Source organism: Musca domestica, unplaced genomic scaffold, assembly GCF_030504385.1.
Source record: "Musca domestica strain aabys unplaced genomic scaffold, Musca_domestica.polishedcontigs.V.1.1 5, whole genome shotgun sequence".
Classification (NCBI taxonomy): domain Eukaryota; kingdom Metazoa; phylum Arthropoda; class Insecta; order Diptera; family Muscidae; genus Musca; species Musca domestica.
The window spans coordinates 21452605-21596783 of record NW_026712346.1 but is presented as its reverse complement, the minus strand read 5'-3'; the positions used below and the strand labels follow the sequence as shown (position 1 = coordinate 21596783).

Genomic DNA, 144179 nt, shown 5'->3' with positions numbered 1-144179 from the left:
TGTTTTAATACATGAAGTTGATTTTCGAAATGCGGAAATATGTTTTTTAACGAAAACAACGAAATGGTACTAAATTTGTTATCGGGTGAATTGGTAAAGGGTGCTGTGTTACAATTATCGGTGTTATAACCTGGTTACCCAGTTATGCGACCAGATATTTCGGATACGAACTTCAAGTTTTATCCGGTTCTGAAAAATGGGTATAATTTGAAAGCAGATGGAAATCCCACCATACAATTGGGCATATGATGGGGTTGCTTGAACCGAATCCGGAGTAATGTACGAAAATTGCTTGTTTTGTACTGGAACTTTTCGAATAACCCCTAAAAATACGAAAATGGACTCATTATAGGGTATTAATATCCAAAAGCTACATTATAGCCTACACTCTTGCCTTTTCAAAATGGTGCTAAATTTAAAATCTCTTGTAATTTCGAAGATATTAGCGATAGCGATTTTCTCCTCTGGGGCATGTCCACCCCCCGTTACAACTTTATTAAATAGCCGGTCTTCTGACTTAGGTCAGAAACGAAATGGACAATATTGATCCACTCCTTTCAAACCTGAGGATATACATCTATTGGCAAAACCGACTGGTATTTTATTAGCATCTGTAATGTTATCCTTTTCTGACAAAAGGCCATTTGAGATTGGTGATAATTGTCAAAATCCGTAAATTTCCTTCTTTGATATATGACATTGTACATATTTATCTATATAGGCGATATTATAGCACCAGAAGTGGCCTATTCGTGTATTTGTGATTTCGCTGGAATTAAAAATATTTGTTTTTTAATGGAAATTTTCGAATTTTTTACATAAAAGTTATGGTCTATTCCACCCGTTTAATATTATTCGGTGACAATCCACAACGGTCCGGTCCTAAACTCTTGCCCCATGCCAAATTCCAAGTCGATGGATCTGTAATATTACCTCTAGAGCAATTGCAAAACAAGAAATGTTTCGGTTCATGGTCTATATTTCCTATCATCTTCAAAAACAATAGGCTTCTTTTCGTGACTTAGCCACGCCGCTAAATTCAATTATTTATCATGCATAGTGAGTACTTTGAAGAAATGGGTTTTAAAGACTACAGCAACATCCCACAAAAACAAAAACAAAAAAAAAACAAGTAAAGAAGGTCTTAAAGTCGGGCGGGGCCGACTTTATGATACCCTACACCACTTTGCTAATTTAGAAGAGCTCCGCATAACAATTAAAAGTTTTTATGAGAGAATTCACTCATACACGCTATGATTATAATTATAATTTAAAGTTCGAAGGACTAAATATGCAGAAGCATTTGGACTTGTATTGCCCATTCGGTGCACAATTAATTTGAAATCGGATAAAGATATATATGGGAGCTATATCCAAATCGGAACCGATCTCGATAAAATTTGGCAAAGATATTTCTGAGCTGTATTTGATATATTTCCCTGAATAACGTTGTTACGAAGTGCATATTATGGCTGTGGGTAACAAATATAACAAATCGGATGAACAGTATATATGGGAGCTATAGCTATATCTGAACCGATCTTCACCAAATTTGACATACTATCTTCTACTTTCAATTCGGTCGTAAGTGCCAAATTCTATCCCATTCGGGCAAATATTAGACTTTTGGTGTACAATAAAAGGTAAATCGGACGAAGTTATATATGGGAGCTATATCCAAATCTGAACCGATCTCGATAAAATTTAGCAAATGTATTTCTGAGCTGTATCTAATATATTTCCCCAAATATTGTTGTTACAGAGTGCATATTACGGCTGCGGGGGGACAAAAATAACAAATCGGATGAACAATATATATGGGAGCTATAGCTATATCTGAACCGATTTCGATAAAATTTGGCATACTTATTTTCAGGCCTAATTTGGTTGTATGTGCAAAATTCCATACTATTCGGGCTGATATTACACGTTTGGTGGCTAATTAAAGGCAAATCGGACGAAGATATATATGGGAGCTATATCTAAATTTTGACCGATTATCTCCAATTTCAATAGGGTTCGTCCTTGGGCCAAACAAATGATTTGTACAAAATTTCATCTGTATAGGGCAATAAATGCGAACTGTACTTTGTTTACAAAAATACATGGACAGACGGACAGACGGACGGACGGACAGACGGACGGACGGACGTCGTTGCAGTCTGTCCGTCTGTCCGTCCGTCCGTCCGTCCGTCCGTCCGTCCGTAAGTCCATGTATTTTTGTAAACAAAGTATAGGTCGCATTTATTGCCCGATCCAGATGAAATTTTGCACAGATCATTTGTTTGGCCCAAGGACGAACCCTATTGAAATTGGAGATAATCGGTAAAAATTTAGATATAGCTCCCATATATATCTTCGTCCGATTTGCCTTTTATTGTGCACCAAACGTGTAATATCAGCCCGAATTGTATGGAATTTTGCATATACTCCTAAATTAGGCCTGGAAATATGTATGCCAAATTTGATCGAAATCGGTTCAGATATAGCTATAGCTCCCATATATATTGTTCATCCGATTTGTTATTTTTATCCACCGCTGCCGTAATATGCACTCTGCAACAACAATATTTAGGGAAATATATCAAATACAGCTCAGAAATACATTTGCAAAATTTTATCGACATCGGTTCAGATTTGGATATAGCTCCCATATATAACTTCGTCCGATTTACCTTTTATTGTGCACCAAACGTCTAATATTTGTCCAAATGGGATGGAATTTGGCACTTACGACCGAATTGAGTCTAGAAGCTAGTATGTCAGATTTGGTGAAGATCGGGTCAGATATAGCTATAGCCTCCATATATATTATTCATCCGATTTGTTATATTTGTTACCCACAACCGTAATATGCACTCCGTAACAGCGATATTCAGGGAAATATATCAAATACAGCTCAGAAATATCTTTGCCAAATTTTATCGAGATCGGTTCAGATTTGGATATAGCTCCCATATATATATTTATCCGATTTCAAATTAATTGTGCACCAAATGGTCAATACAAGTCCGAATTTAAAAGATACAAATGCTTCGGCATGTTTAGTCCTTTGAACTTTAAATTATAATTATAATCATAGTGTGTATGTTTGAATTCTCCCATAAAAACTTTTAATTATTATGTGGAGCTCTACTAAATTAGCAAAGTGGTGTAGGGTATCATAAAGTCGGCCCCGCCCGACTTTAAGACTTTCTTTACTGTTTTTTTTTTTTTTGCAATATACAGATTTTTTCCGAAAGGAAATGACATAAGATATTATTTACATAATTCATTTTAATTTGAAAATTACATTATTCTAAAAAATAAACATTAAAAAAGTAAGGGCCAGCAACGCGGACAGAGTCAGCTACTAATAATTTATGTTTATAATAATCCATTCATATTTTTTCCACATACCCCACAACTTCATGCAGCTCTGTTCCAAGGGATTGGTCTTTGGTGTGGGGATGTTTCCTATCCCTTGTGTTCTTTTGGAAGTGAGTAAATTGGTTTCGCAGAAATACAGATAAAACTTAAAAATGAAAGAGCATAGTATTTGCCCCAAGGCGTAGATTCAATGGGATTATAATTACCCATATATTCTTTTAAATTCATATAATTGTGTTGAAAACATTCGCATTCTCAATAGTACGATGATGTGTCCGTGGCTGACAGATCTGATCATCACTCAGTGTATTCTTTGTGGATAAACACCCAAAACTGAACGGTTGATATTATATATTCTTCTGAAAGAATTTTGTCGATACAAGGAGCTACAATGAAGTAAAGGAGCAATAAATGTCTCAATTTTTTCATAGATATTCCATTTTGTTTTAAAAAATTTAAATTAAATATTGATATATACCAAGCTTTGTTTGATGCCACCAAATATTTAATAAGTTCCATAAATTTTCAAATCTACCCAATTACACAAGAGCCCGGCAACAATGCGCGTCGTTGCAGTCTGTCAACAGGCAACAAATTTGTTGTTTCAAGATTGGTGTTTTTCTCCAGACTGATTCTCTCAACGGCTACAACGACCTATTCTACAATGACAAATTTAGAAGTCAAAATTGTCCATCCTATGATCGAAATTTGTATAATTTCGTTTTTTTTTTTTTCTCCCAAACAACATTATGACTAGATGCCGACACATATGTTTTAGACTCATGTGTACTCTGCAATGTTATTCTAAAACATCCCCGTACAGACTATAAAACCTCAAAGAATTAAATTTTGCAAGTAATAAACTCGTCTCTTTCCCAAATTAGGGATGTGTGTGTGTGTCTGTCATCGTATTCACTCCCTGATATTTATGCTAGTGGCGTTTATAAAATATACAAAACTTTCAATTAATTTTGTTAAAAAAAAAGTTCATCCCCATTCCTTCAAGTTAACATTTTGAATATTTTATGTCATAATCTTAATAGTCAAATATTTGTGTTTAACTTTGACTTTAAACATCATAACAATACAAAGACATTATTCAAATTATTAAAATTTGCATGGAAATATAGTGAGACGCAGAAATATTAATGGCTGTGAGTGTATTACCATAACCCCGAAGTATAATCAACAGAAAAGAACAGAAACAGAAAAACAATAGAATGTATTTTAAAAATGCAAACTTTCATATGGACTACCAGGGAGCGTATAATGCGTGCCATTACTTATACGCTAACCCTGACTTGCTTATTGGACTATATTAATCAGTATTTGCTCCCCTTTTCGTAAATATATTTTTATACAAATACATACACACATACTTCTATGTGTACATCCATATGTTTGTTTGTACGTTCGAGGAATGTTACAAATTTCTTATTTATATCCACCCTTGTGATTTGTTCGTTCCCCAACGATTTTGTCGAAACAAAACAACATAAGAAAGCTGGGTTTATTTGCCTTATGTTTGTATTCATGTAACGTAACGGTACGTGCACAAGACGCTTCTCCCCGGTAGCCAACGAGAACACGTGCGCAGCTCATAAAGACATTATTCACAAGTCAATAGTTAAAGTGTTCAAAATCAAAAACTCAGTATAAGGTTAATTCAATGTATATTTAGTATTTCGTTAGTATATTATTTTAAGTTCGAAAGGGGAGTTTAAAAGCTGTGCAGAAAACTGTAGAGTTGAAGTCCCAGTGAAATGTGAAGGAGTGTTTCGTACCCGAAATGTGAACATGTATGTATGTACATAAGTATAGGGATGTGTCGATAAGGCAAGATATTTGCTCAGTTCAAACGTCTTGGCACACGATATTACAAAAACGGAAAACAAAAAGTAAAAATCACTTGTTCAGCTCAGTTGAGGTTGACACATAAAATTAGGAATTTATTGTTAACCACATACATATATCATATGTGAGACCTCAAGATATTTATGTATTCAGTTGGGAACTTCATAATGTTGAAGCCATTAATAATTTGGGTTATGCCATGATATGATATTTAATCAATAAATTTGTTTTATAGATCGAGAGGAAAACATAATAAAATTTAATTTAATGTTTATCTTTACCCAATACTGTGGTAAAGGATATTAGGTCTCTGTTCAGGTGTTTTTTGTTACATGCAAAAGAAAACGAGATAGACCTATAGTTCCGTTCCGTGATCACGGTCTGTCTGTCCAAGATTTAACATTTAGGTTCCTGAAAGACGCAATATGCAGTCTATAAGAATGATATCCGGATACAATCCAGAGATGTTTTAGTCAAACTTTGTCGAAATAGACTTGGATTTAAATAGAGCTCCTATACATAATTGACATAAATGATTTGATTTTATCGAAGTTAATATATGAACTGCATAGCAACTATATATATAAACAAGTAAGCAAAGGCTACAGTCGAGCGGGGACGACCGTTGAATACCCTACAGCACTATAATAAACGATACAGTTTATATAGGCGAGATACTCGAAAGAATTCCACAAGATATTGTGACAAATAACAAAAGGAAACCATCAGGTTCCGTTCTCTAATTTTCGAATAATAACAACTTAAACTAATTTGCTCATTTCCAATTTATTGGTAGATGTTGCACTTAAATGGTCTTCCTAGATCTGGAACCAATATTTCCCAAATACCTATAATCTCTCAGAAGTGACAAAAGATTAACATTTATTATTGATTTTTGACTGAAACGCATCTATATGAGATACAGACATTTGACTATATTCTTCAACGAAATAGTCAGAAGTGCGTCTTTCCAGGTCCATTAAGATAAATACCGTATTTATCTAGCGGAGACATAAACCACTCTGTTAACAGAGCCATTAACAGAGCAATGTTAAACTTAACAGAGCATAAAGAAAATTGTTATTTTTAAAAAATTCTATTTTCTAATGTTTAGTCATCAAAGAATTTATTTTTTTTATGATAAACAACAACTATAGCTTTAATTAAAAAATTTATGAAAAGCTGTCTTGCTACGGGTACCCACTAACTTGTAGTTGCCCAATATGTGACAGGACATTGGCATTAGATAAACTACGTTTTAAAACAATTCTTCCAATCCAACATGCACATCAGTGAAAAGCTTACGAAGAATACTATCCATTGGCATAATAAAAATTGTGGGTCAATCGGACAGATTCCGAGGTATTTGGCTATATCTGGAAAAATCCTTTGGACAGGATAATTCCATTGGCCAATATGCCTTCCAGGACAATTCTTCCAATCCGATATGCACATCAATGGAAAGCTTACGAAGAGTGATGTGCATGTTGGATTGGAAGAATTGTCCTGGAAGGCATATTGGCCAATGGAATTATCCTGTCCAAAGGATTTTTCCAGATATAGCCAAATACCTCGGAATCTGTCCGATTGACCCACAATTTTTATTATGCCAATGGATAGTACTCTTCGTAAGCTTTTCACTGATGTGCATGTTGGATTGGAAGAATTGTTTTAAAACGTAGTTTATCTAATGCCAATGTCCTGTCACATATTGGGCAACTACAAGTTAGTGGGTACCCGTAGCAAGACAGCTTTTCATAAATTTTTTAATTAAAGCTATAGTTGTTGTTTATCATAAAAAAAATAAATTCTTTGATGACTAAACATTAGAAAATAGAATTTTTTAAAAAATAACAATTTTCTTTATGCTCTGTTAAGTTTAACATTGCTCTGTTAATGGCTCTGTTAACAGAGTGGTTTATGTCTCCGCTAGATAAATACGGTATTTATCTTAATGGACCTCGTCTTTCCTGTGTTTGTGAATTCTCCAAAAGGTCACTGGAATGGACATTTTCGTATTTTGTCTACAAAATTTGGCAAACTCCTTCACACATTGAATATTTTTGGATGGCCATCCAAACCTGCTTGGCTTTTGCAATGTCCAGTAACCCCCATTCAAATGTGCGTGAGGATCGGGAGATAATTACGACCTGCTGACAATGTTGCAGTTTTTGGTCCATTTCAACCCCTAAATATATGGCGATTATCTCCAAAAAGAGCAGGCTTCTATTCTGACCCTTATCTTATCCCCATGCAAAATTTCGTAAGGATCGGGCCATAAATGCGATCTGTATATGATATCCTGATATCCTAACTACTTAGTTTTGTTAGCTGTAGAAATATTACCAAATGTTTAATTCAAAATGAAAATATGCCAAAAACATGACAAAATTGAAAAAATATGAGAAAATGTTACAAAATCAATATTTTCATCTTTAGAGAAATATTTTTATGCGATTTTTAGACGTTTTTTCTTTCTTGCCAAGAGGCCATTCTGAATTAATGAGAACTGTCGAAATCAGTTCAGCCGTTCTCGACATATATGAGATCTTTCAAGCATATCTTCTTTGATAGACATATATATCGCACATATTTTGCTATATATCCGATTTGTTGGATCTTAACATCAATGTAAAGATCAAAAGTAACCTTGTCATGGCTTCGTGATTTCGCCGGAATTTAAAATTTTCGCGGTTTAATGAAAAATTTTCAATTTTTTCAACACAAAAGATATGGTCTATTTTACCCGCTAAATATTATCCGATGACCACCCAAATTGGTAGGCTTCTTCCCCGCCCTAAACTCTAGCTACATGCGCTACATCAGCGTCGATTGGTCTATAATTGCGACCTGTATAGCTACTGCAAAATCCGACATTTTTTCAGTATTAGGTCCATTTCAACACCCACCTTCGTGCAAAACTTCGTTAGGATCGGGCCATAATTGCGACCTGTAGCGTTATTACAAATTAACATGGACAGACGGACGGACGGACGGACATACATAGCTAGATCGACTCAGCTCGGCGAGCTAGGAAGATCCATAGATACTTTCCTATATGGGAAACCAATATTTCGAGGTGTTACATAAATTCTGGCCCAATCAAACTTACAATACCCCCAACACATAGTGTTGTAGGGTATAATAAATGATAAAGAATTTAACAAACAAAAAAAAAACATTTAGTTGGGCCGGGCCAAACTTTTAATGCCCTCCACCTTAGGGTAAAGGATTCACTAGAACCCATTATGATCAATTTTTAGACATATCCGTAAAGAAATGTGGCAAAAATCATCAAAATACAAAAAATCGGGAGGTACCGCTACATTTATTATGGGGTCTACGACGAATATTTCTGGATGTTATATAAGGTTTTATTGACTTTTGTGATTCCCTTGCCAAAGACTAATTTGGAATTGAAAAAAAAATATTGGAGAGGGAAAAACTCTATCTAGGTTATTGTGTGATGTTAATTTTTGAAGTACCGACACACGTGTCTTTTATTTGTATGTATGTATATATATATATATATATATATATAGAATTAGGTGCGGTAAAAAATTTAAATAAGTATAGTAAAACATCAGTAGATAACGGCTGGACCGATTTGACATGATGATGATGGAAACATGTTCATGAAAAACAATTTTTGAGAAAAGCCTCCGGAAAAGTCGCGGAACTGAAAAAATGTACTGTTATATTTTGATATGGAATTTTTTGTAGAATTGTTTTAGAATGCCGTTTGGAATTGAAAATTCTTATTGAAAAAAAAACCAACCGAAACAATTCAGAAATTTGCCATATTTTCTATAGATGCTGTTATATGGTTGCCATACCAAAATTTTCAATTTTGATTAAGAAATACTTCTTCAAGCACCAAACATTTAAAATCTTAACGGTTAAAGCTTAAACAGTTATTGCCGATATTGATTTCACAATACCGAAAAGTTTAAATGTCAAATTACGGTTCATTTGGTAGAAATTGTAAGAAAAACATGCAAAAGGACGAATTTTTAGTGGTATTATTAAATTTCAAAGATTAACTTAAATATTTCCTCTTTATGCGAACGGCCGCATACACAGACGGATATAGATTAATTGGCATAGCATATTACACTGGTAAAAACTAAATAACTTACAACATGGTATTCTACAAGTTACGAATTCAAAACTTTTGATTTGGAAAATATTGCTAAACCCTTTATAACGCTGATAATTGAGGTTTGAAAATTTTATTAAACACGATGATATAACGAGTATAAAGTGGTATTGGGGAATAGAAAATAAATCATAATGTTGAATTTTGTTGTAATTTTTTTACGACGAATATTAGGATATAATATTATATGAGGGCAAATATATACCTTTTGTTCTAAGGATAATATTAAAACCTGGGCAAAGTTTGAAAGACGCATATTAAAGTTGGTGATCTCTGTTGTAATTGCAAATGGTGAACGGAGAGGCTCACTCTTTAACATACTTTATGGAGTCCCTAACTTTTATAAACCGATGAAACTTTAAATTAAAGTCATATTGCCAGGATTTCAATTTAGAAATTACAATCGATTCTGAGGTCGAAAACTCCAAAAAAATTGGCTAGATATGGAAATAATCCAACAATTCGAACTCAAAATATATTTTCGAATCGATTTGGCTTAAAATGTGTGTTTAGGATACGTTGGGAGTAGTTGATGTATACTTTTTAATATATGTGCTATGTAATTTAGGTTTTTAACTGTCAAATTAAAACCTCTGAAAAATGGGATCAGGTTTTTAAAAACACTATAAGTCGCCTTGTACGTGAACCTGTATTGACATTTATGCGATGCGTATTTATTTCTACTTAGTCGAATCTCCAGATCTGTGAATTATTATGCTTTAAAAACTATGCATTAAAGACAAAAACTATTGGCCGGCAACGCGGACTGGGCCAGCTAATCGGATTATACATATAACCTGAATTTTGTTCACAAAAATACATGGACATAGAGAAGGACGGACGGGCATATATAAACCAATGCAGATTCTATGCAGATCATTTAAATGAACTATAGGTCTACCTCGCTTCCTTCTCCATGTTACAAACAAATGGACAAAGATATAATACCTTGACCACAGTGTGGCGTAGGGCATACAAATTATATATATTCTTGATCAGCGTAAAATTCTAAGTTGATGTGGGTTCGACTGTCTGCTTGTTGTAATCTCGTCATCTTTCGGAAAAATTGAAATAGAAGGCTACATTTTTACATACATAAGTATTTTGCAGTATGCAGGTAAGGTTCGTGAATACGCCAGGTCGGCCCACGTTTTCGTATAGCCCCTATATAACTGTACATCCCGATATTCGGTACTTTGACGGTTACATCACGTTTTGTAACAGAAACGGATTTCAACTCCTGTACAGGACATTGTCTATAAAGGTTCTATTTTCCTATAGCCTCCGTGTAAGGATACCTCCATACATTCGGTATTCTGATAATTTAAAACTCAATTTCTAACGGAAGATTCTACCTCCAGTTTTTCTGCTCCATGTTTAGGTACTTCCCGATATTCGGTACTCTTTTTCTGTAATTGAATATTCTGCAATTTTTTTCTATGTCGCACAAATGCGCCTTGATCCGCATTTTTTACATTGGTAGCTCGGACGTTCATCAATGATGGTAGTTTTTTTTCGAGAGTGTTTGTCGTCCTGCCACTTGTTAAATCGTTTTCCTTATACTTAGATGCTACTTAGATTTAATATATTGAAACGTTTTTCTTTAAATACTCTATTGAGTTTTTCAAATTTAGTATTTATCAGGCTTTCAAAATGGTGGTCATGTTAAATTGTACCACTTATGGTCTGAAAATGACTCAAATATTAACGCAAAGTTGAGCACCTATACATATTGTCAAATTGTTAGGATGTACAGCACTTACACTTGACTCACCTGTATCGTTTACAAGCTGACAATTTGGTTAGCAAAGAAGAGTTATTTTCCTAGTTTCTTGTGGACAACTACAATGACTTTGAGAACCAAGTTCATGTAATGAGGATTATGTATTAGATTTAATGTTTTGTAGGCTTTATTTCGAACTTGACATAGGTTTGCACAGTATGAAATGGGTCTGAGATTTCCTTCCTTTTGTGTGAGATGTAATATAGCATCAAACCGATTTTTCTTACAATTGTTAAGGAAATTTAAATATGGTGAAATTCAACACAGCTCTAGTATTTTAAATATAACACAAATGTTTTTTTACCCTACAACACTGTGTGTCGAAATATTGGTCCCCGACATAGGAAACTATGTATGGATCTTCCTATCTCGCCGAGCTGTGTTGATCTAGCTTTGTATGTCCGCCCGTCTGTTCATGTTAACTTGTAATCAAGCTACAGGTCGCAATTATAGTCCAATCCTCAAGAAAGTGAAAATGAAGATGGAGTTAGGGTCAGAATAGAAGCCTATTGTTATTGGAGATTATCGCAAAATATTTAGGGGTTGAAATAGACCAAAACAGAAAAAAATCTTGATATTGCTGTTGCTCTACAGACCAAAATTATAGACCAACGAGTAATTTTGCATGGAGTTTTGGACGGTCATCGGACAATATTTAGCGGGTACAATATACCATAATTTTATGTAAAAAATACGAATACTTTAACTAAACCGTGAATATTTTTAATCCCGGCGACGGCCGTATTGCTGACAGCCAAGACATCGGATATATAACCGTATAGTTAAAATCTAGATGTAAAAGAAACTTGTTAGTTTTTCCGCTTGTAAGACAAGACCAGTGGTTCTGATTTTCACAATCAATTTACCAGAAAAGTGTAAAATCTAAGAAAATCGCGTAAAAATATAACAATAAGAAGTGATTTTTAAAAATTGTTTGACATATTTTTAATCGCATGCATTTTTTTAGTTTGACTTACAATATCTACACTCCGCAGCACTATTTGTTGAGAATATTATGTACAGATCGTAATTATAGTCCGATTCTCACGAAATTTAGAATGGAGGTAGGGTTAGGGTCAGAATTAAAGCCTATTGTTAGAGATATATAAATTTAGTTGTTCAAATGGACCAAAAAATAATAAAATTTTCCTGATGTTGCCGTCGGTCTACAGGTCCGGATCTATATACCTTTTTTTGATTTTTGCTGAATATGACATTTCCGTTTAAAAATTAGGTTGTAATATGTAGTTTATTGGACCAACTAATGGTTATAAGTTTTTTGGCTCGGAATGTAAAATTACTGGATAAAAAGAATTCATGTTATCAATGTGCTAAAATTTAAAATTATATACAATTAACCAACACACACAAACACAAGATATGTTCACGTGCACCTGTTTATTCTAAGATTGTTGACTTAATTCAAGTTTCACGGGAACAAAATTGAAACACCACAGTATAAAATTTAATTTTTGCAAATAAACAACTTTTCATAACAATATTATAAAATTATAATGAATGCTATAATGTCTCAACTTTATATCAAAATATAAAGTTATTCCTTAAACTGTGAGTCTTGAATTTCAAACAGCGTTTGTGAGAGTGTGTGTGTGTGCCTGTCTGCATGTATACATATAATCCATCTAATTTTGTTATTTCTGTTTCGTTATGATATAGACCACATATTATATTGACTTTCTAAATAAATAGCTTGTCAAACTTTTCCAGACTCTTTTGCCATAAATCAAATAAATATTTTGGCTTATAAAAATTAAAAAAACAAAACACACAATCGTACACACGAAACAAAAGTTAAGCAAATAAACCCAGAATGTGGTAGTTGCCAAGTAAAAAAAGGTAATTTATGCACAAATAATATTTTGCTTAATTTTAGAAAATTTAAGATTAAACAAAAAAAAAAGGGTTGCCAAAAGTAGCAAAACGTATAATTTTATTTGTGTATACATAAAACACACATAGTATTACCAAATTTTATTAACAAATCAATGAATCGGTTCATCGGTTACATTCAAGTTAAAATCATTGACGAACTCAGACATTATTTAACTAACGCATATCCAATTCAATTGTTTTATATTAATGAGGCTATGTTCAATCACCTTAAGTTTACGATTTTAATTTCTATTTCGTATACAAAACATTGATATTTTTTCCACGCAACTTGTTCCTTATCAACTGCCAATATTATTAAGAACCCTTTATTTTATAAAATGGAATACATGAATTTATTTTACACTTTTCTAAAATGTACAAACCACTTTGATAAATTGCTTAAGAAAATTGTCAATAAAAACATGAAAACAACATAAATAAACAATTAAATCAACAACTTTCTGTACACACACATACACATATATGCTTTCTACAGTTTAGAAAAATATTTAAATTTTACAAAAATAAGTTTATATAACATAAATTTATACAAATTGTTTTTGTTTTACATAAAGGATGTAAATTATTTAATGTTTGCAAGATCTTGCCTTAACGTAAGTAATCAGTCCCAAACCCTGTATAAACACTAAAATGTGTACATATTTAATTTGATAATCTTAATATCACAATAAAAACTGTGTTATGCTTAAGTGCGCCATTTTTGATGTTTAAAAAATTTAAAGATTAGGCTGAATTATGTCAAAGAATATAATATATAGCTTAAATTTTTCAAGAGATCTATGTCTAAAATTGTCAAGGGATATTTAGTATAACACTTTAAAAAATTCAAATAACAAATGCAGCAAATCTGTCATCTTCAATTAATTTGATATTCAAACTTTGAAATCGTTGTATTTGCTGAAATTATATTGCAGCCAACGTAGACTTAAAGACAATTGAACACATAAGTACATTTTACCATTACAAAGAAAAAAGAAAAAAATTAAATGGCCCCATCTACCGGATGTATTCAAGGACGAGTCTTGGTGTAGCATATAGAATGTGAGATGAAAAAACTGCAACCAACTTCAGACTGCTGTCATTTCTAAGCTACTCATCCGACAGCTGTTAAAATTGTTCTAGTAACAGCTCAGTATATTGTTTACGGGCGTACAAAAGCATTTTGGTGAGAATTTTCCAGAAAAAAAATTATTCGTGATGGAATTCAAGCGTGATAGTGTGCTTTCTTTTTATTTGGCTGGAAAACCACAAGTTGCTATCGTTAGATCAATCCAGCATTTGAATGTGAATAAATCATTTGAAGTACGAATTTCAAAAAATTCCGCATTATTTACCCTTTAAAACCAATGGTGTACCTCATGCTAAATTTTATAGTTTTAGCTCTTTAAAAACGCTAATTGTACATTGTATATTCTTAAAGAACTAATTTGTAAAAAAAACGTCCTATCAGAATTCCAGAATTCCAGCGCTTAAATGCTTTGCATTTAGCATCCATCTTTAAGCCCAAAGTGCTTGACCTTTAGAATCGAAATTCGAAGTATTTTCTTAACCTATATTACAGCACTGCTGTCAGTCACATTCATCAAATACAAAGGTTAGTACTGTTGCTGTCTTGTAGTATACCGATTCCACACCACTTGCTGCTGGTCAATCAAAAACAGCTGGTTAGTCAAAAACCAAAACTCTTGTATTTTCTAGTACAATTTTTAGCACAAATTTGCAAGATCACCGCCCTTACTCACGTACCATGATATACAGCAAAATTAGAGGATTTTAGACTTTAAAATATAAAAGTTCAGCCCGGAGCAGAACACATATTTGCTCATTTTCACTCGGAAACGAAATTTTCTCGCGACGAGGATTGCTCGACGATTGGGTTTTTGTTGAGGAGTCTACTTCTTCTTCATTCTTTTGTTTTGTGTGGGAGCACTCCTGTTAGAAAAAATAGAATCGCAGAAGTTTGTTCTAACAGTGTTAATGAGTGGAAAAAATATTTTGTTTTCTGATTTGTGTGTTGATGTGTACTGTAGAAGAGGAATGAAGAGGGGAGGGCGGGGAGGAAGGGGAGTAGGAGGGGGTAGAAGGGTCGTGTGCAGATAAAATACACATCCATATAAATACAACAACGGCATAACAAAAACTAAACGAAAGCTCTACAAGAGTGGTATCTGCTCAATTTTGAACGATTTTTGCTACATCGAAACTTTCGTCTGCTCGATTTTTTTTCTGGTCAAAAGAGCGTTCCGGCTCGAATTCGAGTAAGTTGACACTTTGTACAAATCGCAGTGAGTTTTTCGTAATTCCGGTTTTTAGTACTTGTTAGTATCTTGAAGCACGAATTTCTAAAAATCCCTCCTTATCGCCCACCGATCCACCAAAAGCCCAGTCTTTGCTCCGGCAAGAGCCCTCAAGAGCCCTTATGGAGATTTATGTTAAGTCAAATATAAATAACCACAACATTGTAAATTAATTGTTTTTGAAATGATATATTCAACCAATTCCTTAATTATATCATAAAATCTAATTTAATTTTCATCTATTTATATCGAAACTATTAATAACTATTTCAAGTTTAATTAAAATTGAGATTAAACATTTGAGATTTAACATCCATTTGTAAAGCATGTCCCAGTTAACCGAAACAATGTTCATATAATGTAAAATGTTTCATTTAACTCAAACTAGACCTCACAAATACAAATGCCGATAGATTTCATGATGTGTAAAAATTTTGATTTTTTATCATAACTTATGCATGTTACAACAACGCATAAATATGTCTGAGAATTTGTACACATACTCGTACCACATTACTCTGGTATCAATTTATACCAGAATTAATTCATAGACTCTATCGCTCTCTTCCCTCTCTGAAGTTACGTGTGTATATACGTGTGTGTGAAATAAATTTACCTAGAAATTGAAAGCAATTGATATAAATTGAATTGATGGTCCAATCATTCAAATATATACATACGAACAGGTTTGCCGACAAATGCATGTACATATACATACACATGGTGTATCTGTTAAGCAAAGAAATCAATAATTAAAGACATTTAAAATGCTCAATAATTGCGACTTGTTCGGTAAACACACAAATATTTATTTAAGGTAAAAATATAAACTAAAATACATGGAATTTCGATTGAATTAAAAAGGTTTTAGTCTTTTTAATTACGAGCAGACCACTCATTTGGGGAGGGTTGAATATATTTATTCCTGAGATGTAATGTATTTTGATTTTGAAAAATAAGTATAATTTAAATAAACTCCTTTACACTAATGATTTGGAAGAATTTGAAAAATTTTATATAAAGAATTTTTAGCATTTTTTTTAAAGATTTATTGTTTGGAAAACAATTTCGGTATATTTTAAATAGTTTAACTCGTTGGAAGATTTACTTAATTTACAGCAGTTTTCATAAAGGGCGCCATTTAAAGATTCATTGTTTGACATTAGCACAATTGTTATTGTTTGCTAGCAGAAGGTACTTGGTAAGTAAAATTGGAGCGCTACACAAATGAACAACGCATTCTCATTGTGAACGGAGAGGCAACATGAAAATGCTGATTTTGGCGATAAAATCATCTTCCTTGATAAGGCCCATTTCCATCTGGATGGCTTCGTCAATAGACAGAATTGTAGCATTTAGGGTGAGGAAATCCTCTAGTGGTTCACGAGTGACAAATGCATCCTCAACGTGCCACTGTGTGGTGTGGATTTTGGGCTGGAGGAATCATTGGACCTTTTTAATGAAAATGAGGCAGTTCAAGCGCAAACAGTCAATGTTGTTCGGAATGGTGAAATGACAACCAGTTTATTCTTACCTACAATTGAAGAAATGAATGTGGTGGGCATGTGGAGAAACAATTATATTGATGCATCAGTAATTTTCAAGTCGTGTTATTTCGCATTTTGGAGACCAAAATTGGCCGCGTAGATATTGCAATTTAACACCTTTAGATTCTTTTCTTTGCATTTTCTTTTTAAGGCAATGGTGTTCGCGACTAAGCCGAGGACGACGCAAGTCTTAAAAAAGGGAATTGGATGTTGCATTAGTGAAATAGGGCAGCAAAACGGTCATTAAGAACTCATTATTTGATGTTTTGATATTCTAAGAGGTATGTGTTTATTTCAATTGTGGCCATATCAGGGTGTCGGAATCGGAGCAATTTTGCTGCAGTCTGAGTCAAAAAAAAACTATACTCCGAATTAAATTATTTTGCATATATAGGTTATGGGTAGTCTATCATTGAATTTAGTTCAGCCCTGATTTCTAACTGATTGGTATGTAAATGTTTTGAAATTTCAAAAGAAAGACTCTTTTCTCACAGAAAAAATTGACAATATAGATACTCCCTTGAATATTGCCCTTATGTAAGGGTGCCCTAGAATCTTAGGTGTGCGATTCTGGTTCTCAAAATACATAAGCCATCCCTGAAGAAATTGTAAAATCCCACATGTAGATCCCACATAACGGTGTCTCCAGATTTTCGGTATACCGAAGAATTCTGTTCGCTTTACAACTGAATTGGAACTTTGAGTTCTCATTGGATAAATACTCGCCACATTTTGACATAGGCCACACATGTTTTCACTGGCGGTTTCAGAGTTTTTGAGGTCTTGACGCTGCTTTGCAGACGAAGTATTTGTAATTTGATATTCTCAAATCTTAATAGGTAGAACGCATTCTCGAAAAAAGTTCAGCGTAGGTCCAACATTTACAATTGCACCAAATATTGGCATGTTTATTCTGTGTATGTATGTACGTACGGTAGCAAGACTTTTCATACCCTCAATAACATTTATCCAAAGGTTTAACGCTTAAGTTTCATATTAAAGTCAAAATGGCATAAGCGAATGTCTTATCCTTTTCTGATTTCATCTCACACATTTATACGAACGTTATTTACTTGTATGCTTATGTTATTATTGGCTTAGCATGTCACTTTTTCTGCCGAGTTTATCGTTTGCCAACGTTTTTCCATTCCATATTTTTTCAATCTATAAAAGATTTGATATGTCATTCAGGTTCAGTGTTATCGTGGATAGTCATACATATGTTTGTGTGTCTGTGTATGTGAAAAGTGAATATGTATTCGCATGTGTATATTAAAAATGCTGATACATCATATGCTAATAATATGTGGAATGTTCCATAGTCGTGTTCTTCTCCTTCCCTCTCATTCTTTCTTCAAAATGAGATAACTCTAGTCATCATTTTATCTTAGGTGTCAGCTATTGTCGTGATTTATTTATCAGAACGCGCCATCACCACTCTTTGATGTGAGAGGTGATTAACGTCCAGAGTATTGAAGTGAATTGATATTGAAATTGTTGTTTATTATTTATCATTAATCTTAATACGAGATTGAAGGGACATTAGCAAGTGTCAATGACCCTCTTAGATTTATATTTGAGGCTATTAACATCCTAATTGAAATGTATAGACAAGAATAAACATGAAATACATTAGACATGAGAAAAATAAAACAAAGCAAATATGAAAACAAAATATTGATTTGCAAAATTGCGTTTGAGTTAAAGAATATTTGAAGTGTTTTCATTTGTTCATTTCGATTTTTGCTGAATAAACTCGTAACACTTTTTAAGCATAAAAACCAATTTGAATGTATGATACGGATTTGCCACGGCTGTACGTCCCCAGTCAACGAACATATATAACTGCCTTAAATATAAACACTGGTTTGCTTATATTATATTTAAATGGTCTGACATTTGCATGGAAATGAAAAAATGAAATGGTATTTGCAGTTACTCAGACAGTAGTATAAAATTCATAACTTTTGTGAAGCAAATTTAAAAAAAAAGTTTTTTAACAATTTAAAAAGTATCAGCCGGTTTTGCCGACAGATGTATACCCTCAGCCAGTTTTCACATATTTAAATATATTTTGACTTCTGTTATTCAAATTGTTGACCAAGAAAGAATGGACCAATGTTTTCCATTTCGTATCGAAACTAAATGAACATGATTCAATTATTGTGACGTGCCAGGTTTCGACTATACCGAATGCTTCCTTCTCTTTACCTGAGATATGTGACAATTTTCAGAAAATGTGTGAGTTACCAGATATAGTCGACCAAAGTATTCCATTTGCATACTTCATCTAATACAGATGAAAGTTGGATGGGCAAAATTGCAAGAAAATCGAACATTTATATCTAATCTTATGCGATGTAATAAATTCCATATTCATCTCAGACTTCTGGTCAAGAGAAATATTTAGATATAGCAAGTTGACTAGAATTGCCGACTTGTTTTGCAAGTTCTGACCGGAAAAGGTATTGAAAATTGTGACCCTTTGTGGGTGACGTAGCACCCATGTTTGTATGTGTGAAATTTGAAGAGAGTTGCTTATTTCGCTTTCTTTGAGCGTTTTATTTTTCAGCATCTTGAGCCCTATGTGGGAGACGTACCAAAAAATGTGGTCCGATTTCTACCATTATTATGAAAGATTTTGTGTTGATGGAAATATTGAGATGTGCCAAGTGTGAATGGAATCGGATGAAAATTTGGCGTTCTATGAGCTTCATAGATATTCAAAATTTTGACCCTTTGTGGGGGAGGTACCAGAATGAATGGTCCGATCTCTACCATATTTACAACAGATCTTGTGTTGATGGAAATATTGAGATGTGCCAAGTGTGAATGGAATCGGATGTTAATTTCGCGTTAAATGAACTTCATGGGCATTCAAAATTTTGACCTTTTGTGGGAGAGGTACCAGAAGGAGTGGACTGATATATTCCATCTTAACACCAGATCTTGAGTTTATAAAAATATTGGAATGTGAGAAATTTTAAGACAATCGGATTTTTTCATCACATTTTGTAAGAGTTATAATTATTCAAATTTTGACCCTTTGTGGGGAAAGCACTTGTTGGAGTGAACCGATATTATCCATTTTTGCACCTGCACCTGACATTATGAGGTCGCTTATTAGGAAAGTTCTACCAGAACAAAATACCGACTTTGGCGGGAGTCATAACGACATTTTATTTCTATATTGTCGATAAAATAAAGAAGTAACAACGCGTTAATTTTGGTCGGGCAGAATATTCATTTAATACCCACCCAAACAAGAGAAAAAAATTAAAAATAAAAGAATTCGAATTATGTATTTAGTATTCAAACGAGCTTTACTGCAAATGTCCGAGCCATTTAAATTGTGACAATTATCATAAAAATTCACAATATCGGGAAGTACCACTATATATAGTAACTGTTTGAAGATATTGGGAAAACTATTTTCTTCGAAATAAAATTGGGAGAAAGGAACATATAAAAAATCGTTATTTCCCAATTCAAAATTCAAATTTTCGAATTTCTACAAAACAAGTAAAAAGTCTTTAAGTTCGGTCGAGGTCTTGTGCTGCTCGATTTATGCCAATCTATCTAGCCGTTTTCGATATGCCAGATAAACCATAAATATTATTTTTTAGATAAATCGCTGTAATTTCTGTGCATGCGCTAATGTCGATTGGCAGTGTAATTTGTACTGAGCAAGACAAATTTGGCACATCTTCATTTTAATAAATCAAATTTTTACGAGTAAATAAGTGAATAAGAAATTAGTTATGTTGAGCGAAAATTTGTACTGGACGAATACAGCTCAGTGCAAATTTACTAAAACTGGTTATCTAATATGTTTGGAGATATTGAGAAATTATTTTCGAAAATTACTTTTTTCGAAAAAGGTAAGACATGTTGGAAAATGTAAATGGCCACAAATAGGGGTTTACATAGAACCGTTTTTTTTTTTTTTTTTTTTTTCTTCGAAAATTGCAATTCTGTCATACATTTAAAAGTAGAAATACAAAAGAATTGTTATCGGAATTTATGTTAATATTAAACACAGTCTTCTTGAAATGTTGGTACTTTATAATGTTTATGCTTCACATTTCATTGACTTTATAAAATATGTCTTTGAATCGGGGTAAAAATCATTGAGATAGAGTGAAATTTTGCTCAATTTTAAAGAGGACTCAATTTTGGACTAAAAACTTTTGTTGTATTATACATATTTGTGTTCGCCGATGAAAATAATGTCATATGCCAACATTTAAATTCTTACCTCTATTTGCTTAAAATTGTCCGCATATTTCATACCACTTTCCGATTTGTTCACATATTTAGCTACATATCAACGTTGATGTTTGTTTGTAAACAAATGTTGAAATTATTTTGGAAAACAAATTAAATATATCAATTTCTATTTTGAAATATTAGCTCATTAGCAGAAAAATTGGTCAACAAATAATTGTTTAATTCGAGCATTTCATGGCAACAGTAACACTTACCGCAGGACTGCAATTAATTTAAAAAAAATAACAGTGGCATTAATTCAAGCACAATAATATTTTTCGTTTATAATAATATGTTTTTGTTTACCTGTTATTGTTTTTTGGACCTAATGTGGATGTTGTTGCTCAACAAACTACTGCAGTGGGAAAGTAGCAAATAACATAACAATCAACAACGGCTACAACAACAACCACAAAATTATCCACTAACCTACCAACCAACCGCTAGGAAACCCCATTAGATTCATGTCGAATATTTTCCCCTCGAGAAAAACAAATTTACAGTTGTTTGTCAACGGCAGCCACAACAACAAAACTCTATTGAAATTAATATTTAATTAAAAACCCAACTAAATGTTGTTACAATTTACAATTCAATTGAGTTGTAAAGTCAGTACTGAATACATGTTTTGTATCCGTTGCACCCACAAGTGGGTATTTAGTGCGGTATTGTGCGGGGAAGGATGTATGGTGGTGGTGTGTGTGTGTGTGTGTGCAATGATTAGAGTGTAAATGTTGAAATTCATGCATGTGGCATTTCAATCAACTACCATATTTGAAATTAAATAGTAAACCGAACTATGCCAACCAACACACATTCGATTTTCAACATCTACATATGTAAGAATGTATTGAAACGCATATGTGCTTGTAGAGAATCCGATAGAGGAACTCAAAACAAGGGAAAACAAGGTATTATGTAAAATTATGTCAATCAACTATTGATGCCATTATCTAAAATATTGAGAAAATATTTTTATATTATATAAGAAACAATTGACAAATGTTTGCGTCAGATATAATATTAGTGAAAATTCCAAGTGCCTAATTTTCCTGGACTTAAAATACGAAAGACAATCCCTATAGATATAGATTAAAGCGAAGGCCAAAAATCGGGACCAATGTTTTTGCTGGTAATGAAAAAGTAAATATTAAAATGCAATATTTTAGAAACCGGTTGGAAAATGATATTTGTTACCAACTTTTTCCATTTTGTACAGAAATATTTGATAATGTTTTTGATATCGGGAAGTCCTATTATATTCATTTATCTGTAAAACTCATATTGTTAAGTTTTCTAACACAATATGGAAAAGCATAACAAGCCCATAATATTTTGAACTAATCGCATTTACCATGGTTTAAAACCCAGCTCCTATTGAAATTAGACTTAGCCTTTCAGTGAATCTGCTATTAAATATTAACAAACGCGCATGGTTATTTAGCTCATTTTTGATAAGCTATTTTTGTTTAGCCCTAACCAATAATAAAACTAACCAGTAAAGAAAGTCTTAAAGTCGGGCTGGCCGAATTTATGATACCCTACACCACTTTGCATATTTAGTAGAGCTTCATATAACAAATAAAAGTTATTATGGGGAATTTGTGAAAATTTATAATTTAATTTAAAGTCCAATAAATTGCGATCAGTACTTTATCTACAAAAATACATGGACATACGGACTGACTGATGTATTTTCAAATTTTATGTACAAATATTTTGTTTTTTTTTATTTTTTTTTTTTATAAAAATAAAACAAATTCAAAATATTAAAAAAAAAAACTTATTTGTTGTAATGCTTTAAGACATACAATATATCTTTTTATTTCCTTCATTAGCGTAAACTAACAAAACGCTTGGCCTAGAGAGGTCTATTCTAAAAATAGAAAATTCTAAAATTTGGTCTGCACACACGAATATTTTGTCGTTGGAATTTATTAATTGTCATACCAAATTCCAAGTATGTAGAAATCTACAATCTGTCAAAGCTGTTTCCATTAGAAGGATTCGAGGCAGCAGTACATCTGAACCAACATATTTTCCCGTAATAATCGTAGCCTCTATTAAAGTGTTGTTTAAGCCTAGTACCATTGCAAATGCGTGGAGGTTTACGCTTAAATAATATCCAAATTTGAACCGATTTCAATATAAATTGACAATTTTTTTTCTTAGAAAAAATCCGCTGCACATATCAAATATCATTGAAATACATAGCTTGTTTGGTGCACCAAATATGCGAAATCAGCCGAACATATATATGGAAAATTTATTTTCTGATCAAATCCCGTCACTCTATCCAAATTTCATTGCAATCAAACATTCATATCGTGTATTGATTTGATTTCAATATAATTTGGCAAATTTATTTATGTACCAAATTTCGTCACTCATGCCGAGTTTCATTGCAATCGGACATATATATCGTGTTTGGTGCATCAAATATATGAAATCGGCCGAAAATATATATGGGAGCTATAGAACAGTGTTGCCTTGTTTGTTCGGGATACCATAGTATTTTGTTGTTGCAAAATGGATTGGTGGCTCTTTCCGAAACCGATTTTAATATAATTTGGCAAATTTATTTTTGTTTCGAATTCCGTTACACATTTCAAATTTGGAGACTGTATGTGTAATTAATCAGTAGATATGTGCATATAAAATCTAATTTTTTGGAGGTACCTCCGATTCTTATGCCATATCTCCAGTTCCAAGTGGAATTTCAAATATGTATATAGATTATATTACATTCAAGCGATGTTGTAGTATATTTGGAAATTACAAGAGAATCTGTTTTGCGGTTTTCGAGTCCATAGATTACAAAAAAAAATGAAAAAAAAAACACGATCAATCAGACTTTCAAACATTTTCCTCTTTTTTAGATGTAGATAATAATATCTTACTAAGGAAGAAAAGACAAAGCTACATATATTTTTGTACCCTTTTTATACCCTCCACCATACTATGGTTGATGGATGGATCGAAATACTCGTGACAGTGAAGTATGTATATATTTTTGATCAGTGTAATATTCTAAGTCGATTTAGCGATGTCAGTCAGTTGTAATCCCGCTATCTTCGAACGATTTGAGACAGAAAGCTTAAATTCTGCAAATGTGTATTTTGTCAATAGGCACGTAAAGTTTCAAAAAGATCATGTCGGTTCACGTTTTCGTATAGCCCTCATATAACGGTACCTCTAAATATTCGGCTTTTTGATGATTTTTTTTTTTAACTTTCGTATTGGAAGATCATAATTTGTACTACAACCTATGACAAAAAATTACCTATGCTGGTCACTTATGCCGCGACCTAAAACAGATTTCACCTCCAATAATAACTGATTAATTTCCGAATGTGGAAAAAGTTATGTATTGAATTTAAATTTGTTAACCACGAAGAAAAAGTGAGATAATTTTCCTATTCGCAAAACGTAATACAATCAGTATGAATACATATGCAATAAAATATTATGTAGGCAAATATTGATTGCATCACAATTATATGAAATGGATATTTTTCACTTTCCACCAACCAAAAACAATCAGCATTCATGAAATATATTTGCATAATTATGTGTCAAATCTCATAATAAATTTTTCATTACTGCAAATATTTAATAGCAACATATTCACGGTAAATTTAAAGAATTTTCCACATTTTTATTTTCTGCTTTACCAGTCTGTCCTAACTGCGAATGTGATTTGCACCATTTTGATTTTTAATTCAATATTCATGAAATATGGTACAGTACAATGTTGATAACTAGTCAATAGTTGTTAGTGAGAATTAAAATTTTAGATTTTCGAATTATCAGTAATTGGTATCCTTCTAAAATGCCAGAGGTGTTATAAACACGTTTTGAAATCCGAAATATTGACACAATGAAACGGAGAGACATGACATTAACCTAACCCAAGGTTCCATATTTTATATTATTATTTAAAATGGTGGAGCATAATCCAGACCCTACGGTAAATATGTTAGGATATAAATTATGTAAGTCCTATTTTAGTTCTTGTCTCTCTTTACTATTTGCAATGCGCGTGAATTGAAATTGAATATTCATAACAAACTCTAAAAATAAAACGGCATTTACATGCTAACATAATTGTGATATTCGTCGCGCCATGTCGCTTTAGTTCTTCGCTATGGCCTGAATAATTATATGTCAAATTATTAAATAATCTGCTCTATGTGAGAAATATAACAGAAATAGTTCAGAGTATATACAATTAAGTTCTACTTCAAATCAGTAAACTTTTTTCTATACAAACCTGACATACCTATATTATCTCAAGATATGGTGTAATTCTCAAATTCCGTTCACAAAATCTATAGGCATTTCCTAAAAATGCATCACAACCAAATCGATATAAGGTTGGAATCCTTTCTTAATACAACGATTTTTTAACGATGGGAACTATTTACCCTCTATTTGTTTTTTAAGCCTCGAATGAAAGGGTACTGTCTGACAAAATTAAATTCACATCACCATTTGTTTGTCCATAGAATGGATTGGTTTTAAAATGTTAGGACAAGAAGACTTGAAGAAGCTTTCTATGAACCAAAATGTATGTTGATAAGTTGACAATAAACTCGTGAACGCATTGGGAGTTCGAAACCAGTAACAAAAACTCATTTTAAATTGTCTTTTATTGCTGTACAAAAAGTAATATAAGTATATAGGTTTGCAAAAAGGTCCCCAGATGTCAGATATATATTTCTGTGCAAGATAAAGCATAATTTGAAATATTTTTGTGCTTTTAAAACTCAATATACAGTTTTGCCGATTTATGATAAACTCCAACTAAAAACTCTAGCTCCTTGAGCTCTACAGATATCAACATGAAAAGAAAGATAAAATAAGATTCGAAGAAAAAACGTGCATTGCTAGCTCAAACAAGTAAAAAAACTTTAACTTCGACCATGCCGATCTTTTTATACCCTCCACCATTAAATAAAGAAAAAAAATATGTGAAAGTATTTGAATTCAAACGTGTTCCACGGTAAGACCGTTTGGATAATGCTGTCAAACATTTAAAAAAATCATAAAGTGGGTGAGGCTGTTATTATACAATGAGGAGTTTTCCCCAACAATATTCAGCAACCCAGTGCAAAAAAATTATCGATAAGGGTTTCTGTATATCACACATTTTATGAATATGCAAGTAAATGTAAATTTTGTTTTATCCCATATACCAACATGGTTTGAGAATTACATTTTAATAAGCTTAAAAAAACAAGTCTCTCTCACCGTTATATGGGGGCTATAGGACATCGTCAACCGATATACCCCATCTTCGCAATTGACTTGCCTGCTGACAAAAGACTGTTCTGTGTAAAATTTTAGCTTCCTACTTTCGATTCGATGGACGGACAGGCCTAAATCGTCGTATACTTTGTTAGGTGTAAAATTACGAGTCACAAACGGAATGACGAACTTAATATACCCTCCATACTATGTATGGTGGAGGGTATAAAAATAATGTGTATCAATGATTTCCTAATAATTTCATCATTATCCAAGAATTAGATCGGGGAATTATATCCTAAATTAGCGCAAAATTGTTTTTACCAAAGTATTTCTATCTGACAACCATAAAAAATCAAAACAAAATTTTCAACAAAAAAATACTTGATGTTTCCCAAGCATTTTTAAGAAAATGTTGTGACAAACTAGTTTCATAATATAATTTTCTCAAGCTGTGGTCTAATATATTTTTAGTGTGTTGGAATATAACAAATACGAATTGGTTGAATTATTTGTACTACCCATATGGAATATCTTAACATTTCGAAACTGCTCTGATAAATTAGGTTAGAGTAGAGTTGCAATACAAAAAGTGGTAGAGGCTGAAATGAGAAGACAATTGAAAACTTATGTAATGCAGTGCCTTTTCACCTGAGAGAAGGATCCTGTCTCCTGTCACCCAGGAGACAAAGTCGTGTGGTCCTTAACATCGGACAGTGGCAAAGGAGGTGTTGCGAAAGATAGACAATTTAAAATCAAATCTACCGATTGCTTGCAGCCTTTTACTGGTATGCTGCCTGTTTTTAAAGTTTACTTACAAATGAGAATAAAATTACCTTACTCTCTAAGGAAGAAGAAGTAGACAGATGTATTTGGGTAACCAATAGGAGATCTATTAAATTTAACTATGATTTTTGTTCGAATATGTTTTGAAATTTTTGCTTCTACTTCCACCTCCATAGTTGGCAACACTGCCCTGTGCATATGTATATAAAATCTATACTTACATACACATTTGCTACGCAAAACCTCTATGTGCATAAACCATTTTTTCGCAAAATGGTTATGGTTGAAAAAGCAATCTTCCATTCACATTATACATATTACATTCTTTAGTATGCTCACGCTCTCATCGCAACGTAACGAATTTTGTACTGTGCGATGGCATAATCTCTCCCTCTCTCTTTCGCTCTTGCTTTCAACTCATTTCATTCGGTTTAACAACTCTGGCTCAAAACAATTTAGTGGAATACTCGCACGCAATCACACACCCGCACACATACACACACACACGCCCACGCATCAATTCCACTCATCTCTTGCATATGCACATCAATACCCAATTCAACAGAGAATCTGTCACTTATTTTATGTTAATGTGATTGTTGTCGTCAGCGTTATGGTTGCTATCATTGATGTTGATGGTGACGCTGATGACAATGTGTGTGCTGCCGTGTGACATCCTTTTACACCCTACATTGTCATGCTACGCATGAATGCAGTGTAAGGCCATTGCTTTTGAGTTTAAAAATCAGGGCTGATATCATAATTTATTGTATGGAATAGTGAAGAATTCCATAAGGATTTGTCATAAAAGACAGACCATCTAGATATTTAGCAGCGTAACGAATGTAATTTTAATAGAATTATTTCCGTACTTTATATATTATATCCTACGAAACATCATTGTTGCAGGTGCTTGTTCAAAGTCTAAATTACATATTTTTTAGAATTTTGCTTTATAAATGTTAAGAGTTGGTAGGTACTACAGATCGAGGAGATGGAGAAGAATCCATTTGTTTCCCATGTCAATCAGTTCATACTTAATTAACGCAGTCAGAAAATCCAATAGGGGTGCAACATCGTTGTTGGGGCAAATGCTAAAGCAACTTGTACTCATCAAAAGTTTGCGACAAGTGACCAATAAGAAGGTAATCCATAGGTCGAAAACAATGGCTTATTAAAAAAAAATAAACAAAGAAAAATAACTTACCTTTTTGATTACCAAGTAATGAGTAACGTCAGAAAAAGAGTGCGCTCTTCCGACTACAACTCATGCAATTGTGAGTTTGAAACCCAGCATCAGTAAACGAAGAAACCTACAATTAAATACGATGAATTGCTGATGCAGATTTAAGATTTTAAACGATCCTGTGTCTTTGCAAGTGTAGTACAAAACAGAAGATTTCGAGTTCAATACACCCAGCGGGCAGAGTAAAATAAAGGATTGTGGTAAAATGAAATATTAATTCTAAGAATAAGTCAAGTGTTTTTTTATATCTATTTCTCTACTCTTAGTGACATAAGAAAAGCTATACATTTCGGACGATATACCCTTGAAAAAATCATCGGGATGGTAGATTTTTCGTAAGTAGATGCCATTGACAAAAATTGTCTAGAAAATCCATTATTTTGTACTGAAAGTTTTTACTGGATAATTGTCATGGCAACTTGTAATGGGAAAACTGTAAAGAGGGGGAAAAAGTAAATATAAGCATGTCGGCATTACTCAAAATTTTCCCCAGAAAATATAATACCAAACACTAAAAACTTACCCTTCACCACGATTTTTCGTCAGTTTCCACCAATCCAATCTATATTTAGAAGAAAAAGACAAATGTTTGTTAATTTGATTGTTTTTAATTTATAGACTCAAACTAATTTAAAATATACTACAGCATCGCCTGAAAATAACATAGGCTATATACATTTTTGAAATACCATTTGGAGATGGAGATATAGCATCTGAAGCGGAGGTACCTCCAAAAAAAATTTAGTGACCGGTTAAAGATACAATCTTCAAATTTGGAATGTGTAACGGAATGCGGTATTTGTCAAATTATATTGAAACCGGTTCAGATTTAAATATAGCTCCCATGTATATTTTCGGCCGATTTCACATATTTGATGCACCAAACAAGATATGTATGCCCGATTCCAATGAAATTCAAAATGAGTGACGGAATTTGGTCCAAAAAAAAAATAGCCAAATTATATTGAAATCGGTTTAGATTTGAATATAGCTCCTATGTATATTTTCGGCCGATTCGTGTATTTAATGCACCCAACACGCTATATATCTCCAATTTCAATGAAATTGGGAATCTGTAACGGAATTTGGCACAAAATTAAATTTGCCAAATTATATTGAAATCGGCTCAGATTTGGATATTATTTGCAATACCAGCGCTAGTGACATGTCTACACGTTGGTAGACAAGCGATTTTATTGTTTACGTTCTTGAAGGAAAAACCAAAAAAAAATTATGTATCCCAAAATATTACAATAAATGCGTTTCCTGTGTTCTTGAATTTATTTTATTTTTATTTAAAAACCACAAAATATTCGTATATGAAATTTCGACTTCGATGATGGGATACGAAACTAAAGAGTACATGCAAGGCGGCAAAATGAGCTTTCAGACCAGAGGTATCAAACACCCCGAGATATCAAATAATTCAACCTCCATAGGAAAATTTTGAAAAAAAAAATCCATGAATCCGCTTAGAATTGGAAATTGAAAACACCCATGTTTAGGTACATCCTATAGTCAATAATGCCAGACAATTTATATTTCATTTGTTGTATTTTTTGTTTCAAATATTGCTATGCAGCATTCCGTGTTCGTCTTGCATGTAGTTGTGTAATTGCTGGTAATAAGTGTAGTCCAAGTGCATTGCAACCAAAATATGTATTGCAGCATAGAGAGTGTCAATTTACCATAAGCATTTCATGTTCGCAAATGCTTTATGTTGTGGCAAATGTTTGTAAGCATCGGAGCATACAGGGCAAAGCGTGTATGCATGTTCGTGTATGAGTTTGTGTGTGCACGAGTGTTGAGCAAATGACTATTAAAACATATACTGCGGTGGCAACTGACCACATTTCCCCCATGTATCTGTTTCAGCATGTGTCTATGTGTTTGTTTATACTCGTACGCTACTATATGCGGTCAAAGGATTATCTCTGTGTGTTATGTTCATTGTAAATGTAAAGTTATCACGTCTGGGTATTTTTTGGTTTTTTTAGCTTTGTTTTCTTTTTTTTTTTATTAAAACCCAAATTTGTTACGTACAGTGCGAAATGACTGGAATTCACAAAGCGCAATGGGCTAAGCGAGATCAAACCAGTTTATTGTGAGCAACAAAAATAAATATTTCACAAATATATTGCATGCATATCATACATATGCACAAACATTATGCAAATGTATTATTTCAATTAAAAAAAAAAAAAAACAACAAAAACAAAATTGCCCTTCTTAGTATATAATTAAAAATATAAAAATGTTTCACGGTGTATATGTATATTACAAGTTAACAGCAATTTAATTGACAAAAATATTAATGTCCATGAACAACAGAAAAATTCATATCGAATATATGGCAGTTTTCTGATTTATACTCACCACAGATTTGATGTTTAAAATTAAAATTTTGTATTGGGGTCTGCTAAGAAATGCTACGTGGTTTTTGTTTCAAGTTGTTATAAGTTTGTGGGCTTCTTGATATTAATATATTCATTTTTTATTGGAAAATGTGAATGCAGACCCTTTGTGGGATAAGTTTAATAAGTAGTTGACCCACATGCTCATACCCAGATATCACGTTGTCTAATTGGGATATGAAAAGTTTTTATAAAAATCGGACACAGACGAGAAACAGTTAACTAATATTTTTCATATTCGCTTCTGACCAAAGTCTGATTTAAAACTTACCACGGACAAATTTTTCATTGAAATTGAAACTGCATAGCGTGTATGTTTCATTAAATTCAGCCATAGATTTATAAAAAAAAGCTACACCCAATCTCTCTTTCCCTCTTTTATAGATATGTTTTTCAAAAATTTAGCACTTTGTGTGGGAGGTACCATAAATATCTGACCTATATACTCAATTTCCACTTAGTTCGCACTCTACCTAAATATTAATATAAATATTAATATTTCTTGCAAAATTATGAACTTTTGTGGGGAGGAGCCCATCTGAAAGCTCGATATTGATTCGGTAAAAATATTACGTGGTACCACATTTGGACCAAATCGGATACTCCCATCGAGAATTATCATGAGCACCGGCCGTACAAAAATACCTAGGATCCCCAAAAAGGCATATTTAGGCCGTATCAAATGCAATATACCCTCTGTAGCCAAAAGATTTATGTCACAATATTAAAACTGAAAAAAATCTTAAGAAACACACGACACATCGTAATCTTTGAATGAAACTGAGGTAAATGTCGTCCCACAAAGGGTCAAAGTTTCAAATAACACTGTGAGACAAAATACATTTTTTTCAATAACTACATGAAAACCCCAGAAGATGATGAAACTACAGCATAGAATATAAACATTTGTAACATGTACCTCTACCTCATTTTTTGAAATTTTCGGTTTAAAAACACACGTGTATCAGTTGTCCCCATACCCTTTTTTCGAAATTTTTGGATATTCGTCAAAATCACAAAGGGGACTTTTTGGACATTTCTTTTCAAATATAGTTAAAAATCCCTTTAAGTAGGAATATTCAAAATATTCTACAAAATTTGTTGTCATAAAATTCTACCACAGGTCCCGGAATACATCAAAAATGTCATCTATGTGCCAGGATCTTAAAAATATTAGGAACTCATTTTAGCGTCAATGCCACACTTCATGTGAGTTTATGCGAAATTCTCCTACATTAAATTAACTTAGTGAGATTAAGTCAAAGAAATATTCTTCACAAAATTTTACTAAAAGTTATAATAAAGAGAAATCTCTCTAAAGAGTAATATCTGAGAGTAATCTCTCTACTATCTCTAAAAAAATTAAAATATTTCCAAATGATTGCTTAAGTTTTCAGTATCCCTCATTGGCTTCATTCCATATTACTCTCTATTAAAGAGAGCGATGTTTTTCAAAACGAAAACTGACAGCTTTGCAATATTTACTGCAAAGAATCTGACCAATTAATACGAATTTTCGAACATATATCGTAGAACAGAACGGAACATTTTACGACGGAATGATCTTTACATGCAATAGACTTTGACAGTTTTTTCCAAATAATCGAGCGTTATATTTTTATACCCTCCTCGAAATACTCATGATAGACATTATGAAGTACAAATAAATATTCTGGAGCAACGTACCAAGTATATTTTGCCATGTCCGTCTGTCTGTCGGACGAATTAAGATAGAAGGCTAAAATTTTGCACACGTGTGTGCAGATTGAATTCATAAGTGGGCCATGTCGGTCCACGTTTTCGAATAGCCCCCATAAAGGGTGAGATTAAAAAACTACAACCAACTTCAGACTGCTGTCATTTCTAAGCCACCCGTTCGACAGCTGTTAAAATTATTCCAGTGACAGCTCATTGTTTACAAGCGTCCAAAAGCATTTTGGTGAAAATTATCCAAAAAAAAAAAAAAAAAAATAATCGTGGTGGAATTCAAACGTGATAGTATGATTTCTTTATATTTGGCTGGAAAACCACAAGTGGCTATTGTTACTTGCCAAAGAGGTCAGCAGAAAATGTGCACCATCGGTTGGGCACCAGAACTCAAGCGCCGGCCATGGCGATGGTCTGGGCCATCATAACAGCCGATGGTTGCTCTCCACTCGTATTAATCAATCGTGGCATCAGAATAAATGCCGAAAATTATCGCGAAAATATTCTGGAGGGTGTATTAAAGCCTTGGGCATGCAAACATTTTGGCCGCAGACCTTGGACATACCAATAGGACTCAGCACCATCGCACTGAACAGGCGCCAGACAAGAATGGATACAAAATGAGGTTTCTCGCTTCATTTCCAGCGCACAGTGGCCACCAGAATCTCCTTATACCAATCCGTTGGACTATTGTGTCTGGAGTATTTTGGAAAGCAAGCACTAAAAATACCAAAGTGCCGATCGCCTCAAGCAAGAGCTTCGCCGGTAATAGGCCAAAATACCGCAGAGTAACATTCGGGCAGCATGTGACGGTTTCATTGGCCGTTTGAAGACCATAATTCGTACCGAAGGTGACCAATTCCAACAAATCTAAACTTATTCTAAAATGTAATGCTATTTCCGACATTTTTTACTTTCATTCAATTAAATAAAAAAATGTAAATATTATGGCGTTTGACTTTGTTGAATTTACATTGTTGAATGTACCTCACCCTGTATAACGGTACCTCCCTTTATTCCATATTTTTATTATTTTAGCGACATTTTTCGCCGAAATTGTTTCGAATTTCGTACCTCAAACTCCTAATGGGTACCACAGCCTATGACAAAAAAATGCGTATGCAGGTCCACGCCTTCGTATAGCCACCATATAACGGTACCTCCTATATTGGGTATTTTGATGATTTTGGGGACACTTTCCACCAGAACCCTCTCAAATTTCGTATTTGAACTTCAGAATCGGTAGTACGAGTTCCACGTCTTTGTATACCTCCCATAGAACGGTTTTAATTTAAACGACATTTTTCGTCGGATTTGTTTTTACATTTTCAAGCTCATTCCAAATTGTGGAGGGTATTAAAAGTTCGGATCGGTCAAATTACCTGCTTTGTTACTTGATTCGTTTTCTAGTTGTTCTCCTTGAAAGAATTAATTATGTTCTGAACAGATCCCTGGAATCATCTAATTTGAATTCATAAGAATCGAAATGATTTTCTTTGTATTTTTTGTAATCAGACAATTGCCTTGAATCCATGGTTATCCGGTCTTCGCGTCTAATTGTTTGATCATGTGGTTACGTAATTGCATGCATTTTTAAACAAGTAATAATTCTATTCAGAAGCAATTTCTATTGGCAGCACCCAAACAACCCATTCGGCTTCTCAGCCAAAAGCCGAATTTTATGAACATTGTACTTCATCGAACACATTGTAGATAACCCGGAATACAAACGAACATACCACGCTCATCTGACACTTTTCTAATGCCAATACGAATTTGGGGGCAAAGTTAAAAAAAACTAATCATAATTAATAAAAACCATTTTTTGAATTGCCAATGTGCATTGTTCTTTTATTGCCAGCAACTAAAAACAAAATATTAAAATAAAAAAGCGCACAACCACTTTTACATAGATAGCTTATTTCATTGTAACAATTTTATTGAAAAGATTAAATTTAACATACAATTTTATTGCATTCATTGAAACATATGGACATTAGGGATGTTACTTGGTTTCAAACTACGTTAGACTCGGGCTTTTGAAAGGTATTTTACAGTTGAGGTCATTATTAAAAATAGGACCAAACACCAGATTGCTGCCAATTTGGTTGAAAATGCGTGAAAACTTTAAAATATCTCAAATCGGGGGCACAATATACCAATGAGCTTTTTGAGCAAGATGGTCAAGTTCCAGCTCAGGATCCAAAATATTAAATAACAGATATATCTTCGATTAAAACAATTACAAAAAACACTGTTTTTATGGGAGCTTTAACGAAAAATGGACGAACTTTACAGCTCTCTACCACAAATGTGTACTTGTATTAATGTGAGATAAAAAAAAACTACAACAAAGTCAAATGCCATAATTTTTACATTTTTTTTTAATTTTATTGAATGAAAGCAAAAAATGTCGGAAATAGCATCAAATTTTAGAATAAGTTTAGGTTTGTTCGAATTGGTTGGTTGGTCAAACGACCAATGAAACCGTCACACACTGCCTGAATGTTGCTCTGCGGTATTTTGACTCATTCCCGGCGAAGCGCGGTATTTTTTAGTGCCAACCTTGCTTTCCAAAATACTCCAGACAAAATAGTCCAAAGGATTGGTATCCGGAGATTTTGGTGGCCATTGTACGCTGGAAATGAAGCGAGGAACCTCATTTTGTAACCATTCTTGGGTGGCGCGTGCTGAGTCCTGTAGAAATGTCCAAGGTCTGCGGCCAAAATGTTTGCGTGCCAAAGGCTTTAATACACCCTCCAGAATATTTTCGCATTTTTTCTGATGCCACGGTCGATTAATACTAGCGGAGAGCAACCATCGGCTGTTATGGTGGCCCACACCATCACCATGGCCGGCGCTTGAGTTCTGGTGGCCAACCAAAGGTGCACATTTTCAGCTGACCTCTTTGGCAAGTAAACACGATCATTTTGTTTGTTTGTTTACAAACTGCTGGACAATGAATGTTTTCTCATCGGAGAAAACCTAAATCGGCAGTTCACCACTTTTGGCCAAGCGAAGCAACTCTATAGCTCTTTTGAGTATATTTTATTTCTGTTGCAGTGTAAGTTCTTGCACTTTTTTGGAATTTCAATAGCTTTACCCCGAGGTCTTTTTTCAATATTTGACGAATGGACACGGGTTTCGATCAAGGCCACTGCGACACGGGTTTCGATCAAGTCGCTTCTTTATTTTTTGAACTATTTCTGCTGATGTTGCTGTTTTCTTCTATCCGCTTCCTTGACGTCGGGCTAAGCTACCAGTATCACGGTTACGAGCGATGGTACCAAACTCAAAATGTGTATTCACATTTAAATGCTGGAGTGCTCTAACGATAACCACTTGTGGTTTTCCAGCCAAATATAAAGAAATCAAACTATCACGCTTCCATCATTCCATCACGAATAACTTTTTTTCTGGAAAATTCTCACCAAAATGCTTTTGTATGCTTGTAAACAATATACTGAGCTGTCACTGGGATAATTTTTACAGCTGTCGGACGAGTGACTCCGAAATTACAGCAGTCTGAAGTTGGTTGCAGTTTTTTTTATCTCACTCTGTATACACTGTGTGATCTAAGAGATTCACGGTAAGTGTACCGCTATACGTTGAGTAGGGCACCAGTACGTTGTCCCTAATGTTCCATACAATCATATTCTGCATTTTGGTGTGAATAACATTTGTCACAAATTGCGTAGACATGCAACATTTGCTTTAACATTGAAGCACACACGTCCATCCAGCACTTTGGAGTATTTGAATATGGGTTGGGCTGTGTTTTTTTTTATTCTTTCGATCTTTCTTTGTTCGTTTGTGGTCTTTATCCGGTTTGAGTTTCCGATTTTCTGTGTGTGTATAGTTTTTTGTGTACTATTTCACGTTGCTTGGCCATGGATGGTTCGTGATGCTGGTGTTATTGCTATGGCTATCATGATTCCGATTCCTTTCATGTTCTCATGCGAAATCTGTAGAGTCCGATAAATATGCACTTCATCAAAATGGATGTTCGACCTGTAGTTGTTGTTGTACGCTATGTAAATGTGTGAATAGTTTTGCACTGAGTGTAAGGACTGCAGGGCTTACAGTACATACACACATGCATGCACATATGTGTGTGTTTTGTGCGTGCATATTGCCAGATATGCTGGTAAAGACATTATGCAGTGAATGTTACTGTTGCAATGATTGGTTGCATTGGTATGACTTTGATTGGTGTCACTTGAAAGAGTGAAATCATTGTCAATTAAATTGGGAAATATTATATATTTACAAATTAATTTTCCATTTATCTTCTCTCTTCTATATCTATAAAAGAGGAAAATGTTTGTACGTTTGATTGTTTGTTAACTTGTAATTTGTGGACTCGGAAACCGCTGAATAAATTTCCAGAAAATTTCCAAGTATACTACAACATCATATACAATTCCACGTGAAACTGGAGATATAGCATCAGAATCGGAGGTACCTCCAAACAAATTAGATTTTATATGCACATATCTATTGATGGATTACAGATACAGTCTCCAATTTTGGAATGTGTAATGGAATTTGTCTAAAAAATGATTTACTAAATTATATTGCAATCGGTTCAGATTTGGATATAGCTCCCATATACATTTTGTATTGTACATGTGTTTCAAGGGCATTTGGAATGATAAAGGAATTCGAAACAAACATAAATTTGCGAAATTATATTGAAATCTGTTCGGATTTGGATATAGCTCCCATATATATTTTCGACCAATTCCATGCATTTGATGCATCAAACACGCATTGTATCTGAAATTTAAATGGAATTTGGAATGTTTATTTGCCAAATTATATTGGAATCAATTTATATTTAGGTATAGGTTCCATATATATTTTCTGCCAATTTAATGTATTAGATGCACCGAACACATTATATTTCTCCACTTTCAATAAAATCTGGATATAAATTTGTAATATTATATTGAAATCGGTACAAATTTGGATATGCTTTCATTTTTTTTATAATTATTCATTTTTCGCCCGATTTCGGGCTTAGCTAACTATGATAGAACTTAGCTAACTATGTTAACAATAAGAAAACTGCACAGCTTAATTGAGACTACGATTATTACGGGGAATTATGTATGTGTTGCTACTATGAATCCCTCCAATACCTACAACTATTCCGTTTATCTTGAAAAGACTGCAGTTTTCTGTACGGTTGGCATTTTTCTATGACAATTAATAAATCCCAAAGACAAACTCTTTGCATTTCTCATGATCAGCTATATGTGGAATGTATACGTGAGGGTAAATCTATCGATTTCTTTCTTTAAGCTCCTAAAGAAAAAAAGTTTTTTTTTTTTAAATTCTTTGATTGTTTTATTTTAAGAGCAGACAGTATTTTTACATAAAATATTGAACGCATATAAAGGCAAAAGGGTTAGCGAAGCGCACCGGGTTAACATTAACAAATAGAGGTCTACCAACGCTTGAACATGCCAGAACAGCTGACCATGAGAAAATCAGGAACATGCCAAATTTAGTCCGCAGACACGAATGGTTTGTATTTCGGATTTATTAAAAGCAAATGCCAAGCGTGCAGGAAACTGCAATCTTTGAAGTTGAGTGGCATTTCTGTTGCAATTAGAGAATTCGAGGTAGCAACATACTTCCCCGTAATAATAATATCCTCAATTACATTATTGTATAGCTTCTTACTGTTAGCCCAATACCATAATCCAATCTGAACGGATAATCATATCCCAATCCGAATTGATTTCAATATAATTTGACAAAATTTACTTTTACACCAAATTCCGTCTCAACTTTCATATATATTATTGAAATCGGAGATACATACCGTGTTTGGTGAGTCCAATATGTGAAATCAACGGAGAATGTATATTAGAGCTATATACAAACCTCAGTCGATTACTAAATAATTTGTCAAACTTATTATTGCAAACAAATTCCACCACAGATTCTGAATTCCATTGGGATCAGACATACATATCGGCCGAAATATATATATATGGAAGCTATGTCCAAACCTCAACTAATTTCAATATAATTTGGCAAATATATTTTCTGATCAAATCCCGTCACTCATTCCAAATTTTATTAAAATAGAGCATACATCAAATAAACGAAATCGGTCGAAAATATATGTGGGAGCTATATCCAAATCTGAACCGATTCGAATATACTTTGTCAAATATATTTTTGTACCAAAATTAGTCACTCACGCTACATCAAATAAACGAAATCGGTCGAAGATATATATGAGAGCTATATTCAAATCTGAACCGATTTCAATATAATTTGAATTATTTATTTTTGTTTCAAATTCCATTACGCATTCCAAATTTGGAAACTATATCTGTAATCGATCAATAGATACGTGCATATAAAACCTAAATTTTTGGGAGGTACCTCAGATTCTGATGCTGTATCTCCGGTTCCAAGTGGAATTTCAAAATTTTACATAGGCAATGTTACTTTTAGGCGATGTTGCAGCATACTTGGAAATTTGCAGGAAAATCTGTTCAGCGGATTTCGAGTTCATAAATTACAAACATTTTCCTGCTTTATAGATATAGATATACGAACAATATGCGACATAGATGTAGGGTATATTAACTTTTTTTTTTTTTTTTTTTTTTGAAATATTCGTCTGATACATTATGAGGTACATATAGTGTAGTGAACTGATATATTGCTTATTCGCTTGGAACCATTAATGATATAAATGCACATTATAGTGTGAGCAAAATTTAAACTTTTGGGAGAACAAAAAAATGAGCCGATGTTGTCAATTGATTTTTTTTTTTTTTTTGAAATGTTATAAACCAATATAAAGCTCGTCTTCTATCTACATCTATTGGGGATAAAAATATTGGGATTTGAAAATTTTAAAGAATATCAGGAAATCATTTCGCAATTCTGTACGTGTTATGATTAACAGTTGTCTTAGAAAAGAGAACCAAAACCACCGTTCGAGCCGCCCGAAAACCCATTTTAAAAACCGAACCCTGTTTCAAAGGTAGTGTGAATTACTGAGCCAAACCAACCCCAATCGAGAAGTGATTTGCATCTGTTATGTATATTATTTGAAATTTACGACTATGTCCTTAAATTTGAGTTGAAGTAAATCGAACAGAATACCAAACAATGTTGAAATTCTTCTTCTTCAGGGTTTAGGTATTAATTTCTAAATTAATTTTAAAAATTACAAAAGGCAAATTTTATGCAAACTTTTATGATACCATCAGAACTCCATTTATTTGCTACAAGGAATTTTCACTCTGTCATATTACAGTCAATTTGGTTTGAAAGTATACAAAACCGGTAGTAGCAGTCGATCTAATTTTGTCCATCCTTTCACATGACTACACCTTTTTCAGATGTAAATTAACATTATTTTTGAAATGTTTTTCAATTCAAAAATTCCTTTTTATACCCTCCACCTTGGAAAGGAGGGTATATTAACTTTGTCATTCCGTTTGTAACATCCTTAAATATTCGTCTTAGACCCCATAAAGTATATATATATTCATAATCAGCATAAAACTCTAAGTCGATTTAACGATGTCCGTCTGTCCGTCTGTTGAAATCACGATACAGCCCACATTATTTGACGTAGAGCGCCAAAATTTAGCAGAGCAATTTGCATTGTGTCTAGGATGGTTGGTATTGAAAATGATATATATCGGTCCATGTTCTGGTATAGTCCCCATATAACGGTACCTCCCGATATTCGGTATTTTGATGATTTATGCCACATTTTTTCACGGATTTGTCTGAAAATTGGTATTTGTAGGTCATAACGGGTCCCTGTGCGTGTGGCAAAACATAGCATGTATAGGTCCACGTTTTGGTATAGCCCCATATAAAGGTACCTCCCGATATTCGGTATTTTAGTTTTTTTGCCACATTTTTTCACGGATTTGTCTAAAAATTGGTATTTGTGGGTCATAATGGTTCCCAGCTCCGGTGGCGAAACATTGCATGTATGGGTCCATGATTTGGTATAGCCCCCATATAACGGTACCTCCCGATATTCGGTATTTTTATGGTTTTTGCCACATTTTTCACTAATTTGTCTAAAAATTGGTATTTGTGGGTCATAATGGGCCCTAGTTCGTGTGGCGAAACATTGTAATTATAGATTCACGTTTTGGTGTAGCCCCCATATAACGGTACCTCCCGATATTCGGCATTTAAATGGTTTTTGCCACATTTCTTCCAATGTTTCTTTTACCCTAAGGTGGAGGGTATTAAAAGTTTGGCCCGGCCGAACTTAATGTTTTTTTACTTGTTAACTCGTAATATTTCAATTATAATTTGAGATTTTGATTTGTTATTCTTTACATTTTAATGGTAATTCGAGAATTCCGTTTGTTATTCTATTCCATTCCATTTTTTATTTGTAATATTTCATTTAATTTTCGAATTATTTCCATTTTAATTTGAGTTTTTTCATTTTTATTTCGAAATATTTCATTTGAAATATTCGAACAAATGGAATAATTCGAACAAAAAATAGGAAAAGTGGAATTACAGATACAAATATTTCGGCTTTCAAATGAAATTTTATGAATTACAAATGAAAAAGATATAGTTGATCACATTATAACTCTTTAAAGAAGAAAAAAAACAGAATTGGCACACATCTCGAAAAAAGTTAATTTGTCACATTCCGCTACAAATTAATATCAACCAAAATTTATAAAAATCCACAAATCTCATACAAAGCTAAATTATCGAACATTTCACACGATAACAATTATTTGATTTTGCTTCATCTTCAAACATGTTGATTGTAAAAAATTAGTAATTTTATATAATTTTCAAATTAAATGGAGGATTTTTGAGAAACTTTTAGTTTGGAGGTGTACAAATCTTGCTGGTATTTTCCAAAACGAGAAAAAGCCAAATTTTAAGAATTAAAGTTTAGCGATACAGTTCTCGAACAAGTTCCATTGTAAACTGCAAATAACGATGAAATCGGGTGGAGAATACACTTAAAGACTTTAAAATACCATAGAATGGACGGCAAAGTTATATGTGAAATGCACGAAAATGTGAACCTGCACAGACAATTTTCTGCTATAGATCTGCTATTATGATCTTGAAATGCAAAGCACTGCAGTTTAAAAATGTGGCTAAGTTATAAATCTGCTTGATAACTGGATTTCCCCTTATATGGGCCTATGGAAAACTTGGACCTATATATGAATAATGTAGCTAAAATCATCAAAATACCGTATATAGGGAGGTTCCGTTATATCAGAGCTATACGAAGACCAGGACTGTATAGACAATTTTCTGTCACTGGCTGTAGCATCCATTACGAACTTCAAATACGACATCTCAAACAATTTCGGTGAGTATTGTATCTAAAATCGTCAAAATACCGAATATAGAGAGGTACTTATATTTTCTGTCGCAGACAGTAGTTCCCATTACAAACTTTAAATACGTAATTTGAAACTACTCCGGTGAATAATAACGCTAAGATCATCAAAATACCGAATATTGGGAGGTACCGTTATATGGGGGCTATATGAAAACGTTGACCTACATGGCCCATTTACGAACTTAACCTGCCTACTGGCAAAATAAACAGGTGTGTAAAATTTTAGCCTTCTATCTCAATTCGTTCGAAAGATAGCGTGATTACAACAGACAGACGGACATCGCTAAATCAACTTTGAATTTTACGCCGATCAAAAATATATATATACTTTGTTGGATCTGACATGAGTATTTCAGGGAGTAACAAACGGAATGACAAAATTAATATACCCTCCATAGTATGTTGGAGGGTATAAAAAGATAATAAATTCACGTGTTATATACAACTTACTGTCCAAAACCATTTGTAATTAGCAATTTAGTAACGTTGAGATACTATCCGCTTATTTCGTTTCTATGTTTTCAAATAGCGTGTCTAAATTTTGATCTGCTTATCATAGCTCATTAGATTTATTTTTCATGTTCGCGCCCACTCGGGTTTCACATTCTACAGCCAATTAGAACAGCTAATAAATGAGCAAATTTAACAAACATTTAAACTCAAGCTCTGGGCAATAATAATTTCCATTGTATTAAAAGTACTTGTCCAGAATGTTGTTAGTGTATGTGTATGCATGTATATTTGTTTGTAAACATTCTTAATTGTGTTTGTATTCACCATTTTCATTTACACAGTTTTAAGAGTATCAACATACTCTCCAGCACACATCGATGTATGTTAATTAAAATTTGACAGATAATAAAATTGTATGACAATAGCAAATTATCTTAGTTGAATTGAGCAATCAGTATGCTTCTGCGACCGTAGGAGCCTTGACACAGCCGGACAAGATTAATGACATTCGTATATGAAATAGGATTTCGTTTAAGATGACATTGTATTTATCACATATTTAAAGGAAATCATAATGTAATTTACTCTGCTTTGATTATTTTCTTAAATTTGAAAATAGCTTTAAATTTCATTCAGAAACACACTTTGATTTATATTACCACCAAATCATAGCCAGCTGTGTAACGTTCGTGAAATGTGTTGCCATTTGTGCGCAGAATCTAAATAATCTCATAATTGAATGTCTTTCCTAATTATGTATGCTTTGACCATTATTTCATTGGAATTTATTTAACCAGCGTTTCTTACGTTTTTGCACGTTTCCACCATTCACCATCCAGCATCCATCCATCTATGGCATTAATTAGGGAGTCTCTTGTTGCCGTCTCTCCAATAACCACATGACTCGGCCTACCTTGGGCGTATGATTAATACGAACTAATTAATATTAATCTAGCGCTATGGGCAACAAACAAATTATTCATTTCAATTTAATTTAATTTACGGAACGCATCCGCAGGCACCTATTTCCATACATAATTTAATTGAAATAGTTCAGGGCTGAGGAGCGGCGTTACAGGTTTACCGTATTTATGCTACAGAGATAAAAATTAAATATTCATATTAAATGTCTAGAATTTCTGCAGACATAAACCACAAATTGATATGTGGTGTAATGAGATACATATGTGAGAATAAAAAGAATATTGATTGATTAAATTATGTTTACATGAAAATAAAGTTAGTATTTTTAGACCAATATTTTGAATAGTAAATAATTAAATTTAATATTAACTCCCTCAATGTGAATATCCGAAATGTCTAATGAGAAGATTGGCAAATTGTAAATGTGTTTGGGAAAATCAATTTTAAGTTTTAAATCTCAATTGCTTCAGAGGTGTGAGAAAATTATTGAACAATAACATCAACAGCATTTGTGGATAATTTTTGCTAATTAACACATGAAATAAAATATCACCTCCCACCATTTCGTGGGGAAAATCGGAAAACTAGTTTTTGTAATTGTATTTGGAAAATATTTATACTGTCAGCCAAACCGTGCCTTTTTGAAATTGCGGTTTTATGTAATGTATCTCTTTCGACGAAATCCATTTTAGGACATTTTGAGATGAAAAAGAATAATTCTGGAAGGAAGTACCAAATTTGGGTTAATTTTTCTTTTAAACTTAGATCAAATCGACTCACTCATTCTGATGCCTCTCCAAACAAGCAGTCGAAGTTTTCAAAAAACATTATATTACTTCAGATCAAAATTTTAAATTGCAAAAAAAAAAAAAAAACAGTAAAGAAAGTCTTAAAATCGGACGGGCCCGATTTATAATACACCACTTTGCATATTTAGTAGAGCTTTACAGAACAAATAACAGTTTTTATGGGGAATTTGTGAGAATTAAATCATCAATTTAAAGTCCAAAGGAACTAATATATGAGAGGAATATCCTCGTCTGAATTGATTTCTACTAAATTTGCCGAGGCATTTGTACCTTTCAGTTCGGGTAACTAAACCTTAACCTTAACCTTTCAGTTCGGGTTTGCATTACCCATTTAACAATTAACTTGAAATCGAATAAAGATATATATGGGAGCTATTTCGAATAGATTTTGCAAGGGTATTTCGTTACTACGAAGTGCATATTACGGCTGTGCAGGAGAAATTCAACGAATCGGATGAACAATAAATATGAGAGTTATAGTTATATATGAACCGATTTTTACCAAATTCGACATCTTGTCTCTAGACTCAATTTTCTAATAACATGGATAATATTACACGTTTGGTACACAATAAAAGGCAAATCGGACGAAGATATATATGTGAGCTATATCCAAATCTGAACCGATCTCGATAAAATTTAGCAAAGTTATTTCTGAGCTGTATTTTATATATTTCCCCAAATATCGTTGTTATAGAATGGTTATTACTGCTGCGGAGGTCAAAAATGACAAATCTGATTTCCATCAAATTTAGCACACATATTTTCAGGCCGAATTTGGTCGTATGTGTAAAACTCCATACTATTTGGGCTGATATTACACGTTTAGTGCACAATAAAATGCTAATCGGACGAAGATATATATGGGAGCTATATCCGATTCTCAATTTCAATAGGGTTTGTCCTTGGGCGACACAAATATTGTTTGGAAAATTTCATCTCAATTGGTCGCAATAAATGCGACCTATAGTTTGTTTACAAAAATAAATGAACAGGCGGAGAGATGGACGGACGGACAAGCATAAATCGACTTAGAATGTGATTCTATGCAGATCATCAAAAGAAACTATGGGTCTGTTACAAACAAATGCACAAAGACATAATACCCTGACCACCTTGTGGTGTAGGGCATAAAGATACACGAATATATATTCCTATATTAGGTTAAGTGGGGCTCTTCCATTACAAATGATCGAACATTACAAAAATGAAATATAGGGGAATATCACAAAAGAACTTCGAAAATCAAAATTATTACAGACTTGAGTTAGGTGCATAAATTAGAAACATTGACTTACTCCTTCTGTAACCCCCCCGTATTGAGTTAATTTTTTGACTAACCATTACGATCATAATATACGCATATTGGAGCACAATACTTTTCAACCTTCGCAGATCCCAATGCTAAATCTTGAATATTTCTTTCCAGACTTTCTGATACATCCCGTACCAAAAATAACGTTTTGAAGCATTGTCCATTGTAATATTTGTGTTAACCTTTATTAGGTCCGAAAATAACAGCTTTGAAGTATCTAAGACAACCTATACGGATTCATTCAATTTCTTGACTACCTTCTTATATTAAAAATGTAATATACATTTTGTGGGTAAAAAAAAATTCATTCATGTTCCGAAGAATGTTTGGCTCACCTTCTGATGTTGGTACCACCACTGTACATTCGTCTGAAATTTTCATGATTTATTAATACACATTTTTTAATCATTCGATCCATTTGGTACTTAATATATGACATTTCACTCATTTTTAACAAGACACTTACTAAACTGCTAAATACCACTGAAACAATATTTGTCATATGTCTCTACTTTGTGTAACTCTATAGTCCTCCGAATATTTATTTACTTTGAATACTTTTACCATTATTTTATTCAACATATTTCTTCTGTCCATTTTAGATTCACATTAATTGAACTTCGGAGAAAAAAGAAATATTGGTAAGTAAGAAAATATATTATTTAAAACAATTCTTTGTATTATCTTTTCAATTCTTTGTATCGTTCAAAACATTTAGTCCAAACTCAAAAATATAAAAGAATTATTCAGGTAATACATATTTTATTAAAATAATAATAATAAAGAAAATACTGCAGTTCCTTGACATGAAATATTATCAGTTCCCTTGCCTAAAGTTTGCAATATAGTACAATATGGAACTATTTTTATACACTCCACCATTCTATGGAGGGTATATTAACTTTGCCATTCCGTTTGTAACTCCTCGAAATATTCATAATATACCCTACAAATTATATATATTCTGGATCAGCGTAAGATTCTGAGACGATCTAGCGACGTCCGTCCGTCTGTCCGTCTGTCTGTTGTAATCACGCTATCTTGAGAACGAATTGAGATAGAAGGCTAAAATTATGCTTACATGCATAGTTTACCAGTAGACAGGTTAAGTTCGTAAATAGGCCATGTCGGTCCACGTTTTCGTATAGCCCCCATATAACGGTACCTCCCGATATTCGGTATTTTCATGATTTTAGCGACATTATTTACCGGAATTACTTAAAATTACTTAAAGTTCGTAATTGGTACTACAGCTTATGATAAAAAATTGTATATGAAGGTCCAAGTCTTCGTATAGCCCACATATAACGGTACCTCCCGATATTCGGTATTTTAATGATTTCAGCTACATTATTCACCGGAATCGTTTCAAATTTCGTACTGGAAGATCCTAATGGGTACTACAACCTATGGCAAAAAATTTGGTATGCAGGCTCAGATCTTCCTATAGCCACCATATAAAGGTACCTCCCTATATTCGGTATTTTCATGATTTTAGCGACGTTGTTTGCCAGAATTATTTCGAATTCCGTATTTGAAGTTCGTAATGGGCACTACAGTCTGTGACAAAAAAAATTCGTATGCAGGTCCACGTCTTCGTATAGTCCCCATATAACGGTTTTCATTTAAGTGATAGTTTTCGGATTTTTCTTTGAAATTTTTCTATTTCCTTCAAAATGGTGGAGGGTATTAAAAGTTCGGCCCGTCCGAACTTAGCTGCTTTTTTACCTGTTGCAATTTATTACATGCTCTTCGTTTCTGCATATAAAGAATAGCAAGAATAAAGAATGGAGAATAAGGCGTTCTCGTATACTACACCTTACTAGGTAAATTTTGGTGAATAAAAATAGTATCATGGTTGATAGCTTCTGATTGGCTGAAATATTAATCTGAAGGACTGCCAACTAATTTCAAAATTTTTACTACTTTTTTACTTTAGGCATAACAGCTCTCTCAGAGCTTTTTTCGGCATAGACTCCAACTCCAGCCAAATTGTTCGACACCGACTGCTTGTCCGGGCTCTCCAAAAATATTGATTGATTGATAACATCGGGCGAAGATATACTACTTAACTTTTCAATCGGTTCCGAAAAAATAATCAAACAGTTGGGAGAAATCGAAAAGTCGATGGGAGTACTTTAGGTTAGAGAATACGACCTAGACTCAAAACATACTATCAATTATATGATTAGATGTGTCCTACTTGGGCTGAAATTTTGTTTAGAATGGGTCTTTTATCAGATAGAGGGTCTTTTATTAGATAAAGGGTTAGTAGTGACAAATTCTGATATGAAGAACTTGAACCTTAAGCAACCATTCCAAACATTCCAAATGTCAATTATCTACTGAATTATATAATGTCAAGTATCTAATTATCTAAAATTGTTTCAATGGGAATTGGTATTCGTGAACCTTGAACAGCAAATTATACCTAATTTAGTTGGAAAATTGGTTTAAAACCATCCGATTACTTATAATTAAAATGTGACAATGAGTTCCACACGAAAAGTGAATCCATATTTGAAATGTCCTGCAACGGTGAATTCTGCCTACTAAGTCTAAAACTGTATAAATAACGACAATGAAAGCACAATTCAATTCATTATTGTATTTTTGTTGTAATTTCCGGTATATACAATAATTCCGAGTTCACAATCAACTTTTAAACTCAAATCTCTATTATATATTTGAGAGATTTTATGGCATAATTTCTGTTCTTTCATTAAAGATTTAATGTCTTTGCCAAATACTTCTTTCCATGCTAATGTAACACATGGCGCGTTATTGAAAAAATATCAGCAATATTTACTTGGTCAACTGTATGCTAAATCACACTTTGTCCATTACACTCAAAACTATTGCCACAAACTTCCTATTCCTATTCCCTTAGTAATCCCTTGATCTGCCAATAAAACCGAACATCTGCAGGGATGGCCAGACAAATATAGCAGCAACAGCAACAACAACAAAAATCACAAATGCTTACCAAACCAGAAAAAAGAACCATTCTCAAAGATACTTTATGGGTTTGCAGATACATACATAGTTACATATTTGCAGAACAAAAAGGATATATTGAAAAAATTATAGTTCTACGGACACTTTGCGAAAATGAGAGCAGAGCCAAAACGAATACTAAGGGGCATCGAGTGGAAAGAAAACCAACTTTGCTTCGATTCGTTTCACATTTTCGGTAATATCCAATTGCACTTGCATACATTTAATGCTGCTGGTCCTGATGGTGGTGATGGGAAACGTTCAAAAATGTGGTCTATGTAGCAACAATGTAAGCACAAAGTGTGAACGATTCTGCATGACCATCATATGGAAAAACTTTGAAGACGAACCAAGGAATAGAATGTAGAAAGAATTCAAAAATGTGTTGGGAAATCCGCTGTCCTCCTGTTTGGAGTTACAATTTTAGGAAGTTGTGCTAAATTGTGGAATATTTTGTACATAGGATGAGAGCTAAAAATTTGACCAAAATCCGAGATCAAGATAAACGTTATGAATATACGCCTTGACATAATTCTCAACTGAATATTTTTTAACTAAATATAGGCATTTTATATTTTTTGTAGTTGTGTTTTGACTTACTATCTCTTATATTTATATATAAGATATATTGAAAACTGGTGCAATTCATATTCATCATCTTATTTCTTTTTCAATCTCTTCGACAGACGTCATATGATTATTTTGATATATACCAATCGGAAAACGAATCAATTGACCAACCAACAAAGTAAACGGCATTAAAAAGATATGTCGTTCGTTTTCCGACTGCTTAATGGCAGAGTCTGTTGCAGAGAATAAAGTAAGAAGAATAACTCATTGCAGAATTTAAATTGTTACCATTATCAGCACTAACGTCATGCTACAAAGAAAACACCATCTCCATTATTGAGGTAACCCATGTCCCAGCTGGGTGTATGCTTGTGTTTATATGTGCATGTGTATGTAAATTTTTCTTTCGTTCTTTGCATTAAAAATTCATTGGCTTAAATTGAACTACAACAACGAAAACAAATGCTTACTCATTTGAGAGCAACCGGCAATATGTGTCAGTATGCCGGTCTATCAGTGCCAGCCCATCGCCCTATTAATTTGAATCCTATGAATCAGCATCATGTTCTGCACGAGCCCTTATAAAACATTGTGGGGAGGATGTTGTTTTAGGGATACGCTTTAGTTTAACACGCCCCAGTTAGATAGTGGTATACCCTGGGTGTCAAAAAATAATTTGTAAGAAGAAATTACGAAAAAGATCTCTGCTAGGTCTCTTGACCACATATTATCTACGTGATGAGAAGAGCTAACTGAGTACAGGAAAAGAGGAAAAAGCTACGTTTATAGTTAAAGTTAATCCCAAGAGTTGAGTTTCCGTACTTTTTATGGTAAAACTAGCAGAAGAGTGGTCTCTCAAAATCCATCTGAGAGAGCTAATTTACAAAGCAAATGCGAGAACGGAAAACTAGCAAAAATATGAAAACAATATCTACGTACATATAGTTGTCTATGTACATGTAGCAATATGTTCTCTGATTTTAGTAGGTGCTCATGGTGCTTTGGTGCGTATGATATACATATACACTCAAAAGTGAATCAATATACGGCACAATGTGCAATGTACAATGATATCAAGGTAGGGCTATGATACCATATGATTTTAATTTTTTTTATTTTCTTGGATTAATGTGTCATCTTTATTTGTTTATGTATGTATTTTCTTTTCAATAACAAAAAAAAAATGTTCAGAAAACATTCAAATTCGGGTGTTTTCAAAATGTTTATTTCAACGTATGCATCGACAAAATCTAGAGTTTTTGTAGAGAAATAATCCTTAAGAGATATATAGTACATGATTTTGAAAAGAAGTGTTGACCTTTCATTCAGTTATTGCATTTTTCAATTATTTATTCAAAATAAATGCAGTTGTTTGATTTTTTATTGTTTTGATACTAATTCTGACATCACAAGCCAAACAGGTAGACCTTTATACTTGCAATTTTTTTCAACCTACCTTCTCTTTTGACCTACCTTTTTTTGACCTACCTTCTCTTCATTGTACCATGTTAAAAAGTATCAGTCGGTATTGCCGACAGCTGCATACCTTCATCCAATGTTCGTTTATTTAAATATATTTTAACTTGTGCTATGATTATTGAAACTATTAAACCTTTATATTGGTATCAAGTATGATATAAATATTAGAACATGCCAGATATAGACTATGTGATAATTTTTATCTTGAAACGTGCGTGAGATTCCAAATATAGTCGAATACTATTAAAAATATTACTATGAGAGATATAAGTATTGAAAATGGTGACGCTTTGTGAGGGATATACCAGAAGGGGTGGACCAATATGTATCATCTTCGCAGCGGATCTTGTATTAGTATAAATACTGGAATGTGTGAAGTTTAGAAGGAATCAGATGCTTGTTTCGCATTTAATGAGAGACGTAATTATTCAAAATTGTGGCCCCTTTGTGGGGGGCCACATCAAATCTTTCGTTAATAATAATATTAAGATATGCAACATTTAAAGGGAATTGGATGCTTATTGAAAAGCTTGACCCCTTTGTGGGAGAGGTACAAGAAGGAGTAAGCCGATATCTACCACATTCACAACAGATCTTGCGTTAGTAGAAATATTGGAATTTGTGAACTTTGGAATGGATCAGATGCTCGTTTCACATTTTATGAGAGATAGAATTATTCGGAATTTTTACCCGTTGTGGTATATCTCATATTCACACCAGATCTTTCGTTAATAAAAATATTCGGATGTGTGAAATTCAAAGAGAATCGGAGCTTATTTCGCATTTGATGCTGTATATAATTATTCAAAATTATCATCTCCTTATGTCATAAAAAGCCCAACTCGAAAGAGAAAATTACTATAGGTTTTATGTTTATATTTTAATTGAACTTTTACAATTTGCTAATTTTTGGACAAAAGTTTTCGTGAAAAAGAAAAAGAATGAGTGGACCAATATTGTCTGTTTTCGCACCTGAACTAAGTCTTATCGAAATATTACCATATGTCTAGTTTGATCTATATCAGTTAGTGTGATCGTTCAATGTAAAATTTGTATTTTTGTATTTATTTATTGTTTGTGGGGAGATGCCAGTAGAAGTGGATCGATATTGCCTTATCAACTTAAGTTTGATAGTAATATCACCATGAACCAAGTTTGGACGAGATCGGATACACAATTCGAAAGTTATCGTGCACCCCAGTCAGCCAGATAGACGGATTTTGTCCAAGGAGACCAAGGGCCCAAAACTAAAACTGTATTTTTGTTGTTGTGTATTGTGGACCTGTTATATTTATTTTACTTATTTGGTTGATTATTTGGTTAAAGGTCGTTAAAAAAATATGTTTTTATACCCTCCACCATTCTATGGAGAGTTTATTTGCTTTGTCATTCCGTTTGCAACTCCTCCAAATATTCATGATTGAATTATAAGACTATTTAGGGATGTCCTTTTTTTTGTCTGTTTTAATGACGCTATCCTTCGAACGAATTGAGATAGAAGGCTAAAAATAAAATGTGTGGAAATGTCGAATGTTATTTCCAGGTTATTTCATGGACGATATCAGCTACAGGAAACCCTCTCTTTATCTCTCTCCCTCTCTCTGCTGCTGGAGGGTCATATAGCTTCAAGTGTCTTCGCTACTGGCAATAAAAGTGATATTGGCCTCTAAGCATCAATTTTGCTAGAACCCTTGCCCGACCCTAGTAGCAGAACCACCCTGCTCATTTTTCACGTTGTGAGAATTATTGGAGTGTTTAACTACAAGTTGAAGAGTTTGGTTAAATTGTCAACACCTGGTTCATACAGTTACTTCATAGTCACCATTAAGGTTCCGTGTGGACCAAACGCTTTGAATTACTTAGCGAATCTGATGTCATGCCAACATCGTCTGTTGTAAATTATGATAGTATCTCATCAGCTAGCAGAGGTCATGCAAGATAATTTAATCGATCTGGCAGTTATTTTTCATAGTAGAGTTGGACATATAACGTGGGGCATAGCTAATTAACAGCATTTAACTACTGCCCCTATACGAAATAGGTATGTACTGGACACAACGACAATTCATAACTCTGGTGCGATCCTTTCAAAATAGGTTGTGAACATAACAACTTTAAAATCTGCAGGTGGTTGTGATTTTTTTCCTGCGTTGCAGCAAATATTCTGTTGTGGAGGAATTTCATTCTGCGAGGCGACGAAAGAGTCTTGGACAATCACACAAGGCAGTCGGTTTCTCTGATGGCAATGACACCGAGATTAAAGCTGTAGAAATGAGATGGGCCTTTCCAGTATCGTAGCGTCTAACAAACAGCCAAGAAAATGTTTACTTACCATAACAGTTGTGGAGTGCTGTTGGCAAGCGACTTTAATTTTTTAGAGGATGCTGACCAGATGTGTTTTATATCTCTTCAATCATAGTCTAAATGTTTCGGAAAAGGAACGAACTTTTTCCCCATTCATCCCACATTAGAATTCATCGGCTTTCCGCATACCTTTATTTGAACTGAAGGTTGTCTAAATATGATACTGGGGTGAAAAGAAAAACAATATTTTTTATTCAGGATAAATTTGATTAAACTTCGTTTAATCTTTTGCGCACTATTCAATGCTCTAATTAAGGCATACATTAGACATTTCTAGTTTTTTGTTTCAAATACGCGACAAAGTTGCCACTCCGTTGTTTCTTGTGACAACCGAAATCTTCCGTCCATGACATTTCTCACTTGCCAGAGCCTATTTAATTTGTAATCACCCCTCCTCTGTTATGTCACCCATGAAACTACAACCACTTTGGAGTCCCCACCAGATGTACTTCATACTCAATGTTGTACAGTTCATCATGTATGACCAACTAGACGTGCACACATACATGAACATCGTTCTAGACAATTGTATGTGTCACCAACATAATTTGCTTCGTGACACGCTCCAATTTGTGTGTGCAAGATTTCATTTGATTTCGTTTTGTATTCTCGATTTACTTCATTTTTCACATTTGGACACATTTTTCATGCAGACATTCTGTCCTTCTGTTTTTTGCCTGATTTCATTTTAACGTTTTTATTCAGTTCTTTACTTGTCATCCCATTGTTCTGTGGATATTTTTTTTCTAGCAATCGGTGCTATATTGCGTGATTTTTTATTTCTGTTTTGGGAGCAGAATTTTTCTTGTGGTGCAAAGTTTGAAATGTTGATCCTTCTCTACAATGTGAAACGTTTCAGCCGGGCATTTCGATCCGATCGTACGTATTAGCTTAAAATCGTCCAGAAATGTTGTTTCTAAAATTTGTGCAGCTCCAAATTGGGAAGAAACTTTTATGTGCGGATCAAAATAGACTTTTATTTAGGGAATCAAAAGAAAGTTTTTTTTTTGGGAAAATAATATATGGTAAAATCTATGCCGACGATAATATGTAGATATGTTGTTGGTTGGCATTATTTGGCAGTTTATTTACCTTTGGAGCGGGTAAGGCGCTGTGAAAATCTATCAATAACATATGATATTCTTTATACCGGTTCAAGGATTCAGAGACATATTTTTGACGAAAATATCAGATCGTTATTAGTACAGACTTGGGATAGATATAACCACAAATTTGGGTACACAAGGATGACTAAAAGCAATGGAATAGTATGAATTCACGGTGCAGCATGTGCTACGTTTTTTTTTTTTTTTTTGATTTTAAGAATATTAAATGAAGTTGGAGACCGATACGGAGATGAAATGATTTGCACCGTAATAAAAGAAGACGTTTTAATGGACGTTTAAATAACGAAATCGATTCGATTCAAAAGTGTGAAGGAATTCAAGAACAAGTGCTTCCTGAGAAATATAAACTGTAAAAGAGAGAATGTTGTATTGCGCAAAAAAGAGGTTCATATGGCTCGAAGGGCAAATGTTAAAATGCGATTTGTAACTGTTTTGTTTCTCTTGTCATATAACATTGTAACAAAGGCATAACCATAGACTAATGCCTATATACAGGGTGAGAGGAAAAAAACTGCAACCAACTTCAGATTGCTGTCATTTCTAAGTCACTCGTCCGACAGCTGTTAAAATTATTCAAATAACAGCTCATTATATTGTTTACAAGCGTACAGAAGCATTTTGCTGAGAATTTTCCAGAAAAAAGGTTATTCGTGATGGAATTCAAGCGTGATAGTGTGATTTCTTTATATTTGGCTGGAAAACCACCGGCTTGATCGAAACCCGCGTCGCAGTGGCCGAAAAATGGCTCGTGAGCTGAACATATCGCAATATTCCATTCGGCAAATATTGAAAAAAAGACATTGAAATTCCAAAAAGTGCCACAACTTACACCGCAACAGAAAGAAAATAGGCTCAAAAGAGCTAAAGAGTTGCTTCGCTTGGCCGAAAGTGGTGAACTGCCGAATTTGGTTTGCTCCGATGAGAAAACATTCGTTGTCCAGCAGTTTGTAAACAAACAAAATGATCGTGTTTACTTGTCAAAGAGGTCAGCAGTGACGGTTCATTGGCCGTTTGAAATTCATAATTCGCGCCAAAGATAACCTATTCGAACAAATCTAAACTTATTCTAAAATTTGATGCTATTTCCGGCATTATTGCTTTCATTCAATACGATTTTAAAAAAATGTAAAAATTTAATATCTTCCCTACCTTCCAGGCCATAAACTAAAAATCCTTCATGGAGACAAAAGTTTAGGAAAAAATTAAAGTATATTTCTGAAAAAAAGCGTTTTTACCGCTAACACAAAATATTGCAGAATTTAAAATTGCCAGCCCTAAGACTTATTTTTCCTCGCGCACTGACACGTAGGTTTCAACAGACAAAACCAAAACTTTTGCCGAGCCATCTTCCAAAGATTTTTTTGTGTTTTTTTTTTTTTCAAAATCAGGTTTGCTATCTTTATCCCATCGCCTTTGTTAGAAAGTCTATGTGTCGGTGTTTTTTTTTTATTTTTTTCTTAGCACCCGAAAAACACTTCCCCCTGAATGAACAAATCCTGTATGTTGACACGCAACATCGTATAGCGAGTGTATTTTTCCATAGCTTGTGGGCCTTGGGTTATGGCATCACAGCAATCACCAACGTAGCCCAGAAGAATCAAGAAAACAAGATAAGCAAAAAATATACTTGCTTTTTATCATCTTCGTGAGAGTTTACACCATATGAAGTGATTAGGATCAATAATGACTTTCTGTCCAGGTAGAAGAAGACATGGACTAACATTTCGCATTGTTACACATATATGTTCTTATTTATTTGTGTATGTGTGTGTGTTTGGGAAAAATCTAATTGAAGAGGGTTGAAATAGAAATAGTCAACTTATGTTGAGACATGTGGACACAGTAACTCGCCATTGTTAAACTTAAATCATCTCTCTACCCTCAGAACACGTCATTTATAAAGGCAAGCTATTTTACAACAACAGGAAGATGTAATCTTTTGCACAGCCAAATATTTATCTGGATTCCAATTTATTGGGTGTGAACATTTTCACATGCGAGACAGAAAAGAAGAAGTGCTTTAATTTGAAACAATTTTAAGTTAATAGACGACTTTTATTGATATCAAGTTAATTATTATGGCTAAGAGGGTTCAAGAGTTGTAAATAGAGATTGCTGATTAAAGTTTTGTAATGGATTCTTAGTTGTCAAAAAGTAAAAGGGTAGGTATTAAAAATTCCTATATTCACTTACTTTAAATGTGCTTATAAAAATTATTATATTTTGTTAATCTATATATATATAAATCAATTGTTGTTTGTTGGTAATCGGTTGGAAACGGCTGGACCGATTTGCATAATTTTTTGTACAAACGTTCGTCATACCCCGAGTTAGGTTTTTAAAGAAAAAAATATTGACCACGCCTCCTTTTACGCCCACTATTACGATTTATCTAAAATCTTTATATTTTCCAAAATAGTGAAGATATCGGTTTGAGAATTATTACACGAGATGCTGTTGGCTTTCCATCCAACCCTACGTACTTATTTAGGGGCTGAGGAACGCGCCTACTTTTAAATCTATCTCTCTATATATAAAAGAAAGTTGTGTTAGTTACTACTCTTATAACATAAAGACCGCCGGTCTGATTTTAACGATTTAGACAAATTCAGAATTGCCTCTTGGCAGAAAAGAATAAAATCCAAAAATAAAAATAAATAATAATAATAATAATATAATTTTTGCTATGAATATTAATTTATATTTAGTCATGGAGTCATTACTCATAATCAAGTCATTACCTATAATCAAAATTGCAGTAATTATAATGGCGTCATTACTTATAATCAAAATTGTGCCGCCTACATAAGTCATATCTGTGATTTATTATGCTTTAAAGACTAAAAGTACGGGCCGGCAACGCGGACCGGTCCAGCTAGTATTTCATAAAAATATTACTGATATAGTGTGTTTTATTTGATCCGACTCAATTTTTATTTAACAGTAATAAGAAAATAATTTCATTCAAATGGCTGCCTCGGCTGGCCATGCAGTGACCACGATAGGTCCAATTTTTAAGAACATTTCCGATTGTGTGTAGATGTATTTCACCAATGGCTTTGGGTCTTTTGATGCGTCAATTGTCTCTAGTTTGTCAGACAGACAGATGAATATATACTTTATGGGGTCTACGATGAATATTTAGGGGTATTACAAAGGGAATGACAAATCTGATATACCTCTTTTTAAAGGTGGATGGTATAAAAACAGGGCTGACGATTTTCAAAGTAATGTCGCAATATTTCCCAGCATTGTCCAAGCGTATACAAAACCATATTCGGCGGAGGAAGGATACAACTAATTACCTTTTAATGACATGACATGAGCTAAGAGTTACCATTCACATGTTAAGCGAGCTAAGTTGACACTCGAAACTTTACATGTCGTAATATTTGTATCAAACTTCGTTCAGGTGCGAAAATAGAAAAAGTCATCCCAATCATTCTGGTGCCGCTCCATTAAAGTTCTAATATTTTCAATAATAATCATATTGGCCAAATTGATTCCTAACATTCCCAAATTTCTAAAACTTCAAAATCTATATTAACATCATTATTGGCATCTTTTTAAGCGATTTTATACTTTTATGTAAAGAGGGCATTCTGAATTGACAAAATTTGTCAAAATCGGTCCACCCATTCTTGAGATATAAGCATTCTAGCTAACATCCCCTTCCTTTATATATATACATTGTATATAGTTCGCTATTTATATCCAATATATTTACTATCGGCATCTACGTAACGGTGAGAATTGACCTCTTCGTCAATTTGTGATTTCGACGGGATTAAAAATATTTGCGGTTTAATGGAAAATGTAACTTTTATTTAACACAAATGTTATGGTCAATATCATCCACTAAATATTACTTGATGAACATCAAAATTGGAAGGCTTCTGCCCAGCACTAAATTCTAGCCCTATATTAACTTTCGCGTCGATTACTGTATAATTGCGACCTGTAGAGCAACTGTAAAATCAAGAAAATTTTTCAGTATTTGGTCCATTTCAACTCCTAAATACTATGCGACTATCTTCAAAAGCAATAGGCTTCTATTCTGGCTCTAGCCACACCTACATTCTAAATTTCGTAAAGATCGGGCCGTAATTGCGACCTGAATTAACATGGATAGACGGACATACATAGCTAGCTATCGACTCAACTCGGCGAGATAGGAAGATCCGTATGTACTTTCCTATGTGGGAAACCAATATTTCGAGGTGTTACATAATTATTGGCCCAATCAAACTTATAACACCCCCAACACATAGTGTTGTAGGATATAAAAAAGGTCATAGACTGAGGGCATATATATGTCATTAAACAGACTGAAACTTTCTTAACTCTTCTGTCCTTCAAGAACTCAGCCATTTATAGCTCTACATATGTTAATTGCATAAATTTACAAATTACGTACCCAAAAAACAGGTGTTTTTTGATTGACGTTTCCTTGAAACATCCTTACGGTTCTCGTCTCGTACGTAGCTTTTGTGAATCAGCTATTCATATGTCAGTGTCAATCTTTTTAACGCACCATCGCTGGAGTGACGGCAATCTTGTCGTCCCTCTTTTTGTGGCCATGACAACTTTTGTGCGCCAAACAGATTTTAAAACTATTAAATTAAATCGTTTCGTTTTATGTTTTTTGTTGTCCGTTTTTATGGTGTTTCGAATGTCTGACTGGAAGAGTGACTGCCTGGCTTGTCGCTCGTTCCTGTGGCAGTTGTTCGGTTTGTTATGCATGGCGTTTGTTATTCCACTCTGTTTTAAAAATCCGCACTTTTTTGTGAGTTTTCTTTTTCGTTTGATTTCTCCATATCTCGACATGTCAATGTTTATTAAATTGTGACTGTTGGTTTTCTGGCTGTTGCGCGAAACAAATGTGCATACATATATATGTGTATGTATTATCAATTATAGCGAAAATTCTACACAACTAAAATTAAATTTGGGCCAAAGAACTATTACAAACGCAAATAGAAACAATTTGACGACAGTGACTTTTCAGATGCGAATAAGGGATTTCCGGGGGTTAAATTTGTTCTTTAAGAAAGTATATCGAAGTGGGTTAACATATATTCCGTAGATTTAGAGTATTTTGAAGGACTTGAAGAGATTTTTGTATTTGGTGTTGTAAAATTGGCTGAACAGCAAATAGCAGCCGTGTTTCATTGGGATTTTTTTTTTTAATCGACTTGTCTGCCCCGCCTCTGCCAACATTTGGAACATACCAACTAGAGGGTATATTAAATTAATCATCATGTTTGCAACCCCTAAAATGTTTGACGAATAAAGCATATTGCAACTTAAGTCAAAATTTAATTAAAAATAAAATAAGTAAAATTCTATTCCGGATTAGTGATGTATATATAGCCATTATCTTTTCCTGCTGCTTATTGCGATACAGTTTGCCCTATTAAAAATAGTTATTTTTAATTTGGCACAGTCATTCATATTATGCTGAGAATGTTTGGTATTGAATACCTCTTGGCTTAGGCATTGTCGCCATAAAACGGTACCTCCTGATTTTCGATAGTTTAATGTTTTGGGGTTCTAATTTTCAAGCGACTGTATTTAATAAGCTCAACTCCTCACTTTTGAACTATACCTAAGGCAGATGTAGGTCCAAATAACTAATAATTTTTTTTTTTTTTTTTTTTTTTTTTTTTTTTTTTTTTGCAAAAAAGTATCTGCTACAGCACCAAATGAAGGTACATCCCGACTTTGATTACATTGAAAGTGTCTGGTACAGTTTCCAACTAATTGAACTTGACTTTTGACTTCACAAGGCGGAAAAACTATTCCACTTTATATAAATATTTTACAATTGAGGTTACAAAAAGTTTGGCTCGGGCTTACTTAACACAAATTTCAATTGATGTTTTTCAAATGAACGTCTCCAATATCATTAAAACACCGAATATTGAGATATCCCGTATATGGGGGCTATACGAAAACGTGGACCGACATGACCCATTTATGAACATAACCTGCCTACTGGCAAAATATTTCAGACTGCCGTCATTTCTAAGCCACTCGTCCAACGGCTGTTTAAATTATTCCAGTGACAGCTCATTATATTGTTTACAAGCGTACAATAGCATTTTGGTGGAAATTTTCCAGGAAAAAAGTTATTCGTGAAGGAATTCTAGCGTGACAGTGTGATTACTTTTTGTTTGGCTGGAAAACCACAAGTAGCACTCCAGCATTTAAATGTGAATAAATCTCTTGTGTCTCGTACCATCGCTCGTTAGCCGTGATACTGGTAGCGTAGCCCGACGTCAAGAGAGTGGACTGAAGAAAACAGCAACATCAGCAAAGTAAAGAAACGACTCGATGGAAACCCGCGTCGCAGTGGCCGAAAAATGGCTCGTGAGCTGAACATATCGCAATATTCCATTCGGCAAAAATTGAAAAATTAGATCGGGGTAAAGCCATTGAAATTCCAAAAAGTGCAATAACCTTCACCACAACAAAAAGAAAATAGACCCAAAAGAGCTGTCACGGGAATGGGCCAAAATACCGTAGAGCAACATTCGAACAGCGTGTGACGGTTTCATTGGCCGTTTACAGGCCATTATTCGTACCAAAGGTGGCCAATTCGGACAAATCTATACTTATTCTAAAATTTGGTGCCGTTTCCGACTTTTTTGCTTTTATTCAATAGAATTTCAAAAAAAAAAATGTAAAAAGTATGGCGTTTGACTTTGTTGCTGTTTTTTATCTCATCCTGTATATTGTAAATCAACGTTAAAAACGTTCACTCCGCTTTTTAACTTAGTTCTGAGTTGACCTCCAACAATACATAGTTGTTATTGTCTGATTAGAATTAACTAAATTTTGCATTGCGAATGGGTTTCCACCGGTATAATCACATACACGGCACAGTGCTTGGGAAGGAGTGAAGAAATATTTCTTATTAAGCTATCGCCAAGAGATTTAAACATATTTTATGGCGATAGAGCAATTTGTTGTGGATGTACGTCCACACTTTGAACAGTCCCAATATAAAGGTACCGACCGATTTTCAATATTTTGATTTGAACCAAATTTTTGACCGATTTGTCTGAAATTTCGCATTTTCATTTGACTTACACAATATTGAAATTCATATAATTTTGTATCAAGTAAATTATTAATTTCGAATTTGTTTCTTTTACGGGCGGCAACATGCTTGGTATAAGGAGGATAACTGACCGGGAGGTGGATAGAGGCAGGAATTTTTATACTCTACACCACAATACCCTGGTCTTCGTGCATTTGTTTGTAACAGGCAAAAGGAAACGACATAGACCCATAGTTCCTTTTGATGATCTGCATAGGATCACATTCTGATGTCAAATTTGGTGAAGATCGGTTCAGATATAGCTATAGCTCCCATATATACTCTTCACCCGATTTGTTATATTTGTTACCCACAGCTGTAATATGCACTCCGTAACGACGATTTTCAGGGAAATATATCAAATACAGCTCAGAAATATCTTTGCCAAGTTTTATCGAGATCGATTCCGATTTGGATATAGCTCCCATACATATCTTTATCCGATTTCAAGTTAATTATGCACCAAGTGGTTAATATAAGTCCGAATTTAAAAGATACAAATGCTTCGGCATATTTAGTGCTTTGAACTTTAAATTATAATCATAGCGTGTATGAACTTTTAATTGTTATGCGAAGCTCTACTAAATTAGCAAAGTGGTGTAGGGTATTATAAAGTCGGCCCCGCCCGACTTTAAGACTTTCTTAACTGTTTTTTTTTTTCGTAAACTAGAGACTTTTCTCCGTATTGTGAAACAAGTATTAAGACCTAGAAATAGGGACAACCATTTTTAAATTCAATATCAATAAATAATAATGAAAACAATTAAATTCTTTATAAATTCACTCATATACTATGTATGACTTGAGCATGCATTTTACGTTGCGATGAAGACAGCGCATATAAATAGCAAATTCTTCGACTAAGCTTCACTAATACCTCTGTAAATTGAAAAATTAATACTGGATACCGAAATTTAATAGAGGAAACCTTTCGACCGATTTTCTAGAGGAAAATACAAAATACAGGAAAATACAACAGTGAGGAGGCTAATAGTTTCTGCTCTCATTTACCAAATGTAATTCCTTTAATAAGCATGTTTAGCATTAATCAGTAGTTTATATATTAACTATTCGGGTACATATTGTTGTTTTTTACACCTACATACATAGTTCAGTGACTTCCGATTTAGTTCCAAAATTATTTTCGTTGCTGCCATTTCTCATTTTCAAAAGTAAAATTGTAATTAAAGCAGATTGTTTAAGCTGTAACTACTAGCCGCATTAGATTTATGCAAATGATGATAGGCAGAAAATTTGTTTAATTAGACAAGGTTAATCGAGTGTAAATGGGTGTCTTCATCTCAAACATCGATGATAAGCCGGTGAGTTTTTTTTTCTTTTTTTGGGATGGAAAAAGGTTTTCGTTTGCTTTTCCTGTCATTGCCATTCTTTTTAGTTCTCGAACACGAAAATGTTGATGAACTCTTGTTTATTTTGCTGGTAATTATACAGAACGACGAAAACAACAACAACAGCAGCAGCAACAAAATTGCTCTTTACAATTTATCTGCAAATACACCGTAACTTACTGTGGTACATAATGAACATTTAAATCTCCATTAAGCCTACACTCCACATGGAATTAAGTTGTTTCAATTGAATGAGGGTATTGGATTTTTAATTCCGGTAAAAACAACATGATTACCATGAACGACCGAAAGAGAGGCATACAAATAAACTATTAAAACAGTCAGACATGCTATCCAACAAACGCACATACACACACACACATATACTAAGTTCGGGATCCACTTTGTTTGAGGTTAAGCGCATATAAGGCTTTCGATGTGTTGTTGTCAATACAAAAGCGAGAGCGTGTGTGTGTGCGTTTTAGCCTAAAGTCTACCTATGATTAGGAATGACTTATTATCAGTGAACATGGAGAACCCACTGCCAGAACAACCGTGTTCTGAGTCTAATGCGAACATATGTTTTGGTAAACTTAGTGTCAAAGAATTTATGTATACACTCCCTAAGAAGTTGATTACTTGTCATGGAAAGATTGTAGGATAAGTTTACAAGGTACAATTTCTAAAGAAATTCATATTAATGTAATTTGTTATAAAAAAAAACTCTAGGCTCTTAATTTAAAACCAATACCCTAGCAAGTGGAATACTCTAGTTGAATTGACTCCTAATGACGTATACACAGTGCACAGTGGTCCCACGCATGGCCAAAACATCGCAAAAATTATGGCAACGATTTTGATGAATTTTCTCTAAACCCATCAAATTTTGGATATCCAGTATTAATTTTTCAATTTACAGCCAAAATATACAAAGTTGAGTAGAAGACGTAAATGTACATATTCCACATTGAAGATTGTAGTAGTTGATATTGACAATGCTTTAAAAAAAATATTTTCTTAAAATTAAGTTCTTTGTAAATTACTTTTTGTGGATGTTTTAATAGCATTACTTTTTACTGAAGTTGAAGTTAAAAAAATTATTCGTATTTATCGGTATCGATATTTGCAGGGGAAAATCTCTAGTTTACGATATCCTAAGCACGTTCCTCTCTGAGAATGCACCACTCTAAATATGTTGAAAAATTTTTTTTACTCACAAATTAAAATGAAAAATTGCAGATAAATTGTTTGGAAAATTTGGCTAAAATTGTCAAAATACCGAAAATCGGGCTGAACTTAGACATACACAGAGTGAGATAAAAAAACTACAAGAAAGTCAAACACCATATTTTTTACATTTTTTTTTAATTTTTTTAATCCAAGGTCTGCGGCCAAAATGTTTTGCGCACCCTGACATAATACACTCTCCAGAATATTTTCGCGATAATATTCGGCATTTATTCTGATGCCATGTTCGATTAATACGAGCGGAGAGCGACCATCGGCTGTTATGGCGGCCCACACCATCACCATGGCCGGCGCTTGTGTTCTAGTGGCCAACCGAAAGTTCACATTTTCAGATGACCTCTTTGGCAAGTAAACACGATCGTTTTGTTTGTTTACAAATTGCTGGACAAAAATGTTTTCTCATCGGAGAAAATCAAATTCGGCAGTTCAACCCTTTCGCCCAAGCGAAGTCAATATTCTTTCTGTTGCGGTGTAAGTTCTTGCACTTTTTGGAATTTCAATGGCTTTACCTCGAGCTCATTTTGCAATATTCGCCTATTGGAATATTGCAATATGTTCAGCTCACGAGCCATTATTCGGCCATTGGAACGCGGGTTTTCGATCAAGTCGCTTCTTTATTTTTCGAACCATTTCTGCTGATGTTGCTGTTTTCTTCCGTCAACTTCATTGACGTCGGGCTACGCTACCAGTATCATGGCTAACTAGCGATGGTACAACACACAAGAGATTTATACACATTTAAATGCTGGTGTGCTCTAACGATAGCCACTTGTGGTTTTCCAGCCAAATATTAAGAAATCACACTATCCCGCATGAATTCATTCACGAATAACTTTTTTTCTGGAAAATTCTCACTAAAATGCTTTTACGCTTGTAAACAATATAATGAGCTGTCACTGCAATAATTTAAACAGCTGTCGGACGAGTGGCTTCGAAATGACAGCAGTCTGAAGTTGGTTGCAGTTTTTTCATCTCACCCTGTATATGATTAAAGTATTTTCCCTAAGTTAATAAATATTTGGAAGTTTACCTTTCCCAGAAACTATTAACTGATGCTGGCGAAAACTGTCCTGTTAGTGTCTAGCACAAGGCAACTACATTTTTTAGATCCACTTTGTCAAATAAAGAATTATCTCTGGTTAGTGTAATCCTTAAATAACAAGGTAACCACCTTTGCGTATACTAGAAGAGGCCTAAAAAAATCTACAGAATAGCCAGTTTATCACTTTAGGATTCAATGCCCATTCAGAAGTATTATAACGTCGTCGGCATAGCACATTGATTCAAATCCGTTTATAATGTTATCCCTTTCGGAGGTACGGGACACACAACTATAACAATAAATGAATATGTGCGTTTACACATGGAGGTGAGAGTTCGAAAAAACAACAAGCTCACACAATTTTAAATTCAAACTCAAATTTCCCTTGGCAGTAATCAATCAATGTGCATTTTTCATACCCAGCATTTGCACATGCAAGTCACTTACAGTAAGTTGTGTATGTGTATTATAGTCGAAAATTCGTTGTTTTCGAACCGACACTTGCATGTGTAAATGCAAAGAAATTTTTTGAAATTACTGGCAAGACACTTTTATTGACTACTCTCTTGGAAAATTTCTCGACAGCTACACTGATAGTGAGTTTGCAAGTAAACTTATGTGATTGTTAATTGATTCGAACTATTACTTGCATGTGTAAGCGGCAAGTCTGCATTTGTCTGGGCTCGAGTTTTCGACCATAATGCGATATACCTACTTTCGTGTACCAAATCCGGGTTGAAGAAGTAACATTTATTACAATATAAGTTGCGCGAAAATAGACCACCAAATATCTGAGATATAACAAAATAAACTTTTCGATACATTATACATCGGTGCTAAAGAGATAAGTTAATAGTCCAGGGGTGGAAAGTTTCAAGTGAAAAAAAAATTCGAAAGCATTTTACTTATTTTAATATTTGACACCACAGAGAGAAAACGCTGGATAATTTCTACAAAAATCTTTAGTAAATGACAGAATACATCTGCAAACGTTTTGATATCGGATTTACGATGGCAGGTAGGCGACATGTTCCATCTTCTCCCTGAGTTCTCCTCAGGCTCAAAGAGGACGTAATAATTCAATTCTGCCAAACACGGAGCCTTCTCATTTGATGTGAAGAAGGAATCACAAGCCAAGTGGTGGCCTTATAATATGTTTGTAGACAAGCAATCTAACATTAAGGGTCATCCCTTCAGTTGAATTTATAGCATGGCGTGAATTCCGTAGATACAATCGTTTACTTGGATTCTACTGAGGTAAGGTGTCCATTGAACTGACGCGTATTCCGCAATTGCGTCTTCAATTATTCTGAGGGCGGAATAAATATTTATCAGGATTTGCTGTACAGTTAAATTTCCTCTGCAGAACCATGTTTTCCATTATCAACTTAATTGTGATTGGATCGGATAACCCAAATCAAAATCTGTATGTAAACGCATTTTTAAAGTCTTAACCAATTAATTCCTTCCTGCCATCTTAACATTGTTGCATGACCCAAAAATGGTTTGAACCGTCAAAAGTATGCTATAACGGAAGCTTATTGCTGATACGCTTACAATTTTGTTTATTTAAGAAATATTCGTTCATGATTTTTATACAGACACACTCTTTCATTTTTCTTTCTCTTCGTCAATTATTTACGTGCACCTGCACAGATAATTTTCTGTCTTAGGCTGTAGTATCCATTACGAACTTCAAATGCCAAATTTGAAACAATTCCGGTGAATAATGTCGCTAAAATCATCAAAATACCGAATATCTTAACTTAACTTAATAACTTGGACCTACATGGCCTACATTTACGAACTTAACCTGCCTACTGGCAAAATATACATGTGTGCAAAATTTTAGCCTTCTATCTCAATTTATTCGAAAGATAGCGTGATTAGACAGACGGACAGACAGATGGACATGGCTAAATCGTCTTAGAATTTTACGCTGATCAAGAATATATACATACTTTGTTGGGTCTGACATGAGTATTTCGAGGAGTTACAAACGGAATGACAAAATTAATATACCCTCCATAGTATGGTGGAGGGTATAAAAAGATTGAGCAGGGAAGAAGTGCACACACACACAAACACACAAATTTCCATTTAAAGTCAAAACAAAAAGAAAGCCAAACATTAAGATGTCGTCATATTTGTTTACTGATTTTATTCGATACCAGGGTACACACCACGCCAGATATAGCAAATGTGTTCGGTTTATTTTTCTGTTTGTTGTTTTTTTCCGTTTTTTTTTTGACTTGTCGTTGTTATTGTTGTGAAGAATTAAAACCATTTTTTATCATCTTAAGCGATTATGCCATGCGGAAGAATAACACACAATAAAGTTCAATATCCTGTTGTTTAAACAACTGTCCAGGATGTTAAACTACCAACGGCGCAGTCAGCATCAGAAGAGTTACTCGAGAGATTGTGTCATACTCACACTTGTTTACACACGCACACAGTAGCAAATATGTCATGGAGAATCATATCAATTTGCTATATTATGTATATGGTGGTACATAGTAATTCACTAGGGTGGATCGTAGGATACTCTGAGTATAATTAATTAAAACATAGGATTTAAATATTATACATTTATATGAGATCTAAACAAAAAGAAATTTCACAAATTTATCTGAAATTACATTTTGTGAACTGAGTGCTTTTGGTGATTTTTTTCTTTCTTATAATTTTCGAAGCTTCTAAAATGTTTTCGAAAGTTATAACACTAATGCGAATAAAACACGATTTACATTTCTGACTATATATTTTAACTTTAGTTGGACATATCTGATTTAATATAGAATAGCATTTGAAATGGCGAGTGTTGCAAGTTTCTTACGTGTATATGTTCCATTCAATTTCGATATGTCTCTACGCGTCGCATAGTGGCGAGTATGTGATAGTGTCTATCTGGCTTTCCTTTCACTGCAAATTTCAGATCACTAAGCTCGTCTCGAAAGAGGAATAAACACGTAAAGAATGCTTTCTGTTTTTTAAATTTTTTAGTACGTTCATTCATTAAGTTTTCTCTCTCGTATGTGAGGACGACAGACTCGATAATAGATTTGTCTGGTTACCGTAAACTTTGAGACAATTGTTGCAAATCGTTACTGAAAGTCGTTTATTAACACGAAATATTTGCAAAAGAGAACGAATGGAGAGTTTGCAAATTCTTGCTCAAAAAAATTCTTATAGCAATCGCTTGCAACTCTTCTTCTTCCCTTTTTTTGAAATCGCAAGTGTAAATGTGTTTTTCGGTTCTTTTTCAATTTCTGTATGATTAATCTCTGTTTATGACGCGCAAATTGTTTTTTTTTTTTTTTTTTTTTTTTTGACAAACCAGCTGATGGCTTTCAAGTTTTACTTTTCAGAGTTCTCTTGCAAAAGAGAATAAAACTATCTCACTCTCCCAGAAAGAAGTCGCTGGACGATCCCTGCAGGAAAAGAAACTAGACATACACAATAATATACTTATAATTGACCCCTGCCTGGGAAGTTGTTATCACAAGCTCTAATTACCTTTGGGGCGCGTGTTAGTAAGGCACTTAATAACCGTAAGATTTGGTGGTGGTTAGGGGTTACTTCAAATTTTACCAAAGCAGTTGACAATATATGTAAGCTCGTGACAAATTTCCTAGCGCAAAGAAGCTTTGGGATAAAAGTTGAAGAGGAACTTTCTTCAGAAAGTGCAGGAATTCGACATTCGGACAGAATAAAATATCAGGACGTAATCTTGCATAGCAATTATGAACTTTTTAAGCACGTTGACTACATCTTAATGAAAGTCTAAGCCGTAAATTGTACCTTCTTCAAGAAGAGGGCCGAAATTTAGGTTTAGATAGCAAATAGTTTATGAGGTCCCTAATTGCGAATACTGTTCCTATTTGGTTTTGGATTTCTTCCCATCAAATGAAAAGGATTCGTCCTCAAAAAGTTCTCAGATCCTCTTTGGATATAAGGCCAATTCGAGGAGAACATGATTCCAACGACTTCAATCGTATAGACAACTTTATAATGGGTAGAATTCTTGGTTTCCCAAACAAAGCTACATTCCTAGATAACTGGCCCTGGGGATGTGAACCGGTTCAGAGCTGAACAGAGCCACTTTTTCTGTAATTGAATCAAACCGTGAACCAAACCATTGTTTAAAAAAGCTGTTGAACCAAACCAAACCCCATATTTAATTGTAAAAACATGGTATGGTTCGGTTTAACAAGTTGTGCCGCTAAAATTATGACTTTTTGTCATAGTGTAAACAAATTTTTACTATTTATATAACATACATTTAAAATAATAGAATTAAATATATTAATACAAAAAATATGTCGGAAATTGTTTCAAGACTACGCCATATCGGCTAATTTGTTGAATTTTTTAAAGCAGTTTGTGTGCGGAACTGAATATATATACACGAGCAAGTGACCGCTATATCGTCATTTAAGATTTGTTCCGAAATGTTAGATTTGTATTGGGCCTATTTAGTACTCATATATCGTACCAAATTTTCAGACTTTCAAGGTTTTATATATTGTTCAAGTTTCTCCTTTTTCGGAAAGACTCTTTCAAAATCTTTAATTTTGAAGGTCACTCAGGGGAATATTGTCAGACATTGCCAATTTATTGTCCAAAAGTATATCTCCATATGTATACCCTAGAAACCAACAATGGCCTCAATATTAAATTTCAGAACTTCAGCTCTATCCCTTCACTCAATACTCAATTTAGTACCAGTAAGCACTTTTCAAACAATTCCAGCCAATTCCTTAATCCAATACCAAATTTAGTATCTTTTGGTACAATTATTGTACACATTTCCAAAACCACCTCCATATCTAAAATCCAGATACCATCAGAGGCTTTAATATAAAATTTAGGGATTCTATCCCTATCCCTTTGCTAAATAGCAAATTTAGTATTTTACTAGTTTTCGAGCAAACATAGGACGTATTTCCAAATCCCCGCTAATATCTAAATATCAAATTTTGGAGTTTTACCGTTGTCCCTTCGACCAATACCAAATATAGTACCATTCAGTACTTTTTGTACACATTTCCGAAACCACCTCCATATGTTCAGGCTACTTCAAAACTTCAGATTTCAAGCCCTATCTGTTCAGCCAATACCAAATTGTACAAAATATAGTATGTACTATTTAGTAGTTTTCGTGCACTTGTAGTAAACATTCCCAAAAACACTTCTTTATTACAAACCTACCACCCGAATACAAAATTTCAAAATTCCAGTTTCACCCGTGCACCCTAAACCAAAATGAGCATCATTTAGTACAATTTTCATATTTAATACTCATTTCCAAAACAACCTTCATGCTTTAAACTTACTTTCAAAGCTCGATTTTCATTTCAAGTTTATAGATCTATTCGTTCACATAATACCAAATGGTACACTAGTAATTAAATGTCATTTTAGAACTTTTCATAACCTTTAAGTTACGAAATTACAAAAATAATTTGGTATATCTATCCTGCACTCCGTCAGTGGCTTTCATTCCAATTCCAGAATGCTAGCTCATACCGCTTGCCCAAAATATTAATATTCTAGCTTCAGCCGTTTCGTATGGGCTTAAAATCTAGATCAGTCAGTTATTTCACTATATATAATAGCACTGAACCGAACCGAACCTCACCAAACCCACAATTCAAGCCGCTTTAAAAACCATTTCGAGCCGCTTTAAAAGCCACTGAACCAAATCAGCTGAAATCGGCAAGTGATTTGGAGCCTTATAATTGGCTGGTAAGAGAAAGCCTTGTGTACGACGTAGATGTGTATCACAAACTCGCCCACTTATATTCCACCGGGAAGTTTACTAAAGATAAATGAAGAGGATCATATCTACCTAATGGTGTAACTACTCTTCTATCATCTACGTTTTGGAATACCAGAGTTAGATAAGAACGATAAGAACGCAATATCCGGTATAGCATCCTTGTAAATAATTGGCTAGTCTCTAAATTAAGTAGTTATAGGAAAAATTTACATTTGTCATTAAGTAGAAATAATAGTACAAAATAAGTAAAAGATTATAATCTTAGAATTATAATAAACAATAAAACATCTTTTTAACATCTTTTATAGGAGATATTTTATATAATAATAATAATAAGGGTATAGAAATTATTAAGCATAGAGAAATTGTACTTAAATTTAACAAAAATAATAATAATAATGTAAGCCGGGCCGAACTTTGAATACCCTCCACCATTTGGCACAAATTTGGCAATTTCCAAAATAATAAAATCCTTTAAAAATTCTGTTAAAATCTTAAAAATATCGAATGTAGCGACAACGTGAACTTGCATAGGCATCTTTTGTCACAAGCTATTACAATATTCAAATGCGAAGCTTGAAAAAATCTGTTTATAATGTAGCTAAAATCATCAAAATACCGAATATTGGGAGGTACCATGGGGATTATAAAACGTGGAACTACACAGACAATTTTCTGGCATAGGCTGTAGTACCCAATACGAATTTTTAATACCAAAATTAAAACAATTCCGGTAAATAATGTCGCTAAAATAATCAAAATACCGAATATCGGTTGGTACCGTTATATGGGGGCTATCCGAAGACGTGGACCTGCACAGACAATTTTCTGTCATAGGCAGTAGTATTCATTACGAACTTCAAATACCAAATTTGAAACAATTCCGGTAAATAGTGTCGCTAAAATCATAAAAATATCGAATATCAGGTGGTACCATTGTATGGGACGTGGACCTACATGGCCCATCTTCTGTTTTATGCTGTAGTATCCATTACGAACTTTAAATATCAAATTTAAAACAATTCCGGTGAATAATGTCGCTAAAATCCTCAAAATATCGAATATCGGGAGGTACCGTTATATGGGGGCTATACGAAGACGTGGACCTACATGGTCCATTTTCAATACCAAAAGTCCTGCAGACATAATACACATTTGAGTAAATTTTTATCATCCTACTTAATTTCGTTCGGAAGCTAGAGTGATTTCCACAGACGGACGGACATTGCTAAATCGACGTAGAATTTTATGCTGATCATGAATATATGTACTTTGTGGGGTCTAAAATGTATATTTCGAGGTGTTACAAACGGAATGACAAACTAAATATACCCTCCATTCTATGGTGGAGGGTATAAAAAACAATGCTAGGTATATTTAGGAAATAATAGTACTTGCTAAGTTATCACATCAATTGTTAAAGGATTTAATGAAATACGAAATATAGAATTTGCCAGCGATCAGCAACTTCGTTACATTGATCGTATGGTATTCACTTCAAGATCTTCATAAATTCCTTCCGAAGCATTTCTCCTGCTCTTAATATCGCTTTCACTGCAACGACATCCGTATGTGTGTGTGTGAGTGAGTGATAATTTATTGTGAAAGTAAGCGGATACCCTATATTATGTTGCAATAATGGCTGACATGAGACTATTTATGTGACTGGAATCGACAGAAGCGCGAATGTACGTTGAAATAAGACACACGCACACAAACACAATGTTTTTTTCACATCTTAATCGCTGCACATAAATTCTTGTGATTTCCTGTTTTTCACGTCTTTGCAGGACTTTGGGATTTCCCATCTTACCCGGCAACTTAACAATCCCATTTCAGCCAATATTATATTAAACACAATTCAATCCGGAATTTTTTATTTTAATCTTATATTTGAATATAATTTTTATACTCTCTAGTATTGAGGGTATATTAAGTTTGTGATTCCGTTTGTAACTCCTCGAAATATACATTAACAAAGTATATATATTTTTGATAACCATAAAATTCTATGTCGATTTAACGATGACCGTCCATTTGTCTGTCCGTCTGTGGAAATCACTCTAGCATCCGAACGAATTGTGTGTTTCGTCTGCGTCTGGTACTGGAAATGGGCTATGTAGGTCCACGTTTAGGTATAGCCCCCATATAACTTTTCACCGGAATTGATTCAAATTTCGTATTTGCACTTCGCAACGAGTACTACAGCCTGTGACTGAAAATTGCTTATGCAGATCTTCCTATAGCCCCTATATAACTGTACCTCCCTATATTCGGTATTTTGATGATTTAAGGGACATTGTTCACCGGAATTGTTTCAAATTTGGCAATGATAGTTTGTAAAAGCCTGTGACGGAAAATTGGCTATGCAGGTCCACGTATTTTCATATTTGAAATTCCTAATAGGAACTGTGACAGAAAATTACTTAAGCAGGCTCAGATCTTCCTATAGCCCCCATATAATTGTGCCTCCCTATATTCGTTATTTTGATGATTTTAGCTATGTTATTCAGCGGATTTTTTTTTTCAAGTTTCGTATTTGAATATTGTAATGGCTTATGACAAAAGTTGCCTATGCAGGTCCACGTCTTAGTATAGACCCCAATACAATGGCTAAATTCGGTATTTTTAAAATTTTAACAGAATTTTTAACGGATTTAATTTTTTTTAATTTTTAAATTCGTTCCAAAATGGTGGAGAGTTTTTAAGGTTCGGTCCGGCCGAGCATACTGCTTATATGTATATTTTTATTCCCCCCACCTTAAAAAGGAGGGTAAATTAACTATGTCACTCCGTTTGTAACATCTCTTCATATTTGTCGCAGACCCCATAATGTACATATATTCATAATCAGCATAAAATTCCAAGTCGTAGAGATCGTAGAGAATGAGAGAAATATTCGGCATTTTAATAATCCTAGTCACATTTATCCACGAAATTGTTTCAAATTTGGTATTTTAAGCAATGGATAACAATTCTTGTGGTATAAAATTGTCTATATAGGTTCCCGTTTTGGTATGGCCCCATATAACCCACTTTAGTGAAGTGAAAACATTCCTAAAAATGCTATTAATTCCCAGGAAACTTCCTAGATTCTCATACCGCATCCCTAAAGCTAACGAATTCCAAATTGCACACATGCACCCACATAGATACTTACATATCGTCACTAAAAGACCAAAAGTCCTCCAATGAATCTCTCTTTGCTTGCCATATATACACAGAGTTCCATTGCTATGACTTCCACTCATCGTCATTCTTTTCGCTTATGTTTTCCGTGTTTTCCGCGGCACATAAAGAATGACATAAAAAATATGACAAGAAACAGCAAATGAATAGACCAGAATAGAGAGGAAGCTAAACTAAAAGTTTGAAAAGATTTACAATATTTACTTTAAAATGTCATAATGTATAGAAGCAGCATTCAAACGTGTCATTCAATAGCCTCTCAAGTGATTGGCTGAAAGCTGAAATATGTCCACAGACTGACAAATACCACCACATGGAAAGTCTTTTCAGGAAAACTGTGTTCATCGTTCGCACACAAAATCTACTGCCAACATAAACTTCCATTTTGTGGGTAAAGAAAGATTTGAATGGGCCCTCAAACCCGGAATCATAAAGCCACTTTATAATGTCGACGATTTTCCCTTATGAAATGAAAAGCCACGGTATTATTTTATGGTTTGCCATACAGCGGCAACAACAACTACAACAACGACATTATCAACCCAAACACATTTATGATAACCTGTAAAAGTCATTAAGGTGTGTGGGTTGTCATACATATACATATGTATGTATGAATGTTTAATACGCATCTGTAGGTGGGATGGGTAGAGGCACGTGTTTGTGGTTAGACCGACATTTTTATACTCTACATCATTAGCATATTTTTCTTAGTTAATGAAGCACGGATCTGCTTTACAACAAGCCATGTTTTGGTAAACTGAAAAACTACTACCCATTGTTTCCAAATCCTGGAACATGGATCGTTGACTGGGTTTGTTCACACCATAAAGGGAAATCAAAAATTGAAGTAAAAAAGAAAGCAGAAAGCAAAGAAAGATAACTGAGTTCATGTAAATCATTCGTCGTCAAAAGGAATAAGTTTGCCTGTGTGAAATAGGCATCCAGACAGTTGAAGCAAGTTATAAAATAATTTAGAATGAATAGTTTACCTCTCGATTGCGATTATCTGCAAAATTTGTTTGCACTGCCAAAGATTATTATCATTTGCGATCTGTGAAAAATGCTTGACTGCACGGGACTGCATAGGACTTAGTGGTCACATGGAAGTAAAATACAACTCTGATTCGAGACAATATGTCTTGTCAATTTAACGCAGGGTACGACGTTACCGAATAAGTAAAAGAAATGCTAAGGTATACTGTTCTAAACCTTCGATGATAGAAGAGAAGTTGGTCCTTATTTCTTGGAGAAAACTCAATTTATTTATTGTTAGAAAACTATTCGGTGGACTAAAATTATCCTAAGTTAGCATTCGCACATCTGTTTCACGCAAGTGCATATCTCTCACTAGCTCTTTATCTATGAACGTAGCGTGTATAGGAAAGATTTTCTTCATGAACAAGTTCATCAGCCAAGCCTTAGCAAAATTCACAGATTCCATAATACTTTACAATACAGTGTGGTTGCTATCCTGAGGTTTTCTCCCATCCATACAAGGGAAAGAACCTTAACCGCTAGAGAAACCAGGATATTTTTGGTAAAAGTACGTCCAGGATCAGGGGGGTCGCTTTGTTACCAGTGTACCCGTAACCTAAATAAATTTATTATGGGGTTTTGAGTAAATACAAATGAAACGAGTTTTGTTTTTTTGTTTCAATAAATGCATTGGGCAAAAATCTACTCAAATATAAATCTAAGCAGACCACAAAAAGGAACTATGGGTCTATTTCCTTTTTATTGTTTCAAACGAATGCACAAAGATATACTACTCTGAGCCACCATTCCACTACTTGTTAGCTCTGAGAAACTCCTCCAAAACTCATTTTTGACATCGAAAATATGTCGGTTAAATGGCTCGTGTTGGAAGCAGACAAAATTCTTTAAACTGATACTAACACCATTTTTTATTGTACAAGCATCAACCTTGGCTTTAAAGCAAACTGAAGCTAACATTTTCGCATTGCATTTGTGACGGCATAGAGCCCAAATCCTACTATATCCAATACACCTAAGTCTGTTTTTACACGGTAGATTGGTTCCAGAAGAAGCCGTGTAAAAAAAACCGTGTAAAAAAGACATTGATTTTATGGGTGATTTGTTCCTAATGGGTGATTTGTTCCTAATTTCTAAAACCTATTAAAATTAGTGAAAAACAAGAATTTTTAAGAACAAGAATTCATGTCTATTTTATTAAATCAAATATATAATGCTTGTGCTATTCACATTTGCTTTGACCAGTAAAAAATGTTTGTACGCGCTAAAGGGGAATTCACTTAAATCTTTAAGCTAGTGTTCGCAAACTATTGATACTATCGATAGTTTCAGACTTTTTTCTTTCATAAATACTTTTTTGTGATATGAACATACTTCGCAAAAATTAAATTTGACAAAAAAAAATTAAATACATAAAATTTCAAATCGTGCTAAATGGAATAAAATCGTGTAAAAAAATTAAAAATATTCAATTTTCAAACCGTGTTATATCAAAACCGTGTACAAAAAGACCGTGTAAAAACAGACTTAGGTGTACTATTAAATGGCCGCTACTCAGTCAGCGAATAGTACATTAGTTCCAACAAGTTTCAAGTTTATTTTTTCCATCTGATCTCTACACATAGTTATTTAATAACTTATTGTCTAACAATATTTCTTAAGTCTATAGCTTAAAAATACTTAGCATAAAGTCTTATTTTTCTAAGTTTATCTAAATAATACGGTAAGGGGGGTCACAGATTTAATGTTACTCAAAATTAATTCAATAACTTTAATGTAAATAAATTAACATTAATGAATTCCCCTAAAAAAGATGTATTAAAAAGGGACCCTAACATTTTTATGATTTTTGTTTCTTACATACTAAATTTAAAAACTAATCTTATGCCATTATATTCTACTTATACTAATTTACATACTAATTAGTTCCAACAGTTCGTGTTAGGCCTTTTATTTACTCAAAATAAACAATTTATTCAGTTTGACAAAGATTTTTAATCAAAACTTCATACATCGTACTACATTTACAGACTTTCAAGGTTTTTTTTATCTTATTCAAGTTTTTCTTTTTTCGGAAAGAATAATATGCAAATGTTTACCCTCTACAACAAGAAGTATTCAAATCTTTCATTTTGAAGTTTAGCGAGGAGGATACAAGTAAAACAATTGCTCAATGGATTTAATATTTTTGTTAAAACTATTTAAACGTCTCCATATGTAAAATCTAGAAACCAACAGTGACCTCAATATCAAATTTCAGAATTGCATCTCTATCCCTTCGTCCAATGCCAAATAATACACATATCCAAAACAACATACATCCATCCTAGACTCCAACAGTGATCCAAATATAGTACCATTTAGTACTTTTCGAAAAATTATGGTACACATTTCCGAAACCACCAGCAAATCTCAACACCAGTTACCAACAGATACCTTAATATCAAATTTGGGGACTCCAGTTCCATACATTCACTCAATAGCAAATTTTGGTAACATGTAGTACTTTAAGTACTCATTTACAAAACCACCTCCATATCTCAATTCCAAATACAAACAGAGACCTCAATATCAAATTTGAGAACTCCAGCCTTATCCTTTCTCCCAATACCAACTTTAATACCATTAGTACTTTTCGTACAGATATAGGACGTATTTCCAAAACACCGTCAAACATTAAACGAAGATACAACCAATAATCTAAATATCAAATTCCAGAACTGCATCTTTAACCCAACACCCATGGTACCAAAGTAGTACCATGTAGTACTTTTCGTACAATTACAATATGCATTTTCGAAATCACCTCCATATGTCCAGGCTACACATGAACTGCGACCCTAGTACCAAATTTCAGACTTCAAGCTCTATATGTTTACCCAATACCAAATTGTACAAAATATAGTATCAAGTACCAAGCATTTTTCGTACACTTATAGAACACATTTTTAAAACTACCTCTTCATCACAATCCTACAGCAGGGTCCCCAATACAAAAGTTCAAAATTCCAGCTACATCCGTTCACCTTAAACCAAACTGTTTCAAATTTAGCACCATTTAAGCACCAATTTGCACACCTAGTACTCAATTCCAAAACCACGATTATATATCAACCTTACTTTTCAACCTTGATTTTTATGCCAAATGTTACCATTTTAGAAGTTAAGTACCATTTTGGTACTTTTCTACCCATTTTGCACGAATTTTCAAAAATACTTTGATGTAAATATTGCACTCCATTAGTGACTCTCATTTAAGATCATCAAATCACTTAACATTGGTGTGTATATTGTTATGATATCATAACAAGAGAGATGTCAATATTTTGACTCTGACTTGACCTATCTTTATACTTCTAAGACTTTGATGCAACCGAAAATGGATTTAGAAACCTTTGCCTTTTGTAAGCCCCATACACATTATATGAGTTTTTAAGCGATGTTCCACCGAGTTTCCCTCGTTATGTTTGCGCGTCTAAAATTGGAAAGTTTTCGGAAAACGACACTGTTAAAGTTAAGAGTTTTGTCTTATAATTTTAAATCAAATCATAGAATATAGCGGGAACTTCATCTTACACTGAACGTGACATTATTTACTTCGCCTTAATAAAATCATTTCAGTTATTTAACCCCAAAATTGGTCCATCTCCAACTTAGATTACTGCCATAACACGTAATAAGTCCAATGTCCATACCTTTTCTGTAGGGTATACATTTCATCACTGTACATAAATATTGATGAATGCACGCTGACAGACTAAAAAGCAAGCAACGATCCGAAACATTGACGCTAACAACATGTCTTTAGAAGACAACTCTAAAGTCAACAGAAGCCAGCAAATATAACAACTTTTCTATAGAGAAATTGTCCGAGTGCTTCTATTTCGAGGCAATGTAAAACTGAAACCCTCTGCTGTTCAGCCAAAAGGATACGGATGTGCCTAAGAAGGCTATTTAAGATAGTGTAACTAATAACGTGGCTACAGTTGAAGCGCAACTTTTGAAACGGAAACTCAAGTGGCATGAAAAAGTAAGAGCAACATATTTTTCAAACATCCAACGAATATTTTAAAATTCCAAACGAATACAAGTTATTTATTAAAACAAAAACAAACCAGCAGCATCGACAAGAAATGGATACAATCCATTGACTAAATCACAATGAATTTATTGGATACGTCTCTATTGGAAAATGTGGCAAATCACAAAATTTGTATGCTAAACAAGAAGAGTGTACTGCCGAAAATCCTGTGAATGTGATATACATATACATAAGGAGAAAATGGGTGTGTGTGCGTCTGTATGTGTTTCTTTGTGCATTTGTGGGTTCGAATAAAAGTTTGATATATGATCATAGATTTGCTATGACAAAACATTATAAATCATTTTCTGTTTTCCTGTATTCCAACTTCGCCCGCCCCATACAACCTGCAATAAAAAACTACAGCATGGTTTCCTCTCAAACATAAACTCAGCCCCAACAGAACAGAACCTCAACCTTGTCAAAACAAAACTTTCATAATTTGTCAAACAAAAAAACACGAAACTTGTGTTGCTGCTGTAAACGTTGTGGAAATTGAATAACCAACCCTACAATCATAACTACGACAATAACAACAAAAAAAATATGAAAAAATAAATCTAAACTTCCAAAAATGCCAAAACAAATAAATCTAATTCGTAATCTAATAAGGAAGTTGACTCGTTTGATTGGCTTGTTAATAACGTCCATAACGTTGCCATCTAAATTGCTATGTAGGAAGAAATCGTCCATTGTTGATGAATTAAAAAATGTAATTGTTCTGCCCGAAACATCATTTATCAAATACTAAAGCTGAGAAGGCAGAACATTTTTATTTTCTTAAAAAAAAGATAAATGAAATACGTAACATCATAATAATCTCAAGTTAAGTCAAAGTTAAGTACCCCCAATACTGCTCGGAGATACTAAAATGCTAAACTACACTTAGAATCGTACCTCTTGATTTTTATCTCCCACACTAAACTTCATCAAATTTAGTGGAAATCGTATGATAAATATGATATCGCTTCCATAGTTTGGTGCCTATTATTTCGTAATAAGACTTATAAGAAATAATAGGTTTTTTTTAAATTAATTTAGGTACCAGCTGCTATTTACAAAACAACGTACCAACTCCAATCTAGCTTCCGAACGAAATTAAGTAGGTTGATAAAATTGTATTGCAGGACTTTTGGTATTGAAAATGAGCAATGTCCATGTAGCGACATTATTCATCGAAATTGTTTGAAATTCGGTATTTGTAGTTCGTATTGGATACTGCAGCCTAAGGCAGAAAATTGTCTGTGCAGCTCCACATTAGCCCCCATGAATAATGTAGCTAAAATTATCAATATAGGGAGGTACTATATTGATAATTTTAGCTACATTATTCACCGATGCCACAAATGCTTGAAGTGTTACTGATATCTGGGACTTTTTTACTTTGCTTTTTATACCCTGCACCACATAGCGGTAAGGGTATTATGTCTTTGTGCATTTGTTTGTAACATGGAGAAGGAAACGAGATAGACCCATAGTTACTTTTGAGAACCTTCATAGAATCACTTTCTGAGTCGATTTATGCATGTCCGTCCGTCCGTCTGTCCGTCCGTCCGTCCGTCCGTCTGTCCATGTATTCTTGTGAACAAAATGCAGGTCGCATTTATTATCTGATTGAGATGAAATTTTCCAAACAATATTTTTTTAGCCCAAGGACGAACCCTATTGAAATTGGTGAGAATCGGATCAAATTTAGATATAGCTCCCATATATATCTTCATCCGATTTCGGGTTAAATGAGCAATGTCCACTATCAGTCCAAATTACCTGAATTTTGGCACACCCAACCGGGTTCGGCCTTGAAGCAAGTATATCAAATTTGGAGAAAATCGGTTCAGATATAGCTATAGCTCCCATATATATCTTTCATCCGATTTGATCTTTAAGTCCCTCACATTCCTACTATGCACTCCACAACCGTGATATTTGGTACCAGGTATTAGATGGAGCACAGAAATAGCTGTTTTAAATTTTATCGAAATCGGTTCAGATTTGGATATGGCTCCTATATATATTTTCATCCGATTTCGGGTTAATTGACCACCAAATGGCCAATATCAGCCCAAATGGCCCGAATTTTGGCACATGTGACCGAGATTAGCCTTAAAGTAAATACAACAAATTTGGAGAAAATCGGTTCCAAATGGACTGAATTTTAGTACATCGGACCAAATTCAGCCTAGAAGCAAGTACATCAAATTTAGTGAAAATCGGTTCAGATATAGATATTGCAACCATATATATGTTTCATCCGATTTAGTGTTTTAGTCCCTTACATTCGTAATGTTCACTCCACAACCGTGATATTTGGTACCAGGTATTAGATGGAGCACAGGAATAGCTGTTTTAAATTTTATCGAAATCGGTTCAGATTTGGATATAGCTCCCATATATATCTTCATCCGATTTCGGGTTATTGATCACCAAATGGCCGTAATAGCATCAATTTTGGCAAATCCGACCGAAACCAGCTTAGAAGCAAGTACACCAATTTTAGTAAAAATTGGTTCAGATATAGCTATAGCTCCCATATATATGTTTCATCCGATTTCGTCTTTAAATCCCTCACATTCGTAATATGCACTCCACAGAAATGATATTTGGTACCAGTTATCAGATAAAGCCCAAAAATAGTTGATTTTAATTTTATTAAAATCTGTTCCGATTTGGATATGCCTCCCATATATATCTTCATCCGATTTCGTGTTAATTGTGCATCAAATGGCCAATATCAGCCCAAATGGCATGAATTTTGGCAAATCCGACCGAAACCGAAAAATTGCAAGCGCACACATTTTAGTAAAAATCGGTTCAGATATATCTCTAGCTCCATATATATGTTTCATCCGATTTGCTCTTTAAGTCCCTTACATTCGTAATATACTCTTCACAGGAATGATATTTGGTACCAGATATCAGATAAAGCCCAAAAATAGTCGATTTTGATTTTATAAATATCTGTTCAGATTTGGATATAGCATACTCTTCACAGGAATGATATTTGGTACCAGATATCAGATAAAGCCCAAAAGTAGTCGCTTTTAATTTTTCAAAATCTGTTCAGATTTGGATATAGCACCCATATGTATCTTAATTCGATTTCGAGTTAATTGTGCAACAAATCGCCAATATAAACCGAAATGGCATGAATTTTGGCATATCTGGACAAATTCAGCCTAGAAGCAAGGACACCAATTTTAGTAAAAGTCGTTTCAGATATAGCTATAGCTCCCAAATATATCTTCATCCGATTTCGGATTAAATGTGCAGCAAATGGCTAATATTGGTACATCAAATTTAGTGAAAATCGGTCGGATACAGCTATAGCTCCTATATATACCTTTCATCCGATTTGTACTTTAAGTCCCTCAAATTCGAAAAATGTACGATACAAGAATAATATTTGGCATCAGATGCAGCCAAGAAATATCTTCTTTTTCAGTTTTACAAATATCGGTTCAGATTTGGATATATATATATCTTCATCCAATTTCGTGTTGATTGCGCACCAAATGTCCAATATCAGCCCAAATGTCCTGGGTTTTGGCAAATCTGACCGAATTCAGCCTAGAATCAAATACATCAAACTTGGTGAAAATCGGTTCAGATATAGCTATAGTTCGTAAAATGCACGATAGAATTAGATAGATTTTGATTTTGTACCAAATATCTCATAGAGCTCTGAAATGCTCTGTATAAACCTTTTTACGAGAGCTCTACTAAATATGCATAGTGGTGTAGGGTATCATATAGTCGGCCCCGCCCGACTTTTGAGCTTTCCTTACTGGTTTCTTGTTGTTGTAGTTGAAGGCCAAACTCTTATTTATTTTTTTTTAGTTTTATAATTCTAATGATTAATAATTAATAATTTTAGTTTGCACAGAATTTATTATAATGTTATGTTTTTTGGCCTTAAAATTAAAAATCCCAAAAAAATGCTTGTTTATAATATGCAAAAGTTCTAATTACATCACATATTTAAAAAAGTCGATGCCTCAAAACGTCTTAAACCTGCTCTTAGAAAACAATATATATTCAATTGAGTTTAACAGCTATATGGGATAACCTTCGTAAACAAAATAAACCAAGACCCTTTGCTCTTGTTACATACATTTACATATTTCTGTTTTTTTTTTTTAACACTCAGCCCTATGGAGGGTATATTAAGTTCGTCATTCCGTTTGTAACTCATTGAAATAATAATTTCAGACCTTACAAAGTCTACGTATGAAGATTTAGCCCTGTCCATCCGTCTGTCTGTCATTCCGTCTGTTGTAATAACGCTGGAATAAAAACGAATTAAGATAGGAAGCTAACATTTTGCACCGATCAGTCTTATGTCTGAAGGCAAGCCAAGTTCGGTCTACGATATCGTATAGCCCCCATATAACGCTACCCCATTATTCGACATTTCGATCATTTAAGCCACATTTTCCAATGGAATTTTTCATATGGGTCCACGATATCGTATATCCCCCATAAAATGGTACCTCGCGATATTTTGTATTCTGATGATTTTAGCGATATTTTTGATCGGAATTGTTTCAAAATTCGTATTTAAAGTTCGTAATAGGTACTACAGTCTATGACGGAAAATTGTCTATGTAGGTTCACGTTTTCATATAGCCCGCATATAATGGCATCTCCGTTTATTCGGTATTTTTGGTACATTTTTTACAGGAATTGTTTCAAATTTCCAATCGTAATGGGGACATCCTTTATGCGGTATTTTTCGAGGGAATTGTTTGGGCATTTTTCTTTCAAAATTGTGGAGGGTATTAAAAGTTCGGCCCGGCCGAACATAGCAGCTTTTTTACTTGTTCTTCTTCATCTCACGTTTACATATTCAACTATTTGATAATGGCCACATCTACTGTTTCCGTTCACTGCTACTTTTGGCTTAGTTCTTATCTTATATCCATCCGGTTTTCAAATTCATTGGAACTAAACTACAAAATAAGTAACACAACATTTTAAGCTTCTAAGTAATGAAGCAACAATTTCCCATTGAAAATTGTAATTCGGGTTACGTGAGTTTTCTTTGCTATTTTACATTTCCGTTGCAATTAGATTGTGGTTATATTTGACAGAGTGAAGATAGATAAAGTTGGAAAATAATCAACAATGCAAAAACACAAAACTTACAACTTTTCACAACACTTTTTGAGTAAAATGTGAATGTTGTAGCAAGCAATGCACAAGGTTAATACGGTTCTTTGTATAATTAAAAAAACTTTGTAATGTTGTGTTATTTTACATTTAAAAGAAAAACTTGAAGGTTTATTTGGGCTTGGACGAATTCTACTAAAACAACTTGGTACTTATGTAACGAATATACTCTCAACTGTTCCGCTTATAATCTCTACTTTACGGCGATGCGAAAAGAATCAAGATACTGTAAAAATGGAACCTTTGCCTTGGGCTCATTTTCCAACACCGATTGGTCGCCTATAAATGTTTAAATTATTTTGAAAGCGGATTGCAAAGATGTCGTTTTCTCTTACATCAAAGCTATAATTATGCTTCGAACACAGTGTCTTGGAATTAAATAGAATCCATTAACACATCGAAACTTTAAATTGATGCACAAATTTGGTCGAAAATTTACTGTGGTTTCGACAAAACGCCCTCCAAACACTCAGTAACTTTCTAAAAGCATACGAATTTGGTTGAAATTATAGCTTAACCCCCAAAAATACCCTCGTACAGAAGGCTGTACCAAAACATGAAACCACATGACCCTCTTCTTAAGCCAACATTTTTATCGACCTTCCGTTCGGAAGCTAAAGTAATTTCCACAGACTGGCAGATGGACATCGATTTAATGCTGATCACAACAATGTGCTAATTGTGGGGTCTTAAACAATTATTTCGAGCTGTTACGAACGGATTTACTCTCTCAGTAGAGTAGAAGATATAAACAAGTAAAAAAGCTATAAGTACCCTCCACCATTTGGAACGAATTTGGCAATTCTCAAAAACAATAAAATCCGTTAAAAATTCTGGTAATATCTTAGAAAAACCGAATGTAGCTGTTACATTATGGTCTATACGACGACATGGACCTGCATAGGTAACTTTTGTCATAAGCCATTACAATAATCAAATGCGGTGAATAATGTAGCTAAAATCATCAAAATATGTGGAGGTACCGTTATATGGGGGGCTATACGGAGACGTGGACCTGCACACACAATTCTCTCTCTTAGGTTGTAGTATCCCTTATGAACTTCAAATACCAAATTTGAAACAATTCCGGTGAATAATGTCGCTAAAATCAACAAAATACCGAATATCGGGAGGTACCGTTATATTAGGGATATACGAAGACGTGGATCTGTACATAAAATTTTCTGTCATAGGCACTACGAACATTAAATACCAAATTTTAAAGAACTCCGGTTAATAATGTCACTAAAATCAACAAAGTACCGAATATCGGGAGGTATAGTTATATGGGGGCTATACGAAGACGTGAACCAGTACAGACAATTTTTTTCTTAGGCTGTAGTATCTATTACGAACTTCAAATACCAAATTTGAAACAATTCCGAATATCGGGAGGTACCGTTATATTAGGAATATACGAAGACGTTGATCTGCACAAAAAATTTTCTGTCATAGGCTGTAGCATCCTTTACGAACTTGAAATACCAAATATGAAAGAAATCCGGTGAATATTATCGCAAAAATCAAAATACCGAATATCGGCAGGTACCGTTATATGGAGGCTATACCAAAACATGGACCTACATGGCCCATTACGAACTCTAAATACCAAATTTTAAACAATTCTGGTGAAAACTGTGATGCTATATATGTATAGTACAGTTCTCTGCGACAGTGTTTCCTATATACTGGAAACACATACTCCACACAAATTGTGACAAAAACAAAACCAAAAAAAAAAGAATAACTGTAGGTACAGTTATAAGGGGTCGGTACAAAACGTGGACCTATAAAACTCATTTTCAATACCAAAAGTCCTGCGGACTTAAAATACAACTAAATAACATTAACTTTGTGGGTCTAAATGTATGCTTCGAGGTGTAACATAGGGAATGACAATTAACAATTAACTGCAAAATAAAGGAGAAAATTCCCATGTAATGAGTAACTTCGACATAGAGTGTACGTGTCCCACTACAAAACCGAAGGTAGTAATAAACAAGTAAGGAATGGCTATAGACGTGCGGGACCGACCTTGTGATACCCTAAACCACTTCGATACGTTGGAAGCAACCTTATGTCCAAAATCCATTTTAGAAATGATGTCAGAGAGCCCTGCCCACACGTTACCTTTACGTTTTGACCGGGAGCATTTGCCCAATATTTACGCCCACCGTCGTGTTGATAGGCATTCAAAACAATTTTACATGAAAGTTGAGGTCCATTTTATAGCTAAATATAATCCACTGGTCATACAAAATGTTAGACTTCTTCCCTGTCCTTAACTCTCTTCTCATGCGAAATTCCTTGCCGATTCGTTTTCAACTGTGACCTGTTGAGAGACTACAAAGTCAGAAAAAAAATTGTTGGTCCATTTTAAACTCTAAATGTACATTACCATAACAATAGACTTTAATTCTGATCCTAACCCTACCCCCATGCAAAATTCCGCGAGGATCGGACGATAATTGCAACCTGTATGTAATACCCTCAACACATAGTTTTGCTGGGTGTAGAAAAACTTCAGAAAATTCAATGTAATTCAAAATTGTAAGTCAAATTAAAAAATCGAATGCGATCAAAAATATGACAAAAATTGAAAAAAAAAATTAAGAAAAAATATTCACTTTTTTATTCTTTCCTTTTTAGACCTTTCCGAATTGATGAGAATTGTGAAAATCAGTCCAGTGATTCGGACTTATAAGCTGAATAACAAGAATATTTCTTTTAAGTATATATTGTACCTATTTTGCTTTATATCCCATATCAGCATCACGGAAATCGTCAGAAGTGACCATTTAATGTATTTGTGATTTCGCCGGGACTAAAAATATTCGCGGTTTAGTGGATTTTTTCACATAAAAGTTATGGTTTATTTAACCCGCTAAATATTGAACGATGACCATCCATATTGATAGGCTTCTTTCTACCCGCCCTAAACTCAAACTCCGCATCGATTCGTCTTTAATTGTGGCCTGTAAAATCAAGATTTTTTTCTGTTTTTTATCCATTTCAACTCCTAAATATTTTGCGACCATGAGGATCGGGTCATAATCGCGACCGGTAGCTTGATTACATATTAATATGGACAGACGATCGAAGGACATACATAGCTGGGTAGACACAGCTCGGCGAGATAGGAAGATCGATACATAGTTTCCTGTGTGCAGGACCAATATATCGAGGTGTGACATAATTTTTGGCCCAATCAAACTTATAATTCCGCCAACGCATAGTGTTGTAGGGTATAATTATCCAATATAGAGATTAACTATTTCCTATAGCATATTCAATATTTTATATGTCTCCTCCAATTTCAAACTAACTAAAACTTATATGCGAAGTTTAGATTTGACTTTCATGTCAAAACATGATCCTGTACTGAAATTTATTTTGATTACATAGCTTTTTACCCGCTCAAATCTAATACAAACATTCAGATCTATCTGGCTTATAAAAATATTCTTCTTCTCACTCCATTCCATACAAGTAATTTCCCTAAAAGCATGACATAACTAGAGATATTTATTGCGTTGTTGTCCTAAATATCACACTTTTATTTACATTTTATTTATAACTTAAAAATAAGATTAAGACTAAGTTCCAAAAATTCACCCAATCAAAGACGGGGCTACGCAGTGATTCGGTCACATTATATGGGTGTCGGGTTTTTTTTTCTCTATTTTATCATTATTGAGATAGCAAATGTGTATACATCCTTAGGAGACCATTGATAATGGTAAACCCTATGTGTGATAAGGAAACTATCAAAATAATGCAACATGCCTTCCAAATTATTTAAATTGCATTAAGGTAGTAAACATTAATGTTCTTCCCTATTTTCCATACTATTCCAATTTAAGCCAAAATATTTGGAAATTCGACATTAAAAAGAATACATATATCCTTAATAGCAAAGAAAATTGTAAATGAACGTATTTTCATGACATTGCAATTGATCTGAATAAATTCATGTTAGCTCCCCAGCAAAAATTTCCATTCCAAATAATGGGTTTACTTTCCATTTTTTGTTTTATCTGTGGCAAACTACACACGGTGCAGCATTTGTGAACATATAGATATTCTTCATTAATACCTCAACTTGTTCCTTTTATATTTTTCTTCGTTTACCCAGGTGGAGTCACGAACTGGCAACCTTCGGTTTTGTAGCCGGAAATACACATTATGTGCTGACGTTACTCATTACTTGGTTATAAAGAAAGTACGTTATTCCTTATTAAGGAATAATTATTCCTGAACAATTAAGGTTATAATTACTTCCTCTCCCACTTTGTAATCTATCAAAGGTTACAACTAAAGGAAACGTTTTCAATAAATACAAATCTCCCGACAAAAGTTGTCGACAAATGGATTGCAGTTCAACGAAATAACACACATAGGTGATCCTTTGAGATTTAGTACAGGCCATGGCAATTGAAATTGTGTGTTTTGGTAGAAAAGCACATACATACCTAAGTGCACATCGCCGCCATGTGTACATGTATGCATACATACATATGTATATTGTCAATATTAAATGAGAAAAAATCCATTGTATTCGAACAATTCAAATAAATACCCCATAGAAATGTGTCATTGCAATTACAACAATATTGCCTGTAAAAGGAAACAATTGGAATGACAACAGGTCACAGGATATAAAACAGCATTAGATTTTTTGTCTGTTGCTTTTGTATGAGGAATAGATTTTTTTGTTTTCTTTTCATTTCACATTTATTGGTCACTTTACAAATGAACTTTGACTTTCTAAGCCCGTTTGGCCTTGCTAAGGACAAAAATTGCAAGACAGTTAGCCTGCAATTGTTGAGAATTCCCATAACATGGCTATGGATATTGCATTACCCAGAATGGATGCTCCCTTGGAAATGATACATGTTAAGCATCTACACATTTTCACACACACACACACACTTGACTAGCTTTCTATTTACAACATTTGTTCCAAACAACATACATACATACATATGTACATATATCTTAAAAAATATCACCATGATTTTTAGCTGCAAGTATTTCAGTCGACTCATCCGAATACTTTTCACTTTTTCTTTGCAGAATCAGCAAGATCCCTCGCCGCTGTGTGTGTGACGAAAAAACACAAAAGTATTGTAACACCAGCCGTAGGAACAGGGATATTGACAAAGTTCCTCCGTATCTTGTGACCAGTCCAAGAAGAGCAATAACTATCAGTAATATAAAAAATAATAGTAACTGACAGGTCCATAAGCTGTAGCACAGGACATCGAACGAATACTAAATAGGCAAGGACACAAACGGCTTTTGCAGTAAACAAGGATAACAGCAACCGACTAGAAAGTGCATATCCCATTGTATAATATTTGCCATCAATACATTAGGACAACAAAATGTTTACGAGGACAACAACAATGAGATGTCTAAAAAACAGCACAACAGCAGTGAAAATGAAAAACGAGATCAAAGCCAACGATTGGTCATCATCTCTGGAACAAACGCAACGACGACAAGCGCAACCCTGCACAAGTTATCAGTTCAGAGTTCAAACGAAATGTCAAAAACGAAGAATCAAAATTTCCATTCCCCGGAAAATGAAGCAGAAGATCAAACACAAAAAGAAAACGAATTAAAGGGAAAGTTAAACACAACATCAAATATTTTCCTCCATCAACTTAGAGTATGGTTAAATTTGGGAACCTATTTCATTCTGCTGCAGCATGCTCATCTTCGACGTCAATATGAATGTATTATAAAAAATCCATTGAATCTATTAAATCAAATAAAAGTAAAACTTATAAATAGTCTGGCCATACTGTACTGTAGGTGGTTGACTGTTGTCAGTGTTGCCAACGTTATACAAATAATAAATATTGCCAAGTTATTTATAACATTTTTGCCAAATCTCCAAAATAAATTAAGTTTAAGTGTAATACCGATACGAGTAGCAAGGATATTAGGAATTTGCCCCATAAGACTGATAAAACTAACAACATTACAACAACAACAACAAGAAAAACAAATTCCTAAAACAGAAAATAAGGAACCACTCAAAACAAAAGAAAATAAAAATCTACATGGAACAGCGTTGGTGCTAAGAGAAAACACACGGCGTTCAAATACCAAAGACATAAAATTAAAATATTTGAAAAAACTAACTGAAAATGGTTTAATGAGCAAAACACAACAATTGGATATATTCAAAATTCGAAGTACTAAAGATGCTTTATTCTCGCAAAGATTTCCCAAGTCATTAATTGAGTTGGAAACTCTAAATTTAAAATTTTACACAATATTCAGGATAACGCGAGTAACCGGAATTGCAACCCAAAATATTGGGTACACCTCCCCGAAAATTGTGAATGCACTTGGAACGAAAATCGATAGCGAAAGAAAAGCCTTCGAATTCGAGTTCTCAACGAAATTCATTAAACTAAAAAAGTTTAACATGAATGGACATAGCTCGGTGCCTCTAACCCATAATCGAGTTATGCTGAGAAGGCGAAAACTTGCCAAGGCAATGCTATTTAGTGCAGCAAGTATAATTAGAGCAAAGGTATGTGTGCTCTCCACCACCAATTTAGAACACAGAGAACTCTTCATGTTCCAGTGGCAACATCGGCGGCATGCACCAGCCAAATTGGCAGTAGGGACTTTCTTGGCTGAACAACATACTTCTAGTAATGAAAAAACTTTTCCAAGTCTAGCTGTTAAACGAATTCGCTTGAAAACATTGGCAAGTTCTAAGGACTCTATTTTAACACATAAAATAAACCAAGAAAATAAAACGGAAGACCAAGCCAAATACAAACAATTCCGCGCGACAGGAGCAGCAACAGCACCAACAATAACAATAACAACAACAACACAAGCACATGAAGTTATTCAGCCAGCAAGCCAACATTATGATAATAATAAATATTATCTTGTTTGTAAGCAACTGCTAAATGAACATCCCAATGCAGGACGTAAATACGGGCAGAAACAGGCGACGACGCCGTCGTCCACTTTACACCACCAAAAGGAATCGAAGTGCCAGTACGTCCTGTCTCCTCCTTGTTCTTGGCAGCTACACGGATATCCGTTAGTGTTACAAAAAAGAAATTTCAAATATCTTACAAAGCTAACGGAGCATACAAAGACTACAGTTTACGGCAGCAAGAGCAATGACAACAACAAAACTGACAGCAGTAGCGGCAGCTATGAGAAAAGCAACACAAATTCCACCGTACTTCCACATTTAAATGATAATGGTTGTGATAATGAAGGTCTACAGCAAGATGGGTGTAATGTATTACCCCAAAGAATTTCTCAAGTTTCCAAAAGTGACACAGCAGCAACAACAACAAAAACAATAAATTCGGCGGCATTTTACAACACACATTCTAAGACCAACAAATCCATGGGATCCTTTAAGGCAACGGCTGGAACCGTACACTTTCATACGCCAACGAATGCTGATGCAGCAAACATTCCATCAAGCTGGCTTCAAGTGTCGGCAGCATTGTCCAACACATTGAAGCCAACAATGAAGACAAGACAAATGCCTGTTCCTTCTTCTTCTTCTTCGTCGTCGTCGTTGTCGTTGTCTTCTTCTTTAACGTCTGTGCTTCCACATTTTAAACATTGTCATCATTCAAATTTCCACCTAAAATTATCCAACAACACTCTCATCTCCTCCTCGCCACGTCTTGCCGGGCTTTTGTCATTCTTCTCTTCGGCCTCAGCATCAACATCGTCGTCGTCATCTTCGCCATCCTGTTCACGGACCCCAATATTGTTGTTGTTCTTTCTATTGCTATTGTCATCCATGTGGCATACATCCGATGCATTTCACGGTAGCGTCAAATTGAGCACGAATACCATCAAGACAAAGTACGGTCTGGTGCGTGGCATTGTGGTGCGTTCATCGCCATTAGTTGAAGCTTATCTGGGCATACCGTATGCATCGCCACCTGTCGGAAGTTTAAGGTAATTATTTTTAGATTTCTTACTTCCATTCCAATGCCAAGCATTGGGTTCTTAAGAGTTATGAGAGGTTTTCGTAGATATAAAGTCACATAATGACGGATGCAAACATATGCGGCCCATACATCGCTTCCTACTGTGGAATACATTTATTTTTATTTTGCGTAATCAGACCACTACTTTTTGAGCAAAGGGAAACATGTAAAACAATAGCTTTTGTAATATCTAGCATTTTGAGAGAAAGCGCGTAAATATTCGATTAAATTTAAACAACGGACTTTAAAATATCTGTAAAAGATTTCGACACTTATCTCTCCCACTAGGGTTGAATATTATTAATGATCATTACTCTCAAAATGTGACAAATCATTCACAGAATATGTGTAGTCTCGGGTATACATAGGCAAATGGTAATATGCTGAGGGGCATGGTAGAAAATACCGCGTTTAGGTACAGCATTTTATCCATATTAACCCACATTATCAGGAGGTATTGCTTAATCAAAAAAATAAAATCCGTTAAAAATTTTGTTAAAATCTTAAAAATACCGAATGTAGCCACTATATTAGGGCCTATACGACGACGTAGACCTGCATAGGCAACTTTTGTCATAATACATTACAATATTCAAATGCGACACTTGAAACCAGTAAAGAAAGTTATGATACCCTACACCACTTTGCTAATTTAGTTGAGCTCCACTTTTAAATTTTAAATTCGGACTTGTATTGCCCATTTGGTTCAAAATTAAATTGAAATCAGATAAAGATATATTTGGGATCTCGATAAAATTCGGCAAAGATATAACAACAAATACAACAAATATAACAAATACAACAAATCGGATGAAAAATATATATGGGAGCTATAGCTATATCTGAACCGATCTTCCCCAAATTTGGCGTACTACCTTCTAGACTCAATTCGGTCGTATGTGCCAAATTCCATCCCATTTGGACAAATATTAGATGTTTGGTGCACAATAAAAGGTAAATCGGACGAAGTTATATATGGGAGCTATATCCAAATCTGAACCGATCTCGATAAAATTTAGCAAATGTATTTCTGAGCTGTATTTGATATATTTCCCTGAAAATCGTCGTTACGGAGTGCATATTACGGCTGTGGATAACAAATACAACAAATCGGATGAACAATATATATGGGAGCTATAGCTATATCTGAACCGATCTTCACCAAATCTGCCGATCTGCCAAATTCCATCCTATTTGGGCAAATATTAGACGGTTGGTGCACAATAAAAGGTAAATCGGACGAAGTTATATATGGGAGCTATATCCAAATCTGAACCGATCTCGATAAAATTTAGCAAAGGTATTTCTGAGCTGTATTTGATATATTTCCCTGAATATCGTTGTTACGGAGTGCATATTATGGCTGTGGGTAATAAATACAACAAATCGGATGAACAATGTATATGGGAGCTATAGCTATATCTAAACCGACTTCGACCAAATTTGGCATACTTATTTTCAGGCCTAATTTGGTTGTATGTGCAAAATTCCATACTATTCGGGCTTATTTTACACGTTTGGTGCACAATAAAAGGCAAATCGGACGAAGATATATATGGGAGCTATATCTGAATTTTTACCGATTATCTCCAATTTCAATAAGGTTCGTCCTTGGGCCAAACAAATGTTGTTTGGAAAATTTCATCTCAATCGGATAATAAATGCGACCTGCATTTTGTTCACAAGAATACATGGACAGACGGACGGACGGAGGAACAGACGGACTGACATGCATAAATCAACTCAGTGATTCTATGCAGATCATCATAAGGAACTATGGGTCTATCTCGTTTCCTTTTGCCTGTTACAAACAAATGCACAAAGACATAATACCCTGACCACCTTGTGGTGTAGGGTATAAAAAATCATCAGAATTCCGAATATAAGGAGGTATCGTTATACACCTAAGTCTGTTTTTACACTGTCTTTTTGTACACGATTTTGATATAACACGGTTTGAAAATTGAATATTTTTAATTTTTTTACACGATTTTATTCCATTTAGCACGATTTGAAATTTTATGTATTTAATTTTTTTTTGTCAAATTTAATTTTTGCGAAGTATGTTCATATCACAAAAAAGTATTTATGAAAGAAAAAAGTCTGAAACCATCGATAGTATCAATAGTTTGCGAACATTAGCTTAAAGATTTAAGTGAATTCCCCTTTAGCGCGTACAAACATTTTTTACTGGTCAAAGCAAATGTGAATAGCACAAGCATTATATATTTGATTTAATAAAATAGCCATGAATTCTTGTTCTTAAAAATTCTTGTTTTTCACTAATTTTAATAGGTTTTAGAAATTAGGAACAAATCACCCATTAGGAACAAATCACCCATAAAATCAATGTCTTTTTTACACGGTTTTTTTTACACGGCTTCTTGTGGAACCAATCTACCGTGTAAAAACAGACTTAGGTGTATTGGGGCTATACGAAGACGTGGACCTGCACGACAATTTTCTGTCAAAGGGTGTAGTGTCCATTACGAATTTCAAACACCAAATTTGAAACAATTCCGGTGAATAATGTCGCTAAAATCAGAAATGTTTCTGTCTGTAGCATTTACGAACTTCAAATACCAAATTCCAGTGAATAATGTCACTAGAATCAACAAAATACCGAAAAAGGGAGGTACCATTATATGGGGGGCTATACCAAAACGTGGACCTACATCACCCATTTTCAATACCAAAAGTCCTGCAGACATAATACACATTTGAATACAATTGTATCAAAGTTATTAATGTTATGTTAATGATTAAGCTTTTAATGCATATTTTTCAAAGCATAATAACTCGCAGATCTGACTCGTTTAAGTGGCACAATCTTTATTATAAGTAATGGCTCGACTAAATAAAAATTAATACCCATAGCAGAAATGTCAATACATGTTCACGTACCGGTCGACTTAAAGTGTTTTAAAAACCTTGTCCTATTTCTCAGCCATAGGCTTTAATTTGAGAGTTAAAAACCAATCTCTTAAAAATTATATATCAACTGTTAGAGCATGTAAGAGCTCAGCTTAGTCCAATGAGCTGTAATTTGTTCGCGTTGAGTGGTATTTACTTTTGAGGGCAGAATGATTTCAGAATAGTCAAAGTTTACTTCTCTTTTACACCCATTACCACAGCACCCCTAATTGAGCATTAGGGTCCCCATTAAGTCTACATTTTTGATCATAGTAAAATAAAATTCACTGACGATTCCTCAATGTCCATCTGTTTGTCCGCCAGTCGCTCCAAATTACTATATATGTCTGTGGGCCTGGAATGTACTGTTATATGGGGACTATAACAAAATATATACATATATTTTGAAGCCTAAATGCACATTTTTAGCCGAATCGAGGGGAAAATGTGGTCAAGACCCTCAAATCAAAAGGTATCTTTATATTAAATCAGGAAGTACTCCGAAACATTGACCTACATTGAAAATTTTCTGCGTAGAGTTTTTCTACCCCCTTAGAAACTATGCTGCCAAATAAGTGCCAGATCAATTGAAAAACTTGGCCAAGACACTGGAAATTGCTGAAATCAGGGGATACCTCCATATGAAGGATATACAAAAAAAATATGCCCAAAATATAAAAAATACTTGATAAGGGTTCGGGGCTACACGAAAACGTTGTCCGACATGAACCGTATTTTTTAAAAATGATTATACATTTAACCCATAAGACTGTATCAAATTTAGAACTCTATCGTAAATTTTGCGAAGTATATATCAAAATATTTGTGTATAGTTATGGCATTATGGGCCTTACAAAAGTTTGGCCTGGGAATTCAAAAACCTTTTGAGAGTTTGATCTACTAACAGAAAACTATCCACTTAGAATTTCCCAACCTCCAGATTGGTTGTTGCACAATGTAATTACCTGCGATTTAAGTAATTTGAGGGTTTCAGGAGGAATCCTTTTCTTACAAAAATTTCAATTCGCTCTACCATTTTTATAGGCCTATTTATGTTCGGTATTTTACTGCCATATTGTCATATGAAATCCCCATAAAGTCCATATTTTCATCATAGTATAATTCAATAACGATTAAACAAATGTTCGGTCCCGTGCTACTTTCTAATATTCGTACTTTGTCCATGTTTCTGTCACAATTTCAGACTGAATGTGTCCCAGTTTGACATTTCAGAGTGTATTTCATATAGACGTACACCTTGTGGTGTAGGGTATAAAAAATCATCAGAATTCCGAATATAAGGAGGTATCGTTATACACCTAAGTCTGTTTTTACACTGTCTTTTTGTACACGATTTTGATATAACACGGTTTGAAAATTGAATATTTTTAATTTTTTTACACGATTTTATTCCATTTAGCACGATTTGAAATTTTATGTATTTAATTTTTTTTTGTCAAATTTAATTTTTGCGAAGTATGTTCATATCACAAAAAAGTATTTATGAAAGAAAAAAGTCTGAAACCATCGATAGTATCAATAGTTTGCGAACATTAGCTTAAAGATTTAAGTGAATTCCCCTTTAGCGCGTACAAACATTTTTTACTGGTCAAAGCAAATGTGAATAGCACAAGCATTATATATTTGATTTAATAAAATAGCCATGAATTCTTGTTCTTAAAAATTCTTGTTTTTCACTAATTTTAATAGGTTTTAGAAATTAGGAACAAATCACCCATTAGGAACAAATCACCCATAAAATCAATGTCTTTTTTACACGGTTTTTTTTACACGGCTTCTTGTGGAACCAATCTACCGTGTAAAAACAGACTTAGGTGTATTGGGGCTATACGAAGACGTGGACCTGCACGACAATTTTCTGTCAAAGGGTGTAGTGTCCATTACGAATTTCAAACACCAAATTTGAAACAATTCCGGTGAATAATGTCGCTAAAATCAGAAATGTTTCTGTCTGTAGCATTTACGAACTTCAAATACCAAATTCCAGTGAATAATGTCACTAGAATCAACAAAATACCGAAAAAGGGAGGTACCATTATATGGGGGGCTATACCAAAACGTGGACCTACATCACCCATTTTCAATACCAAAAGTCCTGCAGACATAATACACATTTGAATACAATTGTATCAAAGTTATTAATGTTATGTTAATGATTAAGCTTTTAATGCATATTTTTCAAAGCATAATAACTCGCAGATCTGACTCGTTTAAGTGGCACAATCTTTATTATAAGTAATGGCTCGACTAAATAAAAATTAATACCCATAGCAGAAATGTCAATACATGTTCACGTACCGGTCGACTTAAAGTGTTTTAAAAACCTTGTCCTATTTCTCAGCCATAGGCTTTAATTTGAGAGTTAAAAACCAATCTCTTAAAAATTATATATCAACTGTTAGAGCATGTAAGAGCTCAGCTTAGTCCAATGAGCTGTAATTTGTTCGCGTTGAGTGGTATTTACTTTTGAGGGCAGAATGATTTCAGAATAGTCAAAGTTTACTTCTCTTTTACACCCATTACCACAGCACCCCTAATTGAGCATTAGGGTCCCCATTAAGTCTACATTTTTGATCATAGTAAAATAAAATTCACTGACGATTCCTCAATGTCCATCTGTTTGTCCGCCAGTCGCTCCAAATTACTATATATGTCTGTGGGCCTGGAATGTACTGTTATATGGGGACTATAACAAAATATATACATATATTTTGAAGCCTAAATGCACATTTTTAGCCGAATCGAGGGGAAAATGTGGTCAAGACCCTCAAATCAAAAGGTATCTTTATATTAAATCAGGAAGTACTCCGAAACATTGACCTACATTGAAAATTTTCTGCGTAGAGTTTTTCTACCCCCTTAGAAACTATGCTGCCAAATAAGTGCCAGATCAATTGAAAAACTTGGCCAAGACACTGGAAATTGCTGAAATCAGGGGATACCTCCATATGAAGGATATACAAAAAAAATATGCCCAAAATATAAAAAATACTTGATAAGGGTTCGGGGCTACACGAAAACGTTGTCCGACATGAACCGTATTTTTTAAAAATGATTATACATTTAACCCATAAGACTGTATCAAATTTAGAACTCTATCGTAAATTTTGCGAAGTATATATCAAAATATTTGTGTATAGTTATGGCATTATGGGCCTTACAAAAGTTTGGCCTGGGAATTCAAAAACCTTTTGAGAGTTTGATCTACTAACAGAAAACTATCCACTTAGAATTTCCCAACCTCCAGATTGGTTGTTGCACAATGTAATTACCTGCGATTTAAGTAATTTGAGGGTTTCAGGAGGAATCCTTTTCTTACAAAAATTTCAATTCGCTCTACCATTTTTATAGGCCTATTTATGTTCGGTATTTTACTGCCATATTGTCATATGAAATCCCCATAAAGTCCATATTTTCATCATAGTATAATTCAATAACGATTAAACAAATGTTCGGTCCCGTGCTACTTTCTAATATTCGTACTTTGTCCATGTTTCTGTCACAATTTCAGACTGAATGTGTCCCAGTTTGACATTTCAGAGTGTATTTCATATAGACGTACAAATCTACGTTCCCAACCAATTCCAATTCTCTTGGGAGGTTACAAATTCAATAGAATTCAATACCAAAACGTGATCACTGGATGTAATAAACCCAGTGGGTTAATCGTCAATGGTATTAAGGCGCTATCACTATACAAAAATAAATCTTCTCACTAACGGACAAGTAACATACATTCTTGATCAGGGTAAACTTCAAAGTTGATATAACCTTGTCCGTCTGTCTACTGTAATCACGCCAAAGTCCAAACTAGTTGTGATAGGGTTCGCACAGAGCTGAATTTTTGAAGATAGGCAATATCGGTTCCGATATTTGCTATTTTGACAATTTAAACCACATTTTCTGACGAAATAGTTTCTCATTCTACCACAGGCAGCACAACATTGCGTCATATATCCACATTTTTACAGCCCCATAAAACGGTATATCCTGATATTCAGTATTTTTATAATTTAAGCCACATTTTTCAACGGAATTATTTCAAATTCGGTGTTTAAAGTCGATAATGGGATCTACCTCCATTGACAGACCATTTTCATATAGCCTCCATATAACAGTAGCACCTGATATTCGGTGTTTTGACGTTTTTAGCCACTTTGTTCAGCGGATTTTTTGGCATTAGGAAACTTATTATATCTCAAATACAAGCCACTCATAACGCGATAATATTTAGGATGACTTATTAATATAATAACAAAAAAATGACACAATTAACTTCAGGGCTGCCACGACTTGAAAATGCTGTTACTACCGATATAATGTAAAAGCAGAGCTACAGTCCTCCGCAGCAAAATATTATCCAAAATTATTCTTCTTCGTACTTCAGGTTTCTCGAATTATATAGAACTGAAAACATAAAATTGTACTTTTTGTATTGTAATTGTACCAAAATATGCTATATCATTCAAATCAAAGGCCTAAAGTGGTAAAGAGTGGACAAAATGCATTATGGAATAATAATTAATGTGAAAAATATGTAGAGGCGCTGCTCACAACAGAGAAATGTAAGCATAAACAAGTAAAAAAGCTGTAAGTTCGGCCGGGCCGAACTTTGAGTAGCCTGCACCGTTTGGGACGAATTTGGCAATTCTCAAAAACAATAAAATCCGTTAAAAATTCTATTAAAATCTTAAAAATACCGAATGTAGCTATTATATTAGGGTCTATACGACGACATGGTGCATAGGTAACTTTCGTCATAAGCGATTACAATATTCATATGAAAAACTTAAACAAATCTGTGAATAAAGTAGATAAAATCATCAAAATACCGAATATCGGGAGGTACCGTTATACGAAGACATGAACCTGCACAGAAAATTTTCTGTCTTAGGCTGTAGTATCCATTACGAAGACATGAACCTGCACAGAAAATTTTCTGTCTTAGGCTGTAGTATCCATTACGAACTTCAAATACCAAATTCAAAACGATTCCGGTGAATAATGTCACTAAAATCAACAAAGTACCGAATATCGGGAGGTACCGTTATATGGGGGCTATACGAAGACGTGGAGCTGCATAGACAATTTTCTGTCTTAAGCTGCAGTATCCATTTCGAACTTTAAATACTAAATTTGAAACAATTCCGGAGAATAATGTCGCTAAAATCATAAAAATACCGAATATCGGGAGTTCCCGTTACCAAAACGTGGACCTACATCACTCATTTTCAATACTAAAAGTCCTGCAGATATAATATACATTTCAGTAAAAATTTATCAATCTACTTCTATACGTTTGGAAGCTAGAGTGATTTCCACAGACGGATAGACGGACGGACATCGGTAAATCGACATAGAATTTTATGCTGATCAAGAATATGTATTCTTTGTGGGGTCTAAAATGTATATTTCGAGGTGTTACAAACGGAATGACAAGCTTAATATACCCTCCATACTATGGTGGGGGGTATAAAAACAAAATTACAGAGCAGTTTTACGAAAAACATTTTCTGTAAACCAAAAATCTGGGCACAAAATTGAATTCCACTGATGTTTTCAATTAATTGAGAATTGCATTTTCTGTTAAAATAACTTAACATTGGTGATAATGTTGTTATGATATCGTAACAACAGAGGCAAATACCCCAGGTGACAATTTTTTGGCTCTGACTTGTCCTATCTTAATGCTTCTATGTCATTGATCAAATTCGACACAAGACATACATCAGGTACAATTAATTATTGTTTAATAAATTCTTAGAATTTTATTACCTTCGAATTCTTTTTCGATGTCGTTGCTGTCATTTCTGACTTTTTGGAATAGCAATAGTTGTTATTAAATATCACAAATGTCAGTTGGACGGGTAACATTGCTCGCATTTGTACTATCAAATGTTTATTTTATGGAGTTGTATTTGTCCAACACAACACATACAGACGAGTATCCTCTCCAGACTACATCAATGCTATATCTGAATATTTAAAATCTTAATGCATTTTATATTATTGTTATTTTCCCAATGGATAGACGATAGCTGGAACGAATCGATGAATGTTTATTTGTATTGAGGTAGTTGGGTACTTTTTTATTAGCCGAAAAGCAAAACGTTCCTTTCTTCTTCCTTTAGCTTGATGGACAAAGCCGTTATATAACGGAGAGACAAAGATGATGCTTCCTTCGGTCAACTGTTTGTTTACCTGCTATAATAAAATGTTAACTTGACTGTCTGTCGTTTAATATTGATATTGATGTTGAGAGGATATTTGCGATATAACAAATCGATTCGTTTTATTAACAATTTCATACAACTGCTGTGAAAAATTTACAAACAACAATGCAAAAATACGGTGTATAAGGTAAAAATATACTATACAAAAAGGTAAAACTTTATCAAACATTTGGAACTTTTATGACCCTAATGGAAAATAACGAAAATGGAAGTGGAATACCTTTAAATATGTATGTCTAAATATCTTTTACATTTTCCATATATTATTTATTCTATGGTTTTTTTTAATATTTTTTAAAAACGTAATGTTAAGAATGTAATTTTTTAATTTCTTAAAAAAGAAAACATTATTCTCAAGACTGTTACAACATTACCTTAAATTCGACATAGTCTACACCAATAATCAACTTCCCCACAATGCACTATGGGTAAAAAGCATGATTTTTTGGCATAAAGTCATTTTTTTTTGGTTTAATATTTTGAAATTTAACTGATTTTCTAAATGTAGATACCCATATTAGAAAAAAAAAAAATGTTTAATATCAATACGGGTGGCAACCCTTTTTTGCTGGCGAGCTTTTAAAGTCAGCTGTTTGAAAGTCACTTTGTTTTGGTACAACTGGCGGTAAAGATCAGCTAAGTTCAAGTGCTTCTGATTTGACAAAATTGAAAAAAATAAAATGTGTAATTATGGAAAACGTTAGTGCAGGTATGTAAAATTAAGACGAGGTGCCCTTTTTGTCATAATTGTCTGTTGTTGTAATACTGTGAATTGTTTCGTTTATGTATAGCTTTATATAAAATCTAAAAATTGTAGTTGTGTTCCGTGGAGTGTAACTTGTGAATGGCAAAGCATTGCAAAAAGGTATAAATGCCAAGTTATTAACAAAAGTGTGTTAATTAATGAGTAACTAGCCTTTTTTGTTCTATTTTGTGCCAACGCGTGTTTTGCAGATGAACATGTGTTTGTCCATGCAGCGCTTATTGAAATTTGGAAAAGCAACAATCGCTCAGAAGATGCACTTGTGAAATATGTGTTACAGAATATCAATAATATCAGTTTAAATGAAGCCCAAATGCGTTTGATATCAAAACAAGTGAAAGATTTTGTTAATTATATAAAAAAGCATTTGCCAATGTGCATCCGTAAACCAGAGCGATTTAAAACTAAACATTCAAAATGGCTTAGCAAAAGTATAATTATTGTAATGAATGAGCAGTATGTTTCTCCAAATCATCATAGCCGATCGGCCAGATCGGCTATATAGCAGCTACATGAAATAGTGCCCCAAATCATATGAAAATTCGTAGGACATCTTGGGAGAATAAAAAATGTATACCAAACAAATTTCACTTCAACAGCTTCATAAACAAAAAAGTTGGGTCAAATCGGCCAGATCGGCTATATAGCAGCTATATGAAATAGTGCCCCAAATCATATGAAAATTGGTAGGTCATTTTGGAAGCATAAAAAATGCATACAAACCAAATTTCAATTCAATAGCTTTGAAATTAGAGTTTATGCCAAAATAAACGTAAAAAAACCCATAGTGCAATGGCCAAAAAAAGCACTGTACAAATTGATACTTCTTTCAATTCGCCCAAATGTAATAGTTTCCACTTATAAACATTCAGATTTGTTGAATTTTTCATTTATATTTTTAAAACACAAAAAAAGAAATTGTTCAATTGTCAACGTTAAAATTGTTCAAATTTCAAATTTGGCACGCCCGACGTATTTGGGTAACTCTCATGTAATATTGTGCGGTGAAAAACGTCGACTGAGTACGTCGAATTTGAGGTAACTCTATATTTAGATGAAAAACTTAAAGGGTAGCATATTAATCACATTTGGAGTCGCTTTAAGCATGTTCCTCCGTCTGACTGTGCATTGTATTTTTGTAAGCAAAAATAATCCAAAACAAGTAAAAAACCTTAAATTCGGACGGACCGAACTTTTAATACCCTCCACCATTGGGTAAAGAAAACAGTTTTTATATAAAAGTAATCTTAAATTATCATTTGAGACCCTACAAATTAAATATATTATTGATCAGCGTAAAATGTTGTCAAATTTTAATTCAAAACGAATTAAGATAGGAGGATAAAATTTTGCACAGATCAGTCATTTGTCTGCAGGCAGATGATCTGAATCGTTTCACGATATCGGATGATCCCCATAACACGATTCCTCCTGATATTCGGTGTTTTGACGATTGTAGCCACATTTTCAATAGAATTGTCTGTTAAGTTCTTTGTGAGTAGATTACCCCTGAAAGAGAACTGTCTATATAGGTTCATGATATCGTACATATATAAATTTTGGTAAAATTTTAAATTTCAGGCAGCTTTTTTATGATTTAAAGAACTTTTACTTAGTATGGCAACACCTCCTCTAGTTGAGTGTTCTCTATCTACGCCAAAACGAAACAAAGATTGCGTGGTACAGTTTTAAATAATATTTCCATTTGTCAGATATTAATATCGTGTTCAGATACGTCGCAAATGTTTCCGCAAATGCGTCCTTTACATTTTGCATTGGAACAATAAACAGTAACAATTTTATTGACTCAGAACGATACATTGGAAGTTGCATTACTTTCCTTGCGAAAGTTCACCAATGTGAATAAAAATTTATTTTCCAACAGTAATTGTCTCTATCAGGCATGTCGCAAGATCGTATCGGAAGCGTTCGTTTTTGTTTTAGCTTCTTCAGATTTCGTAGGATTTGGTGAATATGGAATATGGTAACATTAGGGGAATGAAAGAACGAATGAATGAGGAATCCAGACAAAACATATGATTAGAAAACATTGTGGAAGTGTAAATATTTTGTTTAAAAACGTTGTTTGCAAAAAGAAACATTGCAATCTCTTTAGACAAAAACCACTTCAGGACATTTTGAATTGAGGGGTGCCCAGGGTCACCCAAACCTGGTACATCGTAATATTATTATAAAACTGTGGTCGAATTCGCGGATATGCAATATTGGTCCAATCCTTCTGGTACCTACCCCAAAAAAGTCGAAATCCCTAAAGAAAATAATTTAACTCATAGGAAGAGGAAGAATCATCCGATGTCAATATTTTAACAAATCTAGATCTTGTATGAAAATGGAATTGTTCAGACCACTCCTTCTGGTACTAGGGGTAAACATTTTGAATACCCATTACCCTCATAAAGTGCAATATGAGCATCGGATTCTCTTCAAACACAAAATTTGACGTAAATATTGGATTTATTGGCTCACCCCTTCTGATACTTCCCCCACAATATGTTAAAATTTCGTGTATGTCAATATTTCTATTAACCATAGATCCATTATTCGCTCTCCCTGGTACCTCCAACACAAAAGTACAAAATTTTCTAAAAAAGCACATCTCATACAAAGTGGGGGTAGTAGTCGAAATATGAATGTTTGACTTAAATGGACGAAATGGACAATATTACCAATATAATAACTTTTTAACTTGTTTTCATTTGCATTTGGGCAAACATTAGCTAAATTTTTGACAGCATAGTTGACACAATTGTACATCTCGCAATGGCCATGTATCTGGAACTTATGGCATTTTATCACATTGTTTTTAGCTGTCCCACTTAATCATTACTTTGAGGAGCGAATTAATTAACCCTACCTCATTGAAGTAAACAATAAAGATCGTATCTTCGAAAGCACCACGTGCTTTAACAATGGCTTAAACTTCGCAACATTTATATGACCAAAGGGTCAAAATTTTGAAGAATCATAACTCTTATAAAATGTGATGTAAGTGTCCGATTATCTTCAAATTACACACATAACAATATTTTTACTAAGATGGAATATATCGGTCCACTCCTTCTGGTACTTCCCCCACAAAGGGTCAACATTTTAAATTATAATAACACTTATAAAAGTGTTTTGTAAGAATTCGATTGTTTTCAAATTACACACATCACAATACTTTCATTAGGCCAAGGTCTGTTGTGAAGATGGAAGATATATGTTCACTTCTTCTGGTACCTCCCCCACAAAAAGTCGAAATATCAAAAAAAAATATTCTCTGCACAGAAAGAGAAAGGATAATCCGATTTTGCGAAAATGGACAATATCGGTCCACTCCTTCATGTACCTCCCACAAAGGGTCCACATTTTGATTAATTATAACGTCTATAAAATGTGAAGTAAGAGTGCGATTGTCGTCAAATCACACACATCACAATACTTTTATTAACTAAAGATCTGGTCCACTCCTCCTGGTACCTCCCCCACAAAGGGCCAATATTTTGAATATTCATGAAGCTCATAAAACGCGAAATTAATAGCCGATCCCATTTCGCACATACCAATACTTTTATTTGCAATAGATGAAGTATGAACATGTAATACTTCGGTCCGGTATATCTGTTACCTTACGCATATTTCCACATTTTCCAATAGGTCAAATCTGGCACATTGTAAAATTTTTATCAGTCTTAAATTAGATACGAATTGGTCAATATTGTCCAACTGCTTCGGAACCTTCTCCATAGAGTGTCAACGGTTTGAATAAGTATAACTCAGACCTGGGGGTAATAAATACCGCACAACAAGGAAATATAATAACAGTTTAAATAACATAAATTCTGTAATAGCTATGCGATGCCGAGATTAGAAAATAATACCGAAAGGAATTGATTTTTGGAGACTTTCTTTTTTTGAAGTTTTCATAAAAATCCGAAATTGATTATATGACAAACATCATAATTATAGTTCTTTAAATAACCTGCATTTATTAATTATCCACCAATCAACTTACATTGTGGTCGTAAACTCACAAGGGAAATCAATCAAAATTAATGTTTATCAATAATACAAAACATCTGATTCATTAGAAGCAAGTGCAGCAATACGGATTTCAAAGGCGTACAAAATAAGCAAAACCTTAGTTATATTTACGACTAGTAGCTCTAATATATTGATGGATTTTTAATTGAATTTACAATGTTGACTTTGGTCTTGTTCTTCTTGTTTTTATTTTTTCATATATTTAGATTTATGCCACCAATCACCCCATCAACATGGAAAACGGTACGCAATGCTGATCGTTTTTCTCCCGTTTGCCCACAAACCGTGCCAATTCCCCCCAATGGTCCTGAAGCTTTGCTAGAAGTGCCACGAGCCCGTTTGGCCCAGCTGCGTCGACTGCTGCCATTGCTTAGCAATCAATCGGAAGACTGTCTTTATCTGAATATATATGTGCCCTACGAAAACCGAAGACATAGGCGTAAGTATTGAGAGGAGTAGTCAAAAAGAGAAAGTGAAATGTGTACGTTACTCTTTTAAATAGCTTTGAAATCTTCAATTCCGTAGTGCATTGCAGTTTGTTGAACTCCGAAATTACTGCAAGCATTGTGGAAATGATGATTTTATGGTAAACTGAAACAACACTGAAGTGCATTTAGATTCTAATGAAAACAAGTGAAAAAGCAGTAAGTTCGGCCGGGCCGAACTTTGAATATCCTCCACCATTTGGAACGAATTTGGAAATAAAATCCTTAAAAAATTCTGTTAAGATTTTAAAAATACCGAATAATGCCGTTATATTGGTGTCTATACGACGTGGACCTACATTGAAAAAAACGGTGAATAATGTAGCTAAAATCATTAAAATATCGAATATCGGGAGGTACCGTTATATGGGGCTATATGAAAACGTGGACCTACATGGCGCATTTACGAACATAACCTGCCTACTGGAAAAATAAACATGTGTGCAAAATTTTAGCCTTCTATCGAAAGATAGAGTGATTACAACAGACAGACGGACAGAGGGAAATACAGACGGACATGGCTAAATCGATTTAGAATTTTACGTTGATCAAGAATACCAAGAATACTTTGTTGGGTCTGACATGAGTATTTCGAGGAGTTACAAACGGAGGGTATAAACAAGTAAAAAAGATGTAAGTTCGGCCGGGCCGAACATTTAATACCCCCCACCATATGGTACAAATTTGGCAATTTCCAAAAAAAAAAAAAATAAAATCCGTTAAAAATTCTGTTAAAATCTTAAAATACCGAATGCTAATACGACGTCGTGAACCTGCATAGGCAACTTTTGTCATAAGTTTTTACAATATTTAAATGCAAAACTTGAAGAAAAATCTGTTTATAATGTAGCTAAAATCATCAAAATACCGAATATGGGGGCTACCTTATATGGGGGCTATACGAAGACGTGGACCTGCACAGACAATTTTCTGGCATGGGCTGAAGTATCCACTACGAAATTCACATGCGAAATTTGAAACAATCCCGTTAAATAATGTCGCTAAAATCATTAACATACCGAATATCGGGGGGTACCGTTATATGGGGGCTATATGAAGACGTGGACCTACATGGCTAATTTTTTTACTTAGGATATAGTATCCATTACGAACTTCAAATACCAAATTTGAAACAATTCCGGTAAATAATGTCGCTAAAATCATCAAAATACCGAATATCGGGGGGTGCCGTTATATGGGGGCTACACGAAGACGTAAACCTGCACAGATAATTTTCTGTCTTAGGCTGTAGTATCCATTACGAACTTCAAATGCCAAATTTGAAACAATTCCGGTGAATAATGTCACTAAAATCATCAAAATACCGAATATCGGGGGGTGCCGTTATATGGGGGCTAAACGAAGACGTGGACCTGCACAGATAATTTTCTGTCTTAGGATGTAGTATCCATTACAAACTTCAAATGCCAAATTTGAAACAATTCCGGTGAATAATGTCGCTAAAATCATCAAAATACCGAATATCGGGGGGTGCCGTTATATGGGGACTAAACGAAGACGTGGACCTGCACAGATAATTTTCTGTCTTAGGATGTAGTATCCATTACGAACTTCAAATGCCAAATTTGAAACAATTCCGGTGAATAATGTCGCTAAAATCATCAAAATACCGAATATCGGGGGGTGCCGTTATATGGGGGCAATATGATAACTTGGACCTACATGGCCCATTTACGAACTTAACCTGCCTACTGGCAAAATATACATGTCTGCAAAATTTTAGCCTTCTTTCTCAATTTGTTCGAAAGACAGACAGACACACAGACAGACGGACGGACATGGTTAAATCGTCTTAGAATTTCATGCTGATCAAGAATATATATCCTTTGTTGGGTCTGACATGAGTATTTCGAGCAGTTACAAACGGAATGACAAAATTAATATACCCTCCATAGTATGGTGGAGGGTATAAAAACAGTAAAAGAAGGTCGAAAGTCGGATGTGGCCGACTTAATCATACCCTACACCAGCTTCTATATTTAGTAGAGCTACCCATAACGTTTTTGAATGCGTATTATGGTTTTAAAGGAAATACAATTTAAAGCCGAAAGAAATTAATATATGAAAGTACCTTAAACGATTTCTACTTAATTTGACAGACTTCACCAAAACCCATCTTATTTGAGCTCATATTACAATTTTTGAGGCACATATGGGAGCTATATTCAAATCTGAGCCGATCTCTATAGAATTTTGCAAACTGAATTCATTTGTATTTTTCAAAGTCAATTTAATTCCAAATTATATTAACCATTAAGTGCACAATATACTTGAAATCTAGTAAAGATATGCATGGGAGCTATATCCAAATCTAAACAGATCTCGATAAAATTTGGCAAATGTATCTCTGAGCTGTATTTGATATATTTCCCCGAATATCGATGTCACGGAGTGCATATTACGGCTGTTTAGAATGGAACTAACACATCTTATTAACAATATTTATGGGAGCTGTAGCTATATCTAAACCGATTTCCACCAAATTTTACATATTTGTTTCCCGGCTCGATTTTCATCCAATTTGAACTAATACTACAGATATATACGGGAGCTATATCTAAATATAGACCGATTATCTCCAAGAAATGATTTGTGTAAAATATCATTTCGATCGGGCAATAAATGCGACATGTATTTGTTTTACAAATATACATGTACAGACGGACGGATGAACATACATAAATCGACTCAGAATGTAATTCTATGCAGATCGTTTAGAGCAACTATGGGTCTATCTCGCTTCCTTCTCCATGTTACAAAGAAATGCATAAAGACATAATAATCAGATAACGGTGCTGTTAAAATCATAAAAATATCATATGTAGGAGGACTACAACTTATATTACTTAATATATTTTTCTGAATATCGTAGTTACATAGTGCATCTAACGACTTTGGATTACCTTAATATCAAATAGCATAAAACATATGTATGACATCTAAATCTATATATATAAAAATCAATTGTTGTTTGTTGGTAACGGAATCAGTTGAAAACGGCTGGACAGATTTGCATAATTTTTTGTACAAACGTTCGTCTTACCCCGAGTTAGGTTTTTAAAGAAAAAAATATTGACCACGCCTTATTTCTTTATATTTGCCAGATAATGAAGATATCGGTTTGAAAATTATTACACGAGATACTGTTGACTTTCCCTCCAAACTTAGGAATTTATTTGGGCGCCAGGGAACTGACCATGCATACTTCTAATCTGTCTATACATAAGGAAGTTGTGTTAGTTACTACGCTTATAACTCAAGAACCGCTGATCTGATTTTAACGATTTACAAAAATTCGGAATTGTCTCTTGGCAGAAAAGGATAAAATCCAAAAAAATCGCGTAAAAATGTGAAATTTTAAAATTTTCATTTTGACTTTTGAAGTGTACAATAGTAATGTTTTATTTTGCATGATTTTTTTCCATTTAGACTTACTATTTCGGAATGTACATTTGTAGTGTTTTTTTTTTTTTTTTAATTTTATATGATTTGTAGTCTTTTTGGGTAGTAGAAAGCGACGAAAATTATGGAGTGGCGGAACTGAATAGATGATGTCAAAATAATTAAAGTGGTCAAACCAAAATTGATAAAAAATCAAAAAGAGCATATTGCACTGCATAAACTCTAAATTAGGGAAAAACTGAGAACATTTTTCAAAGGAATCAAATTTCAAAATAATAGTAAGGACCAAACTTCGTAAGGACCTTTAAAAATGTTGGCTGTAAAAACCAGCGAACAAGTTGAAGATTTTTTTCAATTTGTTTATTAGTTACTATGCTTATAACTCAAGAACGTTTTGACGGATTTTCACAATTCATACAACTTCGGAATGGAATCTTGCAAAAAAAAAAAAATTGCGTAAAATATGCCAATAAAAATATAAAAGAAGAAACCCCTTTGGCGTGAACTTTTTTCAATTTAAAAACTATATAGAAGTGTACATTTTTTTATTGTTTTGAATTCTGAATGAATAATATCAAAAATGAAATAGTACGCAATAAAATGTTAAATGACGATCTTTCATGTCTGAAATTGGCATTTAGCTTTCAACTCCAGGATCTACATCGTGCTTCAGCTGGAAGATGCGAACACATTTAAATAAGCAAAAATAACCGACAAAACGTTATGGGGCTCATTTCAACACGTGGACCTACCTACTTCTATCATATCACAATAATCCGTCCAATGAGAACTCAATATGCAAAATTCATTGGCCGGCCGGGCAGAATTATTACTATCATCCATCTGAGGGTAAAGGAAACTTTTTTATATAAAAGTATCTAAATTCAAGCGTGTTTCACTTTAAACTTCATATACCAGTAAGACTGTTTGAATAATGCAGTAAACTTATCAAAAAATCATAAAGTGAATGAGGCCGTTATATGGGGCCATACCAAAACGGGAACCTCTGTGGACCATTTTATACTTCAAGCATTGTCATCTATCAAACCTTCTAAAATACCAAATTTGAAACAATTGTGTGCGTAAATGTGACTAGGATTATCAACATACCAAATATCGATAGGTATCGTTATATGTGTTAGACAAATCCGAGGAGAAATGTGACAAAAATCATCAAAATACCGAATTTCGAGAGATACCGTTATATGGGGACTATACCAAAACGTGGACCGATAAATTTCATTTTCAATACCAACCATCCTATACACAATACAAATTATTCTGCTAAATTTTGATGCTCTACGTCAAATAATGTAGCCTGTATTGTAATTTAAACAAACAGACATGACAAATCGACTTATCGACTTTTATGCTGATTATGAATATATTTTGTTGTTGCCAAAAATCGTCAGGCTTAATCCCATTATTGTTGTTTTTATAAATGGGATTAAGCCTGGCGATTTTTGCAACAACAAAATACTACGGTATCCCAAAAAAGCATGCCAACACTGTTCTGATTATTATGAATATTTATATGTATATTTTATGTGGTCTATGACGAACATTTATGAATGTTACAAATGGAATGAAAAAATTAATATACCCTCCTTTCCAAGGTGGAGGATATAATAAGCATTAAAGACTAAAATTACGGGCCGGCAACGCGGGCCGGGCCAGCTAGTATGTATATATTTATAAATTGCCCGACTCTTAGACTTCAAAAAAGCAACCTTCCTTGATAACGTGATATTAGATTGATAAAACATACATAGCGGGCGATATTAACCATTCAAGAGACGTATACAGGGTGACATAGAAAAACTGCAACAAAGTCAAACGCCATAATTTTTACTTTTTTTTTAATTTTGTTGAATGAAAGCAAAAAATGTCGGAAATTGCATCAAATTTTAGAATAAGTTTAGATTTGTTCGAATTGGTCACCTTTGGCACGAATTATGGCCTTCAAACGGCCAATGAAACCGTCACACGCTGCCCGAATGTTGCTCTGCAGTATTTTGGCCTATTCCAGGCGAAGCGCTTGCTTGAGGTGATCGACACTTTGATATTTTTTAGTGCCAATCTTGCTTTCCAAAATACTCCAGACACAATAGTCGAACGGATTGGTATCCGAATATTTTTGTGGACCTTGTGCGCTGGAAGTGAAGCGAGAAACCTTATTTTGTAACCATTCTTGGGTGGCGCGTGCTGAGTGCGATAATGCTTAGTCCTGTTGGACTGTCCAAGGTCTGTGGCCAAAATTTTTGCGTGCCCAAGACTTTAATACACCCTTCAGAATATTTTCGCGATAATATTAGGCATTTATTCTGATGCCACGGCCGATTAATACGAGCGGAGAGCGACCATCGGCTGTTATGGCGGCCAACACCATCACCATGGCCGGCGCTTGAGTTCTAGTGGCCAATCGAAGGTGCACATTTTCAGCTGACCTTTGTTTTTTCATCTCACACTGTATATTGAGAATTAAAAAGATATATCACATCAAATTGTGAGATTGATAGCTAAATCGATGAAATATATTAAGGGTGATTCATTCAAATCCGAACCGATATTTACCAAGCTTAGTATTTTCATTCTTTGATACCTCGGTCCACAATTAGCCATAAAAACTGTATAACGAAATCGGGTATTTCAAAGATTTTGTCTCTATTTCACACTAAATCTGCTGAAATTGTACATTTCGTGTTCTTATTTTGTAGTTTAACACCTCAAAAAACATCTTTAATGTAGGTCCAACGTTTGGTGTATTTATCTATATTGGAGGGCTGCAATGAATTATGATTATGATTTAATTCAAAATGAAAATATGCCAAAAATATGACAAAATGAATGAGAACTGTCGAAATCAGTTCAGCCGTTCTCGACATATATGAGATCTTTCAAGCATATCTTCTTTGATAGACATATATATCTCACATATTTTGCTATATATCCGATTTGTTGGATCTTAACATCAATGTAAAGATCAGAAGTAACCTTGTCATGCCTTTGTGATTTCGCCGGGATTTAAAATATTCGCGGTTTAATGAAAATTTTTGAATTTTTTCAACAAAAAATATATGGTCTATTTTACCCGCTAAACATCATCCGATGACCACCCAAATTGGTAGGCTTCTTCCCCGCCCTAAACTCTAGCTACATGCGAAATTCCGCGTCGATTGGTCTATAATTGCGACCTCTATAGCTACTGCAAAATCCGACATTTTTTCAGTATTTGGTCCATTTCAACCCCTAAACATTTGGCGATCATCTCCAAAAGAAATAGGGTTCTATTCTGACCTTAACCCCACCTCCATTCTAAATTTCGTGAAGATCGGGCCATAATTGCGACCTGTAGAGTGATTACAAATTAACATGGACAGACGGACGGACGGACATACATAGCTAGATCGACTCAGCTCGGCGAGCTAGGAAGATCCATATATACTTTCCTATATGGGAAACCAATATTTCGAGGTGTTACATAAATTCTGGCCCAATCAAACTTATAATACCCCCAACACATAGTGTTGTAGGGTATAAAAAGTCAAAATAAACTGTCCCAACTTGATTAAATGGTTGAATAAACAATGACGCTGAGCGAACTCGATTCAAAGAAGACAATCACGGTTGTGATTGCTCATTTACATTCATGTGTTCGACCAACTCATGTTGCTGAACACATCAAACCGTCTCGAACGCTCATGTTTGATTGTGAGTGAAGTGATTCAAACTGAGCGTTCGATTCGATCAGAAGCGAAAACGGTCATTTCATTCAGATCAAACTAAACGACTGCATCAACAAAAATCATGTAAGAAACCGAGTATGCTTGAATTTTTGCATACCCGTTGCAGCCCTCTGATCTATATTTATAACAGAATAGTTAATAACTGACTGACTTAACGCCCAGACGACGAGAAATTCTGAAATTTGGAATGAGAGTCATTAACAGAGTGCAGGATAAATGTACCAAAAACTTTCCTCAAATGGTACCATATACGAACGCAATTTGAAATTTGGTATGATAATCGTGATACTAAGAGAATCATATGTGCTAAGTGTGCGAACTGTTAAAATGGTACATTTTATATTGGGTGAACGGATAAAACTGGAATTTTTAAATTCTGAATTGGTGTCCATGTTGGTATTTGGTTTGTGATAGAAAGGTGGTTTCAGAAAGTGCACGTTCACGAAATGTACTACATATTACTGTAAGTGGCACAATTTGGTATTGTTTAAACAGATAGGCTTGAAGTCTGAAATTTGGTAAAAGGGTCGCTGTTCATGTGTGGCCTGAAAAGTACAAAATGATACTAATTTGGAGCACTTTTGGTGTCTAGGGTGGAGAGATGTTTATTATTTTGGATATGCAGTGTAAATGTTACTCAATTTAATATTGGATGAAGGGATAGAGCTCTTCTGTTTATTCTTGTTTTTGTCAATTCTTTTTTCCATTGGTGAGAACTAGTAATCGCTATCGCTATAAGAATTACTTCAGCAAGTCACTTAACATAATTTTGCATTTTTGTTCAATCCACAGGTTTTGCCACAAACAGTGGAGAATCGTCAGAGCAATCCCTTATTCCCACCATATTATTCATTCATGGAGAATCGTATGAATGGAATTCCGGAAATCCCTATGACGGATCTGAATTGGCAACACATGGCAATGTTATAGTAGTTACCATAAATTTCCGTTTGGGAATCTTTGGCTTTCTCAAAACTGGCGGCAAGGAGAGTGCTCAAGGAAATTTTGGTTTAATGGACCTAGTGGCTGGCCTACATTGGTTGAAAGAAAATTTGCCAGCCTTTGGAGGAGATCCACAAGCCATAACATTGTTGGGACATGGAACCGGAGCTGCTTTGGCTAATATTTTGGCGGTGTCACCGGTGGCAAGCGGTGGGTTTTTTGTGGACTTTGATTTTTAATTAAATAAATATTTTTGCAAATTACATTGTCCAGATTTGATACAACATGTTGGCCTGGTAAGCGGCTCAGCTTTGTCACCCTGGGCAATACAGAAAAATCCTTTATTTGTTAAGCGACGTGTGGCCGAACAGACCGGCTGTCATGGCGACATGCTCTATGATGATTTGGCACCCTGTTTGCGTACCAAGTCTGTGGCCGAACTTTTAGCTGTGAAAATTGATCATCCAAGGTAATATCTGTAATACTTAAAGAGAAAACCGCGTTCATTGCATTGTCTCTTGATCGTTCCCCTAGATTTTTAGTTGGTTTCGCCCCTTTTGTTGATGGCACTGTCATATCACCCAATACCGATGGTATTGGTAAACTATCACTGCCTATAGGCTCAGCTATAGTTAGGTAAGTCACGTTACGGCTATTTTGAAGAAAGTACAAACATGTTTTTCGATTTTTCGATTACAGTACATCAGGAATTGAATATGCAAATTTTCCCAAACGCAATCTTATATTTTGCCTGACCTCCGTGGAGTCACATCTTGATCTAAGTGCTCAAGACTTAGAATTTGGTTTCAATGAAACACGACGCGATCGTATATTGCGTACTTATGTCCGCAATAATTTCCATTATCACTTGAATGAAATATTTGCGGTACTAAAGGTGAGTATTTGTTTTTCCAATGTTTTCCCAGATATCGTTTTCGCAACTGCTTGCTTTGTTACTAGAATGAATACACTGACTGGGAAAAGGCCATACGAAGCCCATTAAGTTCACGAGATGCAACCCTGCAATTTCTAAGTGATGGCCACACGGCCTCATCTCTCATCAAATTGGGTTACATGCACAGTCTTAGAGGAGGTAAAGGATATTTTTTGCACTTCAAACATCGTACAGTGGAGGAGGAATATCCACAGGTAATGCAAATAAAAAAGTCCAATAATTGTCGCCATTGTAACGAAATAAAATTATTTTAGCGCACTGGCTCTGTGAGGGGCGAAGATGTACCGTTTTGGCTAGGCCTACCCATATCACCATTGTTTCCTCATAACTATACAACTCAGGAGAGACAAATAAGTCGTTTAATGCTAAGATATTTAGCAAACTTCGCCAAAACAGGGTACGTAAGGGACACATATAAATTGAACTTGAGTTTAAATTTCATAATTTTGCTGTTTTTTTTTTTTTTTGCCGCCCGCAGCAATCCCAATCAATCATCATTTTCCCCGCCATTGGCATCGACTTCAAAGTTAATGAATACACCGTCAACATCTGTGGCCTCAGCGGCACTGACAGCCGAAGTTCATGTAAAGCACAAAAGATCGTCATTGCAAAAAACTCCGTCAAATTCTGTAAATACATCAACGCCATTGACTTTGTCGTCGTCGTCGTCATCAGCATCATCATCATCATCATCATCCAATGCAAACAACAGTAGTGGAAATACTACAACCAGTTCCATGGAAGATGTCGCTGCTGCCGCTGCAAGAGAGGCACTTAATCTGGCTGTGCTCTACAATCAGCGAAGAACTAAGCGCACATACTTCAAACGTCATTCCCGTAGCAACTCGGATGATCAGCATAATGGCAACGATTCTGGTAGCAGTGAGATTGCCAATTTCCTCAGTACAGCTGGTAATTTGGATGGGGATGAGATGCATTTTTGGGATGCCTACGATGTTGTAAATCAACTGTATATGGAATTGGGTAAGATTTTCAAGGACAATGCGTATATACAAAAATCTGAGAATCTCTGCGATTATACTCAGTTTTTGACATTTTTGACCATACTTAGAAGAATTGATCATAATATGTAGTTACTCTGATATGGTCATGTGTCATTCATTTATTATGACATCTATCTGTAATAATAAAAGAGTTAATTAATTGACTGACTGACTGACTTAAGGATTCATTAATTTCCCAGACGAAACGGCTAAATCTAGAATCGTGAAATTTTTGGGCGAGGGTCACTCTTGATGCGAAGGGGTCAGTTAAGGTTGGGTTTTGGGAATTCGTACTAGAACAGTGCGAAAAGTATTGAAAATTACAAAATATGGTACTCTATGTATTTTACGAACCTGTAGAGATAGGAACACTGATGGGATGTATAAACGGTTTTCGGAAATTCGTGCTATATGTACAGGAAAAGTACTAAAATGTACTACATTTGATGCCATTTTTTATCAAGTGAACGGTTAGAACTATAAACGTGAAATTCCGAATGGGAATCAAGGTTGAGGAGTAGGATCAATGTAAATAGGTAGCTGGAATCCTGAAATTTGAGTAGGTTGTTTTCGAAATCTGTCACTTAAGTGCACAAAATATATTAAATTTGGTACAATTTTGATTTGAGTAAACCAATATAACTACAGTGTTAAAATTTGGATATAAGATTATTATTTCATTTTAAGATTGGGGTAAGTAGGATGTTTTGGAAATTCGTACTTATGTGTACTTAATGGTACATAATCTGCTACAATTTGAATTTTAGGTTAACCGGTAGTGTTGTAATCCTGAAACGTCAAAATATGATTTCTATTGGACTATATGATGTAGGTAGTTATGAACACTTGTACTTAAGTGATATCCTGAAAATTGGAAATAAGATTACTGTCGGAGTGTAGGATTATGATATGTATTTGGAAATTTTTACATATGTATATGTACTAAAATTTACTAAATTTGGCACAATTTGGATTAAGATGAACCGATAGAGTTGGAATCCTAAAGTTTGGAATTAAGATTACTGTTCAAGTGTAGGATTGGATTGTAAGTAGGAAGTTTGGAAATTCCTATTTATCTACATTAAAGGTGCCAGTTCATAAAAACCTTGGCTAGGCATATAAATGTCAAATTATAATGGAAAACGACGGCAGGATTTTGGTGCGGCTCTGTAATCCCTTTATGAAATGTCACCAAATATGCCTAGCCATGACTTCAAGGTTCTTATGTACTTACACCCTAATAAAAGAGTGATGTAATTGACTGACTGACTTAATGATTTATCAACGCCCAGACGAAACGGCTGAATGTAGAATGTTGAAATTTTGGGTAAGGGACTCTCTTGGTCCGAAGGTGTCGGATAAGGCTGGGTATTTGCAAATTCGCACAAGAAAGGTATTAAAAGTACTAAAAGTTACTAAATGTGCTACCCTTTGTATTTGAAGGACTCTTAAATTCGGAGAGAGGTTTACTGTGGGAGTGTAGGATGAATTTTGGATTTTTGGAAATTTGCACTATAAGTGTACGAAAAGTACCAAAACGTACTTTATTTGTTACTATTTAGCAAGGTTGAGGAGTAGGTTCGATGTAGAGAGGTAGTTCTGGAAGTGTGTACTTATGTATACGAAAATTTCTAAACGGTACTTAATTTGGTACAATTCGAATTTGGAGGAACGGTTGAATCTGAAATCCTGAAATTCGAAATGAACATTACTAGTTTTCGAAATGTGTATATATGTACACGATAAGTACTAAATTGTAGTAAAATTTGGTACAATTTCGATTTGGTGGATAATGCTGGAATGCTGAAATTTGGAAATAAGATGAGAGAAGTTACTTTTGGTATTGCATGAATGGATACCGCTTGGAATTTCAAATTTGGCAATAGGATCACTTGTCTGTAGGGCTTAAGTTTGGAGATAGTTTACTAATACATATTAAAAAGTACTAAATGGTATTGAATTTGGTTTTTGGGTAAGTGTTTGAGTTGATGGTCTAAAATGTTGACGGGGGATTTGCAAACACGTACTAAAAAGTACGAAAAGTAAAAAACAGTACTAACTTCAGTATTTGGGAAGGAATAGAGTTGGAAATCTGAAATTTGGAGTGAGAGTTTTTGATGTTGTGTAGGATAGACAAACTAAAGAGTTTTTCGAAATACGAACAATATCTATACCATAAGTACTAAAATGCACATTTGGTACTATTTGAAATTATGTTTACGGATAGTGGTAAAATCTTGAAATTTAGTATGAGAAACAATTCGTGGAAATAGTGTTGACATAGGTAGATGGTTTTGGAAAGTTTAAAAACTGTACTAAATGGTACTAAATTTCCTATAGTTTGTAGGAAAATATATTGATAGATAGGAAGAGAGTTATGAATTTCGGTAAGCAGATCATAATGCAACCATTTTTAGAAATGTATTATTGGGAAAAGTATCAGTTTGTGTATACGTATGAATTGATCATATACAGAACAGCTATTTTCGATGTGCATTTAAATTATTGATTCAATTTATAACTTGAATAGTGACCTTTTATTTTATACTTTTCATATTCCAAATCTACTTAATATAATTTCATTTCTTCGCATACGAAGTAGCGGGCATTTGCTAGTATGTATATAAAAGAGAAGTGAAATATCATACTAACTGACTCATTGACCGGGAATCCACGCCTTGACGAAACTGCTGAAGCTAGAATCCTGAAATTTTGCACTAGGATCAGACTTGGTGCGTAATAAGGCTGGTTACTTGGAAATTCGTACTAAAAGGATACGAAAAGTACTAAAAATTAAATACTATGTATTGAAAAAACGGAAAAAGTTAGAAATTTGGAATGAGAGTCACTAATGAAGTGCAGGATAGGTGTAGGCCAAAGATGGTACTTAAACTCTAAAATGGTACCATTTGGTTTGAAATCTGAAATTTGAAATTTGGCCAAAAGTACTGAATAGTACTATATTTGGTACAATTTGATATTGGATGAACAGTGTTTGAAATGAAATTTGGTGCTAGGGTCGCTGTTCATGTGAAGCCTGGAGGTGGTTTCGGAAATGTGTGCTATAATTGTGCGGAATGAACTTAATGGTACTATATTTGGTATTGGGTGAAGGGATAGAAATAAAATTCTCAAATTTGAAATCTAGATTACCGATGGTATCTGTGTTTGGGATTTGGTGGTGGTTTGGAAATGCCTTCCATATTTGTACGAAGAGTACTAGATGGTACTATATTTGGTATTGGGTGAAGTGGGAGAGCTGTAATCCTTAAATTTGACATTGAGATCTCTTGTATCAGGAATTAAAATACGCAGGTTGTCTGGGATATGTGTACTATAATTGTTCGAAAAATACTAAGTGGTACTAAATTAGGTATTGGGCGAAGGAATGGACCCGAAATCCTTAAATTTTTGATATTTAGATTACAGATGGTATCTGTGTTTGAAACTTAGAGGTGGGCTTGAAAATGCGTACTATAGTTGTTCGAATAGTACTAACACCGTAAAATCTTTTATTGCGATAGCTGTTGGTGCTAAATTATACGAAAGGTACTAAATGTTACTGAGTTTGGTATTGAGTACTAATTGGATATCGGTCCATGTGCAATGGTTTTACCAATATCATCCTCGATAATCTTCAAGATCATAGAATTTGAAGACTTTTTGGTGTAAAAGATAATCATTTCCGTATTATTTTTTCCGAAATAGGAACAATTTGGATAATATATAAAATCTTGAAAATCTGAAAATTTAGTACGATATATGAAGTTTTGATTAAAACATTTTGCCAAAGTGAACAAATTATGCATTTTGAATACTAGTAATTAAAAAAGCTGTAAGTTCAGCCGAACTTTGAATACCCTCCACCATTTGGAACGAATTTGGCAATTTTCAAAAAAAAATAAAATCCGTTAAAAATTCTGCTAAAATCTTAAAAATACCGAATGTAGTCTTTATATTAGGGTATATAAGACATGGACCTGCATACCCCATTTTTTCATAAGCCATTACAATATTGATATGCGAAACTTGAAAAAAAATTAGGCGAATTATGTAGCTAAAATCATCAACTATGTATATTATATTTGGGCTATACCAAAACCTGGATCTGCACTGACAATTTCCTGTCATAGGCTGTAGTGTCCATTTCGAACTTTAAATACCAAATTTGATACAATTCCGGTGAGTAATGTCGCTAAAATAATCAAAATACTGAATATCGGGAGGTTCCGTTATATAGGGGCCTATACGAAGGCGTTTGCCTGCACGGACAATTTTCTGTCATAGGCTGTAGTATTCATTGCGAACTTCAAATACTAAATTTGAAAAATTTCCGGTGAATAATGTCGTTTAAATAATCAAAATACCGAAAATAGGGAGGTACCTTTATATGGGGGCTACACCAAAACGTGGACCTACATGGCCCAATACCAAAAGCTCTGCAGACATAATATACATTTGAGTAAAATTTTATTAAGCTACTTCATTTCGTTCGGAAACTAGAGCGATTTTCACAGATGGGCAGACGAGTAGACGAATAGACGGACGGATATCGCTAAATCGACATAGATTTTTATGCTGATCAAGAATATAAATACTTTGTGAGTTCCAAAATGTATATTTCTAGGTGTTACAAACGGAATGACAAACTTAATATACCCACCATACTCTGGTGGAGGGTATAAAAAGATCTAACACAAACTGTTGGAAAGAATATAACATTTTAAGGTTAGGCCTAAGACATGGCTTACACAGACATTTTGTGTAAAATATTTCCTGTTTTGACACTTTCTGTCTAACACGACATATAATTGCACCAACTCGAAAAAACCAATTAGTAAATATTTACGCATTTTTAAAACATTGATGCAAATATTTTCTTGGTAAATAATGGAAACAGAGATTCCATTTTTTCCGTAATTTATTTTAAAATTAATGAAAAATATTTCTGTCCTTGCCGTTATCCTTTCAAAATGTTATTTTGTTCGATAATTTTGCAAAAACTCAAGTGAGGTAAAGCTTTAACACTAACATGTGTTTTTAATATTTATGAATTCCTGTCGTTTAGGTAAGATTTAGATTTTTGATATATTCTGGGAGCTATAGTAGAATATTATGATAAATTATTTTGTAGCATATTTTGACTTTCTATGATCTCGTTTAAAGTGAGTTTTTAATCATATTTGAAAAAATAACTCTTGTTAATGTTGATGTTTTAATGCCACCAAACCCAAAACCCAAAAAATCTTTTTCGAACAACCGAGAGGTCTTCAAAATGCCTAATAGCTTTAGGTTTTTCTTAATCCCCTATTTTAAATTTCCCAAAACATAAATTTATTGGTTTGTTGATATTTAATTCTAAACATCATTTTAGGTACCAAAGCCGAAATTCAAAGTCACTATCGAGGTCATAAACTATCCATGTGGTTAAATCTAATACCTCAGCTTCATCGGCATGCAAATATGAACGATCAATCGATGAGGCATCACCAGTTCCAGGATGACCTCAACAATATGAATCTCTATGAGGGTAAGTAAGCATTGTTCATTCTCGTAATTTCACTATATTTCATTGCGTTCCTATCTCTTGAAGGAATTGTACGGCCACAAATACAAACTAAACCAGCCGATGACGATGAAACCCTACTGCTGCCGCGTGGAAGGCCGACACCGACACCGGCACCCTCACCTACATCCACTTTGGAGGCTAATACCACGCAAAAACCGATTGGGGCTACAACGGGTAAGCCAAAAACAATAGTGTACTTGAAATGGTTTTTAACCTTGCAATCTTCTCAGAATGTGGTGTAGATGGCGCCATGTTTGTAGCCGAAATGACCGCCGTTCCGCCCACGGACAATCGTTCATTCGTTGAGAGTCTGGAAAAGGAAATGGCTACAGCCTCAACAGGACTCATAGGTAATCTAGAAGTCTTAAGACGTTTAAGTGGAAAGCAATTTCAAAGTTATACTACTGCTTTGGTAGCAACAGTTGCCGTTGGCTGTTTTCTGCTCATACTCAATGTGCTCATCTTTGCCGGTATCTATCACCAACGCGAAAAGCGGGCACGCGATGCAAAGACCAAAGAAGAACTGCAGGACCACGATAATAGTAAAAATTCCAGTATCTTGAAATTGAATGCATTAGGCAGCGAAACAGGTTCCTATACGGGAAGCGGCGCAGGTGTCAGTGGCAAAACCACTGTGGTATTTGGTGAATACAGTTGTTATGATGAAAAATCGGTTCAGACGAAAGATGAGAAATTAATGGTTGATCTGCCAACCTCACAAATGATGGACTCAAACTGGGCGGCTGCCTGTTCGACAAGTACTTTAGATTTATTAAAAACCAAACATCATCTGCCGTTAGAACCCAATTATCCGATTACTTCCAATATTGTGCCGATCACAACGGACCAACCCAATGAACATTTAATGGCTGTCAGTGCCATGGAAATGGCCACCTACAATCCACTGCCACCCATGGTGAGTGGAACAGCTGGACTCATATTGGATCCGTCAATAGCTACCTCAACGGGTTTACAAAGTAGACGCGGCTCCTTTGTAGGATCCACGGGACAATTAAATCAATATGATTTTGCCTCGGTCCAATCATCAGATCAAATGTCCTTTAAGGATATCGAAAATGCGGTTAAAGTATCAATGCAGCGAGATGATGACATAACACAGGATGATGATATTCCCGAACCACCACCGCCGCCGAAATCATTTCAAAATATGCAGTTACATCAGCACCACCAGCAGCAACAACAACAACAAGTATCAACAGCCCAGCAACAAACACAAACAACTTCGACCGCAACAAGTGGCAGTGGCGGAGGTATATTGCGTCAATCGGGTACCACATCTGGCACCCAGACTGGTGGCGGCAAGAAACGTGTACATATTCAAGAAATTTCCGTTTAAGTGTAAGCCGATTATTAAATGCAATTGTTTTAATTTCATTCAGAATGGGTATGGAATTTTTTGCGTTGGGCTGTTGCCTACTCAGCACGCTATGTGATAAGCAGCCGATATTTCTATGCTCTCTAAGATAAGATGGAGGATATGTTGATTTTGCTGAGTTTGATGGGTATATGACACTACCAAATAAAATTTGATCCATGCTCGACAATTCAAGACACATGGAGCGCTTATTATTTCAAAGGCTAATGTAATTGTTAGTCCCTTAACATATATATGTTAGTGCTCAACGCGAGCCGGACGAGATGAGGAATATCACAAGGTTTCTGGAAACGAATTCGGTAATCTCTGTTTTACGTCCAACCTTAAGTTTTACATTCCCGTTGCTTCAGTGCAGGACTGAAATAATGAGGCACCTGGCAGTTTCCGGTTTTGTTTTCTATATTTGGGTGTTCGCTTAAAGCTGTAATGTTGTCATACTTTGTTGTCTTTTACCATCCAGTCAGCGTTTGTGTTAGATGATTACTGAATATGTCATGAAGTCTGTCAGAAAAACATTCGGATCTGGCTAACTTGGGATCCATTTGAACTCTTCGAGACATATGACAGTTTTTTTTCTTTATACTACATATTTCACAACAACAATACCAGGTTCACTGATTTGTTTATTACTGTTTTTTTTTAGATATTTTAAATTGCATTTCATATCATCATATTCAAAGAATTTGACATTTATAAGTGTACCCATATTGTCCATTTCAATTCTTCAGTACCAAAACAAGTTGCTTGTTAAAGCCTTGAACCTTGAAGACATAAACATTTTATAACTTGAAAAAATAGGTGACGAAGATCAAATTTAAATAAAATCAAAAATACATACATATGTACATATATATACTTAGTAAATATAAGAAAATAACTGTTTATGTTGATAAGAAAAAAAAAAATATATATATATTGTAATTATTTTTCTCCATTGTTTTCCTATAAATAAAATAACTAACAACATTCTCCAAAGTATACACGTAGCATAGTGTTTAAACTAAAGCCTTCTTTTCAAAATATTATTTTACGTTACTGAAAATCTAATGGAAACACAAATGTTATTTCAAACACTCATACACATACACACATCTTCATTAAAATATATAAATTTATAGATATTGACTTGATATAAGAAGTTAAAAAAAAAATACTCTATGGTTCAATGTTGTACCTTTTGTTAAACTAAATAATCTTAAGTAAGCTAACAATAATGAAATCTATAGGAAATAAATAACTGTTATTTTTTTTTTTAATTTCAATTTACAAATTCGTAATGATAATACTTACTGTACATTTTATGTATTTATGTAGACCTGTAACGATTGATATCAAATAATTGATAGATATCATATGTATTAAAAATATTATATAAAATGTGTTTATTTTTATTTAACATTTACAGATTTTTATTGAAATCATATAATTCACTAATGATTACATCTCCGTTATTTCGAACATTAAAAAAAAAGGAAAAAATGCTAAGATTCATTCTGTTCCAAGATTGCCAAGCCAATCGCAGCGAACTTTTTTCTGGGGTAGTTTATCAATGTACGATGTTAGGCCTAAAGACTAGCAGGGAAATTAGAGACAAGACATACACTACCTACACCACTACAAAGGACCTTCGCAAGCATAAAGCCTACATATTTGTGTTGTAATTATTATGTCAATTCTAAGGCTTGGGCCATATTAACTCTTCTTAGATGGTGGTTAAAACCTCTCGACATTGTTAGAAGATCATGTTTTATACCCTCCACCACTCTATGGAGGGTATTTTAAAATTCAAAATAAAAGATTTGCTGTATACTGATATTTTTAAATTGTATATTAAAATATATCAGTTTTCAGATATACATTGAATTTGCAACAGTTTTTGTGTACATTGGGGCTTTATTAAAGGTTGGACACACTTTCTTGCGATAAACTTAAAACACCTTACAAAGCTCATTTTCTTCAATTTTTTTCATTCCCATTTAAACAATTTGTTGAAGGATATTCTGATTCATTCCGTTTGATACATCCCAAAATATTCGTCGTAGACCCCATAAAGTATATATTCATAATCAGCATAAAATTCTAAGTCGATTTATGTCCTTCTGTCTGTCTATCCGTCTGTCTGTTGAAATCACGATACAGCCCACATTATTTGACGTAGAGCTTAAAAATTTGGCAATACTTATATAAGTCATACATGCGAAACAAGTCGGCGATTCTATACAACTTGCTAATCGGAATTTATGATTTCGTATAAAATATGATATAAATGTTCGATTTCATTTAAATTTTGCAAGTACCAATATTTTTATCTGTATTATATCTGGTGCCTCATATAAAGCATAGGAAGTAGACGATATAGTCCAAATATGTCACGTTGTAATATTTATATCTGACTTAGGTCAAATACGAAGTGGATAATATTGGCCAACTGCTTTGGGATCTCCCCAAAAAGGGTCAATAAATAAGCAAAACGAATTAATTTCTCAGAGCACGTGTTCTTCTGATGCGTGTGAGCACCAACACAAACCAAAACTCCGAAATGCTCGAGTGAGTTTGACTCTCTACACGAATTCGAGCGAGATTACTCTTGCGAGTAAAAAAATAAATAGAGTATACCCCACTATTTATACAACTCGAATAAAAGCAAGTACTATTCTCTCGTTCTCGAGTGGGAGTACAATTCGAAATAGAACACACACTAGTCTTGGCGAGTACTCTTACAATTTCTACTATCGTTGTTATATCACTGAGTTGGGTTGCACAGACCGATTAGATGAACTATAGTGCAATTGTGTAGTTAGTAAACTACAGGGTCATCTTATTATATTGCACGCTACACTGCCAGATAGCATTTATTTTGTGAATGAAACAAAATGTGCACAAATAATTTGTTTGGTCCAACAACGATCTTTATTGAAATTGGTGTTTCAATTATATATAGCTCACATATGTCCTCATTAACCACAAACTACCTCTAAACTTCATATAAAATATCAAACATGTAAAGTTCGGGCGCGTCAATCTTTGAATAACTTCCACAATGTGGAAGGAATTTGGAAATTTTCAAAAAATAAAAAAAAAAAACAGTAAAGGTCCAAAGTCGGACGTGGCTACTTTATCATACACTACATAACAAATATGCGTATTTACGGGGAATTGATGATAGTTTTTGAATGCGTATCATGTCTTTAAATCAGATACGATTTAAAGCCGAAAGGAACTATTTCTTTCTAATTTCTACTTAATTTGACAGACTTCATCAAAACCCATCTTAGTTGAGCTGATATTACACTTTTTAGGCACAACAAACGTGAAATCGTATAAAGATATATATGGGTGTAAGGAATTCAAATTTAAAATCGGATGAAACATATATATGGGATCTGAACCGATTTTCACCAAATTCGATACACTTTCTCCCAAAATTAATTCATTCGTATGTGCCAAAATCCATTCAATTTGGGATTATCCGTGATTCCGTGATTCAAAATCGTTCGTTTTGGTTTTAACTTCTTCATTCAGTGTAAATATGGCAGCATTATATATGCAATATGGTAACATTAAGGGGAGAACGAACGAATGAATGAGGAATCAAAACAAAACACAAAACAAAGTGTAAATTGTGAAAAATATTTTAAAAGAATTTTTTTTTGTGCAAAAAGAAATATTGCAATTGATTTCTTAAATTCACTGAGCACATATTTGTTGAATGTCGAATTCCCTGCCCCTAAAATATTAAATAATGATTAATTGATTAAGCCGCATTCAATTATACATATTCCACGTATTTTAAAATACTTATATTTTTGTACAAAATTATTTTTTTCTCTTTGCCTCAGTTTATTATTCGTAATACCACACTGTTTGGTTTTCATATATGAATTATTTTTGTTTGAAGAAAAAAATGGTTTTCAAGAAAAAAAATGATATGGCAACACTTTGTTAAAAATTGGATACGCCAATTGAAACATTATTAAAAATGCTATTTTTTTTAAATAAAAAGATCAAAAAATGTAAATTTAATTGTGTATTTCTCATTAAGAAAACATTTGTATTCCTTAAAAAGTACTATTTCACTTGCAAAAACTAAAACGGTTTCAAACCGAAAAAAATTTGCATTTTACGTTTTCTGAAGAAGACAAATGAGAAATTAAAATCACTTTCCTGCGACATGCCTGTCTTTTAACCATTTGGTGCACAATAAACATGAAATCTAGTAAAGATATGTATGGGAGCTATATCCAAATCTAAACAGATCTCGATAACATGTGGCAAATGCATTTCTGAGATGTATTTTATATATTTCCCCGAATATCGTTGTCACGCATGGGCATATTACGGCTGTGGTGGACAAAATGATTAACAATATAAGTATATGGGAGCTATAGCTATACCTGAAGTGATTTACACCAAATGTGACATACTCGATTTGGTCGTATGTGCAAAATTTCATCCGATTTGAACTAATACTACACATTTAGCGCACAATAAAAGATAAATCGGACGAAGATTTAAGGGGGTTCATGCTTGGGTCAAACAAATGGTTTGTATAAAATATCATTTCGATCGGGCAATAAATGCGACCTGTACTTAGTTCACAAAAATACATGGACAGACGGACGACATGCATAAATCGACTCAGAATGTGACTCTATGCAGATCATCAAAACACACTATGGGTCTATTTCACTTCCTTCTCTATGTTACAAAAAAAATCACAAAGACGTAATAACCTGACCACAGTGTGGTGTAGGCTATAAAACACGTTGTAAAATACAGTTAAAATCATAACAATATCATATTTAGAGAGGTACAGTTAAGTGGAGGCTATATGAAGATCAGGACCTGCGTAGCCAATTTTCCTTCAAAGACTGTAGTATCCATTACGAACTGCTAATACGAAATTTGAAACAATTCCATCAAACAACCGAATATAGAGAAGTGCGGTTATAAGGCGGCCGACGGACATCGTCAAATCGCCATAGAATTTTATCCTGATCAAGAATCTATATACTTTGTGGGGTCTAAAACACATACTTCGAGGTGTTACAAACCGAATGACAAACTTAATTACCCTCCATACTATGATGGAGGGCATACAAATATTAAACATACAACTATTAAGGAAAACATGATTAGCTAAAGTAAATGAAACCATCATCAAATAACATTGTATAAAAACATCATCCAATTATTTTCGTTTCGTTTGAGAATATATAATTTCCTTCGAATGCAAAACATAATTATTTATAATATTTGATTTAATATATTCATATGTAATAATCATAATAAATCATGTGTGTATTATTATGTGGAAATAGAAGCGAATGTCAAAATAAAATCCAATGAATATAGAATATGTAAATGATTACAATACCATTAAATTGTATCAAATTCCTCTAAGTGTGAATTTTATTTAATTTATACACAATATCCATACACAATAACTACGGCATAACATCTAGTGAAGGAAAGAAACCATAAAAAACAACAACTGTAATACATTATTTGGAATTACAAAAATAAAACCAATAATATAATAAATAATGAATTCAGTGATACACAAAATCTGTATACTCAAGTGTGTTTTATTTATGACTATTACGAGGGCGGTTCGGAAACTTCTTAGCCTATCAACGAAAGAGATTATTTAGTTTTTCAGAAATATTATATTATTGTAGCATATGGACTTACATTATCATTATTACATTATATTAAATTATTATTACATTACTATATTATTTCTTTACTATATTAGTAGCTTTTTATATTTTATTACTACGTGTATGTTAACTATTCCATTAATTTATATTTCAATGCGTTCTACCTTAATGTAATAACAACACATCATAATTAACAAGAGCAACCCTTGTACTTTGTTCATTCGTTTTATGTTACGCTCAACAACAGCATAGTTTATTTTGTTTTCTATCAATAGCCAATGAGTACATTCTTGTACAAGCCGTTACCCATCAACGAGGCATTACATTCACTCTCATGTTTGTTGTTGTTTGGTGATTCCAGTAAACAATCATGATCTGTGCAACGGTTTGCGCATTCCAAACTATTTGGCATTCTTTGTTTTGTTTATGAGTTGGTTGAGTGTGCGCACGTTGATGAGAAACAGCTTTTACTCATTGATAAAGCTCATTATAATTTATGTAGAGCTTTCTGCCTATAAAAGGCGTGCGCTCGATTAGAATTATTCATTATTGCAGATCACTTGGTTGAAGTAAGTAGTACTTAGCATTAGATACGTTCTGGTTGTCAGTGCGGTACTCTGAAAATTATAAAATTCGAGGAAGTCTTATAGGGGATTGCTAGATACGTTCACAGTGTCGGTAGTGTCCATGAGAAAATAATTGAATGTACCAAGTGTTCTGACTGTTGTAATCAATGTTTCTTTTATTTTAAAATTATAAATAAAAGACTTAAAGTAAAGCGGAGTTTTTGTGTCTTGTTATTTGGAAGGACAACTATATAGCTGGTCCCTGGAGGCACGGACTCTCCTCCCTTTAAATTATTTCAATATAATCTCCTGAAACGTCAATACTAGTCCAACGCTTTTCTAGCAATTCTATCCCTTGAATAAAATAATTTTCCTCAAGGTCTGCAAAATAGTGGTTTACAACAGTAATTGCATCTTAATTTGAGGTAAAACGCTTGCCAGCAAGGATTTTTTTGAAATTCAGGAACAAGTAAAAGTCACTGGGAGCTAAATCTGGAGAATAACGCCTAAGAAGATACTGAAGGTAAACATTTCGTTTAATTGTTATTTATCAAAATTGCCTAAAACAGCTATTATCAACGCTTTGTACATAATGTACATCTCCAGCGGCACTTACAATATCAGTTGGTTAACTATCCGTTCCGGATTGTGGCCGTTATTTTTGCGATCAGTTTCGATTAGATCAGATCAACAATTGCGGACGACGTTTGGCGCGGTTTTTATATCCTCCACCATACTATGGAGGGTATATTAATTTTGTCAATCCGTTTGTGACTCCTCGAAATACTCATGTCAGACCCAACAAAGGATATATATTCTTGATCAGCGTAAAGTTCTAAGACGATTTAGCCATGTCCGTCTGTCTGTCTGTTGTAATCACGCTATCTTTCGAATAAATTGAGAAAGAACGTTAAAATTTTGCACACATGTATATTTTGCCAGTAGGCAGGTTAATTTCGTAAATGGTAGGTCCAAGTTATCATATAGGCCCCATATAACGGTACCTCCCGATATTCGGTATTTTGATGATTTTAGCGACATTATTCACCGGAATTGTTTCAAATTTGGAATTTGAAGTTCGTAATGGATATTACAGCCTAAGACAGAATATTTTCTGTGCATTCGATATTTTTAAGATTTTAACAGAATATTTAACGGATTTTTTTTTTTTTTTTTTTTTTTTTTAGAAATTGCCAAATTTGTACCAAATGGTGGAGGGTATTAAAAGTTCGGCCCGGCCGAACTTACAGCTTTTTTACTTGTTATGGCTGCAAATAGGACCGCACAATATTCCGTCTAAATGGTAGTTGGTCCATTGGAGTGTTTTTTTTTTTTTCAGCCTAACATAACATAACGTGCAATCGCCAAGCATTACTAACTGCCATGTCCAAAAGATAATTAAATATCGCCCACCTTAACTTTTTACCTCTTATGGATACTCTGTAGAGACCGATTGATTGATCCATTTGTCCATTTGGTATACTGAAGGCCACCTTTTGCTTCCGGTTTACTTATCCCAAGGATTCTATGAAATCAAAATTGGTTGTTGGAGTTGGAGTTGTTATTATTGCAACGCACTATTGTTATTTCATTATTTCTGTCAAAGCGATAATCATGTTCTGCTCTGGGTTTTGTTTTAATTTCTTTGACCGGTACAAGTGGATATTTTTTTGTTCTATTGTCTCGTACCGGTTGCTCTATATCCCAATCGTTTTAACTCGCACATCAAATGATAATTTGTAAAAGCAATATCCATCTGAACTCGTTGCTGCTCAATTCCTATATTAAAAATCTCACTGGTTTGCCTATCATAAATTGTTTCGCTGAATGTAGACAAAAATATTTTTTCATAGATTCATCTATTGATAAATTCTCCTGAAGGATTTCCCATTGACAAGAATTTCTTTCAATTAGATTGCAAATAGGTCTCAATTTATACATTTTATCAGTGGTTGTACTGGCAAGATTGTTATCAGCAAAATGCAAGTTTTGTTTTATTTCTAAGAATCTATTTCTACTCATTGTAATTCCAATTAACCAATTAAATCTCAAAGTCTTCGTCTGAGGTCCAATATGCTCGCTCCAAAGACAATTGAATATATCCACTTAGTAGCAAAATTCCCAAAAACAAGTTTTAAATCCTTACTGTCGGGACTGAAATTGTGTTTATTGTGTTGAATTAAAATGCTGCTTTCGATAATCAAATCAATATTATTGGTATCGAATATTTTTTCAAATGATGCACAAGGACTATGACCGTTCATATTTTTTACGAAGTCATCGAGTCTGCAACGTATCGCATCATTTGAGTTATGCGTTATTTTTTAAGTTGGTACTTCACGTCGCTACTTAGGATTTTCAATGACTCCTTGGCTCTTTTTTCTTACATAAGTAGAGAGTGGCTCATCATCACCATCATTCCAATCTTAATTGTAATTTTGTTCCATTACAGTTTCAATAGTTCCCGGCACATCACTTGGCATGTTTGTACACAAAAAATTGTCTTCATTACCTTCGTCGGCATCACTTACAGGGGCAGGATCTGGTGGCACAATTAATATATCATATGCATCATCGTCATCGTTTTCCATTATGTAATAAACAGCTTCTTGAAGTCGCGAAGTCATTTTGACCTCTAAAAAACTTTCCATGCGCCATAATGAAGACAATAGAAACTTTGTAAAATTGTTAAATTTTCTACTAGTTTCGCTGATTGTCCTCAATCGGGGACAGTATAATAAATCCTTACCTTCTTATAAACTTTTTCTCTTTTTGTTGAAATTATATAAAATGCATTTGTATTACACGCTTCTTTGCCCTATGTACAATATATTTTAGAAGTTTTAATTGATCTAAAAGTTTGCAATATAACTCTGAATTTATTGTTTTACCCTTTTGCAGATATTCAATCAATAAAATACTTTTGAATTCCCAAAAAAACGATACCATAACCTTTGGGACACTTCCTTCAGCTTCAGTCCATTGTATGGACTGTTCTTTTGTCTCTGGAGTATAGTGCTGGATCCATATCTCACCAACAGTTATCCATTTTTTCGCTTAAAACGATTCAAACTAGCTTGAAAAATGTTCATTCTTATGCGTTTTTGATCGACTGTTAACAAATGCGGCACCCATCTTCCAGAAAGCTTTTTCATCTGTAGTTCTTCATAGAAAATTCAATGGACTTGATCATTTGAGATGCCCATGATATTAGCATTTTCGTCGATCATTTAACACCATATCATGCACCTTGGCTACAATTTCTGTTGTTGTTGCAGTTTTTGGACGTCCACTACGTGGCTCATCTTTAATGCTTGTACGACCACGTTTCAATTCAGCTAACCATTTTTTACTGTTGCATATGAAGGAGTACTTTCACCTAACACATTTACCACATCACAATGTATTTCTTGTCCCGATCATGGTAGAACTAAGAAGATAAAGCCATGCAATCATATATTTACAATTTTTTTCAAAATTATTTATTAGACAACATATAATTGTCAAAATATTTATTCATGAATACATTGTATATACACCAATCAGAGATGGGAACTTGATTTCTATGCAGTTAAAGTTGACAAGGTAAATTACATAAAATACAGAGCTGGGAATGGTGATTTGAAATGAGGTTACCTTTATTTCATTGTACCATGGTCCCGTTAAACCTCTTTATATAAATACTAGCTGAACCTAGGGCGCTTCGCAACCCCTTTTGATTTTAAATGCCTTAAAAATGTTATAAACGAATATAATGCGTAAATAAACAAATAGCTCGGTCTACCAACGCGTGAACATTACAGGAACGGCTGACCATGAGAAAAGCAAGAACATGACTAATTGACTAAAACTGCAATCTTTAGAATATGAGTGGCATTTCTGTTGCAATTAGAGAATTCGAGGTAGCATCATAGTTCCCCGTAATAATCGTATTCTCAATTAAATTGTCGTATAGGTTTAGCTTAATACCATTGCAAAGGCGTTGTGGGTCAATGGTTCTTAATAAAATCGTATCCCAATCTGAACCGATTTTTACACCAAATTCCGTCACACCTTCCATATTTCATTGAAATTAGCGCATCAAAGCGAATATATATATATATATATATATATATATATATATATATATATATATATATATATATATATATATATATATATATATATAAATCAATTGTTGTTTGTTGGTGACGGAATCAGTTGAAAACGGCTGGACCGATTTGCATAATTTCTTGTACAAACGTTCGTCATACCCCGAGTTAAAATGTTGACCACGCCCACTATTACGATTTATCTAAAATCTTTATATTTGCCAAAATAGTGAAGATATCGGTTTGAGAATTATTACACGAGATGCTGTTGGCTTTCCATCCAACCCTAAGTACTTATTTAGGGGCCTACTTTTTTTTGACTTTTAAAATGTACAATAGTAATGTTTTATATTGCATATTTTTTCCATTTTGACTTACTATTTTCGAATGTACATTTGTAGTGTTTTTTTTTTTTTTTTTTTTTTTTTTTTTTTTGAATTCTAATATGATTTATAGGCTTTTTTGGGTAGTATAAAGCCACAACGGATAAAACTGTTATTTATAGATTTTATGTATTTATTCGTAATACCCAATAAATACATAAAATCTATAAATAACAATTTTATCCGTTGTCGCTTTATATGAAAATTCTAAAATCGAGAAAAATCGACAATTTTTCAATGGAGTCGAATTTCAAAATAATAGTACATTCTACCGACAAACTTCGTAAGGACATTTAAAAATTTGCCGCAAAAAAATCAGCGAACCAGTTGAAGATTCATTTTCTTTTTTCTATATTGAAGTGTAAATTTTTTATTGGTTTGAATTCTGTATGAATAATATTAAAAATGAAATTATGGCGCAATACGATGTTAAATGCTTTCTACTCCAGGACCTACATCGTGCTTCAGCTGGAAGATGCGAACACATTTAAACAAACAAAAATGACCAAAGAAGCGTTATGGGGCTAATTTCAAAAAGTGGACCTACTTCTCTCAATAAATTGTCAAATGAGAACACAAAATGCAAAACATATTGGGACTGCAATCAGTCAAATACCGACTATAAAGAACGCAAAATAGAAATTCTACCTAAAGATTCAAGATACCTTTAATCGCTTTGCCAGGTCATGATATGGATCATAACCCCTGATAACGGAACAACCCGATTTCAAGTATATTCTACATTTTAACCATATTTTTCGTACTAATTTTAGCTTATGTTGATAATTTAAGAAGAAACCATGTTTGCAAAAAATTATCACGTTTTGGTATCACCATCATATGATTTAAGGTATTTTCGGGGTCTTGGTCACTTTTTTTTGCCCCTTATTTGATGGACATTAATTGTTTGTGGAGATCCAATAAAGTTGCTTTATAATTTCGTATTTTTTTAATGTTTCTGCCACAACTTCCGACTTAATGGGTCCCAGATTGACATTTCGGAGTTTATTTCATATAGACGTACATCCCAAATCTACGTTCCCAACCAATATTCTCTTGGGGGTTACAAATTCAATAGAATACCAAATTTTCTTTTCTGACCACACATTGGTTGGGAAAGTGGACTTGGGGGTATACTAATGTGAGGACTATACTTAAATAAATTCCTATGTGGCATGTATCTGTATGATGGTTCCTTACCCCAGGGTAGCATAAATACAATTGTTTAGCCAAATCAATTGATGAATATGGTCAAGACTAATATGGGCCCTATTCTGAAAATTTCAAATTTTATGCGAAGAGGTTCTCTACCCCCTTAGAAACAAAAATGCCAAATAAGGGCCAAAAAATGAAAAAAGTGGCCAAGACCCCAAAAATAGCTTAAATCAAAGATGGTTATATAAATATGAAATAGGGTTGTTCCCTTATCCGTGAGTTATGATCGATATAAAGACCTGCAAAAGCGATTTAAGGTATTTTTAATGTTTGGGAAAATTTTCTGGATGGATATAAAACCTTTTCTTACTAAAAGTCCCAGCTGAACCATGATGTAGGCCCTGGAGTTGAAGGGTAAATGTCAGTTAACATCCTATTTTGCACTTATTTCATTTTTTTTTTTTTTTGGTTAAAAATTGTATATGGTGAAATATTATTCTTTATTTTGTTCACAAAAAATCCACTGAATTCAATATGATAATACAAATTAAAAAAAATGACAAAAGAAGAATAAAAAATTGAAAAAATCTTCAACTTGCTCGCTAATTTTTTACAGCAATGCAATGAGATCTCTTGTTCGAGAATTTTTAGCGATTTTGAAAAAGTAATTATTTTTTAACTTTGGTGTGACCGCTTTGAATTATTTCGATATCATCTATTCCGTTTCGCCACCACATAATTCGGTACTACACTTCCATGTAACCCGCCATCAATTTCAGTTCTCAAGAAATCATGTCAATTAAATAAATTGGTATTAATATTCGATTTCAAAAATAAAATATAAAACAAGTAAGCAAAGGCTACAGTCGAGCGGGGCCGACCGTTGAATACCCTACAACACTATAATAAACGATACAGTTTATAAAGGCAAGATACTCGAAAGAATTCCACAAGATATTGTGACAAATAATAAAAGAAAACCATCAGGTTTCGTTCTCTAATTTTCGAATAATAGCAACTTAAACTAATTTGCTCATTTCCAATTTATTGGTAGATGTTGCACGTAAATGGTTTTCCTAGATCTGGAACCAATATTTCCCAAAGACCTATAATCTCTCAGAAGCGGCAAAAGATTAACATTTATTATTGGTTTTTGACTGATACGCATATATATGAAATGCATACATTTGAATATATTCTTCAACGAAATCAGCGTTATTGAAGTAGCCAGAAGTGCGTCTTTCCTGTATTTGTGAATTCTCCAAAAAGTCACTGGAATGGACATTTTCGTATTTTGTCTATAAAAGTTGGCAAACTCCTTCACACATTGAATATTTTTGGATGGCCATCCGAAACAGCTTGGCTTTTGCAATGTGCGGTAACCCATATTCAAATCTGCGTGAGGATCGGGCGATATTTACGACCTGCCGACAACTTTGCAGTTTTTTGGTCCATTTCAACCCCTAAATATATGGTGATCATCTCCAAAAAGAGTAGGCTTCTTTTCTGACCCTCATCTTATCCCCATGCAACATTTCGTAAGGATCGGGCCATAAATGCGATCTGTATATGATATCCTGAAATCCTAACTACTTAGTTTTGTTAGCTGTAGAAATATTACCAAATGTTTAATTCAAAATGAAAATATGCCAAAAATATGACAAAATTGAAAAAATATGAGAAAATTTTAAAAAATCAATATTTTCATCTTTAGAGAGATATTTTTATGCGCTTTTTTTAGACGTTTTTTCTGTCCTGCCAAGAGGCCATTCTGAATTAATGAGAACTGTCGAAATCAGTTCAGCCGTTCTCGACATATAAGAGATTTTTCAAGCATATCTTCTTTGATAAACATATATATCGCAAATATTTTGCTATATATCCGTTTTGTTGGATGTTAACATCAATGTAAAGATTAGAAGTAACCTTGTCATGGCTTTGTGATTTCGCCGGGATTTAAAATATTCGCGGTTTAATGAAAAATTTTGAATTTTTTCAACACAAAAGATATGGTCTATTTTACCCGCTAAATATTATCCGATGACCACCCAAATTGGTAGGCTTCTTCCCCGCCCTAAACTCTAGCTACTTGCGAGGTTCCGCGGTCTATTGGTCTATAATTGCGACCTGTATAGCTACTGCAAAATCCGACATTTTTTCAGTATTTGGTCCATTTCAACCCCTAAACATTTGACGATCATCTCCAAAAGAAATAGGCTTCTATTCTGACCATAACCCCACCTTCGTGCAAAATTTCGTAAGGATCGGGCCATAATTGCGACCTGTAGAGTGATTACAAATTAACATGGACAGACGGACAGACGGACAGACGGACGGACGGACATACATAGCTAGATCGACTCAGCTCGGTGAGCTAGGAAGATCCATATATACTTTCCTATATGGGAAACCAATATTTCGAGGTGTTACATAATTTTTGGGCCAATCAAACTTATAATACCCCCAACACATAGTGTTGTAGGGTATAAACACTACAAATGTACACTAGAAAAAAGTAAGTCAAAATTAGAAAAAAATCATGCAAAATAAAACATTACTATTGTACAATTCAAAAGTCAAAATGAAAATGTTAATATATCACATTTTTACGCGATTTTTTTGGATATTATCCTTTCCGAAAAGAGACAATTCCGAATTTGTTTGAATCGTTAAAATCTGTGCATCGGTTCTTAAGTTATAAGCGTAGTAACTAACACAACTTCCTTTTATATATATAGATTTTATTAAAACTTTTTCAAATATGAATAAAAATACATGAATTCATCTTAATATTACTTTCAATATTATTTCTAATGAGTTAATATACAAGCAAACGTTTGCAATGTGTATTGTACTGTTCTGTTTTCAATGTTTCAGTTTTATTTTTGTTTCCACTCACATACACAAACAGTACAAAACAATAAACAAGTGCCGTTAATTTAGTATTGGTTTTGTTTCGTTTCGTACTTCGGGAAAATACAGAACAAAACGTTTGCAATAGTTTATTTTCGTACGCTGCCAACAAGTTCTGTCCTTCTTATTCTGCCCCCTATATAGACTCACAAAAGCTAATCCAATGTCTACGTTTGGCTTTCTTTAACTTACTTTTGTACTTATGAAAGTCTGCCTTATAGACGTTCCAATAAGTTCTAGGTTTACTTTAGCTGGTCGTGTTATAAAACCTCCTTACTGTTTTCCGACGGCAAGGCAAGGTCCTTAGTCCACCAAACCGCCTAGGATTTCCTCCCAGGGTAGGTTATTGTACAAGATTTCTCATAGCTCGAAAGAATAACACTTGTGATAACATTCAATTTTCTCTCGACATCATTAGCTGATTTCAGTAACTGTCGCTGCTTCTCCAATAGAAGTGAGTGCGTCTATCCAAGGATGTTGTCGCATGCTCTGCCCATTTCCTTTAAGAGGACCAGGGCATCTTTGTGCGGTGGGTCCGGGTCTTTGTAGGACATGTGGTTTAACACTACTACCTCTATCTAGCCTTATGGTCAATGACATTACTACTGACCAAGCCATATGGCAACAGAGGGTATATATCATTTGATACGGCCAACACGTGCTTCATCAAAATAACGGTTTTAGACCCTAGGTCTCTTTGGCCCCTCCGTTTCAGGACATTTGGAGTCGATCTAGCGATGCCCGTCCGTCTGTCTGTCTGGCTGGCTGGTGCGCACAACTCTCGAAGGGAGTATCCGATTTAATCCAAAGTCGGTATCTTAATATTATTGTCAAACATAGATCGAGTTCGGAGATAGACAATATCGGTCAACTCCTTCTGGTACCTCCCACACAAAATGTCAAAATTTTCAAGGAAAATAATTTATTGCACAGAAAGAGAAAGGATAATCCGATTTTGCTCCAACTTTGCGAATCCTAATATTTTCATCAGTGCTAGGTCAGGTGCGAAAATGGACGATGTCGGTCCACTCCATCAGGTACCTCCCCCACAAATGGTCAAAATGTTGAATAATTACAACTCTTATAAAATGTGATGTAAGAGTCCTGTTTTCTTTGATTTTTACACATCTCAATATATTTATTAATCCATTTTGTGAAAATGGAATGTATCGGTCCACTCCATGTAAAAGTTTTTAGTACGATAGCGATTTTTATACCGTCCACCATACATAGTATGGAGGGTAAATTAAGTTCGTCATTCCGTTTGTAACTCATCGAAATAATCATTTTAGAACCAACAATGTATATATATTCTTGATCAGCGTAAAATTCTAAGACGATTTAGCCCTGTCCGTCTGTTGTAATCACGCTACAGTCTAAACGATATCGTATATCCCCCATATAACGTTACCCCCCTATATTCGGTATTTTGATGATTTTACCCACATTTTTCAACGGAATTGTCTGAAAATCCACACAAGGAGTTCCTTTTGGGTACTTTATACTTCGGCAGAGAATTATCTATATAAGTCCATGATATCGCATAGCACCCATATAACGGTACCCCCCGATATTCGGTATTTTGATGATTTTAGCCACATTTCCAATCGTATTGTTTGAAAATCCACACAAGGAGTTCTTTGTGAGCCCTTTACCCCCTGAAAGAGAATTGTCTATAAAGGTCCACAATATCGTATATCCCCATATAACGGTAACCCCGATATTTTGATGATTTTAGCCACTTTTTCCAATGGAATTATCTGAAAATCCGCACAAGGAGTTCCTTGCGAGTACTTTACAACCAGTCATAGATTTGTCTTTATAGGTCCACAATTTCATATATCCCCCCATATATCGGCACCTTCCTATATTAGATATTTTAAAGATTTTAAAAGAATTTTTAATGGATTTTATGTTTTTGAAAATTTTCTAATTCGTTCCAAATGGTGGAGGGTATTGCTTGCTTTTTTACTTGTCAAATTATGATATAAGGTTATGAACAGAGCAGTAAGTAGTTTATTTATTTTTGAATTCTAATATGATTTATGGTCTTTTTTTCTAAAGCGACAACAGACAAAACTGTTATTCATAAATTTTATGTATATACTAGCTGGCCCGGTCCGCGTTGCCGGCCCGTAATTTTAGTCGTTAATGCTATTATATCATCCACCTTGGAAAGGAGGGTACATATTGAAGTATAAAATTGTCCACAGAGGTTCCCGTTTTGGTATGGCCCCATATAACGGCCTCATTCACTTTATGGGTTTTTGATAAGTTAACTGCATTATCCAAACAGTCTTACTGGTATATGGAGTTTAAAGTGAAACACGCTTGAATTCATATACTTTTATATAAAAACGTTTCCTTTACCCTAAGGTGGATGATAATAAGAGTTCTGCCCGGCCGAACTTAATTTTTTTTACTTGTTTTTAAAGTAATATGTAGTATTTGTCATTGAAATTGCGCGTTGGAGACCCCATAATGTTCATATCTTTTATCATAGTATAATTCAAAGACGATTAAACAAATGCCCGGTTCCTTAAATCATATGATGCTTATACCAAACGTGATCAGCTTTTGCAAGGATGGTTTCTTCCCAAATTGCCAACATTTGCCGAAATTAGTATGAAAATATGGTTAAAATGTAAGATATACTTTAAATCGGGTTATATCCTTATCCTAAACTTTTACGATTTAAGGTATCGTGAAAGTTTAGGAAGAATTTGTGAAAGAATAGAAATCCTTTTCCTTCTTCTTTTTTGTGCCCTTTATATTCGGTATTTCGCTGATTGCAGTCCCAATGAATTTTGCATATTGAGATCTCATTGGACGGATTATTGTCATGTAAAAGAAGTAGGTAAGTCCCCGTTTTGAAATGAGCCCCATAACGTTTTGCCGGTTTTTTTTTTTTTTTTTTTTGTTTAAATGTGTTCGCATCTTCGAGCTGAAGCACGATGTAGATCCTGGAGTTGAAAGCTAACTGCCAATTTCAGACATGAAAGGTCGCTATTTAACATCGTATTGCGTACTATTTTATTTTTGATATTATTCATTAAATGATATTATTCAATAAAAAATGTACACTTCTATATAGTTTTTAAATTGAAAAAATTTCACGCCAAAAGGATTTTTTCTTTAATATTTTTATTGGCGTATTTTACGCAATTTTTTCCAACAAGATTCCATTCCGAAGTTGTATGAATTGTGAAAATCCGTCAAAACGGTCTTGAGTTATAAGCATAGTAACTAAAAAAAAATTGAAAAAAAATCTTCAACTTGTTCGCTGGTTTTTTACAGCGAATGTTTAAAGGTCCTTACGAAGTTTGATCCTTACTATTATTTTCAAATTTGATTCCATTTTTCAAAAGAAAAAGAAAGACACTACAAATGTACATTTCAAAATAGTAAGTCAAAATGGAAAAAATCATGCAAAATAAAACATTACTATTGTACACCTCAACAGTCAAAATGAAAATTTTCAAATTTCACATTTTTACGCGATATTTTTGGATTTTATCTATTTCTTCCAAGAGACAATTCCGATTTTGTGTGAATCGTTAAAATCAGATCAGCGGTTCTTGAGTTATAAGCGTAGCAACTAACACAACTTTATTTAATATATATAGATAGATTAGAAGTATGCGTGGTCAGTTCCTCAGCCCCCAAGTAAATCCCTAGGGTTGGAGGGAAAGCCAACAGTATCTCGTGTAATAATTTTCAAACCTATGTCTTCATTATCTGGCAAATAAAAAGATATTAGATAAATCAAGTTAGTGGACGTAAAAGTAGGCGTTGTCAATATTTTTTTCTTTAAAAACCTAACTCGGGGTATGATGAACGTTTGTACAAAAAATTATGCAAATCGGTCCAGCCGTTTTCAACTGATTCCATTACCAACGAACAATTGATTTTTATATATATAGATTGGGTAAGTGGAAATATATGAACAAAGTACGAGCGAATTTTTTGAATTCGATTCACTTTATTTAATTGATTCGAATTCTCGAGAGCTGAAATTGCAGGCGGGTTTCATTGAAATGTATTACCCAATTATGTGGTGGCGAAACTGATTACATGATGTCGAAATAATTCAACGCGGTCACACCAAAGTTGAAGGATAATTACTTTTTAAAAACATTAAAAAAATCAAAAAAGAGACTACCTCATTGCAAAAATTCTAAAATCAGGAAAAAATCGAGAAAAAATACTCAATGGAATCGAATTTCAAATAATAGTACATTCTATTGACAAACTTCGCAAGGACATTGTTCGCTGTTTTTTACAACTATGTTTAAATGTGGAAGATTTTTGTTGAAGATTTCTTTTTAATTAATTTTTTATTTCTGTCAATTTTATATAATGTACGATTGTTTTCACCATGTAAAAGAAAGCTATGTTAGTTACTACCATGGTAGAACCAAGAAAGTAAAGTCATGCAATCATATTTTTACAATTTTTTTCAAATTTATACATTTGACAACATCTCATTGTCAAAATCTATATTCATAAATCCAGTTCCCAAAATCAAGGTAAATTACAGAAAATTCAGAGCTGGGAATGAGTGCGCAATATGATATTAAATGGTGATTTTTCATCGTGCTTCAGCTGGAAGATTTAAACATATTTAAAAACAAGTAAAAAAACATTAACTTCCGCCGGGCCAAATTTTAATACCCTCCACCTTAGGCAACATTAGAGCCCATATAACGGTACCCCCCGATTATCGGCATTTTAATGGTTTTTGCCACATTTCTTCGCAGATTTGTCTAGAAATTGATATTTGTTGGTCTTAATGGGTTCTAGCTCTTTTGGCGAAACACTGTATGTATAGGTCCACGTTTTTGTATAGCCCCATATAGCCGTATTTCCCGATATTTGGAATTTTGATGATTTTTGGCACATTTTCACATGAATATGTCTAAAAACTGGTATATGTAGATCATATCATTTGAAATTGGAGATAATGGGTCAAAATTTAGATTTAGCTCCCATATATATCTTCGTCCGATTTGCCTTTATTGTGCACCAAACGAAGTATGGAATTTTGCACGTACGATCAGATTGGACCTGAAAATAAGTATGCCAAATTTGATCGAAATCGGTTCAGATATAGCTATAGCTCCCATATATATTGTTCATCCGATATGTTATTTTTGTCCTCCGCAGCCGTAATATGCACTCTGTAACAACAATATTTGGAGAAATATGTCAAATACAGCTCAGAAATATATTTGCAAAATTTTATCGAGATCGGTTCAGATTTGGATATAGCTTCCATATATAACTTTGTCCGTTTTACCTTTTATTGTGCACCAAACGTCTAATATTTGTCAAAATGGGGTGGAGTTTGGCACTTACGAACGAATTGAGTCTAGAAGCTAGTATGTCAAATTTGATGAAGATCGGTTCAGATATAGCTATAGCTCCATATACACTGTTAATCCGATTTGTTATATTTTTTACCCACAGCAGTAATATGCAATCCGTAACAACGATATTCAAGGAAATATACTAAATACAGCTCAGAAATATCTTTGCCAAATTTTATCGAGATCGGTTCCGATTTGGATATAGCTCCCATATATATCTTTATCCGATTTCAAATTAATTGTGCACCAAATGGGCAATACAAGTCCGAATTTAAAAGATACAAATGCTTCGGCATATTTAGTTTTTTGAACTTTAAATTATAATTATAATCATAGCGTGTATGATTGAATTCTCCCATAAAAACTTTTAATTGTTATGCGGAGCTCTACTAAATTGGAAAAGTGGTGTAGGGTATCATAAAGTCGGCCCGGCTAACTGTTATGCCATTCGTAAGGATCGGGCGATAACTATGACGTATAGAAAACTTTCAGTTTTTGGTCCATTTGAAACCCAAATATTTTGCGATCATCTCCAAAAACCTCAGGCTTCTATTCTG

The 144179-nt window shown here is 34.0% G+C and overlaps 1 protein-coding gene across 1 annotated transcript; it reads left to right on the top strand.

Moving 5' to 3' along the window:
• The first annotated feature begins 78723 nt into the window (after nt 1-78723).
• Nucleotides 78724-129014, top strand: LOC101888015 (uncharacterized). Its single transcript, XM_020037264.2, has 13 exons — nt 78724-78768; nt 89065-91953; nt 106169-106401; nt 114409-114768; nt 114832-115027; nt 115093-115194; nt 115258-115453; nt 115519-115707; nt 115768-115910; nt 115992-116497; nt 121892-122047; nt 122111-122260; nt 122317-129014. The coding sequence occupies exons 2-13, from the start codon at nt 89402-89404 to the stop codon at nt 123441-123443; spliced, it is 5910 nt and encodes a 1969-aa protein (XP_019892823.1). The 5' UTR covers nt 78724-78768; nt 89065-89401; the 3' UTR covers nt 123444-129014.
• The last annotated feature ends 15165 nt before the right edge of the window (nt 129015-144179 follow it).

Coding starts and splice junctions, on each gene's coding strand:
- LOC101888015 (XM_020037264.2), top strand. CDS start 89,402: ATGTCTAAAAAACAGCACAACAGCAGTGAAAATGAAAAACGAGATCAA. Junction 91,954..106,168: donor CCACCTGTCGGAAGTTTAAG/GTAATTATTTTT, acceptor TCATATATTTAG/ATTTATGCCACCAATCACCC. Junction 115,911..115,991: donor GCAAACTTCGCCAAAACAGG/GTACGTAAGGGA, acceptor TGCCGCCCGCAG/CAATCCCAATCAATCATCAT.